Source organism: Mytilus galloprovincialis, chromosome 5 (assembly GCF_965363235.1).
Source record: "Mytilus galloprovincialis chromosome 5, xbMytGall1.hap1.1, whole genome shotgun sequence".
Classification (NCBI taxonomy): domain Eukaryota; kingdom Metazoa; phylum Mollusca; class Bivalvia; order Mytilida; family Mytilidae; genus Mytilus; species Mytilus galloprovincialis.
In genome coordinates, this window is record NC_134842.1 from 33,876,564 (window position 1) to 34,020,742 (window position 144,179).

Below are 144,179 nucleotides of genomic sequence, written 5' to 3' on the forward strand. Positions count from 1 at the left end.
CAATGAGCGCTTACATGTCATTTATTCCAGTGAACTTAAAATTAAGGATACTGCCAAAAGTAAAAGGACTTGTATAAATATTAATCTTTTTCGCTATTTTGATATAGACGGACGACTGCAGACTAACATCTATAACAATCGTGATGAATTCAACTTTCCGATTGTCACCTTCCCATCTTTCATAAGAAATATTTTCCTTGATCCATATCTCAGTTAATGCGTTATAAGCTACTAGTAGTCCAAATAATTATGACGTCTGGCAAGGCTATTTTTTTTTTTCTGGGATGCCTTCCCACGTCCAGACGTCATAATTATTTGGACTAGTTATAAGCGTGCATTTACACCATACACACTTGATTAACAGGGTTGTGCTCCTTACCAAAAACAGCGGCAACATATATATATATATATATATAAGAAATCACAAATGAGTTTGAATATGGCGACAAATACGACGTGTCGACATCCTTACTCACATGGACAGCGACATATATTCGTGGATTTAGATCTTAAGATCCAAGTATGGGTACCTGATTTGTTATTTTACCGTTTATTACATTTTGACTAATAAGCTCATCATAGATACCAGGATTAAAATGAATACACCAGACACGCGTTTCGTCTACAACGGACTCACCAAGGACACTCAATCATAATCTTTATAAACTAATCATAGATACCAGGATTGAAATTTTATATTTGCGCCAGACTCGCATTTTCTCTACAAAAGATTAGTTAGTGACGCTCAATTCAAAACATGTTAAAAAAGCCAAAATAAAGGACGAAGTTGAAGTTCATTGATGACCAAAATTTCTAAAAGTTTTGCCAAATACAGCTAAGGTAATCTATGCCTGAGGTAGAAAAGTCTTAGTATTTCAAAAGATTCAAAATTTTGTAAACAGTTAATTTATAAATATAACCATATTAATGATAATTCATGTCAGCACAAAAAGTGCTGACTACTGGGCTTGTGATACCCTCGGGAAAATAAATCTCCACCAGCAGTGGCATCGACCCAGTGGTTGTAAATAAACTCATCATAGATACCAGGACAAATTTTTGAATATACGCCAGACGCGCGTTTCGTCTACAAAAGACTCATCAGTGACGCTCGAATCCAAAAAAGTTAAAAAGGCCAAATAAAGTACGAAGTTGAAGAGCATTGAGGACCAAAATTCCTAAATGTTTTGCCAAATACAGCTGAGGTAATCTATGCCTGAGGTAGAAAAGCCTTAGTATTTCAAAAGATTCAAAATTTTGTAAATAGTTAACAATAACTTGTTTCCCAATCCACTATAAATAAATATGTTTTAAAATTCCAGTTTATTTAAAAACTCAGTCTGTTCCTATTGTATTCTACAGTTACACCAAAACTATTGCACTTAAAGTATTTAACTATAAGCAAGCATTGCAGGAACTTAATTCAGAACAATTCATAACAATTCCTCTAACATGTGTGTTGTAAATACGGCGTGAACACAACTCAGGCACTTCACTTATTTCTATCTTGTAACGTAAAGACTCTGTGACGTGTCATTTGTATACTTGTGCAATCGGTTAATCTATTACACATATTATAATATGCAACGTTTTATTCCTTAATTCACGAATTCTCGACTACATTGTATGTGACTGATCCCACTTTTGGTCGTGTTACTCCTGGGGATCTAAACATTATTCAACATGAACATCTCCGAAAGGTGATATCTCATGGTTCTAAGTTTAGAGAACCGGAACACATCAATTGAAAACATAACTTTCAAATAATTGTGGATTCCATTTAGGGCGATTGGCAAAACGAAAAGACGTTCGACTGGGCACTTTGTCAGAATGAGTCAAATCAATCAGGTCTCTGATAAAACGTCGCATTCATAAGTTGAAAAAATGTTTAAATGCACTCAGGTAATTCCACATGTAACATATCATTTGACAAGGATGATATTATGGCAAGTCATCAATCTCGTTCTTTCTCTGAAATCAATTATATTAAACCTGTTTTACAACCCTAACCATGAGAAATTGAAAAATCGTCTAAAAGAAATATTCAAAAATGCTTTTGAACATACAAATGTATGTTTTACTTTTGGATACCATACGGCATATTTAGTAAACCAAAAAAGTACAAAATGCTACACTGAAAAACAAGTCATCAATATGCTGGAGTTTTCTTAATTGTCAACATATTTGTTGGATTGGAGGTAGACTTTTATCAACAAATTTTTCTGCATTCCTATGAGAACGAACTGTGTGCCTCTCCTTGTTGCTCTCTTCTTATTTTCAAATGAGTCGGAGTTTCTTCAGACACTTGTCAAAACAAGAAGTTAAAAAAAAGATCATTTCAGTTCACATGCAGATAAATTGATAATGTTCTTTCCATTTACAATCCAAACTTTTCTTATTGGGTTCCATATATATTTCCTTCAGAACTTAAATTTAAAGAAACAACAGACATGGTTTCATGCAGTCACGTCTCAGTCATTACAGCTGAACGGACATTCTGGGCCAGTTCTCCTTTACCCGCTATCTTCGATGAGGGTTTACAGTTAGATGATCAACGACTTACTACTTAAGATGACAGAAACCAATCCATGTCGTACAGTAGACGTAGTAGTTGCCGTACCCGCGTTAACATGCACTCCAAAACCATTGTATCATGGGGAGTCTTATGCCGATTAACGTCCGAGGGCTGTATCCTAGGTGTTGGGTGATTGACCTGCATTTCACTGCCTCACAGCTTTGGTCCTGATAACGCTTCCTGTCATCTTTAGAACTTCGTCCACGATTCATCTACCAGTACTCCATCAGCAAGGTTAGCGGGCTGCCAAGCTGGCCAAACTGGCCCTGAAAGCAGCCGTTAGTGAAGAAATAACAACAAAATAGTAAACAAAGAAAAAAACAACTAACCAAAACCAAAATGGCGGCCTACATATGGCGTCCTCAACTACCTGTTCCTGACCCACGGCATAAAATATGTTATAAAGCTCAACAAACGCCTTCCGGCACCGAGCCGACCGTGCGAGGGCTGAAAAGCCAGTCAAGGTCGTTAAACACTTCCATATATATACATGGCTTCGTCTTGCTCATTCTTAGACTTATAACTCAAATATGACCTAAGCGGTTATCTGAGTGCCTGAATCTTTAACAGACGAGACGATTTTAATTTTGAAATTGATGTCTCCCACTTTACATTTAAATACCAATACACCTGCAAAGGAATATACATTTCCCAACTTATTTAGTATTCAAGAGTGTCTGGGCAGAAAGTTGGTGAGCCAGGGCAATGTCAAAGAACGTATCGTCCTATATCTAAAAAATGTTCATACCAAACCTAATAAAAATACCTGATAAATATTCCGTATCAACATAAAAATAATACACGATGGTTTTGGTATCTTTGTGAATTACTTGTTACATACTCGTTTGTTTTATAGTGATTGAGATAATTACACAATGTTGACTGCTGTACTCTTACCTCTTACGTCTGTTTGTGCACACATCATTGTGAAAATAATGAAATTTTATGCGTCTGCCATACAAGTGAGAGGTTAAGCTAGCTACTCAACAAGGTCAAATCCACCATATTCTACATAAGAAAATGCTTGTACAAAGTCAGATATATGCCAGTTACTATCCATTCGTTTGAAAATTGTAGCTTTTGATTTTGTCATTTGATTAGTAACTTTCCGTTTGGAATTTTCCTCGGAGTTCGGTATTTTTGTTATTTCACTTTTTCCTTATAGTTCAAATTAAAACCAAATGATGTTTTATAGTTTTAAATAATTGTATTATTAATAGATTAATGTAAATATTATTGATTTAATTTAAAAAAAAAAAATTGTTCATTCCATTCATACTGTAGAAAATGTACGTGTTTGATCATCTCATCACAGTTCCAGTACGTATGTCTAGCATGTTTTCTTTTTGCATTACAGAAGCAGACTTTATTATTATAGCTGTTAATTTCTGTTCTCATTTGGTCTCTTGTGGAGAGTTGCCTCATTTTGGAATCATACCACATCTTCTTTTGTATATTTTTTTGAGTTATTTGGCAAATAAATCTTCCATTTGATTTGTCAAGGGACCATTTAATTTAATAAGAGACTTCTTGTTTGATGATGTTAAGCGGAAGTGAATTATACAGAGTTGAAAGTCTTAAATGTCAACCGAATGTAAAGTAGCACCATTAGCACGTTATTCATCCAAAGACTTTTTGACACTCAATAAATAAGTTCGCTTTATTGTGATATTTTGATTATTCATTGCTTTATTGATATTATACTTTTTGGCGCTAATGAAATGCCAATTGGCGAAAAAGGAAAGTGCCAATCAATTTGACTTCGCCTTCGACTAATGAGTTTTGTGTCTCCCCTTGGCCCTTTTCAACTGTCGTGTAGGCAAATTCATACAAAGTTTCTATTATATCACAATCTGTCAGTGTTCAATTCTTTTTGACATACATGGGAACATAAAATTATGTGTGATTTTTTATAATTTAATAAATAAATCAAATATAGATCTGATATATTATATTGAAAGAAAGAAAAGTAAGCTTTTTATTTTATAATTAATTCAGAATCCGTAAAAAGTTTCTAACATTACATAATTTGGGGAATTTTAAATATATTGCAATGTAAGGAATATAGATTTTTGGTTCTAGGAAGTATATATTGTGAACATTTAACTTTGGCATAGCGTGTTATAAGCATGTAACATATGCACATACGTTTTATCCGTTATATCAAATTTCCTTTTTCTACGTATCAGAATTGATTTTTTTTGTTCTTGTTCGACACTTGTCTGAAGCTCCAGTGAGACAATTGGTAAGTTTTTATTATTATTATTTATTTACCTTAATTATAAAAAAAATAAATATTCACTGACTTAAAGAACGCAATCAAGGAAATAAAACTCCTCTGAATTTATACAACCAAATAAAGTGAGAAGGTGAGCAAAATATCACAACTAAAGTTATGATACCTCGTAAACTAGAATTGAAATTGAATCAACATTGGTATTTTTTTTTTTGTATGATTATAGAAATGTAGAAATCTAAACATGAAAATTTTTATAAACCTTTTCCCATACTGGATAACCAAAATATCTGGTATACAAGTTCATCACTTATTATATGTCTAAGTAGACGTCTCTTTTAATTCAAAGCACTATCGAAAAAAGTAAAATCACAAAAAAAACGAACTTCGAGGAAAATTCAAATAGAAATTCCCTAATCAAATTGCAAAATCAAAAACTCGAACCCATCAAACCAATTGATATCAACTGGTATATTCCTGACTTGGTACAGGCATTTTCCTATGTAGAAACTGATGGATTAAACCTGGTTTTATTGCTAGCTAATTTAGTCTTTTAACTTCCAACTGTATCCAAATCTAGTCTCCGACCAACCTATACAAGCGCCAACCCGTGTGATTGGCACGGACACCCGGGTAAATAATCCGCCTGAACCGCATACAATTCTCATTCTATTAAGAAACAGACCTAAAGTTAAAAAGAGATATAAAAAAGAAGATGTGGTATGATTGCCAATGAGACAACTGTCCACAAGAGACCAAAATGACACAGAAATTAACAACTATAGGTCACCGTACGGCCATCAACAATGAGCAAAGCCCATACTGCCATAGGGAACGAAAAACAAATATGTAACACATAAACAAACGACAACCACTAAAGTTAAGAGATGTCGGACAATACATCATAAATGTACAGGTGTGTGGTGTGTGTAATATCGTATTAATTAACACGAGATCAAAACTGTGGCAATGCATTCAAAAGACGTTTAATCTGTTGTAAGATGACAAATTGTTAAAAAAAAATATGAAAAAGTGCTTGAAATTTAATCTTAGGGTTGGTTGATTCTGTTCGGAAACATAATATCAATCAATTTGGGGTAAAAATAAACACCAAAAAAACCCTCTAAATTATAAATATTCGAACAAAAATTGCATCAAAATATTTTCATTTTCATTTTTACTTTTATTGTGAGTCATAAATGCTTCATATTTTCGAAATAAATCAATTTACCCAAAAAGACTATCACTTCAACATTCGTGTGTCTGTAATTCGAAAGGGTAGAAGGAATTTTTAAATGAACATTATGACTTTGCAATAGCTTGAAAAAACTTTAATCCACGAAAGGATTGAAGTGACCTTCTTCCAAAGAAAAAGCAGGACAATGCTGAAAATAATTGAATATAAAAGCCAAATTAATAAGACGTGTAGAAATAGGAGTAACTGAATTCCCCGACCCCCCCTTTTTTAAGCACTTAAAAAATTTTATTCAGACGTTTCCAATTCTAATACATTTAGAATGAGATCTCAATATGTCGGAACGTTATTTTTGGCTGCACAGAACTTTATGTTTTAATCTTTAATTAGCATAATGCATTAGTATTCATTGGTTTTGACTTTTACGGCAGACATACGTGTACAAATCCTTTAAGCCCCTAAATATTAAAAGAGGAGAAAATACAATGAGTCTTTTGAACTTTTTCCCCGTTATTTTACAAAAATCAATATTTAAATACGTTCTCGATCGCGAAAGGAAAAAAAGGTCACCAAAACAATTGAGAGATACTTGCGGTATGCGCAAAACCGACCGTCACATGAAAAATCAATTCAAACCAAGTTTTGTTAAATATTCTACCATTTCGGTCAGCATTATGTTATACACAGTTGTTATATCGAGTTGTATTGATTTTTAACCATGGTTCCTAAAATTAAAAAAAAAACGATCATCATGATTAACTGTTGTATTGAAATATTGATTCTTTATAGAAAATGTTATTTCGGAATATTCATGTGTCCAGTGTTTCCTGTATTGATTTTCTTTTCCGTAATTTTTTGTGTGGTGTTGACTGCCATTGATCAACATTGCCGAAAGTCAATTTAACTCCAAAATGGGGGGGGGGGGGGGGGGGAGAGAAATATTTGATTGAGAGCGTCGAAAAACGAAAACTAAAAAAATATGTGTTCGCGCATAACTGTGCGCAAAATAAATATCTGACTTAAACAAAAAACAATACCCCCCCCCCCTTTTGTCTAAGTGGTTGCGGCCTCCCTCACATGTGTGTGTCGTCATTAATGATATTTTGAGTTGTTATTTAGTTTTTTTTTGGGGGGGGGGAGGGGAGGGGGTGTCTTCTATGCTTTGTTTTGATAATACAGTTAATAACCATGTGATGTCTAGCATGAAAGAGTATCTATCTTCATATACATGATTACGTGTTTAATGCATTGATTACTCGAAAACAAATTAAGTTGGTGCATCATGGGTAAAAATCTTAAATAACTTATCATTCTTATTGGTCTAATATGATTAAGGTCAATAAACCCGAAAGAAATACGAACAAGGATAGAAACATGATTCCGCCTGTGTCTTTAGAATTAAAGACCACCTTCGAGAATTTTAAACAGTAGGTGAACGAAAGGCTAAATTTGGCTTGAGATTTAAATTTGGTTTATATCAGACTAATATACTATAAATTTCAAATAGTCATAATTATGCATAGTTCTAATATTATTATTTATAAAATTAAAAGAACTTCTTTTTTGGCAACTCACATCATAAGTTAATATAAAGTTATAATCCAGTTAGTATGCATTAATCGTGTTGTATGTCCGAGTTTCATTTCATTTGGCTCATATCACCATCCCCCACTCATACTCACCTTCCCCGCCCCACCGTCTCATCCTTACATTCACACGTACTCAAACATTATATATCATCCCCTTCTTAATAGTAGGGTCAAACTGTAATGCTTGGGAAGAGTTATTTTCTCTTAACCTGATGTGTCTTTTGTATGGAACGCCAATACTGCCTTATGTTGATGATCAGCATTATGTGTGGTCACAACATTAAATATGCAGTGGTCACACCATTATAGGAAGTGGTCACACAATTATATGAAGTGCTCACAACATTATATGAAGTGCTCACACCATTATATGCAGTGTTCATGCACAACATTATATGAAGTGCTCACACCATTATATGAAGTGCTCACAACATTATACGCAATGCTCACACGATTATATGCAGGACGTATAACTAACATACGTCCTTGTTTTGTCTTACAAACAGCTGTTTGGTTGATCGAAAGTAACCGTTGTAACTTTCATTCTTTATGTTGTAGGACAGTAGACATATCATGATGTTGTTGTTTATTCCTGTTCTATTAGTTGCTATTGTAAACGGTGCTGTGGGTGGTAAGTTCTTTACTCCAATTATAGTTCTACTGTGAATCATGCACACTATCAGATTATATGTCAGTGGTGATTTAATTGTATCCATTCATTATACGCCGTATCTTTTTTATTTCTATTATTTTATAATAATATCACTAATCATAGCCCAATTGATTTCTATATTAAATTCTAAAACTTAAAGCATTTAGATAAAATTATGTAGCTATTTATCTCAAGTTTATAAAAAAAGTTATAGTAATTTTATGTCAAAACTATACCTTAATATCCTAGGTTTAATCGGGAAAAAATCAACATACCTTTATTTGTACATAAGTGCGCACTTGTTTCTGGAACTTTGGTAGACTAACAAAAAACCGACCATAATATATGCCTTCCAATTTCAATGACTGTCATATATATTTGCTATTCTTTTAAGGAAACTTTTAACAAGAGTTTACAGTTATTCAAAGTCCTTATATTAAGGCGGTACCCAACACCTTATCTAAAATTAATTTGGCTCGTTTAATTTTCTTAAAATCTTGACAAAATATTTACTTTGACCCTTTGACAAAAATATAAAAATTTCAAAAAAATTGAAGCAACCGTTTAATCAGAAAAATTACACTGGTTATATAGCAGTTTGACAAACACTTATTTTGATCATTGAGAAGCTTTTAATATTCCCTTAACAACACAACGTCATTAAAACGTTTCGCTGATTTTACAGAGTTATCTCCCTGTAGTGTTAGGTACCACCTTAAGCTTTCATTTGTTACTATATTTACCCAAAACATTTTACGTATTTCCCAAGTCACAACTATGCGAAGGAACTATTTTGTTTAAAATATGTTCTTATATCATGTAAGTTCTTTCTGTCCGGGCCCGAATGAATGATTTTTTTTATCCAACATTTTTTACAAACACTATTAAGGAAACTAAATGAATAAACCACCAATACGAAAAGTACCAATTTGAAAGTGATTTTCATTTGTTTATTGAGACATTGCTTCATACGTAGTTTTTTTTTTTTATGTTTGTTATCATTTAAAATATTGCAATGCTTAAAAAACCCAACAGTGTAACATAATTTTTATGATTTATATTGAAGCTGCAGTGGCGGATCCAGGGGGGGGGGGGGGGGGTTCCGGGGGTGCGCACCCCCCCCCTTTATTTTTGCCGATCAATGCATTTGTATCGGGACATATGTTTTGCACCCCCTGCACCCCCCCTTTGCCCTGGGTTAGCACCCCCCCCCCCCTTTCGAAAATTCCTGCATCCGCCCCTGAGCTGGTCATTAGTTGTTATGTAGGTGTACCCTTTCAGAAATTTATAAGTGCAATCCTAATTCCAAGGACTGTATTATTTAATTCAATGAGTCATGTTGCATAAAACCAGTTCTACAAATACTTTCTTATTATATTTTTTTTTACAGAATCATATATTTACTATACTCTATTGTAATTCTGAATAAAGCAATATTACAAAATTGTTCACAAGAAGAAAGACAACTGTGTTTTTCTTACGTTACGTCACTAAATTATAACCCTGATTAACCCATTTTCTCTTTTGATCAAATTAAAGTTATTAGTAACAAATGAATCAGATACAGTTTTAGGATGCTGACACACAATTTGCTAAAAAGGCCATGTCATTGTTCTTCTGTACATTTTGTAATAGGAGAACGGTACTACAGTTTGCGAACTACAATATTTTCCTAACAATCCCTTTACAATTTATAATACACCACACCATAGTTCATGGAAGAGTTTAATTTTCATTAATATGTTTTATATGTTTGCATCAGCATAAGAAAAGGCTAACATTCAGGAATATGTAATGGAACGACCTTTTAACTTCAAAGGAAAAAGGGGGAGAGGGATGCTTTTTTCCAAAAAAAAAAATTCTGATCCCCAATTTCATAAAAAAAAAAATCTGGTTCAAGCAGATGACAAAAAAACATATTAATTATTTTGAATCCAGATTTATCTACACACGTTATAGTAATAAAAGTTTTTTGATAGATAGCGTCCAAAAATAATTTCTGATTCAGAAAAAAACCAACATTACCCCCACCCCACCCCTCTTTTGAAGTTAAATTGCTGTTACCTTATTGCTACCTTAGGAGACTGTTTCCTGTAAAACAAAACCAAAATATCAAAAAAGGACTTCCTAGGCCGGACATAACAATTTACGTTTTGATTCATTTTTAAGTCAATTTTATTTGGAATGGGGAAGAGTGAGAAATCTATTTCTTTACAAGTACCACACGTCTTTTTTAATGAATTTACTAAAGAGGAACTTCCTTGTAGTTTTAAATCAAGAACACTGAAGGAGATTATATGCAGTGTCATTGTCATGTAAATATAAAATATTAGGTCAATGTCAGCAAAATTTAAACTTTTTTGTATGAGGCTGAGAAACTGGGGAAGGGCGAGGTTCTCCCGAGCCCTTCCCCAGTTTGGTGTCGAGTACAAAAAAGATTATATTTTTATGACATTGATCTATTATTGTTTTTATACTGCAACTTAAATTAATACAGTGATAGCTTTTTAAATTGAAACACAAATTTCAAATTTATCTTCATCCCTTAATGAACCCCCAAATGTGGAAAAAGTGTTCCATTCAATGATAAAATTGACATTGCATAATATATAGCTGTGTTACTATATTTAGGAAATTAACACAACTAGTTGCAGTATAAAAACGATTATTAAATTGTCTTGTACACCGTTGAAGTACAATTACAGTTATTTGAATTAGAATAAGTCAGAAAATAAATTATGTGTAAAAATGCATGAAATTAGTTATGCTAAGTCATCTGAACTGAATTTGAATTCCATTCTATCTTAATTTAGATAAGAACATTCAATCATAATTTAAGAAAACAAAACTTACAAATTGTATCCCGGCAGATAAAATAGAATATATATTTATAGATCAATCTAATCAGATTAATTTATAACTGTACTTTTTATATGTTTTTTTTAATTTGTAATGCAGCAAATTTTATTTTTCAAATAATCACTAGACCAAATAAATATATAGAGTAACTGTATGGAAACACATTTACAGCCGATTGCATTGAGTGTGTAGGTAAAGGTAATATCTTTGGTTATGTTGCTTGCTAGCTGAACCGTGAAGTCATTATAAGGTTAGGTAAACTATCCTCCTTTAAGAGTAGACTAGTCCGACAGGTAACCAATCTATCTGGTTGTAGGACTAGGCTACTTCGAAGGAGGGTAGTTTACCTCACCTAATAACGACTTAACAGTTCAGCTTGCAGGCAAGCTAACCAAAGATATTACCTTTACCCACACACTCAATGAACTCGGGTGTAAAGGTCACATTGTAGCGCAATCCTATCAATCAGGTTAAGATAAAAGTTTGTTTATGCAGGAAAATATCAAAAAAATGTTTAGTTTCTTAAAAATGTATCAGTTTACCAATTACTCCTCTGAAGAAATAGGTCCAGATTACATCCAGACTTTCATATTTTTTTCATATTTTTTTTTAATATAACATAATTAAATAAGCAAACCTTTTTTTCCATTATCTGAATTAATAGGATAACATCACAAAATAGACAGATGCTTATAAACCACACCAACTAACGACAACCACTGAATATCAGCTTCCTGACTTAGGACAGGTGTAAACAAGTGCAGCTGGTTTCAAACCTTTACGCTTATCTGAAACAATAGTGTAACATCACAGCATAGAGAAACACACTATAAGTATATATACCAAGTATATTTTGTCTCTATTTTTCTTTTTAAGCAACACCATGCCCAGGTCCAGGGGATGTTGTGTTCGCCATAGACGGATCAGAAAGTATACACAGAGAAGATTTCACGAAAGTGATTAATTTCACACTTGATATTACCGAATCCTTTGAGTTTGGCTCAAACAAAGTCCGAGTTGGCGCATTGGTATATAGTACTGCTATCCCAGATTATTTCAAGCCATCTGAAAATTCTGGGGTCGTAAAAAGTAGAATATCGAGTTTCAAACACCCTAGAAATAGCTCCAGGACAGACCTTGCCCTTGCTTATCTGAGACAGAATCTTCTCAGAACTTCACGTACTCGAGTAGGTGTTATTATCACGGATGGAGAATCGAAAAACCCAATTGAAACAAAAGCAGAAGCTGTAAAAGCAAGACAGGATATGATAACTCTTATTGCAATAGGAATTAACATCAGACCGAGTGACCAACATGAAATTGATGCAATAGCAGGAAACAAAACCTGGGTAAAGAATGTTGATAATTACAGTCAACTGGCAAACAAGACGGTTCTTGATGAGATAGCAGAATTAATTTGCAAAGGTGAGCTTTTGAAAAAATACTCTCTAACTTTAATGTTATAATTTACATTTTTATGTGATAGAAAATTAATTAATAATAAGTTGTCTAATGATATCGTCTTTTTGACTTTTTGAGATTTACAATTAGAAGGTTATATGAAGAAGAAGACAAATGGGCTTACAAGGAGCATATAATGCATAATATAATATCATTATAATATTATGTTTACCAATACAATAAATAATAATACTGAGTACATAGTTACAAACACAAATAAGAAACATCAGTTTTCATATATTTGTATATATCTAGGAGTATATATAAAACGTTCGTCTCAGGCACACCTCTAGAAAGTAACAAAAAAGAATTTTGTGAGAAGGCTAAATATATCTAGCTTAACTGCAGGAGGCACCAAGGGACGCTGCTATATGGCATGGTGGGTGCATATTAAAATGTGTATCGGGACATTAATGAGATGGTAAGATATTGTAAGAAGTTGCACATAACTCGTATGGCATCCTCATGCCTAGTGCAGAGGAGTCAGAAACCTCTATGTTGTATTAGTATCTATTTCTTATTTTCTACTGAAAAATGTAAACTGTTTGTGTAGTTTCTATTAACTAATTTAATGCTTCATGTTTTAAGCTATGCCAGAGAAGTCCGCACCACCTCCACCGACTGATGGTCCAGAACAAGGTAAGTAGAATTTTCTTCCAATGACACTGCATACATTTTGTACATGATATCTTCTGGTATCTTTCGCCCCTCTTATAGAAACTTTGGATAGCAAATTTTGACTAAATCTACAAATAATATGACACAATACGTGCTGAAATAGTTAATCGACCCAAAGAAGTTGTCTTTAAAGGATGATTTTACCATGTTTGCCTATTATCATGAAAACTATAAAAGTCAGCAGAAACTTTTCAAGCCAAAAACGATCATTTAACTCTGATGATTTTTACACAAAAAAAATTGCCATGGTTGAAGGTGCAGGTGAGCGACATAGACTCATAAGGGCCTCTAGTTAAAAATTGCTCATTTCCCCCCAAAAGGTGAAATCCAAATGTCACTTATTATTTCCAGACTGTTGCCTATAATTACTTTTGTATGTGTATGGTAGTTTTAAAGACGTATGATGATGATGATGATGATGATGGGATTTTTTAACAGTCGGCTCACTAAATCGTAGTACCTAATTTTCTTTTCATTTATTCCAGGGTCTCTTCCCCAATTTTGTTTTCACTAATATAATATACACCTTATGTGTTTAATTTTAGTTGTCAAATTGTTTTGACGTTTTTCGAAACGTGTACCAAATCATGTCATGAATGCCTACAATGTGTCAGTTCTGCAATTGATTTTAGCAAAACCAGTAAAATTTTACAAAATAAAGAAAAATTATCTATTTTGAACAAAAAAATCAATGAATGACCTCAACCAAATTGAACATGATATTTTGATTCCACTGACTGCGAAACATTAATCCCCCTCCACTTTCATTATTTCAGTTTATAATAGTATTTTAAATAGTTTACTTTATATATCAATATTTTATGTTTCGATTAGTGTATTGGTTAAATAAACAGTGTGATGTAGTAAAAACTAATACGACTTCAAACGTACAACTCGTTACCGAAAAAAAACATTTACTTTGTTTGAACGAAGAATTTAATATTAGAAAAATGCATATTTCTTTTTTCGTTACGGTATAAAAAGCAGATTTGCGACAATCTTAAAACTATAGTGCAAAAATGCTATATGCGTCCTTTCGTTCAATTGTATGTAATAATAATTATTCTTTTTTTTTTTTTTTTTTTTTTTTTTATGTCAAACGTCTTTTGATTGGCTGAGAGTTTTTTGTCTTTCAGCTCACATACATCATTTTGTCATGTGATCGCGACGTCATCAACGTGTTTTTTTTCTTCATGTTACTCCATAAAAACGCAATGAAGAATTATATCATATAGGAAAGACTTTAACATTGTCTTTGTGTCTTCGAAATGATCTCATATCATGCTATGTCTCAATAAACGGAGAAATTCATGAAATTATTAGTCATTACTAAAAAAAAACACATAGAAAATTTTAAGTATTCAAAAAGGAAACCTGTCCTGGCAATTAGCAGATTCCTACATTGGTATTGAGAAGCTGAAGATGACAATTCTACTATGCTCTTTTCATTTCAAACTGTGTCTTTTGCTATATATATTTTTTTCTCTTTGCAGTTATAATTGATCCTTTGTGTGAAGGGTGTATAATAGACAATGGATTCGGATACAACTATTATAAATACGATTGTTCTAAGTTTGTGATGTGTTACCCTAGTGAGGACAGCCATGGGAATAAGATAATGACGTCTGCAGTCAAACAGTGTGCTTTTAGCACCTTTTGGTCTCAGGATGACCTGACCTGCGTTAGAGCGGAAGATACAGAATGTCAATACAGTAAGCAAATTCATAGACTGGTTATCTCCCCTGTAATATACGGATATTTTATTCACCCTCATGGAATAAGAGAGTCCTTTAAGTCGGTATTACTTGACGACAAAATTTGATTTGAATATTAGGCTTTTAGTATCATGCATTTTGATTTTAATTTAATTTATATCGGATGTTTTACTAAATTCTAAAACAAAATTAATCAAAATATACACTCACTTTTTATGAAACAATAAACTTGGATTTTACTTATATAACATAATTTTTAATGCATTTGCCAATTTGAAGGCTAAACGAATACCAAACTATTATATTATTTCAACAGGTATATGTAAAGGGAAAACAGACGGGAAAACTTTGCCCTACGTTGGTTGTAGATCGTATTGGAAGTGTCAAGATGGCATCCCTGAACCAATGTGCTGCCCTGCTGGTCAACATTATGATAATAAACAATCTAAATGTGTTGTTGGAATATCATCAGCATGTTACGGTGTAAGTTGTGATGGTGCAGCCAGAGCTTCCCCTCGTAAGAGTAAGTACAATGTATATATATATATCACAGTTTAATTCTTTTAAGTATTTATATCGCTAATTTACATTGGACAAATTCTGCAGTAGACATTAATAATTCCGAAACAATTTTTGATGTTCAAACCAAGACCGTTTTTGTTTATTTCATTGGAAACCTATCTTTTCAAAATAAGACAATCAGTTCTTTATTGGTTAATTTTCAAATATGACATGAAATGCTATTGCTTACCTCTAAATTTCCTATTGTGACGTCATGAAAAAAGGCGACCATGCCTGATTGTTTTACATAGAAAGAACACACCTTTTTGCCGATTAATTGAAAAAGAATAATTTAATTTTAAATGTTTAAATCGCCCGGCAAGGTCCGTGTTATAAATTTTGAAAGTGAAATTTCTCAAGTAGGGAAATATCTTTTTAGCATTCGATGGGTAGGTATACGTAGAATCTATATATATATAAAATAAGTAAATAATTAATAAATCTTGCGCATTAAACCCATCATGTGTTCTGTTTGATATTTAGATGTTTTTTAGATTATGCAATAATAAATTAATTGATTGCTGTTTGTTTAACATCCAGTGGCAAATGTTCCATGCATATACGGCACGAATTCTTACACAAACTACTGAAAGACATATGTAGGAGTTCAGCCTACAGTCTGTTTTAATAGACAGGTCTGGTTTGTCTATATATGACAGACCCCCAACCCCCGCCACCCTACCCGTCCTGAATAAATTACATGGAGACTAGATATTCAACTTCTGACAAGCAAAATAAATGTCTTCTTGTTTCAGAGGCATGCGATTTAAGAAAAATTTTATAAATTAAACAGAAATAATTTCACTTTCTGACCAGCAAAAATAAATGTCTTCTTTTTTCAGATCCAGCATGTGATTATGAGGAAAATTCTAAAGATCCTGCTACATATTACCAAGTACTGAGAGTAAAGGGGTTTGCCGACAGGAAATTCTTACGCAGCTGTGCTCCTGGTACTATTTACAGTGATTTAGACTGTATGTGTGTAATGGATTATGATGAAATTGCCAAAAAGACAGGTAAGATTTGAATGGCGTTCTCAATTATTTTCTTCTAAAAGAGGGACGAAAGATACCCGAAAGATACCAAAGCGATACTCAAGCTCATAGATCGAAAATAAACTGACAACGCCATAGCTAAAAAAGAAAAAGACAAACGGACAAATAATAGTACATAAGACACTACATAAGCAATGTTATATGATTTTTGAATAACTAAATTTTATCTAAAGATATAAAATTTATTTGTACGAGACATAGAAACAGGTTGATTAAGATGACGTTAATTTATGATCTGTTTCTAGGAAAGTATAAATAAAATAGGTATTTTGAGACAATTTATCATGGTTGTTCACTTAAACTGAACAGTTTTAACTTGGAAATAAGAAATGTAAACTTAAATATGAGGAATGTGAACTTGGGAGTGAGGAATATCAACGTGGGCGTGAGGAATGTCAACTTGGGCGTGAGGAGTGTCAAGCTCAGGTTAGAAATGTCAAGTTCGAAGTTTTAGAGGAATGTCAAGTTCGAAACGACCGAGGAATGCCAGATTCGAAGTTAGAAATGTGAAAATAGAAGTCGTTCATCTTAAAAATAGAATTCCCTTCCAGTATTATGTAGACGTCCGGTTAGGAGGAAAAGGAGTAGGCCCGGTAAGGACCGATTTTGGCCTCAAATTTCAGGTTCATCTGACGAAAGATTTTGACCACTTTTTAAACACTTAAGTGTCTATTTCATTTGATTCGATTAGTTTATGTCAAAGATTTTAACTGATTTAGTCATTAAAAACGATCCGATTCAAGCCTAAATATGAAAAATCTACCAAATATGCCAAAAAATGTCACTTTTCAGATGGTTTTTGTCAAAAATGAAAGTGGCCGCATCCGTGTTCATCCTCAACCTTTATATATGTTATGCATAATTATAAAATACAACTTACATTTCAATATTAAAGATGAACACGAATGCGGCCACTTTCATTTTACACGAAAACCGTTCAAAATTCAACTAAAATGCTAGAATTGTGAAGATTTTAGTTTTTAGTAATTTAGCATGACTTAATGGTGCTAGTACCCGATATATGTACATTGTATTATCAAAAACAGCCCATATTTATGTAGCAGAAGCATTCTACTGTCCAATAAATAAATAAAAGTTTACATTTTAACAATTTTGTAAAACTGCTATATTTTGGGGCCAAAAAGGGGTCTAACTTGACCTTCTCCTTTCTCAAAACGATCCTTGTGTGGAAAATATTTAACTTTCATTATTTGGCATTAACAAATTTGGAATAAAAGTTTTAGGTAGAAAAAAATTTAATGACATGACAAATGTATAAATTGTAAGAAAGTTGTTTTTAGATATAATATAGATGCTTTTATTCAACGTACACAGGCATAATTTATGTTAATGCGTACTCGGTCATTGTACAGCATCTGCCAATGATACTTACCAAAAACATGACGTCATGCATGACTATATTTTTCAGCTTGTAGTGCAATGATTACCCAAGGTGCAAATGGTCAGTTCTACTATAAGAAAGACATGAATTTACCATTTGGAAAATCAAACTTAGACTTGACCTCTGAACCAGATGCTATGACCTTCAATTCAAAATCCCATATCAACATATGGCGTCTTGCCAACCATGAATTTATGGACTCATTCGGGGTTGAGATGAATGTGAAACTCACTCCATTTACCGGAAAGAAGGGATCTAAAACTGAACAGATCATGTTAAACTGTCTTCATAGTGACGCAGTACTGGAGGAAGACCAATGCTCGCCTTCTATGTCTCTACAAGTCAGGAAAGAACCTAAGAAGTACACATTCATCGCGCAATTGTTTACACGCACTGATAGAGGAACAGAATATAATAAGACAATCTCCAGCACAGTAGTATGTTATCTTTTTTTTAACAGTTACAATTTTTTTTTACATTATAATTATGCAGAATTTTTAATCGATTTATCGATTATATAACTGTTAGATTTGTCAAAAACAGTAAAATTTCATATTCATAAAAAGGAGATGTGAGTGTATACATAATCCATGGGACGACCACCCAAGGACAAAAATTATTGCGGCAATATATTGCGGGTTACATACCTACGGCACTTTGTAATTATGGCGGATCCAGACTACTCTTCTACATTGTTCTAGACTCATTGCGATTTAGCCTAAGAGCTTAACATCTTGTAAGTTCACTGGTGCATTGTTTATATCTGCATATTGGCCTTTATGTGTGTTTATTGTTGGGTTTGTTTTTCATTTTATGTCATTTATGTATATACTACATTTTCTTTTAATCTTTTTTTTTTGTGTCCAGAACATGCATGAAATATTTGCCGCTGCACGTAAAGCAACCAACAAACAATTTATCAATTCGTATCTTGTATATACATTTGTATGCATGCAAACTACAGTTTTCATCTGAATTATGAATTTATCCAACGTTTCCATTTTAGTCTTCCTCAAGTGGCTACAAAGGATACATTCCTATCACATTTGCATATGATGGTGACAATTTTGCATTGAAGGCCGACAGCAATGAGCAATCTGTACCTTTGTCAGGCAAGTACATTACCATATCCATAGCTGGTGCAGTTATAAAAAAAAGATGCTGATGATGACGATTTTCATTTTTGATGGCATATATATATATATATATATATATATATATATATATATATATATATATATATATATATATATAAATGATATATTAAAAAAAAATTGCTATGAATTATGAACAATTATTTAATGACAAGCAAAATTATTTTTAACGATTTGTGAAAAAAATCCAATTCAGTAACTTTTTTTCTAAATTAGGTTGGATACAGCGAAGACAGACCGGCTTGGTTTTTGGACGTCCAACAATTAGAAATACCTCAGTAGGTTTCTTGGATGGCAGCTTGAAAGAGGTAATTTTATTTATTATTTTGGTTGTAATAAAATAACTAACAAAAGATTGCCAAAGAAATAGCTATTCACCACAAACTACATGGAAAAGATCGTCACAATTTTTATATAGCATCGTACAGCTTTCGATAACGTGAGCAATGAGCAAAGTCCATACCATATAGTAAGCTTTGAAAGGCCTCGACATGACTAAATGGAAAACAATCCAAATAAAAAAAACAGCGTGATTTATGTTAATGTTGATGGCTATCAGATTTCTTTGTTGCTTTTTGAAATGATGTTGTTTTTTCGTCAACCACCATATTCACACTTCAATAATAAAGATTGGCTATTAATTGCATGTATATTAAATTTCATTTTTAATGAAGCGTGGGTTTTAATAAAAGTGTGCATTTTTTATTTTACAGATTAACGTTTACGACTGTATCCCACTATCAATCAAGGACGCACTGACAATAATGTAACCTGCACTGGACTACAGACCACGGACCACGTACACCAGGACAATCCCAACGACATTAAAATATTCGTTCTCATCTGTTTCTCAAGAATCTACAAAAAAAAACTGTTTTCAAATTTTAGAAATGACGTAAATTTTTCTTCGTACTCTTAAATGTATGTAATTTTCTATCTTTAATAAACTTCTTGCATATTTTAAATTTGTATTGATGTTTGCATATTCATATACCCCAACACTGGATGTTATTGTCAACTCGGTAATAGGAACATGACTGCTACATGTGTATGTATCTGATGTAATGAAATACTTCTGTTTCAAGTTAGGGTGAAGGCAAAACGTTTATAACCGCTGCATTTGTTTGCACATATCAGAAGTCAGGAACCTGATGTTTAGTACTTAATGTTTGTTGATGTGGTTCCTAACTTTAAGTGTTTCTCTTTTTTTTTTTTTTTTTTTTTTTTTTATCGATTCGTCGTTGGTGTTTCTGTTTGAATTGTTTACACTAGCATTCGAGGCCCTTTATAGTTTGCTGTTTGGTGTAATCCAAGGCTCCGTGTTGAAGGCCGTACTTTGACCTAAAATTATTTACGTTTTACACATTGTAACTTGAAGTTGTCTAATGACATCATTTTACATTGGAGATGGTGTAACAACACGAAAACAAAATAATCTACAAATTTAGAACTACAAAACAATAAACGATGGCGTTGTTGGTTTTTTTTTCTTCAAGTACAATAAGAAAAAGCTGAAACATGGCACTCTACATCACGTGTATGCTTTCAATGCCCTCTAAGAGATAACTGCAAAGGGGTTAGGAACATCTATGTTGAAATCTTTGTAGAAGGTGAACTAAATGTTTATTATACTGTATACATGTATAAAATTACTGAAAATGGAGGTTTTATGTTCAGTGCCAAAGAAGAAGGCAATACTTTACTATAGGTCTTGAAATATAACACTGGTACATACAAAATGTACATTAGGGAGTTGGTCAATTTAGGAGATTTCGGGAGAATTATTGACAAAATATAAAGAATTGAGGAATTACAGAGAATATTGGGCATAACAATAAAGACAAAACAAGCCATAAAGCCTACAGAAAACCATCAAAGTACAAGATGATGTCTAGAAATTATTAATATTATCACAAAGAAACTATATAGAGAGTGACAGATTATTAGTTAGGGTTACATTTAATCTGTCATCGCATACGGTGTTATAGTTAAGTTGAAAGAAAATCAAACCTACCTTATGATTGGCTACCTATGACGGTCCTACACGGTCGGTCCTATATTTGGTGGTGTTTTGTTTTTGTGGTTTTTTTTTTGCCGTTTCTGGTCATTACTTGCATATCATTCTATTATTATAATATGTCTGCTTTGAATCTTATACTTTCGGTTTTGGAATGCGCATCTGGTGCAGAACAATTGGTACCATTAATTTAATTCCAGTCTATATCTGATAATAATATATAAATAAGGAGATATGGTATGTCTGACAATGAGACAACTATCAACCAAAGTTCATATGGAGTGAATGTAAGCAATTACCGGTAACACGGTACGGCCTTCAACAAATAGAAAACCAATACCATGAAGTCGGCTATAAAATACCCCGACATGAAAAATATGAAACAATTTAATTGAGAAGGCTAACGTCCGAATACTTAACAAAAGTATTTACGAAAAAAAAAATATGACAAACATTAAAAACGACAAAAACTGAACTACAGCCTCTTGACTTATGAAGAATGTGGCGGTGTTAATAGATATAGGAAGATGTGGTGTGAGTGCCAATGAGACAACTCTCCATACAAATAACAATTTAAAAAGTAAACCATTAAACATGTTTGTGCGCGCTCAACTTGACCTGGGACAGTGGTGTTAGAGCACAACATAACAAACTATAAAATTCAGTTGAAAATGACTCAATTCATCAAAATCAGAAAAACATCGAATTAAACACAGACCAGATGTTGCAAGATATTTATGCATCTCTCATCCATTACAACAAAAAAGACACCGTCCGTGAAGTACAGATCTGAGAGGACTCACAGTTACTGACAGCTATTTCAAAGCAGTTAAAATCAATAAAAGAAAAAGTGAACAATTTTCACAGCTTTCTAAATATTTTACCTTAAGTTTAACTTCATAGAAACCAGGTTTATCCTTAATTGTACATGTATCAGCTTTCTACAGGCCAATTTTCAACATACCTTTAAAGCCTTCTAACAAAGTAACTGACCATCAAACAGAGGTACTCCAAAACAAAAACCTGGTTTTCTGGAAATCTAAAATTAGTATACTATGGAGCGCATTAATCCTCAATTTTTAATGCAAACTCGTAGACAAGTAAATTTTGGCTCAAAATGATCTAGATATATTTCTCTTTCACCAAAAGTTTCATTTCTGCAAATTTGTTGGTTAGTTTAAGTAAACAAGGACACCAAAAGCACTATTTTGTGTCAGAGTAGGGCTACTTTTAAATTGGAGGGAGTAATTGGTGGTCTGACACCTAAAAACTGTTGCTATCGTTTAGCGTCCATCGTCCGTTTTTACGTTTTGGAATTTTCCTCAATAACCACCGTTTCTGATAGACCTTATGAGTGTCTAAAATATACTTCATAATAGTAATGTCGATTCATCCAGTTGACTCAACATGGCAACCATATTGCTAAAATTAAAAGGTAAACGTAAAATGCAAAAAATTGACTAATATTTTGAAACAAAAATACTTCTGACCGGGAAAGCATGTTTATAAAATTACAATCTTAGACTACGTACGTACCCTCTATCTCCACAAAATTACCAATTGATTCCCTGTAGTAGTGTTTATCTTTAACAGAGAGGCTAAAGACACCAAAGGTGCCTTGCACCAATGCTGTTTTCAGATGAAAATTGAAATAGTATAGCCAGTTTTGTTTTCAGTGCTGCTAATATAGTATTGTGTTGATGCGAAGGAGTTGCCAGTTTAATCCTTGCTAGAGAGGAATTCCTTTGATTGTGTTGGATATTTAGATACGCAGTCACGTCATGTCAAAGGAGGAGTTAAATCCAAACTCAAAGTATGCTCTGAACGTAAAAGACAAAAAAAAATGAAACACTTACAATAAAATGGATAATGGAAATGGGGAATCTGTCAACATGGTCAAGGAGACAGAAACCCGACCAAAGATCATAGAACAGACGAAGGCCGACACCAATGGGTCTTCAATCCAGCGAGAAAATTTTGCACCATGAGGCTGACCCCTAAAATTAGTCTACTTGTTCGGTAAAAATGGACGTCTAACTACGTATACACTCAAAAACATATAATTGAACTGAAAATTAAAAATAATAGATATGAAAGACTATAACTAAGATAATAATTTAAAAAACAACACAGCAATACACATACATGTAGTATGACTCAGTTTAAAAGAAGCATAAGTCCAATGTCAGAATAGGTCACAACAACTATTTAAGGGATCGGTAGTTGACCCGCTGCATGACTATGTTTCTGGGCTTTTTCAACATAGTGTTTTACACTCATTTTCCAATTCCATTTTTAATTTTCGGATTTATCATACTCGGCCCATTATGCAGTACCTCCTTATTGAATTAGTTGTTGGTTTGTTATCGCCACATTCTGACTAAAATCGGCCCACTATCCACTTGCGTTTCTACAAACGGAAGCAGGTATTATGGGCTGTTTTAGCCAGAATTTTCGAAAAGAATATGTGTGAAATACTTGCTACTAAACGTTAACCAAACACGCTACCGATCAATCTCTTCTAAAAACAGTCAATTTGACAAAAGTTAAATAAATGTATAATATATATGGTAGTGGTGAGAATCCGAAATTTTCATCTGATTTGTTTTTCCTAAGGAAATATATCATTTAAAGTTTTCTTAAATCCAATTTCAAATTAAGATATTGATACAAGTCCCATTACAATCATTGCTTCCATTTTAGACCTGTGGTCAGTACTTAAATGAGTGACTATGTCAATGCCCTTTAGGCAACTTGTATTTAAATTGAGACGATCTTAATTTGTCTGTCTTTTATCTATATAATATCTTATCTTACATGTTCATCTCAATCAAATGTTCAATTAAAAACATTCCTTAGGGAGCTACCATTTGATTTTTATGGGGGGGCTAGGATGAAATTTGAAAAAAATAGGCAGGACAGGAGTTTTGAGTAAAAAAAAAAGGCAGGATGAGACACTTTTTAAAAAAAAAGGCAGGATGACAATTTAGGTAAAAAAAGTCAGGATAAACTAATAAAAAAAAAGGCAGGACCGAATAGAGTGAAAAATAAAAAGGCAGGACAGAGATTACAACTAAAAAAAAATGCAGGACAAAATTTTTCATCCTAGCCCCCCCCCCCCCCCCCCCCATAAAAATCAAATGGTAGCTCCCTTACGAAGCATAATATAATTTGATGATTCATTAAAATTAATGTGTGAAATAAATTCGTTTTATTTTCTATCGCAATTATGTATTTTTGTTTCTATGGGAAACATGATGGTATTATTATGAAGTGACTCGGATACACCTTTTTTGGTTCTCTCGATAAATATATAAATGTTCTTACTTTAAATAAAACTAATATAAACAACTATATATATATATATATATATATGACCTTTTCTAGAAGGGAATATTTTAATTTTAAACGAGAAAGTCTATAAAAAAGTTACAGAAACAGAAACGAGTTTTGGTTCCATGTAATTGTTGACTTTCCTTTTTCTGAATGGTGATGCTTATCTGGCTCATTCTAACAGTATATATGTGTTTACACATCTTGTTCCCTATGCCTATGTCTGCAGTGACGTTTTAATATTTAGATAAATGTAATCTTTCATGACTGGTAAATTATTATGTGTTTCAAGATATACAATCAAGTAGATTTCTTGGAAAAACTGTAATACAGCATTCAATGAATTTTAAACCACATTTTTAGGAGACATTGCGTACGTGAATTTGACAGTCGTCAACGTCACACAAGGAAAGGGAGACATATTCTCTTTCATTAGTAATTTATAACTTCATCAGCGATAGTAACAATAACTGCATGGAATTTTATTCAACGAATCTTTACAAAACAAAATGGCTTTATCCTAAACAGTCATACATAGCACAATCTAATTGACCATATTCGATATACTAATGATAAAAAAAAAACTAATAGATTACAAATACATTAATCAAATACAAGTTAAAGAAGACACTTTGAAAAAATAAAACAAACGCAAAGCGGCGCAAACGCAAACGCAATCGAAAAGACAAAGACAATGAAATGTGCATTAGACAAATACCCGTATGTCATTCATACAATCTGATGGTAGATATCTAGTGCAATCTTTGTTGATGGTATCTTAGAAAAATGTCATGTACCTGACGCAATGGGAACATTGTAGGTGTGTCTTTATTGTGGTTGTAGATTATTATCTAAAGTGTGGGGACAATAAGTGTTGCCACTATTATACACATTAAAATGTTACTCTTATATTTACATATAATAGTTAAAACAATTTGGTCTTTAACTTTCATTGTGAAATACCAATTATATAATATATACTATACTGGAGCAAAGTTGTGAATTTAATTTCCACGATAAGTCATTAGCAGATAAAATGTATTTAATATTCTAGTTAATAATTAATTCTAAGCAAAGGTACATAATACCAATATGATTAATCTCTCTGGACAAATATTCCACCGAACAACCATTACTATACACATTATTATAAATCCATCCACATAACTTTTATTAAATATTCAAAACCCCCCGGTGTCGGATGATTTTAAACTAATATATTTACAACAATTCTGCAATTACTGTACTAGAAATTCTTTACTAAGAATAGACTTCCAACCATGTTTAGAAAAAAAGAAGATCTTTCTATAAACAGACATTCTTATATGGTAAAATAATTTAACTCTTTTTAACTTTTTCGAATAAAAAGATTTAAATATACAATGTAGGTTACCAGTGCAGCAAGTCCAATTTGGTAACTTGTTTAACCAAAATAATATCCATACCTAGTTACATTTAGTGCCCTACTTATGTAATGAATTCTACTATTAAGTACTAATGAATATGGATTTAACATTTTTTTTTTATTATCATTTAATATATTTTAGAACAAACTTTTTATTCAATACCTGAAATTGCCTCTAAGTTATAATAAAAGAAATGAGTTACAATTCATCCGATTTATTTCATGTAAATTTGTCTAAACTAGAACAAAACTCCGCTTCCGGTTATGCAAACTTTGTGAAATCGTGCATTTTACTAGACATCAACTGATGTTATCAAATTTCCACATTTTCCAGGCCGTTACTTTTTACCTAGGGCTACAGAAATTCTTTCCTAAACACATGGCTAAAGTCATCATTTAAAAATGTCCATTTTTTCTTCACGATAGATTAGGTCCGGTAACTCCTTACACAAAAACGCTCAGGGGAGACTACAAAATGACAATTAATCGCCTATCAGAATCTGAAATCTTGAGTTTTCACCCTGATGGAACGAATAATAAATATTGTATAATGTGACAAAGGTTTCCGTCATTAAAAGAAATAGTTCCATGAGAGCGTTCCGTGTGATGGTGTCTTGTTAAATTTTCGGTTGAAGTGGATATTTATTTCATTTGAAGTTTTGGTAAGATTTAAATACAAAATCTTCATCTTTCATGGTAAATTAAATGAAATTCAAAGTTCTGGTAAGGTTTGCTCAAAATCTACATTTTTCTTGGAAATTTATTTTTAGTTTATACTTTTAGCCGTCAGAAGAAATAAAAAAAAAAAGAATTTAAAATTCCATGTGTATACTGGATATTCCAGTTTTATTTTCATACACATTTTTGCTTCTATTACCAATATTGCGAAATATTTTGGAGAACTGATGTTGATTTTAGAAACTTGTATAATAAAGAAGTATATGAAGAATATATATGGGTGATATTTTAAAGTGCCAGTCTTTGTAAGAATCAGGCAATTTAGGTAAAAATTAAAACATGATCAGAAAAAACCCACCGAGCTAATCATGCTATTTAATACTAACCATCATCCTGAGTTAAAAAGTGTTAGCCTTTCGTTTGTGTGTGTCTGGTAATATCAAATAACTAGGTTAGAAAATTGGTTAGAATGATAGCAAATTACAGAGTTATCTCCCTTTATTCGTTAATTTCTAGTGCATTTCAACCAACTTGTATCTTCTATTACCAAAACAGAACATGGAAATGAATGTTATTTTTGTGCATAACTACATATTATGAACTGAAATCAATGTCAAATTGGGTGGGTTTTTTTTTTGTCATGTTTTCACCACTGCCTGATTCTTAGGCAGACTGGCACTTAAGTAAAATGCTTGTACACAATGCAACCATTGACCAGTTGGCACCTAATATTCCTCAACATTAAGATCTGTAAACTATACGTCAAAAAACGGGACACAAACAAAGAAATTACATTTCACATCAAGAATATTTTAATGTATAATTTCATGTAAAGAACGAAGAAAATACGTTAACAAATTAAGAAATTGCATTTACACATTAATAAGTTACAAGTGTTGATCATCATGATACGGAGTTAAAAAAGTACATGTTACAATTTAAGAAATTACATTTTACAAATAATGAAATTTTATGTATAAAAATTATTAATAAGAAATTGCATTTTACAAATTAAGTAACGTTTATTTAATAATTATTGCGGATATAACTCGATACTTTTTTTATACTTTTTTTTATACTTTTTTCAGCTATAAGACACCTTTAACAATGATTATGCGGTGGTTAGTAACATTAGCAGTGTGCATTGCCACTCTATCAACACTGGGATATTGCCAGATCGGTGAGTGCTCTCGTAAAAAAAAGTTCCTGCCAAATAATAACCATACTTTCTTTGTATGCTTGACTTCGAATACATTCGGTCTTAAGCTTACCGGATACAGTTTTGTAAGGTAGATTAAGTGCCACGGTGCGCTCGGAGATTGGTATATATACGCTCTATTTAACTATATATAAAAAGGATCATTCCAATCTTATATTCCAAAAACTCCACTAGATATAAATATTTTTTTATTGTGCAATCGATATTATCGATATCAGGTTTGTCTTCTTATATACTTTATAAGATAGAAGAAAAAAGTGAGAATTTATGATTTCAATTTAAAATAGATATGCTTATAATTTTTTTATTACTAATTTCAGATAACTGTTTGGACGGCAAAGCAGATATAGTGATAGCTTTAGATGGAACCCGACTAAATACAGCTACGGAACATACCCAATTTGTTTTTATGAAAGAGTACATCAAGAAAATTTTGAACAAAATAACACTGAATTTTATCAACGGTACAATGGTTTCTCTTTTTACATACGGGACAACTTCAACGGAGATTGCCGACTTCAGTGCTGATAAAAACAGTATACTAACTAAGTTGCAAGCCTTAACATATCCGAGACTTCCAACTCGATATACCAATCTGGCACTAGACCACATCACAGAGAAATTTAAGAAATTCAATCGCCGTGGTGTGCCAAGAATAGCCATTATATTTGTAAACGGAAACACAAACGGAGATTTCTCTACGCTAAAAATAGCCGCTAAAAAAGCAGCAATAAACGAGAACATTCAAATAATAGCTGTTTCTGCAAATTCCACGTTTGCTGTTCGAGACCTTGACACTATCACAAGCTATGTTCCAGGAAGAATCATTTCTGCGGTTTATAGAGATGACGATCCTGATATGGCCGCTGTTTGCCAATGTAAGTTTGAATTATTTTAAAATTTGATTTAAAAAAATCCAGACATTGGTTTTTAACCTAAATTTATCAATATTTGCATTCTTAATGTTGAAATTTGCATGGAATATATCAATAAGAATATCGTTTAACAACATTTTTATGTTTTATCAGAGAAAAAAAATCCTAATTAAAATCGAGTCCTTTGAAAATACAATGAGCAAACTGTCCCTTCTAACTACATATATTAGATATAACATGTACAAAAATGTACATTATAGATGCCACATTGAGAATGGTAAAGAAAACAAAAAAACAATTGTATGAAATTTGTGCTATTTTATATATAGTTTTTAATATTTTTCTAGCTTTGTCTAGAATTATTTGATGCCGTGAAATATATAATGTTTTGTATAGTAATTTTATCTACACTCTAACTTATAGTGATGTTACAATGAAATACTTCTTCATTAGATTTTCATGTTTGAAAAATCATAATGATGGTTTAATTTGATTTAAACGTGTTTATATATTTGATACAAATATGCCATTCCTAATGTCCATCAAAATCCATAAGCCCGAAGAATATGTGTAAAGTTGTAAACACCATACAACTTTTGCTAGACTTCCGAAATTTATTACTATAGCTTTTGAGTTGTATGTTTTTTTTTCAGATATGATAGGAGGAACTGTCTTGCCGCGAAGTAAGTACCTTTTGAATAGAATTTAATTTTGGATTTAACATGTCTTTTAATTGGTTGAAAGTTGTTTTGTCTATCAGCTCATAGACATACTTTTTTCATGAAGCCGTGACCTCTTAAACTTTTTTTCATGATTTCCTCCTTAAAAATAGAATTTAGAATTGAATGATAAGGAACGGCTGTAGCATGTTTTCTCTCTATTCAAATAACCTCAAAATATAGTGCACACTTTTAAATAACCTGTATAATGAGGTTATTTCGGATATACAGAAAACATATTACAGTCACACCGCCATTAGATAATAAAAATTTTGCTTTACGGATTGACAATTTTTACTGATAAAGCGTTACATTGTGAACATAAATAAAATAAGCAGCCACTTTTAAACATTTCTGAAGAAACAATCGAGTAGAATTTTTATTTCCACTAATTGTGCGATAGCACTGAAACAAATTAAAAGCTAGCAAAATGAACATAAAAGAACGGTTACATTACTTTTTTATTTTTATTTCAGATTGTACCGGGAAAGCTCACGTTATTCTCGGCATTGACCTTTCAACAAAATCCCGGTTCGACATGGCTTTAAATCTTGGGATTGCATTGTTCAGTAACGTACGACAAGTTAGAAGAACATTGTTGTTAAATGATGCTAATAACTATGAGTATACTTTTGCCCCTGGTGTGAATTCTAAATCAGAGTTCGGTAAAATTCAAAGCGAGGCAGCCAGCCGTTTGAATTCAGGTTCATATGATGCAAAGGGAATGGTGGACAGCTTTGTAAGCGCCTTTAATAAAAGTCTACTAACAACCATGCATATGGCTAGAGTTGCTATTCTTATATCAGACACGGATTCTGGTTCTCCAACACAGATGAGACAAGCAGTAGATATGCTTCGGAACCAAAACATTAAGTTGATAATCATAGCAGTACAAGCAGAATTTAAGCCAAGTTTGCAGACTCTTTTAGAACTTACGGAGGAAAACTTACAAAACCAGATAGTAACTTCAGATATGACACTCTCTGTAAGCGGACTCAACCAAGTAATGAACTCTGTTTGTTATGGTAAGACTTTTTATGTATATTTGAATATCAATTTGATTTTATATTCTTCAAAATAAAGCGTGGTTGGTTTCATTTTACATGAACACAACCAATAGATATAAGTAATAAAACAAATTTAGCTTTTGTTTATATTTCAAAAGAGTAAAGATAAAGACATTTTTATTTCCTACATGACATTAGCTACGTGACCAAATTATATATGGAAAATCAGACTCCTCTCTTTATAATGTATCGAGTCTTAGAATAAATAAAAAAATCGCTGCCTAGTATATATTAGTTACGGTTATATGTGCTCATACTTGCAATTGGCTAATCTTTAGCTTTAATACTTTCAGCAATTCAAAGATGTCCAGGGGAGATTGACGTCATGATTGCCATGGATACGTCCTACAGTATAGCATCTCAACCTGAAAAAGTGCAATTGGTTAAGGCTTATACCAAAATTATTGCCAATAGTTTTATTCACAACAGAGTACATGCAGCACAAATAGCCATCATTGCGTTTGGTACAAGTGTTTTCCATGTATCGTTCTTTGGGGATAACCTCATTGATATTATTGAAAACATCAACCTTGCTCAACCAATTTCGAACGATTATAAAACTAATACAGATATAGCCTTAGACTATATGATCAATAGGACGAACTCAAAGGGACGACCAGGAGTTCCGAAAGTAGCTATTATAGTAACAGACGGTAAATCTACAAATGGATTACAAAATCTACAAAACAGTGCTATTAGGGCAGCAATGAACAATTTGATAACTGTAGCCGTGGGAGTTGGGGATGGCTATATAATGGAAGAATTGAGCAATTTAACCAATGGAATTCAAGAAAATATTATTGAATCTACTTTTGAAGATCTGACATCAATCGCTGCTTCGAAAACAGTAGATAGATTGTGTTTATGTAAGTTCCACGACATTTCAATATTGGACAGTGTTGGCTTGCTGGGGTTTGATACTTTCATTTAATGATACATTCCCATACCAAATTTTAGCGTCCGAAAAAAACATTATTATGCTTTGGAGTTTACAGAAAAAGAATTTCGTATCAAACCAGAGTTCTGGAAATCTTTTGACGCTGGTGATCCATGGGAAAAATCTCCTGATCTTTAAGTTTATTTCTGTTGCAAATTACCAAAACTGTGTCGTTTGAAAAGAAGTCAGTACATAAAACTGGGGGAATTATTCCTTTGTTCTAATTATAGTTTTGTAGAATAAATAAACGTGTAATTTACATCCAATGTAGTCTTGGCCGAAGAGGAGTTAAAAATTTTGAAGGAAGTCATTTGTTTTTTACACTAGAGTTTAATTGCTTTTAATTCTAAATGCGCAGCATCATAATCTTAAACATAAACTTTGTTATGAAGCTTTATAAAAATCAGCATTCTAAATAATATTTTTTTTATATTTTGTAGTCGCAATAGACGGACAAGAAACGAGTCAAGGTATGTTATGTGATTTATAAATAATATTGCATGTATCTGAAGAAAGCCGTTCATTAATGCTTTGAATTATAAAAATAATAATTTCATCAAGCTTTCATCAGAGAAAAATTGTTAAATAGTTATAATGACTAAAAAAATAATTATGTTCTAAAAATTAATTTATACATGATATCAGAACTAACAGAAATCGAGATTAATTACTATATCAAACCCACATCTCTGAAATACGAGAGTGCTAATGTTGTTTTTCTCCAAATCTAACTAAAGTCTGATTGCTTGGAAGGAACCAACGCACCTTCGGCAAGAAAACTGAAAATCCCTGTCTGTTAAGACTAGAGTCGAGCGCACCTGCAATGTACAGGTTTCGAACAAACAACCTCGGATTTGAAATACTGCTAGTGATACATTAGTGGAACTACTTTGATCACTAGTCCATTGAGACCTCAATGTGCTCATTATATTTCAGTTGAGATATTATCTTATGATATACTAGTAATACAAGATCATTTAACGTTTGTTATCGCTATTTTACAAAATAGTCCTTTGATCTGACTGACTGATTACTTCCTTTCTCAGCACAGTCGAGTGATATGAAAAAAGTTATCGCTAGAAAAACAGCGCACGTGCCGTTGTCAATGATTTTAACAACTTCGTCATAAGTTAAACAGCGATAAACAGATTACCATTGGTCATCTCAACTCGATTGCTTTTTGCACTATCACAGTACCGACTCGAGCGAGAAAATCAATCTCGTTGAGATAACCAACAATAATCTAAATTTATCCATAACAAACACGTTCTTAAAATAATTTCTTGCATTACCTTTTTTATTAGTTTGTGAAGGCGCTGCTCACGTTACGATAGCAGTAGATGTCGGTGATGCAAAGAACTTTGATGAAGTAAAGCTTTTTGCTGCTAAGCTTATAGCAAATCTTAAAGTACAAGAAATGTTGGTATCTATTGTAATTGGCAGTACAGGGGCTGAGTATAATTTTCCCGCCAATACTGACAGCAATACTATTCGGAATACTATTTTGAGATCTACAAATTCTGACCAAAACATCTACAACCACACTGGTACCATAAATCGTGCAGCAAAGGCATTTGCTGCAAAACCAATCATGCCTAGGATTGTATTGTTCATCACTGATGGAAAATCGACTAATCCTGCTTCGTCTATAGCTGCTGCTAGAATTGCTGCAACAAATGACATTCAGGTATGAATACTTTCTTTTATAAATACGGACATGATATTAGTTCCATTGCCGTAACTATTCTCCAAGATAATCAGAACGCATTTACACGTATGACCCTCAGCGATTCAACATTTTCATATACCATACAAAATGTTCCATTTGCTTCAATATTTGAAATTACGCAAGTGCTTGGTCGATACTGTAGAATTGTGACTAGAGTTACAGTATCTTTTTTTTTATTGCCAGAATGATGACGTATTATGCTGAACTGAATCAGTTCGATTATGGTATGAAAATCAAACCATAAACCAGATGACAACTTTAAGAAATGTATCCTTGACCACAGCTTAAACTGTGTAATCTCATCTTATCATTTTGAATTAAGCAATATGTATCTCCCTTAAATTCAAAACTCGGATTCCTTGTCCGGATTTGTCTATCCTCTGACATTTAGTTTAATCCTCTTTTCAACATTTGTAGTAGATTTTGGATAAAATGAAGAATTGAAACGGGGAATGTTTCAAAGAGACAACAACTCGACCAAAGAGCAGAAAAATGTCATCAATGGGTCTATATTCAAATATTTAACCTCATGCTTTACTGTAGAAATGTGTACTTAGTTGTTCAAAATGTGCATCTGGTAAATCAAATTTGTACCTTTAATGCTTTTATTTAATCGAAGAACATTATTGCGTAGCATCGTCATTTATTTTCTTTTATTTAAAGTTTTTAGCACTTGGTCTAATAAAAAAAGATATATCGGCTGTGGATATGAACGAGATAACCGGAATAGCTGGTGGTATTATACAAAATAGATTCGTTATATCAGAGGAAGGTCTACAAAGTAGTGGTGTAAACCTAGTCATTATGTCTGTCTGTCATGGTATGTATTATAATATCAAAAGCTTCTGAATAGTATTATAGGGGTCACTAACAATTATGATGTCGCAAAATAGTGAACAATCTCAAGTCGAATCTGGTAAAAATAAGATGTTAACCTGTAATGTAAAGCGTAATGCTGAAGTCTCTTCAAACGAAATACACAAAAATGCTTAAATTTTTAAAACTTTATTGCTGTTTATTCTAATGCAAATTAGTCTACGGTTAATACAATGCAACCAATGCAATGTAACACTTCCGACCTGCGCGCGCATTGTCTTATCTGTATTTATTTTCCAGGACTAGGTTTGCTTTTTTTTCAAACCTATAGTTCCCATTTCCTAATTCATTACATTTTTTTGTAGCATATGAGAGTCTGTAAAACGCAAAACTCTATGCATTTACGTCAGTACGAAACGAAACTTGTTAAAAACCGTCTGAAGCTGGGAGTTGTTTTAGACACACGTAAAGGATGCTCAGAATAGTAGTTTCCGTTTCTAAGGGAATGACTTTTACATTTTAATTTATGTATCATTGCATCATATTTATTATTTTGTAGCTATAAGTGATTGGAGTGGAACATCACTACTGAGTAAGTTTTTATAATTTAAAAAAATAAGGTTTTTAATTTAAATTTAAATTTTAGCTACGATGATTCCTCATTTGTGTTTCATTTTCTGATATTTCTTACATTATATTTCAATATCCAACTGGTCTCGTTATGTGAAATTTGTATTTATTTATTTTTTACATATTGAGATACATGTATTATTGTGACAAAAATGTTTGGTATCAAAGTTATGAAAGATGCTTTAACTTTCGTTTTAATATTTATGGGTTCCAACAATTATACGCCAAGAATTTTAGGAATTTGTACAACATGATGTATTGTTTATTAATTTTAGAATTTATGGGTCCTGCCGAAGTATCACTAATGATTGACTCCTGCGATGGAACCATGCACACCTTCTACCGTGCATTTGCTAAAGATGTTCTTAGATATATCAACGTGGAGGACAACAAGGTCAAATTAAATGTAGCCTCGTTTTGCTCTAAAGTGGAACCAATCAGCTCATATCAGGACATGTATTATATTCATCCTAGTCTAAAATATGAAAATATAATGGCGAACAAGCAATGGACAGCATCGCAAATAATCGGCGACTACATCCTGCATTTTAATGATATCCGCTCATCGAATAAAATTGGAATTGTCTTAGTAAACGATGCCACTAATGAACCGAATTTAAGACTAATTGCACAGTTTGCTTACCAGCAAGGCATTACTCTTTTTGCAATTGGAATTGATTACGGACAGCAGAACCTTGAAATGAAGTTGGCACAAATAAGTCCTAACGGCTATATGAAATTGCCTCTTAATCAACTTAACGTTATGGGGATGAACTTCCTTATTACCAACTTTATGGCAATGGGTATGTTAATTTTTAAATGTTGATTTGGTTTATTTATGTGATATGAAAAATTTCAGTTGTTTGTGTAATGTGTGATGAGCATATGGTTCCTTTTTTAGCTAGTAGATACAAGAAGATGTGGTATGAGTGCCAAAAATAAGGTTCCTTTTTTATATGCTTAAATGGTATCCGCACACAATGAACTTTCAACGGAATTCAAGATATCACGACAGTTTAGAGGAACGTTATTTAAAATTCAAGCTATGTATTATAACACCAGATTGAGTTGTAGACTTTTTAATTAATGATGTACCACCAGAGTAGTAGCTGTCCCATTGAAAAGGTCATTCTCTTAAATATAATGTTGAAAAAAAACTTATAAATCATTCATCATAAGATGTTTGTCCCCCAGGCCTAAATGGCCCTATCCAGATTTGGCACAATTTATTTAATTTTTCAATTCTCATTCCTTAGCCGAATTCTATGATATAGGTCTATACTGTTGTCATCTGTTATTTTGACTTTGCTCAATTAATTTGTTTTCGTATTTATATATATATTTCACGATATATTTGTCTGATTTTGATATCAAATTGCAGCTAATGCTAGTGACAGATACGTTGCTATGGGACTTGTTGGTTTTAATCCGACGATAGACTTAGGCAACCAGTCCATCCGATATAATCATTTGGTAACCAGTCTTCAGGGCCAGACCAGGATGTTAACTGGAAATATCAGGAATGAGATGGATAGTCGGATATCAAATGCAGTTTACACCGGAAATGGATTGGCCATTCATGACGCAATTGCAAATTTTAGACAGCTATTCAAAAATAAGTCTGGAAAGAAATATGCATTTATTGTTACAAACAAAGGTGCAGAAAACATCGAACTTGTAAACAGAGAACGAGAGCTTGCCAAAAAAGAAAATATCACCATATATGTTATAGGTAAAAAAAAAAAACAGTATACTAGTATGTTATGCATAAAATGTAAAATCACAAAAATACTGAACTCAGATAAGGATATTTAAGGATATTTTAGTACTAAAGTATTATTCAAGGAATACAAATTTATTTTTAATTAAATATGATGCCATTATCAATTTATAAACGTGTTTCTTACCAAAAATTAATATCATTTTACTTCAAAACAAAGAATGAATTGAAAAAAAAATTATTTTGCTTTCAAGGATTTAAACCGGATGTGACATTAGATCAACTGGTTGCGATAGCTGGATCTAATGATTTGGTTTCGTACTATGAGAGCAGTAATAGACTCATCCAAATGTCTTCAAGATTTGTACAGCTGGTATCAGGTTAGTTTATCATTTATCAATCATGGTAATCAGCGGCTGTTTCTGGGGAAATCCTTATTGACAATTTTTGAACTTTTGTAGATCTTGCCGATAAATTGTTACATGATATTCGAAAATGTTCAGTATTTCTCACAGTCCAAATTATTTGTAACACATTTCTAAGCAAATTCGAAACTTAGAGACGTCTGCTTGTTAAAACTTTTGCCAAATTAAAAGTATAGACTACGTTATAACTGTTTCGAAGTTCGGATAAATCAGGAATCAAACGAATAGGTTTTATAGGAAAAAGAGTCATGACAAAATTAAAAGAAAAAGTAAAAAAAGATTAACACAATTGACAAAACAGAAATAAGTTTGTTATAAATCTAAAGTAAAAAAAAAACATAACTTTCTTATTTGTTTTAAAATAGTTTGTTTCGTTATTAATTGTTTCAGAATTTGGTAGTGACGCAAAACTAGCTTTTGCCATTTCTGGTACAGGAATGTCGGCCAATGCATTCAGTCATATGAGGAACGTCGTTGTCACAGCAGCCAACTTGTATAAGCAGCTGTCGCAGCTTGGTAACAAAAATATAGAACTTGCAGCTGGCCTTATCGGGTATAACGGATTTTATTTAGTTCAGCCGCTTACTGCTGTAAGTAATATCAATCTGGTTCAACTGGAAAACAGCCTTGCTCAATTGGTAAATGAACCTCTAGCACAGTCAATGATGAATATGTACTTTACATTGTCTCAGCAGAAGGTAGCAGGAAGACCACAATACGCAGTGGTGTACTATTCCGGGGGTCTAGGCAGCAATAAAAATATGGTGTTGAAGATTGCACAAATGATGAGGGACAATGGTATAACAGTGATTCCATTTAATGTGGACGGGATCAGTACTGATGTTGAAAATTCTGCTGAGTATAAAGATGCAGTTCTCTTGGCTGGTGGTAACGCAAATAACGTTATGTGGCTGTCCAGAAATTATATCAGAAATAACCAAACAAAAAACCCAATTGAACTGAGCGGATATCTGAAAAACAATATCATGAACGTGGGTATGTCACCTTATGACAGTAAATTCATGCATGCTTACACATATGCATTTTTGAAAATTTTGTTAAAAAAAAACACTCAATGATGCGATTGCAATGCAGGTCTGAAAGTTTAAAAGAAAAAAAAAACATATCATTTCTAGAAAGAGGCTGTGTATAGGTGTTTATTAGAATAGAAAATAATTGGCAACAAATATAAAGAGAGATAAATGGACCAAACAATAAAAACACAGAGAATATTAAGGAAATGAAACATAACAAATAATTGGCAAAAAATATAAAGCATGGAGAAAAATGGCATAACAATTAAAGAATACAAAAATGCAGATCCCCCATTTAGACCATCAGATACTCTTGTACTAGCAACTAAATACCAGAAGTTTTTATTTTATTTTATCAGGGAAATACAATTTTTTTTATCGAATTGTAGCATTATCGGTTCTGTATAGATGTTTAAATTCTTCTTTAGGTAATTATGGCTGTAATGTTGATGTCTCCATGGGTCAAATGGGGGATCTAGATCCAAGTGCATTGAAGGAAGTTCGTAAAATTATAGCAGCTTTCATTGGAACGTCGGAACAAGATTGTAAAGGTCGAATGAAAATGGGTGTGTTCGAATTCGACCAGACGACGTATGCTCCGTTGATACATTTCGGTCTACACAGTGACTATGCCAGCCTACAGAATGCTTTCCAGACACAAAGTGACATTCGAACCGCTTACCCTAGGGGATCAGCTGCTATACAGTATATTCTTAATTCACTTACTCAAAATCAACAATCAGATATGGTTAAAGCTGGCGTACTCCTTGTTGATGATGAAGTATATTCAAAATACGAGACATTGATAAAAGCGTACAACGCATATGCGAAAGGGATCCATGTAATTGTTATGAGCGTGTCACAGGCAGGGTCATTGCTTACACAACAAGACAAGGTCAACATGGCTAATGGTGTGGCAGCCAATACGTTTACAGTTAACAATATAGCAAGCTTAAACACAGATGGCAAGGCGTATCTAATTAACATACTGGGCCAATGTAAGTTTTCGACGTTAGATTGGACATTTGCCAATTCCCGATTGGATTCTGTTATACCACTCTTTTTAAGCTAGTAGCTTCCCTTTGTTATTCGTAGAATAGTTCTATAACAGACAAAATTGGCATTTTGCATATGCAAAGCATAATAAGTTGAAAGTTGTCAAAAGTAATTGGCTTAAAAACAATTTAAATGTAATCAAAAGATTTGGAAAACTTTTAAAAAGGTTACAAACATTAAGCATATATCATTTTGCTCTTTCCGTTAACTCTCCATTCCTAATAAAAACTGACATGCCTAACTTGAAAAAGAATATCTAATTTAAGGATGTACTTAGGTGAAATTTGAAAAATCAAGAAATTGAAATTGATACTACATGTTGAATGAGCACCAGCTATGGAACAAAATAAGCTAAAAATATTGATAGGTCATGGAGCTCCTTTTCGAGTTATTTGAGTTTTAAAAATTGGCGGGAAAAGGCTGACTCGGACTTTTACCTTACATTTGCATTGGTATTATTTGGGTCTCAAATCGAAAGAACAAAAATTAAGAATCTGCTTAAATTTTGGAAAATGGCCTTTTATGAGCTATTGAAGTCATTTATGAAAAGAAAAATGGGTGTTATGGGGCAAAATATTTAACCCTGTATTGATGGAAAAAAACCCAAGGAGTCCGAACATCTGACACCAATTTCCAAAACCTCACCTAAGTACATTCTTAAAGGTCAATAACGGGAATGATCAAACAGATTATTAATGACGCTAATTCTTTTAGCAAATTCATAATTGTGACGTAATGATATTGTAAAACGTATGTGATTTTGATTTGATATATTTTTGTTTCTATGATTAAAATAGCCAATTGTACGACTAGAGTATCACCACAATGTTATATATATTCTGATTTTGCTAGATACATTTTATGTGCATTTTATAAAAGTTAAATGTAATTATTATCAGTTGCATAAAACATCTACATTTGAAGCAGTAATATTTTGGCTTTATTTTGCAGTAAATACATTTAATCCAACAACAACTGCTGCAGCAACAACTTCCTTGGCAACAACAACGACAACGACGACACAAGCACCAACAACTACCACCATCAAAACAACAACGCGCGACTATAACACAGGTTTAACAGGTAGGTGAATACCGGGCACGTGATCGAAACGCCATTATACAATCCTGTATACGTGAGAGATCAAAACGTCATTATACAATCCTGTATACGTGATCAAAACATCATGAAACAATCCTAACACGCGATAAAAACATCATTAAACCATTATGTATACGTGATCAAAACGTCATTATACAATCATGTACACGTGATCAAAACGTCATTATACAATCCTAACACGTGATCAAAAAATCATGAAACAATCCTAACACGCGATCAAAACATCGATAAACTATTATGTATACGTGATCAAAACGTCATTATACAATCATGTACACGTGATCAGAATGTCATTATACAATACTAACACGTAATCAAAACGTCATTAAACAATCCTGAATACGTAATCATAACGTCATTATGCAATCCTGTATACGTGATCAAAACGTTATTATACAATTCTATATATACGTGATCTAAACGTCATTATGCAATTTTATATATACGTGATAAAAACGTCATCATGCAATCCTGTTTACGTGATCAAAACGTTATTATACAATTCTGTATACGTGATTAAAACGTCATTATCCAATCATGAACACGTGATCAAAACGTCATTATAAAATCATATTCACGTGATCAAAAACGTCATTATACAATCCTAACATGTGATCAAAACATCATTAAACAATCCTGTATACGTGATCAAAACATTATTAAACAATCCTGTATACGTGAACAAAACGTCATTGTACAATCCTCACCCGTAATCAAAACGTCATTAAACAATCCTGAACACGTGATCAAAACGTCATTATATAAATCATGTTCATGTGAAATTTGTGTTCCTAATAATTAACGCTTTTTGATATTTTTCTCCTCAGTAGTAAAGTTATAAAACAGGATTTGAGTAAGAAATACCATATCTACTTTATAAAAGCTTCCCTCTCGTGTTCTCTTTGTGTGTGTAAAAGTCTCAATAGTTTATACGAGAAAAAACAACATCTAAATCTAACAACAGTGGTATACTACTGTTGCCTTTACTGAACACTTTAAAAGTCACTGTAAAAACATACTGGCACATATTATTTCATTTGGCCTAATGAACACATTTTATTTTTCAGAATGCCTTGGTCCTGCTGATATTGCAATTGCGCTAGATTCTTCTGACAGTCTACAAATACCAGATTTCCAAAACTCGAAGGATTTTGTTAATACATTAGTTGCCAACATGCGTATAGGAGTCAATAACATTCGACTTCGATCTGTTTTTACTTTCAGCACAACCATAAAAGATATAGTTGATGATGTGTACGACAAAAATATTATAAGAGCATTATTGCAAGCAGCAACTATGCTGAAAATAGGTACCAATACACATTTGGCTATTCAAGAAATCAGATTGAGATTACAGAGGGCTCCACAAATATCTACCAATCCACAATTCGGTATTATTATCACTGATGGTAAATCGGCCTATCCCGCTCTAACGAAAGATGAGGCTGATTTGGCATATAACCAAGGCATCACTATGTTCGTTGTTGGAATTGTCAGTCCGAAATATTCGATTAGCGAACGACAGACAATGATAGACGAATTATATAGAATAGCTGCTAATATTATTACCAATGTTATTGTTGTAAAAGACTTCGAAGAAATGTTGACTGCTCTGCCAATATTGAATACTTTAATTTGTAATCGTAAGTATCTACAATTATCAGTTACATTTTAAGTATTTAATAAATTTGTCTATATGTCATTTTCTTTTCTTTCCCAAAATTGTTATTTGTTTTTAAAGTGATAAAGATTATAAAACATTGTCGACTGCTGTACTCCAACTTTTGTCTTGTAATGACATTGTATTCAATGAAATTGTATTCAACTGTCATACAAGTGAGAGATTTAGCTAGCTATAAACGAGGTTTAATCCAACTTTTTCGAAGTAAGACAATGCATGTACGAAATGGAATATGACAGTTGTTTTCCATTCGCTTGATGTATTTGAGGTTTTAATTTTATCATTTGATAATGGATTTTCCGTTTTGAATATTTTCTTTTCTATTCAAGTAGTATAATTTCAGTTGCCACGACGACCATTAATTATCTGAACTATGGAGTATTTTTCTTTTCATATTTTAAAATATTGATTATAATTTCAGTTGCCACGACGACCACAACTTCTACCACTGTCACCGTTCCTACAAGTAAGTACCATCAACGTATCCTTACTAGGATTTAGATACTGTAAACCAATTTTTTTTTCGTGGATACTTTATTTCGCGTGAAGCTCTTACTAGCGAATTTCGCTACGACTTAAGTTCGTGATTATAAGTTTGCTTCGTTGATATGGAAAGAGCCCAATTTGACAAATTCTCGACGATTTATATATCCGCGTTATTGTTCTACTCGCGAAAGATGAGAAAAATAATGGAGGCTTCACTGGCCAAGTGGTCCAAGTAGTTACTACAGTAAAACACCCAAAATCAAATCAATATGGAAAAAGCCAAATTTGACATATTCGCGATGATTTATATTCGCGTTATTTTTCTACTCGCGAAAGACGCGCAAACAAATCGCTCCCGAAAATTATTTGGTGTATAGTATATTTATTAAGGGTTAACAGAGGAACTTCATTACAGGGTTGTTGACAACTACTTGATGTTATAGTATGTATGTATCATTTTGAATACTTTTTTTACCTTGAATAGAATTGAGATAACAAACCTATAGGTTTCTACTATTCAAAGAGTCTCAAATTAACATGACAGCAGTTTACCTATATTTTAATCTCATGTATTCGCACAGCTTACAATAAAATATATGTAGTCGTTCTTAAAATAAAAATTAGTTAGAGTTATTACTCTTTCTTCACAGTATCATTGGGCTTCTGCAATAAAACGCAGCCACCAGCTTTTTTTATTACACTTATAATTTGCAGTAATTTTAAAAAAGTGAATCTAATAAAATCAGCCTAAATTTCTTTATTAAACTCAGATACGGATCTATTTAACATGCGTTTCGACTATATTAACGTATGTGTACAATTCTAAATATAGGGTCCAACAACCGTTTTCATTTCTTAATACTAAATAATTGCGAAAATAAGATTCCACTTGAACTTGAATAAACGCTATAGATTTGTTAGCTATGATATGATTTGAATATGGAAATAAATGACCATGATTACATATCTTATATACTACGCTTTAGATTGGTTAGTTTTGAGATAATTTGATATTGAAAATAAATTACCATGAATACATGTGTTATACTAATAAATACATGTGTTATACCATGCTTTCGATAGGTAAGCTATGAGATGATCTGATATTGAAAAAGGATGACCATGATTACATATCTTATACCACGCTTTATATTGGTTATAGCTATGAGATGATTTGATAGTGAAAATAAATGACTGTGATTACTTTCTTTATAATACCAGCTACACCACAGTTTGCTACTGAATGTATAACCAGATGCGACCCAAATGCAATTCGGTGCTACGTTCCTCATCCAACAAACTGCAAGTATTATTTGGACTGTATCAGAGAGGCAGGTGCTACCCAGTTTGTGCAGTACAGTATTCAAGAATGCGGGCTACACTACTTTTTCAATCCAGACACATCCAAATGTGATCATCTTGACGAATTCATTTGTAAACAAGGTAAGAGGTCTGATATACTAAGATCAGTCATTTAAAGGTTTCTCTAAGAAAAGTGACAAAACGAATGTACTATGGTCAATATGATTGAATTTAAGTCGACTGTCATACAAGTAAGAGGTTTAGCTAGCTATTAATCCAGGTTTTATCTACCGTTTTCCACAAAAGGAAATGTATGTACCAGAAAATCGAGATCATAATAGCTGTTTTCCATTTGTTTAATATGTTTGAACTTTTGCTATTTGATGATGGATTTTCCGTTTTGAATTTTCCTCGGAGCTTGGTATCTTTGTTATCTTACGTTTATGTACTGAATTTTATTCATTTAACCAAATTATTTCACTCATATTCAGTGTAACCAGGCATGCACGATGCTTCACGACTTTCTTTTTATGAATGCATTGCTTAATCAATATCGTCTTCGTATATCATTGTTTATTTCTAATTATCATTTAAAGTTTTAATTGACCAAAATATTGTGAATAAAACCAAAGATATATTTTCTAGATGTCACTTCACGGTTTGTACCAAAAAACTAATTATAGATACCAGGATTGAAATTTTGTATTTGCGCTAGATGCGTAAAAAAATAATCACAGTGAAGCTCGAATGAAAAAAAGTTTAAAAAGCCAAATAAAGTACTACGTGGAAGAGCATTGAAGACCAATAAACAGCTAAAGTAACATATTCCTATGGTAGAAAAGCCTAAGTATTTAACAAATTCAATGTTTTGTAAACAGATAATTTTTATAGTAAACGAATTCAGGAATATGACAGTCATTATCCATTCTAATTCGTTTTGAATATTTTTGAAAGTTTTTTGTTTGTACTCCAGATCCTTGTGTCATTAACAAATGGACAAATGGTACCACGTATCCAGTACCTAACAGTTGTAATTTGTATTATAAGTGCCAACACACTGAAGATGGAATGATGATTCACACTAGACAAGCTTGTCAGTGTGAAAATAAGTTGAAGTACGACACCACCATCAGCGGAACTGACGATCATGATCACTGTATCAAAGATACAACTAATGCATGTAGTATCGTGGACAACAGTAGGACTACTCCAAGTAAGAAGTCGTATTGATATATGTGGAAACCAAAGATATACTACGAAACAATAAGCATGCAGTCAAACCTGCTTAACAGACACATTGTATTAAGCAAAAATCTGTGTTAAACGACTATCAATTTCAGATACCTCCGTAGTACAATTTGTATAAATAGAATCTGTTTAAAAGACCACCTGTCTTAAAAGACCACATTTGCGCTCTCCCTGAAGTGGTCTTATAAAACACGTTTGACTGTACATGCTTATGTATGATAATATTGCATAACTTTTACAAATTTTACAAAGTGTAATTGTCTCTAAAACCAATTGTATAATATATTGTTTTAATGCATTATGACCATACTCAAGCAACTGAATATTTTTCATTTAGAAAACCATATTTCTTTAAATATGTTAAATTATTGAATTACCAGTTTAAATGAAATTCATAAACTCAACTCTCTTTCGAAAATGTTAGAGACGTTTATCGTATCTTATAGCATCGTGATAGATCAACCGATTTTGAATTAATAAAATTTGTTCTAAACAAATTAGCTATTGCTTACAATCTTTTAATCCAAATTTTAGAACTAGAAAGATGTAAAAGGTTTAAGATTGGGGATAATAAATATATTGAGGACGGGTCGGAAAAAGAATGTGCAACTGGACAAATATTTAAATCGGAGAGGTGCAGCTGTGTTTGGGGAGAACTTCCAACAACCCCTACGGTCACAACAACAGTTCAGCCAACAAGTAATGGAGGTAAATATAACCTTATGACATGGGTAGTATGAAATGATAAAATATGACTTAGGCCAAATAAGATAAAAGGTGTGATTCCTATTGCTCCTTTGAAAAAAAATAAGGTAGGAAGGTAAAAATATTTTTTTTATTTTACAATTCATTTTTTCATTGAGTCTATGGGAGAGAAATTATGACTTTAACAGTGCTTATTGAAAAATTTAAGGAAGGCTATATCTATGCGTAAAATATAGGGTTGGTAGGGAAATAGGAAACACACATATTTTTTTATTTGACCTTTTTAGTTAATTTTGAAACCTAGCACTTCTGTTTTATTTTGCTTTCATCTTAATGGTGGTGATGTGTTATCATTTGTTTTCTTTTACTTTCAATTAGGAAGAATTATAGTCATTTTATGTTTTATCATCTTCCCGCGCATTAATTGTCTTTATATCTTTGTAGGAAAATATCCATGTTTTGATTTGTATTATATTCAGTTGACACATACATAACATGCGCTGCGAACTTTGTAGAAGTCACGTGTCTGTCGTTCATAATATTAAATCGTCACCGTTTTATTTTTCGGATAGGTTTTATTATTTACCAACTGCAAAAGACGGTGATCTGGTTTACGCCGCATCGTCCGACGATCAGAAAATACTTTGTCAAATTTCTCAAGGACTTTAAATCAGATCCTAAAATTGTATGTCACTTCTTGTGTGAGCATATTATACTTTGTAAGGCATTTTCAGATTATTCGGTCATCCCTGCTGACCATTTACTTACGTATTCATTCACAAAATGGCCAAGATAAATTATCATCGAAGATTGAAAACTGAATTATGGCTTTCTGAAAATCAGAACCAATATAATCTTAGCTATATTTGGCAAAACTTTCAATGTTCTTCAACTTCGTACTTTATTTGGCCATTATTACTTTTTTGGATAGTTATCAAAAGTACCAGGATTATAATTTAGTACGCCAGACGCGCGTTTCGTCTTCATAAGACTCATCAGTGACGCTGATATCAAAATATTTATAAAGCCAAACAAGTACAAAGTTGAAGAGCATTGAGAATCCAAAATTCCAAAAAGTGTCAAATACGGCTAAGGTAATCTATGAGTCTTTGTAGCCGAAACAAAATTTAATCCTAGTATCTATGATGAGTTTATTTAATATACGCTTGTTATACTGTGTGCTACGTTTTCATATCATTCAATTGTTGTTTATCTGTTTGTTGAATACATACAGCTGGTATCATTTGTTAGAAATTGATTACAATTAATTTGTTTTGCCTATTAGATTTATTTCATGATATAAAATGCGTGTCGTAATCACAAGTTCTACCCATTAAACAATTAAGGTGTGAACTCTGACATTTGCTGACATCCAAAATTTGTGACTAGAATGTTTTCACAATTCAAAGTTATTAGATATAGGAAGATGTGGTATGAGTGCCAATGATACAACTCTCCATCCAAGTCACAACTTATAAAAATAAACAATTTTTAATTGTTTTGTGATGTTCTTTTATCTTATAAAATATTTATTTATTTTAATCGACAATATGCTATTTAAAGATAAAATGTATCTATTTTTTAGAATGTATTCCGAGCATCCATCTGGATTTCTCAACAATATTAAGCACTGACCCACAACTTCAAGGACAAGACAATGTCCAAGTGGCGAACGGTAAAGGCTACTTTGGTGGACTCTCATTTATTGCCAATCCACAACTAAACAACAATATATTACCAATATTTATTGCAAAACTTAAACTGAAAATGGATACATCATTTAGTTTTGGGAGCAACTCTTTATTGAAGAGTTGTTCAGGAAATCCAATGGCATCTATTCAAATGTACGCAGAAAGAACTAACACAAAGAATAAGCTTATTACAAAAGTGATGATAAGTGACTTCAGGGCAATAACTGTCTCTAATGATAAATATGATGTAAGTATTGTTTTTACCTTTTAAATTGTAACTAACAAATTGAACACAATGTTATTTTCATATGTACAACTCGTATAAAAATCAACCCAACAAACTTAGATCTAAAAATTTGCTTTCGGAATTTTTTTGTTCCTCCCTCGCTGGGATTCGAACTCATGCTCCTGAGATATCGTGACACCAAATCGCCTGCATTGTTTCCGACACGCTTTTGTTTATCTTTAACTGTTTCCGACACGCTAGACCACTCGACCACCTTGGCTTCACAATAATAAAGCTTTCGATGGCTGGGTGTTACCTTTCCTCGTCAGTTTTAATCTAGCGTCGTAATACAGTACATTATCTATTAGGCATAAAGATTGAATTGTTACAGATCAGCTGAAATATTTATTGTGAAGGATCTTACAAATTAATGCAAGATACAGTCACAGAAATAATTATATTTATAAGTACGTCTGAACCAGTGACAACTCTACAACAGATTTATCCATCGGTTCACCAGCAGTGATGGTGATACATGACTGTGTACATTCTGTATATACAACTCGTCTAAAAATTAGCCCAACAATGTATATATATGTTAGGTGACATTACGATATTAGGGGAAACAAATAACTCTGACACTGTTAGCAATTTGTAGGTCACCGTATGGCTTCAACAATGTGCACAACTCATATCGTGCAGTAATTTTAAATGGCCCGATATGACAATATTTTAAAAACAATTCAAACTAGAAAAACCAACGACCTGAGTTGTGCTTGAAAAAATAAACGATAAACGTTAGCAACCGACGACATTAACGGAAATATCAAGGTAAAATGTTTCCAAAATTTCAAATTATTCCGTATGTTGGTCAGACTTAATTATGTTTACTTGTTAATCTATTCACTTTTGTTTCTTGATTTCAATATATTGTCTCTGAGTTAATTCGCTTTGTTGGTTCGATATGTCAGAGGCGTTTACAAATTTAATTCATCTCTTTTATTCATATTTATATAATACAATTTTCTTTTTTTGGCAGTTACGTATGCATTACTGCTGTAAAACCTTCATGTTTAATATGCTTTGTGATAAAAAAATGTTTTTTATCTACTTATATAAAAAATGTAAAACTACCTATTTTGATTCATTAGAAGTGTGAAAAATGTAAAACAACCTATTTTGATTCGTTAGAAGTGTGAAAAATGTAAAACAATCTTCTTTGATTCATTAGAAGTGTGAAAAATGTGTGATTCATTAGAAGTGTGAAAAATGTAAAACAACCTATTTTGATTCGTTAGAAGTGTGAAAAATGTAAAACAATCTTCTTTGATTCATTAGAAGTGTGAAAAATGTAAGACAACCTATTTTGATTCATTAGAAGTTTGAAGTTTAGACTCTAACAGAATAGAAAGGATATGAGTTATTCATTCATGACACAAAATATGCCCAGAAACAACAATTTTATTGTTGTTCTTCGTCTCACCACAATAACAATTCTCAGTCTGGTATTTGTCCCGTTTTGGCATGGAAATCAATATTAAATGCCTTTCTGTTACTACTGTCACTTGTATGCTCATCATTCGTATACAAAATACAGAATTATGGGGGCACACTTAAAAATATTTTGGTTTGCCAAAACCCTACGTAGAGATAGAGACAGTTGGAAGGTAGACAGGCGTTCTATTCCAATTTTGTCAGCAGAGACATTAAAGTGTGATATGTTTTTTAGTCTTCATGCCTATTTGATTAAAAATAAAATTTCAAATCAGGACAATAAATGAATTTAAGTAGGCAGCTCTTTTCTGGATATGTAATGATAGGGAAAACATTCATATTCTTATTGGGCCATACCTTTCTACCTTTTACACGTGTCTTATTGTTGTTTTATTTGTTTCAATTTCAGATTTATGACAACAAAGAAGTTACTATAACATTAGGTTTCAACAGAGAAATGGTGGCGGTTGAAGTTGCATTAAGTGCAGCAGAAACTGATCTTCAACAAGTAGCTTTCAGTAATGGTAAGATAAAATGAATAGTATCGTCATCACTGAATCAGATATAAGAAGATGAGGTATGAGTGCCAATGAGACGTCAAAGTACGGTCTTCAACAAGGAGCCTCACACCAAGAATCAAGCTATAAAGGACCCCAAAAGGGCCAGTGTAAAACCATTCAAACGACAAAACTAACTGTCTAATATAATCTATATAAAAAATTAGAAACGAAAAACTCTTAGGAACCACATGAACAAATGACAACTATTGAACATTAAATTCGAAAAATTTGAAACATTGCATGCATGTTCACGATGTATCCGATAATAAGACATATTGGTATACTATTTATCTTACGTAATTATAAAGGAAAGAAATTGGTATGGTTACCAATGAGAAAACTCTTCAAAAGAGACCAAATGACACAGATATTAACAACCATAGGTCACCGTATAGTCTTCAACAATAAACAAACATGACATCCTATAGTCAGCTAGAATAGGCCCCGAAATGACAAATGTGAAACAATTCAAACGAGAAAACTAAAGGTTTAATAGTAATGAATGTTTCAAACATAAATGAGTTTACATGGACATTGCAACGACTGTATATATATAAAATGTTAAACTGAAATTATATTAGTGGTATCAGTTTACTGATGTGGATACACTTGTCGATTAGTAATCTCTTTGCTGAATGAAAAACACTACCTTTTTTCACGTCAACCTATTTAAATCAATGACGTTGGTCACAGCGATATTGTTTGCGTCTTAAGATTTCGGTGGTCCATCTTGTGTACTATTATTTGTGTTTCCTTTTTTTTTTGCCAATTGCGTTGTCTATGAGTTTGAATGTCTCTCTGGTATCTTTCGCCCCTCCTTTGATCAGATTAAAGAACATTTAGAGACGTCAATGACAAAGTTTTAATAATTTCTATGTGAACACACTACCCTTACTAATACACGATTAATTTTATTATAGCTCCAAAAGATTTCCTTGCATGTAATGGGGCATTAAATGTTGGACAACCCTTTGGTGGAAATGGACCATTTGTAGGCGATATTTATGACGTAAGTAAAGTTATTTTTGTAAATATTGATTAACTATTTTGGTGAAAATTTGAATGTTGAAATGAACGTGATTATGCATTTTGATTTGTGTTTGTTGTACGCCACATCAGCGCATAAAGTCTATTTCGTGTTGAGACGTAAATAAACAGACAAGAACATGCTAGTTTGAAATAATTATGAACCTTCTGGGAAGAAGTGAGAATGCATGTTTCGTCTTCATCAGACTCATTAGTGTCACTCAAATCATTTTTTTTTACAAGGTCTAATCAATTACATCGTTGAAGGGTCTTATTGTGTCATATTTTGCTATGACAATAAATGCTAGGGGTAAAAAATCCTAATAAAATGTTCAAATGAAAAATTTATAGAAAATGAAGAACAAATATGAGTGACAGAAATCAGTAAAAAACATTATATTATAGATTATTAATGTTGATCATGCACATACACATAATGTACCGGAGCTGTATATACTTGTGAGCACTCCATCCTGCTCTTAAGGGCATACGATACAGTTTTGATCCCGTATTTACAGTTTTATGAAAATTTCCATATAGGTTATTTTTTGCCTGATTAAATCAAATATGTAATAAAAAATATACCTTCATGTGCTACTTTTTGAGTTAAATGAGGTCGAAATTTTGTATATTTGCTCAAAATTCGGATTGGTGGCCGTATTTTCACTTTCGTAAGAAAGCCATAACTTTTTTGTTTTTTTAAAGATAAACCCAGATTGTTTTTTGTTAAATAATTTGTTATTTCTGCATTTTATAAGTATTAAAAAAGATTATGCATTTTTTATTCAGAAATAACTCATATTTATCGATTGGTCATGAATTGAGAAAAAAACGTATTTTTTTGCTGTATATTTATCAAAATTAAAAAAAATGCTCTATTTACAGTTTTATTAAATTTTGTCCACATAATCTCCCTGTAAAATGAAACAAAATGTCGTTTTAAAAAATAGGGGCTCATGCACTCGTTTTCAAATTAAATCAGTTTGAATGATAAAAATCAGTCGAAAAATGCATCTTTTCCCGATATGTCATAGTTTGACGTCGTGAAAATAACATTTCACGTAAGCAACGTAATTACCTCCCCTGTAACTGTATCGTATGCCCTTAAACAGATGCCGTGGTTTAACAACACAACATAATAACATGATAAGATAACAATATCCCACAAACATTACACTCACAATCAGAAATCCACAGTATAAGATTAGATAACCTTAGTCGAATTTGTCAAAAACCACACGTACCAAACAAAGACTAGGTGTAACTTTAGCAGAAGGGTATGCGAACGTACATCTTTATTTGCACCCTGTAACGTGGTTAATTTCACAAGAAAAATATTCATTGCATTTCTTTTTATGGTTTTTGTCCCTGATTCTAACCGATATCGTAAAGCATCAAATTTCCATGTAGGACTTAGTACTTTAGCTACTTCACCTTAAAAATCTTTTTTAACACTTAACCATTTAACCATTTGTTTCAGCCAGTATAAATCAACATTTGTTCTTTAGAAGTCATTCAACTCAAATCTTTACACACATTCTACTTTTTTGATAGCTTTTTTATTTGGATATTTTAACAAGTTCCTATATAAAATTAAGAATGAAAATGGGGTATGTTTCAAGGAGACAACACATCCTATATATTTTTTAATAAATCTTATATATATTTCAGTGGAAAGTCTGGAACGGATGCGACAACATTCCAGTCAGTATGGAATACTTATTCAATTAAATATCTGCCAACCAAGCATTTTATCAACAGTATACAGGCACATATAAGTGTTTACACTCTCAAGAACTATATTTCATGATTATTTTCTTTCTCATCTTGGAATCCTACATACACACGTGTCATGTCATGTTTTCAAGTATTTACACAGTTGACATAAATGTATATTTAACTTTTAGTTCGCTAATTTAGAATCATATCAGACCTGAATGTTAACTGCAACCACAAATTATATATACATGTGTTTTTGTTCTAAAATGTCGAATGTATGAAATACTTGCATGGTTAGTATTTGTTTATGTTTTTATAAGATAATCGATATCATTTGAGGATATATTAAAATTGAAAAAAAAGATTAAATATTCAATTGAGCACAAGTTTTATAGATACTGCAGCATTTAATATCAAATCTCTCTCTTAAAATCCTATGCAAACCCTAATTTAGAATTTCATTTAACATGTTTGTAAATAATGCTCAAAACTTGTTTGTTTTGCTCTCGGTGATAAAAAAATATAATTGTACATACATTGTCTTTCTATTGTTTTCAGATTTTAATTTTAAATACAAATTTGTTGTAAACCTCGTAGGACACAGGAACTTACAATTAATATGTCTTTTGTCAAAGACTTGCATAATATGATATAAATATAATTTCAAAAAAATATTGTGACTATGGTAACATGATGTTTTTACCATACTTGTTTTGTTCTTTTTATTTTGTTATTCGTTTTCTCTGTGGTAACTGTAAACAGATCGCAATAAATTTGGGTCACACATTTTTTTTTTATACTTTTCTATGTATTTTTTTGTTTCGTTTGAGATTACTGTTTGCTTTTTTTGCCTTTTACTAAAAATATGTATTGTTTTATGTCGTTGTTTGTATTTTTTTATAAATGTTATTAATTCATTTACACTTTATTCACCACTGGTATAACATATTTCAAATAAAGATTAAGTCATCTTTTTCGGTGAAATATATTCGGAATAAAAACAAAATTACATGCAGCTACCGATAAATATTAACATTTAATTGATATATTATTATTCTTTTCAATTTACGGTAACTATGTTTATACTTCGAAAAACAAAAACAATGATTCAGTAACATTATTATTATATTGAGAAACATTCTAAAGCTGTACTAACATTTCTACAAAATACATAATTGGTATGCACTAGGTATTATATGTTCAACATAATTTTGATCATAATGATATATATTCATGTGTAAACGGATTTTATTATTTTTGTACATGCAATCACAAGAATCAGTGGTATTAAACTAATATGACATCTAACTCGTTGTTTTCTAATTTTTTTGTCTGTAAATTTTATTTGCTATATATATATATCTTTTATATGTTTTATAAGGGAATTCAAAAATACCTTTGGTAACAAAGAAAGCTAAAATTGAAAGTAATATAAGTGGTGTGATTAAACTGCATTACTCCGTTTGTTAGTGTTTGTCTACTTTTATCCCTGCCATTTTAATGTTTTCATTGCTCACCTTCATCGCCCATGTAATTGATCCTTTGGGTAGGTAATTGAGCATTGTTACAATTTCTGATGAACTTGAACAAAGAGACAAATAACTGCTGGTGCTGTAAATTAAATTTTCGAAATAACAGAGTTTATATCTATTCCAATGTCAAACAGTATATACCAAGTTAAAATTTTTGCTCGTTTTATCCTCTTTTCTACTTTGTTTTAATTTTTCTGGTGTTCAATCCCTATATTGGTCACATCTAAATAAGTGGTATATATTTCATAGTCCCGTTGAAATAAAATTTCAAAATTCAAGTACTCTCGCAGACAGACCTAGCAGAGAAACGTACATGTGATTTTCAAAATAAGATTTACAGAAAAGAATATCAAAATGTTTTAGTTGTGAAGTAATTTTCAAGGTCCACCAATATCTAGGTTAGAGTCCCTAGCATCATATGGACTAAGTGGTCCTTTTCCATTTCCAATAACATAGTCTATATTTACACAACGATGAACCTTCAACTGCAAAAAAAGAAATATGTTTAGTAAGCAATGTTCAAGAAGAATAAAAAATGTAAGTGGGGAAAGTTTACAAACACAAAAATGAGCGATTCAAACAATAGAACAACAGAACAATTAAAACAGATTATGAACAAAAACACAGATAATGACCCCCCCAAAAAATAAGTGTTATTGAATTTTTGCCATTAGAAAACCGTGTATGTATGAATTTTAAAAACGATAACGATAAAATTTCATTAATTCAGTACCATAGGATGGGATCAAGTTAACAAGCAAAGAGCAGATTGCTCTGAGGGATACGATAGCCATTGTTTTCATTGATACATGTATTAGTATTATTTTCAAAAAGAAGTGTAAAATACTCGTAAAATGTAATTTACGTAATCTGAATTGTTATTCAACTTTAAAAATAGCCAATCCTTGATACAAGTGTATGAACAATGTACTAATGGTGTATTATGTTTGTGCTATCAATTCCACGTTCACTTTCCACAGTAGTCACTGAGAGTGAGAGAAGGTATTTCACTTCGTACCTTATCACCTATTTTCCTACGCGAATTCTAGGTGGAACCCCATTCCTAACTCTTTAAATATTTAATTTCCTTTGGGTCAGTGGGCATGGCTCCTTTCCGCACACATTCCTCTGTTTAAATTGCGATCGGTTTTAATGTAATATCTATCGACAGAACGAGTTAATTTTTCTCGACGTATCGTCGTTTGACGAAAGTTACTTACGGAAGGGAGACAACTCGAAGCGATAATATGGAAGACTCTATTTTGGCTGAAGGGGTTTTCTAGTTACACCTTTACGTTGTTTATTATATTTATTTTCATTTAAATAATGCATATGATTTAAAATTATGCAACAACAATAATCCTCAATAGCAGACAGACATAGAAAGGATCTCGTAAGTTTCAAATTAGTCAATGAAGTGGGGAATCCAGAGCAGCCATTCAGTCTGATAACCCTTCAAGTCAAGAAAACTATACGCATGCGCATTATTACCTAACCAAACCCTAGACTTGTGATTTGTAGCAAGGACGTATTTTAAATGTTAATTAAACGACCTCCATTTCTTTATGGAAGTTAAATATCAAATATATCAGCAGTTTCATAACGGTGACATATAAGAAAACTCCACTTCAGTTCTTATATGACAGAAATAGATTTATCGATCGGAATTCAGACAACTCTCGCATGTTATCAAAACTGGTGAATTCCCTCTGACGTGTTTCTAAATTTATAAAAACACTAAATATAAATACTGCTTATTTCTGATTTTCCGTGTTGTAAAAAACACACATACAAGTCGAGGGAAATATCGAAACATAAAGATTATGAGAAGAAAATTATAGGACAGTTGTTTAAATTCAATCCTTTTGTTTTTTATACCATTTAAAGCAAGACAATCTCAAGAATCTGAGATGTTCTTTGATGTTTAGAATAAAACGGACGTGAGGGTATGGCCCTCAGTCAATGGTATTAGTCTACAGATTAATTAAAAGCAATCGTATCCCAAAAAGTCATTCCTATCACAATTACTACTAGTATGTGCAATGCAAATTGTGTCATTTAAACAAAGACATTTTCTATGCAAAGTATTGTAACTGCTCTGAAAGACCAAAGATCACTTCTAAACATTGCAGTACGGCGTAGCTAATTCCAAAGATGTAGTCCGTCAAATAAAAGAGTTTACAAGATATTAGAAATAATATAAACTTTAAGATTCTAAAATGGTATGAGTACACACTTACATCATCAATATATCCAACATATCCACGTCTATTACACATCCCTATCTCAAATCCCCCTGATCGTGTATCTAAATGTCCTGTAAAACAAGGAGATATTGAAATAAGCTATAGACACCAGTGATTATTATGGAGTTTTTAGCATGATATATACACAAAAACAGAATCAATTACACTCAAACACACATTCAGATTATGTAACAGTTGTTATATAAAGAGATGAATAATATATTTTCGTTTTATTGTGTTGAACACATATTCGTAGAATCAGCACAATATTTGTATTAAACGGCAATTTGTACATCCCCTTTGAAGTTACTGCCTAAAATTTTAATAGCATTGACCAGTCTTGAAAATCCAACATGTAAGACAATGACGTAATTTATCAGAGCAGCAAGGGCATGTGTACATGTTAATCCGCTTCAATATGTTAATAAAATGCACGCGACTTCATTCATACAACCGAATAAAGATCCCAATGTTCTGCGTTTTAAAAATGTCGATAACAAGGATAATGGCACTTTTTTTTTACTGACTTTATCAGCTCAAGTATCAGATCGGCTTAGCGGGCTCGCTTGATGTTCTTATGTATAAAGTCAGTATCAAAATCAAAATCATCATATTATTCAATATATCTCAGAATTTACCTGGATAGGAATATCATTATGAATAATGAGAAAATAATTGTCAATGAGACAAAAAGAGATACAAAAAAAGCTGATGTGTTTTTTACTGGCAAAACAGAAGTGATTGCCATTATTATCACACGTCGAAAGAGATACCTTTCACTTGCAATATAAACAGACCAAATACCTATATATATATATATATAAAAGATTGGATCACGCACAAATGCCCTTTTGAATTATGTCTTGCACTCACACCATACGATAAGTTTACAAGTATTCTTTCAATAGATATACTAATTCACATACAAACAAAAATAATCCAGAAGTATTTTAATGGATTTACTATGTATCAGTACATTATTTTTATTTTTAAATAATGTAGCAATAAGAGAGAAAATAGATAATTGTAATATGTCCTTTCTGTTTTTGTATGTTCATTTTAATACCTCAATAATAAAGCTTCATTTTTGAGGTCAAACTGATATTCATATTTTATGAAATATTGTGAAAGTTGTTGATTAAATTTTCAAGTTTTGGAGGTGAATGACATTAATTAAAAAACACAGGAAAAAAATCAATAAGGGAGGCATTTTTTTTTTTATATTTTAAAATTAAAACTTTTAAAGAGAACAAAACGGAGATTATTTGTTTTATATATGATGTACGAGTGCCAATGAGACAACTCTCCATCCAATTCACAATTTATAAAAGTAAACCATTATAGGTCAAAGTATGCTTTCAACATAGAGCTTTGGTTCACACCAAACATCAAGCTATAAAGTACTCCAAAAAAAAATTCAAGTGTAAAACCGTTCAAAGTAGAAACCCAATGGCCTAATCTATATAAAAACGAAAACGAGAAACACATATGAACCACATCAACAAATGGCAACTACTGAACATCAGATCCCTATGATAGTATATTTAGCTTTAGTTGGAAACAAACAAGTGTGTTGAAAATAAATATGCAATCCTTTCTTTCAAAGGATTACGCGTTTCAAAATTAATTAATGGATTGTTTTCAATTTACTAGCACTCGGTCGAAGAATAATGTTAGTTCTTGTATTGTCAGTCTTCAACTATATTATCGGCTAACTCGCCTTTTCAGAGTCTAAAGAATTATGGGTAATTGCATTGTTCGTCCACAAAAATGAAAATAAGGTCACGTCATTGGTTGAATTTCCATTGTTATGACATTTTTAACCAATACGACGTTTTGATGTACACTTTTGAAAATATTACCCAGGATGCATTAAATTCTGAAAAAGGCGAATTAATCAAATCTTCGATTTATAGCAATCGTTTGCCAATTTCTTCGTTCATAGATACAAATTATCAAGACACTTCGCTTTTAACTCCCTCAGACAAATTTTATCTGAGCTGACTTTGACTATTTATTGGTTTCTTGTTATCATTAAGTAGGAAAACAGTCAAATTGAAGGGAAAAAAAAAACAGTCTGAAATCATTTCTATTCAAAATTTATTATAAATCGTTAAAAAGAGGATTTCGAACGTATAGGTGAATCATGAACTTTAGAATTTCAACGAATGTACAATTTGTTATACGCCCGTTTACGGGACGCATTATAGTGAACCGTTGTTCGGCTGTCCGCCAGCTACATGCCGGACTTTAACTCAAAAACTCTTCAACCTATTTGCATACAACTTTGGTGAATTGTTTATATCTATTGACGTGAGCTCCCTTTCGTTTTTTATAAATTTTAGATTTTATTTTTTCGAGTCTTGGCTTTTATTCATTACAATAACAGGGATTTTCCAGTTTTCTGAGAATCACTGAAAAAAAAGGCTTTCACCAATTTGCAAGAAACTTAAATGAATAATTTATATATATTGACATATCTTTCAATTTTTACAAATTTTAGATTTTACATTTCCAAATAATGGCTTTATTCATTACAAGAGACAAGATTTTCTAGTTTCGGACATTAACTCAAAAAAGCTTTGAAAAGTTTTCCTAACATTAACTTTACGTTAAGTGTACATCAAAACGTCGTATTGGTTAAAAATGTCATAAACAATGGAAATTCAACCAATGACGTGACCTTATCTATTGCTGTAAGTTCCAATTCGATTGTGTTATTTTCAAGTTTTCGGCCAATATTCTCAAAGTGTTATGAGAAGTTTTCATCAAACTTAGATGACTGATTTATATCTATTAAGTTAACCTGCCTTTTGATTTTTATAAATTTCTGATATGACATCGAGAAGTTATCGAATTTTGTTCTTAGAAAACATGACGGGCGTATCATGCAATCATAAGTGTCAAAAGCACCAAAAATAGTTTTTGCTCTTTTGTAAGTGTATTTGAAATTTGAAAAGTCCATTCGAAAATGATGTCTGTTTAAAAATACATGTTTAAAAGTCAATTTGATAGATCATGACAACGAATAGATAATCATTATTAAGTTTAAGATCAAGAGATCAAATAAAAATGAATATGTCAGTCTTTTAAATGTTTTTTAACGAGCGAACCTTGCTCATTAAGTACTGCCATAAATCCTTTTTTATTTTGTTGGTGCCTTTACTTAACTCAGAGATCCTAGAAAAACTTGAAACATGAATCGAATAAGTTACTAAATATTGACTGTTGTACCCCTATTTTTAACATGTGTACTTTTTATGACTATTTGTTTGGTTTTTTTTCGCACATTTTTTGTAAATGTAATGGAATTTAATGCAACTGTCTTCTGACAATTATGAGGATAGCTCAATTGTATGACTGTTGCATATTTTTCTTTAAGTAAAAAATAGTGGATGAAACCAGGGTTTTTAAGCTAAAAGATCCTTGTATATTCAACTATTTTCTACTTTCATAAATGCCTATACCAAGACTGGAATATGACAGTTGTTATCCGTTCGTCTGATGTCTTTGAGCTTTTGATTTTGCGATTTGACTAGAAACTTTTCGTTCTGAGTTTTCCTCGGAGTTGGGTATTTTAGTTATTTTAACTTTTTACTAAGATAAATCAAGTGTTCCAGAAACACAGATACTTGGAAATACTTATTAATGACAATCACTGGATGTGTAATTATTTAACATTTATCTTGTGATTGGTCCCTTTAAAAGAGAAGGCGTTTTGTTACTATATCATAATCCTAGTTATTATTTCTGAGTATTTTGAGGGTTTTTGTTTTGTTAATAGTTATCAAATGTACGAGGCTTATAAGTTAGACGCGTGTTTGGTCTACATAAGACCAAAATAGTAAGAAGGCCAAAATGCGAAGAGTCCGATAACATCTTACGATATTCCTGACTAATGTTATAATGTAATACATGATATGTTAGTAAAAAAACAAAAAAGTATTAGACTATCTAATTACATTCCATTATGTAGCTTTAAACCTTATAATGTCGAATAAAGATGGATGATTATAGCGACAGGTTACATGAGTTGTCACTTTATGCTTCATTAGAGATGGTTTATAGGTAGGACAAGTTAGTATACCATGGGAAATTGTATTTATGTTTCCTCTTGTTTTCCGTTACATCATGAATGATCTCGATTAGTATTTTCTTAGTTAGATTGATTTTCAATGTTACACAATCTTGTATGTGATAGATTTAATTTTCATTTGATAATATATTTGTTTTATTTTTTTTTTCATCTTTGTTTAATTCCTACTATTGTTTTATTGAAAAAAAACATTTCTATCTAAACACAGTACCTCGTGGCTAAAAAGTAAATAACATAAAAATGTCTTTAACTTCGAAATATTCCAAAAACTTTAAGCCTATGGCAACGAGGGTCCATTTTGATAATTTTAGTTCAAGTGTTATACCACTGTTTTATTAGATTGGTTGACTGATTCTTGGTTGCTGTATAACCTTTATACTGGAGAATGGAGGTAAAGTTGTTATAATTAAAGTACATTAGCATATAAAATAGTAAATACCGCTACCTTCTATCGACATAAAGTTTGCTTCATATTTTAAAGCAATGTTCATGAATGGTTTTTTAATCTTTAATTAGTTATCAAAGGTACCAGGATTATAATTTAGTACGCCAGACGCGCATTTCGTCTACATAAGACTCACCAGTGACGCTCATATCAAAGTATTTATAAAGCCAAACAAGTACAAAGTTGAAGAGCATTGAGGATCCAAAATTCCCAAAAGTTGTGCCAAATACGGCTAAGGTAATCTATGCCTGGGATAAGAAAATCCTTAGTTTTTCGAAAAATTTAAAGTTTTGTAAACAGGAAATTTATAAAAATGACCACATTATTGATATTCATGTCAACACCGAAATGTTGACTACTGGGTTGGTGATACCCTCGGGGACGAAACGTCCACCAGCAGTGGCATCGACCCAGTGGTGTAAATAGTTATCAAAGGTACCAGGATTATAATTTAAAATATGTGTTATCATCTTTTACTCATTATCGATACAAGGCATTAAATCATGCACGCTGAACGCCCGTTTTGTCTTCGATTAATTCATATGTGACGCTCAATTTGAAAAAGGTCAATGAAAGTTGAAGAGCATACAAGACATACAATTCCAAAAGGTTTTGAAACATTCAGCTAAGGTAATCTATTCATTGGGTAGAACCTCAAATAATTCCGAAATATGCAAAATTTGGAAACAGTTAATCTATTATTATGATATAAAGATTTAAAAACACCAGCTTATTACTTATTATTGAAAACGTATTGGTCTGCATGTATACTTGCACATATTCAATCTCACACCCTTTGGTGTTTTGTTGATTATAATCTCAAGGTTAACATCCTAAAACACAGAAAGAGGTCAAGTGATGGCTAACTATCAGATTAGCAACGTCATATGACGTGGCCGAAAATTTACAACAGCATTGACAATCACTTACAAGAATTGTGTTCTTTTGAAATACTATTCTCGTTAAACAGAAATGTCATGCAAAGTATCACCGTACGCAATAAATATATTCAACTGTAGACTGGGAATCGATTCGGTAGAGTATTTCAAATCTTCACCGAATTCTTTAATCAGCAACCTCAGTCTTTGCTCTCTTTGTTTTCATTGAGTGTAATAACAAGGATATATAAGCTACTGGTCACCAGTAGGACTACGGCCACCTCAAGAAAAATCATGTGTGCGATTATTTATTGTATAGAATGTCTACTGTATAGGATGTAAATCCATCTACAGAGTTGAACCCATAGAAAATTAAGCAGTTGATGATGGATTTCCTTAAAGATAACACAAATTATACAGAAATTTAGCGTAATGACATAATGATACGACCCTATTTAGATATATTGAATGCAAAATAAAACAGTGTGTCGTGATATTTAAGGGATAAAAATAAGTTGACATAATACACAAAGTACACAGTAACGTCACTCAGTGACACAGTGGTATCTTCAAACTTTGATGTGATTTGACTTATTTCATCATATATGAAACTGAAACTAAGTTCTATAATCTGCTACAGAATCTTAATAATTTCTATACACAATATAAAACTTTGATGTTACCTTTCATTGAAACAGCCTGCTCTTCATCATCAACCTTTGCCCTTAATGCTGTTCCATCATATACGTATGTTACATTTTTCCATGCTTTATCCTGTTGACATAAAAAAAAAAAAAAAAACAATTCTTAATTGTATTTAGCTTCAAACATTTTTGTGTAAACTATATCATTTGATTCATGGATATCTGATCTATATGTATTGTAATGCTAAATAATGTATGTATCGAAGAATAATATGTTGAGGGCAAATTTCACTTAGACGTGTACTTGCCATGAATTACAAACAAGTGTCGCCAGTTAAACCGGAATTCATTTCACTTTGGGTTCAGATGAGTTAAATACCGAGTTTTTGTGAGGTTAGTGAAGCTCAAATTTAATCGTCTGTGTAGTGTTGTCTGTTTGTCTGTCTTTTTCCTTTGACCATGGTGTAGTTTTTTTCTACCTATATATCTTCTTTCTTTTTTGCCATTACAAGTTCAATAAGTTTTGAAGTATTTATATATTTAAGGAATGACTGTAATATTTTTTCTGTCTATGAAGAAATAACATTAAAAATTTGGTGCACACTGAATAACATTTTTTATGTTATTTCGAATAGACAGAAAAAATATTACACTCATTTCTTATAATTTAATTCTAAATTCCATTTTAAACCGTAGAAAACCATGAAAAAAACGTTGATGACGTCACGGTCACATGACTAAATTATGTCTATGGGCTCATAACAAAATAACGTCAGCCAATCAGAAGACGTGTTACATCCAAAATTAAATTATATATATATATTTGGCTTTCATTGTATTGGTTTGAGTGTTTCTGGTGAAGGGTAACCAAGAACAATGCTTCAAGTGAACGACATTTATCACTAAAACAGTTATTTCATTTAAAGGGAAATGTAGTTGTTTTCACTTGTTAAATTGATAAATAATGTTTGATTTTGTAAGTTGTTATAGACTTCCCCTTTGTGAATTTACACACGAGTTTAGAATTATTGTTATACTTTTTTAAACGTTTTATGGGCCATGAGACTGAAATAGCAATAAAGTAATTTAAAAATAAAATTTACTTCAAGTTTAACACATACGGTTTATTATCTATAAGATAACAAAACAAATTAACAGTCCAGACTTATTTTGAGAATGTTAAACAATCTATAATACTAAAATAACGAGGTCCAATTTGTCAGCCGTCATCGGGTAAAAAAGACAAATCAAAGAATTCAACTTTGTATATAACTAATATAGGACAATGGTGTAGATTAAAAATTACACCACTCCACACCCTTTTGTTTTCCACATAAATAATATTGCCAATAATAAACAAGTTCCGGGTCGAATCCGATACCGATACCAATAGTATATTCACCTGTTACCTATTACCTTATCTGTACGTTCCGCATCTGACAAGCGCACCACCAAACGGTGTAGTTAGGATTTTGCTGGTCATAATCACAGGGTTGACACTACTAAATTAAATCATTGTCAATTTGTTCCCTATTGTAGTATTTTAATCAGTAAGACTTTCTAAGATAACAATACGAATACTAAAAATCTGGACTTAAAATAAGGCGTATAGGTACTGATTTCAATTTGTTAGCGGGCATGACGTAAAACAGAGAATAAAAAAATTCAACTTTATTTACAATGCTGTTGATTAAAAATTACTCCATTCCAGGACCTTTTGTTTTCCAAATAATTAATATTACCAATAATTAATAAGTTCCAGGTCGACGGGTTCAAACAGAAAGATTTTGAAAGCAGAGAAAACTATGTATCTTATAATCGGCATGACTTTATCAGATTACAATACCAATACTTAAATAAGGCTTACGCATAGTTATATACTTTAATTCAGTCACGGACCCGCGATATCACGGGTGTGTTCTAGTGTTAACTTAAAAAGCGACAGAAATTAAGTTTTGGCTACCGAGGTAGTCAGTAAAATCACAAATTTAAAATAACATCATTCGAATAGAAATAGAAGTGATACGATTATAATACCGTGGGAAGAATTCATGATTGCTCCTATTTAGTGTTGACTTAAATACGTTAAAGCGGTTTTGGTGGTGACAGTCATTAAAACTACTAAAACCGGACCATGAATGATTCCTCTGAACGTTACTTATAAAAAACCACAAATGATTGATACCAACATGACTAAAGCAATAGTTATCGTACATTGTTTATGACTTACAAAGAAATGCGGGCTTATCATATAAACAAGAAGTTATTTACGTAAAAAACAGCAAAACATATGTTACTATTCTAGAAATTTCAATTTAAACCCCTATATAAACAATACAGCTATAGACTTCGCATAAACAACAACAAAAACATCAAACAACCTATTCATCTATTTGTTCGGAAAATACTACATTTTTCCTAACAAAAAAGTCTTCACAAGTGCAAACATTTGACAGGAAAATGTAAGTAATTGTCAGGAGGTTAAAGTTTTAAATGTGACGACTTGTAAATTTAGGAGGGTAATGACTTAAAACAAAAGGCTTTACTGAAATTAGGGTTTGAGTACGTGTTGTGGGAAATGTCAAGAACATGAGAACAAACACTCACAAAATATAAAAAGTAAAATCACAAATATACTGAGCTCTGAGAAAAATTTAAAACGGAAAGTCCCCAATTAAATAGCAAAACACTATACATGTCAATCCGACGAAAACTACTTTCGGGAAATTTTCTGAGGACACATTGCTAACAACAGGTGTGCTCGCAATTTCGCACTGTTTGGCATTGATAGGGTGATAAGGCTGTCTGCTTGTATGTTCAAGGTCTTTATTCAAAATATTTAAATTTCGGTTACGTTTTTTATTATAATAGTTTGCATAATGATAAATATAAATATATATAAACGTTCTAATTTAAAATTTGAGTAAAAGCAACCTTCATCTTTTAAGGCTATTTTACATAAGTCTAGTGTGATCACTTCTTCAGATTATTTTCATAAAAAAAAAACCTGACATTTGCCTCTGTTATTACATAGAGTCCCATAAATAGCAACTTTCACTGAATGTTAAAAATAGTTGCCAATATATGTAAACCTTAATTTCTTGTTGCTTGCTTACCTTATATGGTAATCGGATTTCAGCAGGTCCACTAGCAACTGTATCTGCTCTAAAAATAACTTCTTTATTTCTTGGCGCTAATGCAATTTCAACCGCACCTAATTCATTATCCGCACAATTAGAAACTAATACTTGTTCATCCGGGCCTCCTGGGAAATCGTAGAAACGCAAACTTATTGTCAATTTTTGTCCGAAGTCAATATTTTTATACATCCATATTGTTAACTGTCCGATACCGTTAAATCTACCAGCGTTAGCAACAGAATCCACGTGACCATTATTACCAATGGCAATGTGTGTGCCGCCATTATCTATAAGTGGTTTACTATCATAGTCTAAATATATTTCTGGTCTGCAATCTGAAATTGAAGAACTGATTTAAGAATTTCAAACCAAACAAAATATAAAATTATTAAATGAGATGTGGGAATACGTCAATTAAACTACAACTCGATGTCAACATAAACTGACACTTTTAGAGGTCAACAAAACGTGTTTACAAAAAGATATGTCTATACAATATGCCAAGGTCTACGCTGTGACTTCTATATGTCTTGTTGGTTCTATTTTTTGAGGTTGATGATGCCTCATTCAATAAACGTCTCATCTCCTTTTATTCATATCTGTATATTATATTACAACAGAACAATATCAGATATATGCAACTTGCTTTTAAACATACATCGGAATATCATCATTATTTTGGCAAAAATTAAAACAGAACATTACTGATTCAATTTCGATATAATAATAATGATATCAAACAGCAAGTGAGTTCTCTTCAGTGATATCACCTGTCATAGAGCCAAATGGCGGCATCAATACAAGGAAATGCTCTGGATACATTAAGCCAACAGTATTTAACTGAAGTTAAAATCTCGTAGATCGATACACCTAAGCTTACAAACAAAATTAAATAAATTAGATAAACGTCATAAGAAGCGCTACCGGGTGCGCTGAAACGGTAAGTATCTCGTCTCATTCCTGCTTTGTATGTATCATCCGTCATCCGAATTCACCGAGTCAAATTATCAATAACATTAAGTCGTTTTCTCTGGGTTGATCATATAGTTCATTTATATGTATTACAACTCATCCATACTTACAAATACTTGTTACAGGTGCTAAATCAATACAGCCGCATTCTCTGTCATTGTAAAGGGTACCAATTGGACAACGTCGTCTTATTGTACCATATCCATGGATATATTGGGAGAAATAATTTCTGTCGGCGTCTGGTGACGTTAAACAAGCTGAAAGGCAACTTCAGTTTATTCTCAAGACAAAATAAGCTTAATACATTTTTGTTTTAAAAATTTGATATTTAGTTTGGCGAAACGGTTTTGATTTTGGTGGGGTTCGTGTTGTTTATTATTTAGTTTTCTATTTTGTGTCATGTGTACTATTGTTTGTCTGTTTGTCCTTTTCATTTTTAGCCATGGCGTTGTCAGTTTATTTTCGATTTATGAATTTGACTGTCTCTCTGGTATCTTTCGTCCCCCTTTTATGGAAGAGTAAGTGATCGGCATTAAATAGTAAATAGAGTAAACTAAACATAAAAATAAACACCGCTGCAGATGCACATCAATCAAGTTGAGCGACTTCGATTCTTTAGAGTCTGTTATTTTTCATTTTTAGCCAAAACTATGGAAAATAAAGTAAAATTACATGCTGTGAAAATGAGCAGTAGGACAAGATCAGCAAATATATTTTATGGACGATACTGTCAGTCTACTTCTTATAAAAGTTGTTTTCCTTTTATGATGGCGATCCTTATTTTTTTGTTTATTTTGCAAATCCTACACTAGAAAAAGAATGACTATAAACTGCAAAAATGACCAGTAATAAGACATCGACAAAATTTGTATTTTGGCAAATGCTATAATAAAGAGAAACATGACATATAAAAAATTATCTACAATAAAAGATCAGTTAAAAGGATATCTTAGTCATTTTCTTATTTCAGTGTTCAGATTTGGAAATGCACACAGAAAAGACACATGTTTTTAAAAGTCTCTAGTTATGTCATGTGTTAGCTTGCTTTTCACATTTTCCATGTAACAGTTATCGTAAAATAAGCTGTGGGTTACAAATTTTCGCTTTTATATAGCTTTGTAAGTATTTTTAAAAACATTTTTAGTTTGTGTACTTTTATTTGTTTACCTCCATGTTTAATTTTTTCCTATGAAAGAAAATGTGTGAGGTAAATGTCAACAAAACCGCAATCAGACATAATTAATCAGTGTATTTTCTTTTCACTTATTGTTTTTGGGAAAACACTGGGGTTGTTATCTCCCTTTTTAGGTTTTGATTACCGTTTTTCTCCCCTTTACATTATAATCAACAAAATCATCTTAATCTTGTGTACACTTTTTCCTAATGGGAGTCAAAATTGATAAATACAATTAGTTGGTTTGTTTGCTAGACAGGTTTTAGAGAAGTCTAAATGAGTGGCAGAAAATACCAAAGGCACATGAAGTTAGTTGCAATTATTTTTCTTTATTATTATCAATCAAAGTTACGGAAATGAATTAAACCTCTACAAAGAGCATTCTACCACTGGTAAAGTTTCTCTCAATTACAGTAATTTAAGGATGTACTTAGGTGAGGTAAGGTAAAAATTATAAAATCAAGAATTTAAAATTGATAGTATAAGCTGGTAACTCATTCGTTAAGGATAAAAATAAGCTAAAAATATTGATAGGTCATGGACCTCTTTTTCGAGATATTTGAGATTTAAAATATGGCGGGAAAAGGCTGACTCGGACTTTTACCTTATATTTGCATTGGTATTATTTGGGTCTCAAAACAAAAAAAAAAAGAAAATCAAGAATCTTCTAAAACTTTGGTAAATGACGCTTCATGAACTATTTAGTCTTATATGAAAAAATAAATGGGTGTTATGGGGCAAAATATTTTACCGTGTGTTGTATGAAAAAAACACCAAGGAGTCCGAACATTTGACACAAATTCCAAAACCTCACCTAAGTACATCCTTAAGACGTGATGCTACTGTTACCTGTATTTGAATTAAACAGTGAACAGTTACTTACGCCCTCTAGTTGTAGATTCGAATGGTCTAAATCCAGGTCTCTGCTCTCCAGGAAGCCTAATTGGGTCCAACGGTCTTGTATTTCCATTTCCTGGTCTATTGATAGGTTCAGTAGTTGGTCTAGGTCTTGTTGGAAAAGTAGCTGTAGCTCAAAGATAAATAAGACAGTTCACATATAAATTTCTAAAAAACCGTAATTTTGAGTTGATATTAAACATATTTTGCCTTTATTGCAGTGAGACATTTTCAAAGCAAGATTCCTAATACTTTAACCATTATGTTGTGTTAAGCAATATTGACGTTCCCTTTTCAATCATATGTTTCATATTTTTAGATGTTCCGTTTAAGTTGTGAAAGAAGCACAAAGCAGGAGAGATCAATATTAAAGAGAAGGAAAACAAGCATTTGAGTAGGAAGTATAGAAAGATTGAAGTAAGTTTAGAAGAGACAATCTTATTTGAACCTATTTATCCGATCACATCGGATGGTGGTAAAACTAAACATTTTCGGACGATGATTTTGTTTTAATTTCGCTCCCATTTCTATGATATAAAATGATATCAGCTGCTTTATTCTTCTATGTATAAATCCGATCACGATGGTGATAAACATAAAATTAACGTCAAGATGTTTTTCAATTTTTCGCGCTTATTCTAATAGTTAATATAATATATCACCTGAATTATTATTTCTTGGTGGCCAATCACATAAACATTTTTCCTGATTAAAATGTGTTCCATCAGCGCATCTAAATTCACCGGAAGCACGTGATGAGGTTAAATAAACTTTGTATTTTGTTGTATCCCCTTCTACAGGACGTAATACACAACTTCCTGTAAAAAGTACACATTTTTTGTACAGGAAGAGCCTTCGATTTTTCATTTATTTGTGTTAAGAAGCTATAATTCAAGCAAAGCTGTTGCCATCATTTGTCTACTGAAAATTCAGAATGTCTTTCGTTCGAGTTTTTTTTTATTGCGAATACTGTAATTTGATTAAAACGCGTAAATAAGAGACATAATATTTTTCAAAGTGCGAATGCATTTTTGTATGCTGCATTTTCTAAAATTTGATTGATTAAAACCACTTTGTGTTCTTTAAGCATAAATGTGCGCGCTGCCTTTGTTAGTCTGGTGTTAATTTTAGTTTCTTGTGTATAATTTGGAGTTTAGTATGGCGTCGTTCATTATCACTGAACATTGCCATTCTCAATTTTAGCGTGCAATCATTTCTGAATTTACAGTCTTTACAAACAATTGCCAAATAAGCATTACGTGCGGTTATTCTAGAAACGTTAAATATTATAAGAGTTTTAGCCATGAGCCTTTGTCGATAAACATGTACATCAGACGTCTAAAGCAGAAAGAAGTATAAAGCGTCTAAGAAATCTCAAGCAGACTGGAGTACCATAAAGACAAAAGTGGTTAGAAAGTAAGAAACAGAGAGCATAGTTACGCTTAAAAGCTCAGTAGTATATACACGCTCACATAAGCATTTATCAAAAGTAAATCATTTAAAGTACTATACAAATATTTTTTTTAAATTTGCACTTTATTAGCAAATTGAGCTAATTCTTTACAATACAACAATTACGTATGTCTGGGTTTTTTTGGTTTTTTTTGTTTTTTTTTTTAATATTTAGAGTTCTTTTGTAATGGCTAACAAATATAAAAAAAAAATCTTTTTTCTGTTTGCGTGAGCATTAAAAGTCTCTGCTATGTCGTAAGTTTCTGTATAGCTGCACCATTCATTTTTCAAAATGTTAATCAGGGTAATACATTTCTGTTGAACATAATTTTCATTCGATGTCTTAATTTTTACGTGTATAGGTAAAATGTTACATCATCGAATGGCATCCTTAGTAAGCTAGCATGAATTGATATGATTCTGTTATACCATTACATAGCTTTGCTTCCGATAAATGTACTTTTACCCAAAAAATATTAATAACGATAATATGCGTAACTGTTGCTATTTCATGAATTTCTTTGGACTTAGACTATGTGTTTTAAATATGGTTGAATATGTTATCAGTTCAGAAAATGTACTATTTTACTATAATATATATAGTTGATGGATGGATTTTTTAAGATATTATATGCCCGTCTAAAAATGACAGTCATTAAATTCAGAAAATGCACTATAAACTAAAATTGATGGACCCCATATTTCAAATATGTGATAGATTGTTATATATGATATGTGACACCAATTCCAGAATTTGGGCTATTTAAGAATCGAAATACATCTTTTGTCTATGAAGAAAAACCATCAAAAATGTGATGTACACTGAATAACTCGTTGGTATTTTGAATATACAGAAACATTATTACAGCGATTCCTTGTAGTTTAATTCTAAATTCCCTTTTCAAGGAGTAAAGCATGAAAAAACGTTCATGACATCACAGTCACGTAAAAAATGTCTATGAGCTGGTAGACAAAACACTTTCAGCCATAAGAAGACGTGTTACTTCTAAAATGAAAGTAGCATTGGCTTGGCTTAAATGTACTGTTAATTTGTCAGTATAAAAATCGTCTGTATCGCCGAATAGTTCAACACAAAGTACTGTGGATTCATTTTTTTTCGTGGGTATCAATTTTCGGGGATTGCTGAAAACTTGCATATTCGTGGATATTTGATTTCGTGGTTTTGCAAATTTCTGTATACAAAGCCTATTGAAAATATGTTATTCGTTGAACATTTGAATTCGTGGTTTATCCGTACCCACGAAACCCACGAAAATTGTTATCCAGCGAATAATAATGAATCAATAGTATTTTAAAATTGCTATACAACTTGTTAAGATAGATTATGATATTCTTACTGGACAAAAAAAAATGTATACGACATGCAAACTAAGCAGACTAAAGTGGTACCAAATGCTTTAAGTAAAATCAATTTACCTCGTTTAATTTTCCTCAAATTTGTACGAAATATTTTACTTTGTCCCTTTGACAAAAATATAAATTACAAATGTTCATTTTATTGGCACAAATTAGGTTTATTTCAAATATTATCAATAGTTCTAGTTTAAATACCGTCTTTTGTTTTGGTTGTGTTGCTACTGATTATATATTTGCCTATTCCATACTATACATGAAGTATAATAGACGAGAAAAGGGACAACCCTGTGGTATTGCTATATTTACAATTGATTAACTACTTTATAGTTTTTTCGTTTAAAAGGGTACCAAACACATTGGCTAAAATTAATTTCGCTCGTTAAGTTTTCATTAAATTTTGACAAAAATATCAAAATAATCTCATAAAACGCTCCCCACAAACTTTATCGGAAAAATTTCATTTGATATATAACAGTTTGACAAACATTAATGTTGATCAATGAGAAACTTTTAAATATTTCCTAAACAATAGAATGTGATTTAAACGTTCAGCTGATTTTTACAAAGGAATATAAATGTAGTGATAGCTTGCATGTTTATTAATACCTGCTAGTTTTTTTTTTTCTTATTTTCCATTACTTTTAAATGTTCATGCAGGGTTGGTGGGGGTTGTAAGTGGGGGTTGTTTGGTGTTTTTTTTTTTTTTTTTTTTTTTTGGGGGGGGGGGGGTAATCACGCTGTATAGTTTGGTTTTTCTGTCTTTTTTTTTTTTGTTATAAGTAATTCGGGATTACTGTTTGTTTTTACTTTAATAGCATGTTTTTGTCTGTTTTGTACATTCAAACTATTTTTAATTTTGGGGATAAAAATCATAAAATCTCCCTAACAATTTGCTTTCGAATTAATTGAGTTTTTTTTCATATCAAAATAAAATGGAAATTAAAAAATCAAGAATATCTTGCACATTCCAAAAAGTGGTCAATAAATAAATTTGACAAAAATGAATCATTAAAATTAGTTATGCATGATAAAAAAAAAATCAGTTTTCTTCATTAGCTTTGAAATTCTTCATATACAAATGGGGAACTACAAAACCAACAAACTATATTTTATGTGAATAAACTCAACAGGTACCATCCACAAGCATCAATAGACACCAAATACATCAATGGACAAAAACGCAAGCATAACTACGAAAGATTTATAAATACTGGTTTTTTTCTACTTACAAAATTGGTACTGTTAATGTTATTATCTGTGCTAATTTTTATTTAAAGAAATTCTTATTTATCATTCACGAATATCTCGTTCTTCGTCATATCGTGCTAATCGTATGAGCATGAGAAATATATCATAAATCTATTTTTACATTATTGAAAAATATTTCTGAAGGGGAATTTTTTTAAATGATATAAATACTTACTCATTCTTTGTGATATGCATGTGTGTAAGTACGATGATATGACAATACAAACAGATAAAAATAGTCCCTGCATACTTCTGAAATTAAACAATTTACACGTTTAATTCTTTAACGACAATTTCGTTAAATAGTTGTGTCAGATATAAATATACGTCATCCTGTATATATAATTGTAAAGTGGTATCTTATATGAAATTCATAACTTCTTCTTGTAGAGGCCTTCATATTGGAGAATTTACCCTATTAATACTGCCGATACAACAGGAAAACAAAAGATTTTGTGTTTAGGACGTCACTATACAAAAATATTTCTTTTTTATCCACTTTTGCTGACAAATTGAAAAAAAAAAATCATGTTTATGTAGGCTTACTGTAAACTACCGGTTTGAGAAATACCGTTTCCAGTACACTAAAGTGTCTCAGTGATGTGTATTGACCTATTAATAGCGTACTCATATGCATTAAGGTCGTTGCCAGAGGTGCGGTTTTGTTTTAGGGTGATGAATCAAGACAATCACACAGGTGTTTCGTTTTATCCTATCAAATAAATCTTTGAATGAAAGTTTTTGCCTTTCGATTTACATTGATCTTCGGACTATAAATAACTAACAGTTTTAACATCTGATTTACGAGAAAATGGTACATTCTGGTACAAATGACTTAAATACATTGTAAATTAACGTTTAATTCAATCGATACGTGTTTGGTTTTTTTAATCATATTTCATCAAATACTTAGTAAGATAGCAGGATATTATTGTGTAGACTGTATATGGGAACCCATCCTTAGCCATTTTTCCTTGTTAAATTCTTTCAAGAACACAAGAATGTTGTTTCTGAATCCGATTTGTGAATGTGAATTTATATTGTAATTTATAAAGTTCACAAGAATGAATGTATTTTTTTATTATATAATTCAAAATGACTTCTTAAAGTACGGTAAATGCATAAATAAGAACAACTTACATAATTATACACAAAAGAAATTAATAAAATATGCAAATTAGATATTACATAATTGATGAATGGTACATTTTTCGTTTTTCAGCCTGTTGTTCAAGGTACGAGGTGTAAGTCAACGGTAATTACACTAAACCTTAGCAAATGTTTTATTACTTTCACTCACAAAAACAAACATAAATGGGTACCAGTTGGCCTGAGAACATGGTTGTTTCGACGTGCAAATAAATTACAAATAAATTCAAATTATACAAAAATCGCACTCTTAAAGTTACCTTACCATTCATCACCCAAAGTTTTATAGCATGTTATTTCATTCCTCTACTTCATTTTTCAAGTATAGAATATAAAAAAGTAATTTTTTAGAGCGAATGAAAAAATGTAAGCGTTTATCAAAGGCCGACGATAACTGTGTCTTCGGATCAGGAGATGCAAATTTGAGATAGAAATTACATTGATAAAACAAACGATCCCACTTTGAATAGACGTGGTTGATATTCTCAGAAACTTATATTATATAAATAACGTCATAAGCAAGTAACAACAAAGATTTTAAAACAATATAAGACACCACTACTGTTATCAGAAGACTGAAAAAATAGTGTAAACATGGAGTAAAAAAAATATATCATCAATAAATAAGTGGGTTTTTTTCTTTTGACGTTTCTATAGTTTTAGTTTTATCCCTATTGATGATATGGCTATTCAATATTATACATTTGATCACATTAGTTACATGAGTATAATAGTCGGAGAAATGGATAACCCTGTGGTATCACCATCCGTATAACTTACATACAGTAGATGGAAAATATACGGATAATAATACAACAAGGCTGTCCCTTTCCTCGTCTATTTATTGGTCCGAAGGACTTCAATAGCATTAATAAGAATTAATTACATGGACGCAATATTTGATTCAAGACAAAAGCTTTTTATATTTAGGCATATATCAAATTACGAATAATTTATAATTCTAACATAACTTACATTTGTACTTTATTGTTTGCAAAATGGTGTGTACAATATTTCTGTAAAATTATCGTATTCTTGAAGATTAGTATTTACATGACATATATTAGTTTATTTATATGTATAAGTATAAAAAAAATAGACGTATTGGTAATAAGACAAGTTTCTACCAAAGACCACATGACGTGGATGGTGGTAGCAGGTCTTGTTACGATATCTGGATTTCTACATACTAAAGTTTTTGTTTAAAGGTATGCAATCACTCAATCAAACAAAAAATATTTTTAACATTTTGTGTGGTATGAAACCTTTATTCGCCAAGAAGATTTAGTGTTTGTAAAATTTACCTCATGTTGATAATAACATGCTAAAAATACAAAAAATACTTTTAACATCTTTGTGTGGTATGAAATGAAACATTTATTCGCCAAGAAGGTGTATTGTTTGTAAAGTTTACCTAATGTTGACTATAACATGTTATACTACAAATGTCAAAATATAAAAATGACATGTAAAGGCGTCGAGTACAATACAACATATTTATGTTCATATTGTTACATCTACAAGTGCCACATAATTATATACAGAATATTTCTGATCGTAAAAATAATGACGAGAAAAAAACATCAAACAATAAATCATTGATTGCTTATCCATTTACCTTTCACAAAATATACTGCAAGTATGATATAAAATTAGTATAATCAAATCTCTTCCGTGTTCTATGGTCGAATAGATGGATGTGTAATTAGTCGTATGAATAACAATAATATTTGCTAGCATTTCTATTGGGGATAGTTATGCTCGTTAAATTCCACAAAAGTCCCCCCTTTTTTTTATCTTTATAATTTTTTTATTATTTTTTTTTGTAATGCTATGTACGTTATTATGGTCATCAAAACACTGTCAAGTATATTATATAGGGAGTTCGAGTGTCTAATACAAATTGATTCCCATAGTGCAAAATAGAAGCACAAGTTAGAGGTCTGTTAACTACCCCTTTCGTCAGATAACAGATCTTGAGACATATATTTTATAATTTGTTATATCATAGTTCGTTTCTGTGTGTGTAACATTTTTACGTTGTGTTTCCGTTGTGTCGTTTGTTTTCTCCTATATTTGAGTGTACTATAAGACGTGTCACGGTACTTTTCTATCCCAAATTCATGTATTTGGTTTTGATGTTATATTGGTTATTCTCATCGGATTTTGTATAGTCCGTTGCTGTGTGTGTTACATTTTAATGTTGTGTCGTTGTTCCCCTCAGTTTTAGTTTGTTACCCCGATTTTGTTTTTTTGTCCATAGATTTATGAGTTTTGAACAGCGGTATACTACTGTTGCCTTTATTACGACAGTTTAAAGGCTGTTTTTTGTAATGCTATGTACGTTATTATGGTAATCAAAACACTGTCAAGTATATTATATAGTGAGTTCGAGTGTCTAATACAAATTGATCCCCATAGTGCCAAATCGAAGCACAAGTTATATAATTAGAGGTTTACTAACTATCCCTTTCGTCAGATAACAGATCGGTTGAGACATACATTTTATAATTTGTTACGACAGTTTAAAGACTGTCAAAACGACATACAGTCATTATTATTTACGACTAGAATTAGGCGCTCATCTCTTTATATACGTTAAAATAGATCTGAAAAGATCAATTAACTTTGACCCAAATATCAAATTTTGACAGATTTATATTTTTCGTTGTCACATCCATCCATTTTAAATTTAGAAATTTAATATATCAATTTCTATTCTGTAAAGAGGTTAAGTAAATTAAAACATGAGGTTGCTTAAAATGACAAGCGTAGTTTTCCAAATTGTCCCTTCTCTGTAGAGACTCAGCGTCCATATAATTTTACGTCAAATAAAACTGGAATCACTGGTCATTTAATTAAAGCAATGGCATATGATTTTCAATAAAAGTTTGTCAAAATTTGACAAAAACCAATAAATTATTATTTAGTTAAAGTTTCAATCTCAATAATTGATTCAATAATTGACATGTGCGATTTAGAAATATAATTTATCAGAAAGAATTCTTAAGAAAAGGTGTTTTGAAACATTTGTTAGCTAGCAAGAGCTAGCGTACAGATTGAACAATGTAATATGTTACGGAAAAATTCGATTCGAATAAACGGAGGAAAGAGTGAATGGCTAATATCAAATACTGAACAAATTGGTTGTGGTACTTTAGATTATATATATTCTATCTATGGCGTATATTAATCGTCCTTGTGAATGAACCACAAAAGTGTGTCTTAAAGAAGAAAAAAACATGGACAAGTTGAGCTAAAAATTATACCAAAAGAAATTACAGTAACCGCTTAATGATGTCATGTTTATGTATATACAAAAAAATGTATTAAAAAAGGTTATTATTTTCCTGTGGTGGACGTTATCAGTCAAATTGAAGAAAACAAACAGCATGTTGTTCGGTGTGGTTTTTCTGAATGAGTGTCTACGAATTTCAATACTTATGCAAATGAATAATCTCGTATAAGACATGTACATTTAACATTAATTAATCTTAAAACATTACCTTACATTTTTAATCCTTTTCGTTATTTATTGCGTAATACAGACATTTGAATGTTAAAAGAAGGGTTTTCAACATACTGAAAAATTTAAAACAAATTGAGCAAAGACTATCTTTTCAGAATTATAAATAAAACAAAATGCAATCATTACAGTTACTTATTATGTACATGTACAATGCAATAATTTTAGGTAATAAAAAAAGCAAAATATATACATAGTTCGATGGTGTTAAGGAATTAAAAATGAAACAGAACGAAATTATACGAAATAAACGATGTACATAATTGAAAAATAGTGCAAATACAGATAAATTTAATAGTAAAATATTTTACATGTTAATTTACAGAATTAGATAAGGAAATGGCAAAAACAAAGTAAAAAATAAGAAAATGTTGAACCACTAACTAGACCTTCATAAAATGCAATTACACGAACAATTTTATATAAAAAAAATTATAACTGTTATCGGCATCATGCTATATGGATACAAGAAGATGTGGTATAAATGCCAAAAAAAACAACTCTCTATCCAAGTCACAATTTGTAAAAGTAAACCATTATAGGTCAAAGTACGGTCTTCGGCACGGAGTCTTAGCTTGCACCGAACATCATATATTCTTATGAAGTCATAAAGAGTATCAATTTCACCAAAGACAAATTTAAATTATATATTTTCGATTCGTTACTGACGCAAGCGAATGATATGAAACATATTTGGCAAGGTTAAGCTAAATTAGAATATTAATATAAACATAAAATTTGAATATCATGATGTTCATAATTGCATCTATATGTCATTGACGTCTTAATCGTGTATTAAAACAAAAGTAAAAACAGTATATAAAGTTGACAAGTATTAGCATTTGAAATTAATTTGTTTGATAGCGACCTGCCGTACCAAATGACGCCCTTTTATATTTTTTTGTTTTATTGCGTAACATAAGATGTCGTCTTTGTTTACCGAAGAAAAAAAATCGAATTATCTCGAACTAATTTTCAACTGTGGATAGGTTTTCACCGCGTAATGCAAAGAACAAATTAAAAAGACTCTTATTTAGCATTAATCTTTGTAGATTATTTGCAAGGGCTTCGGTGGTTACTAGAACGCGTGGAAAGGAACGTAAAAAGAAGTTAAATCAGATAGAGTGGCGATTTCCGAGTTCTCATGCATATATTTAGTGCATCGTATAAGAAATGCATGTAAACATCTAAAAATAAAATAACATTCAAAATGTTTATATTTTCTTTATTTCAAATTTTTACCCTGTTAATGCATATTAATATAAAACCTTCACCATAAAATGACAAAAAGTTAAATAATTTCTTTACCTGATTATTTAGTAAAATCCCAATACATATAGAAAATGATCAATATATTTTTTTTGGTGAATGACAGATACTCCTAGTAAGTAATAATAGATAGTCTGACTATGCGTGACAATAGTGTCTTGATATGTAAATGTCAACTCTTGTCATGTTTGAGGGAAGACAATGTTATTACCGCATTATACTACTGTATATGCAGGTAGATGTGCACATTGTGAAATAAAATATATGTACCGAGAGTATAAATGTGTTAAACTGACTTAACGGGAGACAAATCTGTCATTATTTACTGCGGAATCGTAACACAATATGAATAAACATTACATGTCAAGGATTTTATTTGATTTTAGCAAGCGAACACCTCGAAATTATAAGGTCAGATTTTATATGGTGTAACCTTATTTGTTATGATTTATTGGATACTAATTTTTTATTTCATAATATCATTTTAGATCTTTTTTTCTAATATCAAAAATAAAAGGGTTTTTTTTTTTTAATATAGTCTTATTTTTATTTATTTTTATTTATTTTTATTTATTTTTATTTGCCCAAAGCTTCATTTTAAGTATTGGATGTTCGAATACATATTTTCTTGCTGGGTACGTCGCTTTTAATTTGCTCCTTTCTTATATTTACCTCGAGATTTTGATATTTTATTATGCAATTTGACAATTTGTATCAATATATGACCTCAACACCAATTTTTATCCAAGCTAAAATAACTGAGAGCAGTCAACATTCTATGTAAAGATACCATAAACATTCATACATTCTGGCAAGATCAACATAAGGTCATTTGTTTTGTTCAACATTAATTTCATTATAAGTATGGATTTTGCTCATTATATAATGCTGTGTCAATTTATGTACTTAAAACCTTTCGCCATCATGCTTGTGTCAAACCTAAAAACGACAACACTACAAGAGGGCGGATGGAAGTAAATGTCTTATAACAACAATGTTTCTTTCTTTAAAGTCAACATGAACAGCAGTTGAGTTAAACACTTAACTTTCGGTCATCACAAGTTGATAAAGTTTAACTATGATGATATAGTCTGATAGTTTTCCTTTTTTTTAAATACACGAATTGTATCAAGCTGCTTTAAGAATTTAAGGCAAAGATTTTTAAATTCTATCCAAGAAAACAAATCTCTATCGTTTACCGAATATTTTTTCCCGATTTTGTGGTTTGTACAGTGGACCTGCCAAAGAATATGTGAACAGCTTTACTTAATTTAATGTGGTACAAAACACTACATGGATATAACTCTATAAAATCAGCTGAACGTTTTCAACACGTTAGATATTGTTTATGAAATATTAAGATCTCGATTATGAAAAAAAGTGTTCGCCAAACTACTATATATCCAAATGAATTTTTTTTTCAGACAAAATGTGTGGTTCATTTTTTTAAAATATTTTTGTCAAATGGTCAAAGTATAAATACTTTGTCAATATTTTAAGAAAATTAAACGAGCCAAATTAATTTTAGTTACGATTACGGGTAAACTGTCATATAAAAAGAGCAACCGTCCAAACAACTTAAAAGATTAAAAGGCATATGCCCATAGTGTTTGGAGCGCAAATGTCCTTTCGTGTAACAGGTTAAAAAGCACAAACGTCCCAGACCCTTTATATACCTGTCCAATATCACGAACCTGTATGTCAGTGGTTGTCCTTGCTTCTTGTCTGTGATATTTGCAAATCCTAAACAAATTTTGGTTGTAAATCAGGTACTACGATGGATTTCTAAACTTAAGTAGTTTTATGCATACGGGCCCTGGCTCTTAGTTTTCGCAATTGAATTATTTCATTTTTTTCTTGTCAGGACGTTTACAGCCAACTATACTGTATGTTTTTTTTTCTTATTGTTGAAGGCCGTACAGTTCCCCATTATTACTTCCCTCACTCTATTTGAACTTTGATGGGTAGTTGTCTCATTGGCGCAAACATACCACATCTCCATATTTTTACATGTGTGTATAACATTAAAATTTAGGTAGGTTTTAATTTATTAATAACAAAATTAACACTCATACCGATGAAAATAATATTCAAAGATATAATTACAGTGTTGAATTTTGTGACTTTTTAAAATAAGTTTATTGAAATGTTCAATAAATTTACCAAGATTGTATCTAAGTTTATGTACTCGGTAAACAATATCACCGTATAATTAAAGTATGTGCTATGCCGTTACAATAATTTTTCTATAGGTAGTACCAAACGTCCAAACCAAACCTGTGTACTTATTAAATAATTTATCAAGGGTTTTAAGTAATTTGTACTTTCTCTTCTTGCCTTAATAATTTACCAGTAATGCCTAGATTATGTTCGAAACTGTTCGAAACGTCACAGTGACTATAGACCGAGTTGGGATATATAAATTTCTGGCGCCGAACAAACATACTTGTCCCAAAAAGGAAAATAAGTCCGGCATACTATACATCGGTGTGTGTCAATTTGACTCTTATCATGTTTTATTTAAATTCAAATGCTTGGCAATTTTCTGAAATTCTTATCTTAGTGTTGTTTACATAGGGTTTTTTTATTATTCATTTTGCTAAGAAGAGTTTCAACAGAAGAAATTGTATCAGTAAAATATTTTAGTCATTATTAATTCGGAAGTCACTCAGTTTCTCCTGTTTGCCAAAATTATTGAAGATTCTCCGGAAAGATAATCAGTACGGGTTACTTATGAGAGAGGTCATTGACCTTACACAAGTCATTGATTATTCAGTTACTGGAAAGACAAACATCAAATAATAGTAGATTTGTTAAAATATCCTGTCTATCCCGAAGACATTTCGAAATTCAATAAATCACAATAACTGAAAACAGGGGAACTTAAACAATAGAATAACAAAAAGACCGAACTCCATGGAAAATTCAAAAAGGGAAATCCTTTATCAAATGGCAAATTAAAAAACTCAAACACATCATACGAATGGAAAACTACTGTTAAAATCTTTACTTGATACAGGCATTTCCTTGTCTTAATAATGGTGGATTGAACCTGGTTTTATACTAGCTTAACCTCTCACTATAAATCGCTGTGGATGAACACTGTAATTGAGAATTAATATAAGTAATTCCGTCTTTAATTGTGAAACTCTTCATGTTATTTATTGTATTTAAACAGGGGATAAGTACTTTTAAAATCCTATGCTTTTATTTTTACAAATTATATTTTCTTTTTTTAATATACTTTATTTTAACAGAGAACAGTAAACAAATTACTAGAAAGCCTGTGCAACTAAAGATAACACATCTCTTTAAATTTTGGCCTCCGATATATTAATATTTTTACCCTAAAAAAATGTCTAGTGATTTTCTTGCAATTTGTAGGTTTTTTTTTAAATTTTAAACGTGATTGCAGTTTTATTGAAGATGTTGGTGGCCAATCTGTGTCTTTACTAAAGTTAGAAAACGTTTTACATTTTTGCTTTCCGAAGTAAAGTCTTGAGCATTCATGGTGACGGTTTAACAAGCTCTTCAGCGCTTATGTTTGTAATTGTATTGCTTATACCGACTCTAAATAACACTTTAAACATGTCTTATGTCTGCGCCTGTCTTAATATGATGACACCAGTCTATTCAATAACTGTAGTGTCTTGTTTTATAGCATCAGCTCTTCTTAAATCAGTCATAGTCATATATAATTGACTAATTAGTTTCACTAATTATATTCACCAAATCTAATTAGATTTTACCGGAATAATTTAGTGATTTTTCTTACCTTTGATCTTTGAAATTTTCTTTCCCCGTCACTGGAAATTAAACTCTTTCCTTGAAGTCTATAATGTGTGACTGTTCATCGTTGCATTTGCGAACATGGTGCTTTCGTCTTAACTGTAGTACAACCGTTTGTATACTTTGTATAAGTCGTTATTTGCAATGGGGCGAAATGCTGCATTAAAGTTGGGACTAAAATAGTGTAGATCTCTAACTGCTGCCATCTGATTACTTTGCGTCCGTCGCTTTATTTTGCTTATATCGGACACATTTCTGAATCCATTTATTAGCCTAGGATGTCACCATAATCCACGATTTAAACCAACAACGTGACAGTATCCTCTTAATTTATGGTTATAATTGTTAATGCATGATCCAAAAGAATTAAGTAGTTTTTAAGTTCACGAATAATAAGATATGATAAAAAAAAAATAACTAAATTAGAAAAACACTTCACAATAATATTTTATGACAAACAGACAATTACTTAGCATTAATTCGTTTTCGTAAAAAAGAAAGCATTCACATTCCAGGCTCATGGTATCTTTTAAACGAATGTATCTTTTTCACAGAAACAGATGTTATCCGCATGGAAATCCGATTCACTTTTGCATCACAAAGGTAAAATCTATTTACCTTCGACTCAATAAAATGCCTTGGTCAATAACATTTAAAGGAAACTCCAGAACATACTGAAATGCCACAAGTAGACAGTCGTGCATTTCCAAGTTCTCTTATTTATTTATTATTTGGTTGGTCTCCCTAAAATTACTAAATTTCACTGTGAAAGTCATCTTTTTAATCCCTTCTGATATATATCTGATGAATTTTATTTCAGAAACACGAGTCATGACATATGAAGAAAAACATATCATGTTTGGTAGACAGCAACCCAACACCACAAATAGACAAAATTATCTGAAGAACAACATAAAAAGACTTCACTCAAAACACGCAAGAAGTCTCCGAAAACTCAAAACACTCAAGAGGACACCGACAACTAAAAACACTCAATAAGACTCCGATATCTTGAAACACTCAAGACCCAGATAACCCAAAGCACTAAGAACAACAACGACAATTTAAAGCATTTAACAAGACTCAGACAACTAAAAACACCCAACAAGACTCAGACAACTAAAACACCCAACAAGACTCAGACAACTCAAATAAAGACGATGATAAATGTGATTCAATGTGATAATTTCAATCTTAAAAATTGAGAATGGAAATGGGGACTATATTAAAGAGACAACAACCCGACAAAAGTGCAAACAAGTCGGAGGCCACCAATGGGTCTTCACCGCAGCGAGAAAAATTCCCACACCCGGAAGATGTCATCAGCTGGCCCCTAAATAAAATTGTGTACTAGTTCATGATCAGTGAAAATGGACGTCACACTTAAATCCAAAATATATATAAATGAACTAATTAAAAATTAAAACACATACAAGACTTACAAAGTCCAGAGGCTTCTAACTTGGGACAGGCGCAAAATAGCGGCGAGGTTAAACATGTTTTTTGAGATCCAAACCCCCTTCCCCTATACCCCTAGCCAATGTAGAATAAAGAAACACATAACAATATAATAATTTACATATTCTCTAATGAATCATCTGACTGAGATACGATTCTTCATTACTTTGATAAGAACAGGGGATGTAAGTGTTCATTGCAAGTCAAACTTTGACTTCTGAATAAGGGTTGTGCTCAGTTTTTAAGTATTTAGTCTGCAATGACTTTCTGTGACACCTAGGAATATGAAAACATGGAAAACATATCAAACACTGTCGACCTTGCGTTCTGTACTGAGATTTTTGTTGTGTGCGTTTTTAATGGAATGAACAATCAACAATTACGCACTAAATAAGTCCGTTAGTTTTCTCGTTTAAATTGTTTTACATTGTCATTTCGGGGTCTTTTATAGCTGACTATGCGGTATTGGCTTTGCTCATTGTTGAAGACCGTACGGTGACCTGTAGTTGTTAATTTCTGTGTCATTTTGGTCTCTTGTGGAGAGTTATCTCATTTGCAATCATACCACATCTTCTATTTTTATAAGCAAGTATTATTATAATTTACATTTACGTATTGGGCTACATCGTTGTATGTTTAACTGAACTAAGTACATATGAACCAAGTATGTTTATGACGAACTGTTTTAATCTGTATTTTGTATGATGTATTGATCTCTTAAATTAAGTTTTGGATGATTAAGTAAAATGTATCTTTTCGTATTTTTCAATTCATAATAATTATGCTAATAATGTAAAGTATGCCTTTGTGTATGCTTATTCATTTGAAAAAAAAAAACACGCTATAAAAATGTTTTATTCCATAAGAGCAACCAAGCATGTTTCTAATTATGCGTCAATAATTAATCGAAACAATTTGAAATGATACATCTAAAATTATAACTGCATTTGTCCCACTTTCACTTTCCTGATTGTCCCTAATTCTTTTATCATTACATCGTTTTCGTGCCACCCTATTCAGTTCTGGATATTCAATTTATAGTAAAGATAACATTAAAACAAGAAATGGTTAATACAAAAATTATTTAAAGATTTTCAAGCCGGGGGGTTTGGGTTGCGAACCACTCCAAAAAAAAAACTAAATCCGCTAGTGTGTTTGACTATTGACGAAGATAACAAAGGAAGATTAACATGTTTGTGATTCACAAAATCTTTACTCTTAGGTCCAAAATAAACTCACTGTATTTTCTTTGGTTTTGGTGGGGTTCGTGTAGCTCCGTCTTTATAGTTTTGTCAAGCCATTGTCAGTTTGTTTTCGAATTATGAGTTTGAATATTCCTTTGGTAATTTTATATACATTGAGTTTATTTTGGACTTCTAAGAGTAAAGATTTTATGCGAACATCGATGTAGGAGAAATTCAAACCTTTGTTCATGTTATTTATAAATAATTTCATTTTTCCATGTGAAGGGAGATAATTCTTGTCTAACATGTATACTTTTTGTCATTTGGTTTGTCCGAAGTGATTTATGCAGTGATTGCTTAAACGACGTGTAACTTCCGTGTAAACTTGGGATTTGTCATTGATGCCTTTCCTGTCTATAAAAAATCACGATAGCTAGCTGTCATTGTGACAAAAAAATGATTTTACAGGCGTTATTCATTGATTTTATTGAGGAACAAATTATCTGAACAATAAAATTGTCAATCTCTACCGTAAAATTGACCAGTCCAGTTCAAGTCGTAGATACGACAATACATTACATATATATATATACAATGTTTAATAGACTAAGTATAAAATTGCACATTTAATATGGCATTTATAATTGTTTTTCCTATGCGGGTACATTTCATAAACCATTTTTTATACTTGAGAGGGCGAAGTATGTAATTTTCATATAATACGAGTGTCTACATATAAAAAAAGATGTGGTACGGTATGATTGCAAAAATACAGTTGATTATGTTCAGTAAGATCAAGTAACCATTTGTTTGCTGTGTGACTTACGTCGCTAGGAATCTGACGAAATTTTATTTTACTAATATTTATGTTCTTTTTTTGTATTTCAGAGTTGTTGGTCTTTTGGGATTGGAATATTAAAGGATCATAGAATTGCTATGTACATAACAGTTGCCGGCGTCAGGATGTGACTTAGCCATGGCAAATATTGTTTTACGATCAGCAAAACTATGTTTTCGACCGTCAAATGTCCGATTGATACCGACACAGTGGCGGATCCAGGGGGGGGGGGGGGGGGTTCCGGGGGTGCGCACCCCCCCCTTTATTTTTGCCGATCAATGCATTTGTATCGGGACATATGTTTTGCACCCCCCCTTTGCCCTGGGTGCCCTGGGTTAGCACCCCCCCCCCTTTCGAAAATTCCTGCATCCGCCCCTGCGACAGATCCTTCATGTTTTTATCCTCCATTTATGGGCATTGTGTTTTCTGGTCTGTGCGTCCGTTCGTTCGTTTGTTCGTCCGTTCGTCCGTCTGTCCCGCTTCAGATTAAAGTTTTTGGTCGAGGTAGTGTTGTATCGGAAGTTGAAATCCAATCAACTTGAAACTTAGTATATATGTTCCCTATGATATGATATTAAAAAATCAGACATTTTGTCCCATTTTTTTTTATTTGTATTAATTATTGAGAACTAATTGTTGCATTAAAAAAAAACATAATAGTTAACAAAACGAAGTAATAAAAACTGGTGTAACATGTTCAAAACACATGTATGCTACATTCAATCAAAACCCGGCACAAAATTATTTTAAATTAAAGCTTTCAGGTTGTACCAATATGATAAACAAAGCAAGTTGAACATATCACTGATAAACAAAGCAACATAACTCTGATGCATTGATAAACAAAGCAACATAACACTGATACACTGATAAACAAAGCATCATAACACTGATACACTGATAAACAAAGCAACATAACACTGATATACTGATAAACAAAGCATCATAACACTGATATCACTGATAAACAAAGCAACATAACACTGATACACTGATAAACAAAGCAACATAACACTAATACACTGATAAACAAAGCAACATAATACTGATACACTGATAAACAAAGCAACATAACACTGATACACTGATAAACAAAGCAACATAACACTGATACACTGATAAACAAAGCAACATAACACTGATATACTGATAAACAAATCAACATAACACTGACACACTGATAAACAAAGCAACATAACACTGATATACTGATAAACAAAGCATCATAACACTGATATCACTGATAAACAAAGCAACATACATATAACACTGATACACTGATAAACAAAGCAACTTAACACTGATACACTGATAAGCAAAGCAACATAACACTGATATACTAATAAACAAAGCCACATAACACTGATATACTGATAAACAAATCAACATAACACTGATACACTGATAAACAAAGCAACATAACACTGATACACTGATAAACAAAGCATCATAACACTGATACACTGATAAACAAAGCAACATAACACTGATACACTGATAAACAAAGCAACATAACACTGATATACTGATAAACAAAGCAACATAACACTGATACACTGATAAACAAAGCAACATAACACTGATACACTGATAAACAAAGCATCATAACACTGATACACTAAGTACCTAACACTGACACACAGAGCAACCTAGCACTGATACACAAGGCGGTATACCACTGACACAAGAGGAGTATAACACTGAAACAAAAAGCAGTATAACACTGAAACAAAAAGCAGTATAACACTGGCACTCAAAACAACATAACATTGACACACAAAGCAGTATAACACTGACACATAAAGCGGTATACCACTGACACAAAAGGATTATAACACTGAAACAGAAAGCAGTATAACACCGACACTCAAAACAACATAAAGTTGACACATAAAGCAACATCACACTGACACTCGAGGCAACATAATACTGACCCACACAGCAACAAAACACTGACACATAACGCAACATAACACGGACACATGAAGCTATTGATCACTGAATATACCATTGCCCAAGGTTATAGGACCTTTTACATTATATGCATGTCTATCTCGTCAGTAGCCTCTGATTCAGTGGTTGTTGTTTGTTGCTGACTGTTGTATATGTGCTGGTTGATTGTTTTATTATTGTTTAGTCCGTTTGTTTTTTGTTTTGTTTTGGTTTTTTTATTAAATGCTGTATTATATCATGTCGAGGAGTTATAAGACTGACTGTACATTATTGGTTTGGCTCATTGATGAAGGCCGTACCATGACTTTTTAGTTCTTAAATGCATAATATTTGGACTCTGTTCGATGGTTGTTTCAATATAAATCATACCGGTATTACATCTCCTTATTTTATATAACTTGCTGATAAAGAAAGCAACATACCGCTGATTAACAGATAAACATAACTACTTATTGCTGATAAACAAAACAAAATTTTGTTGATAAGCAAAACCATTCTCAACAGCTTTATGCAACGGATTAAAACATCAAATTCAAAATTACAGACACTCGTCAGGGGAGATAATGTTTAACAGTCATGCAACGCAATGTTATTGTAACATTTGAGAATTGGTTAAAACATATTTCAACCTCATTGCTTATGAGCAGCCACAAGCTACATATCAGTTATTTATTTTCAGACATTTTTTAATACTTTTGCATATAAATAACAATTCTTATACTACAATTTATTTAGCACTAGGCTGACAACATCTCACTATTTGTTCTCCTCATACAAAGTAAGTTTTCTGAAATTTCTCATCCATTTACCGACATTCTCCGAATGGACTCAGTTTTTGTGTTAAAGGCAAATTTGAAATTTCATATATTCAGGATTTCGATATCTTAGTTTGTAATACATTATCCCTTCAAAGGTCATAAAACGGACGGTTTGATTTGTCTTCTCAGTGAAATATGCAATTAACTTTGTACTCTTCCTCGCAGATTTTGGTTTCATTATTAAAATACAGATCACGTGGACACTTTTGAACATATGGAATATTGTCGAAACAATTTAAAAACTTTTTGCAGGTTTCTGGATGCGGAAACAGACCCATGTGACTTGGACACGTGATCATTGAGTAACATGGAACTGCATCTTTATGATTGCAAGCTTTAATAGAGTTGTCAAAGAGCATCCCTGTTGGACATCTTTCACGAGCAGGAATATTCAAATCACATTTAAATAGGTAGGCACAATTATAAGGATCCTGAAATATTGCATTTAGGGAGGGGCAAATAACTGGTGGGTTCGGACTTGGTTTCCAAAATTCTGTAAAGAAAAAAATGAATTAGCATGTATTGTAAAGGTTCGACAGAATACCGAATACCAAAAACGCTAACCGGTTAACCGGTCTTTTTTTCAATTTTGATAGATTTGATATAAATTTGTATTGAAATGAACAAATAGTTATGGTTTTTTTTTTAAATGTCGTCGTGGTAATTAATTTGACAGATAAATTGTCCAGTATATTGATTGCTATTGTTAATCCTAAAAACATAAAATTAATTAGAGCAAGGGGCAGGATCTTAAAGAAACATAATTAGTATATATGTTTTTTTAACAGTAATTTTAAATCAGTAATGCAATTAAATTTTACTAATTACTTCATTATTTTGTTTTTTATCTAAAATTGTGTAAACCTACATCTAAATGTGCAACCTCCGTAGTGCAAGGCTTAGTATTACTTTAAACGAAATGCTAACTCAAAAATTGTGATTTGCAAACCAGTGTGAATGTACCCAATGTATACGTGATAGTACGAGTTGCATGCTAAAATAAACAAGCAAACAAAGTAAAGAAACATGTCGTACGGTGACCTATAGTTGTTCATTTCTGTGTCATTTTGGTCTCTTGTGAAGAATTGTCTCATTGGCAATCATACCATATCTTCCTTTTAATAATAAATCATTTCAAATTGAAACACTCAACATTATTTTCGGAGACAACAAGAGAAAGGGAAAGAATAATCGGTTTCAGACAAATTCAGTTCAACGAGCTCAAGAAGATTTTTTTTTCATTTTTCAATCTGAAGTTGGTACAAACGCTATAGATACGGTGTATTCGATTATTAAAAGTCAAACTTCCCCAGGAATCCTCACAGACAAGCCTTATAATGCCAAAGGACAATCTTCAATTTCATAAGCGTAAATTCATTACTTGGATGAAATGTTGTCAAATTGACACTCATACCACATTATCTATGTGTAGGTACTATTGATAAAGCTTTCAAACACCAACTTAAACTACCGGTTAACCGGTTGATCAGTCGAACGATTATCCGAGTAACCGGTTAGGAAAAAGTGTACAATTTGACAACACTAATTTATTTACATGTCTGTATAAATAAAATACAACGTAGATTTTATTTAATTTTACGTAAAGAAATAAAATGCCGCTGTTTCCGTTTTCTTGATGTTCAGCAAATTTCGGGTTAACAGATATATGATGTTTTCCAACATTTCTTTGTATTAAATGGTATTTAGACGAAAAGTCTGTGTTGCACACAATACACATGTACTACGATCAAACCGCCATCATTGACACGACGAAAGTGTTTAGTATATACTAGATTAATTTATAATATGTAGCACTGAACATTTTACGTTCCGTTCAATGTTGTTCATACGTTGTTATAATTTTGACAATCAAAGGGAGGTTATATGTGAATTTGTGTTTGAAATGAAATTAATGTCCTGTACACATTAAAATGGAGTCAATAAATTAAAAATGGGGAAACACTAGATAGTGGATTGTTAACTTCCGGTCATTTTGAGGCAAGCCCTGAACGATCTTTCATACTAACGTTACAAAAGCGTACATTTTCAAGGTTCAAAACTCTGAAATACAGTGGAGATAACTTCTAACCTCTCATTAGAACTGTCAAAATAATTTGTCATAGAACTGTTTTAGATAAACTGTCATAGAACAGTTCTAACTACAAACGTAGAACAGTGCTACCCTAGAACTGTTCTAAGTATAACTGTCAGAATCAGTTCTAGCTATAGAACTGACCAAATCAGTTCTAGGTAGAACTTTCAGGATCAGTTCTATGGTAGAACTGTCCAAATCAGTTGTAACCATAGAACTGCCAACAGAACTGACAAGACAGTTCTAACCGTGGAATTGTCAGGATGGTTGAACAGTTCTAAATGACGTCACTGCAGTTAGAGAAATGTAAAAAGAGTGCTGTGATGATTTTTTTTTTAATATATATTATATTCTTTTGACTTGTTTATATTTAAGACAAAGAGTTCTAAAAACTGTTCTATGGAGAGAAATGAATAAATCAATTAGTCAGTCCTAATAGAACTGACCAAATCAGTTCTAATCGTAGAACTGTCTAATACTGTTCTAGGGTAGAACTGTCAAGATCAGTTATAGGTAAGAACTGTCTAAAAGGTGTCAGGATGACAGTCCTACATACTTTTCTAGAACAGTTCTCCTGACATATTGTGACATATTTGATGAGAGGTAAGAAGTTATCTCCACTGTAGCACTGAAAATTCTACATTCCGTTCTACTCCTTTCAGTGTTGCTTAAACGTTGTAATAATTTTGACAATTAAACGGAGCTTAAGTTTACTTACTTGGAAAACAATTGTCAGCTGTAACATTTACAACATCTTCTATTGCTGAAAGGGAAACACTTTAGGTCAGTAATTGGACTCAAGACAAATATAACAATTTAAATCATACATGTATGCAATTCAGTCTTTGTTTTCAATCTAACTTATAGGACAGGATGAGAGTACTTGTTCTATGTAAAGAACAATAACTCTTGATATCAAACAACTGTTGAATTTTTTTTTTTTACTTTGATCAAAACGACTGATGCCATATGTGAGGCACGATATGTATATCCTAGCGGAGATCACCCTCGGTTTTTTGTTGGAGTTCATCTTGCTTAGTCTTTAGTTTTTTTTATATAGCGTCTTGTAAACTATTGATTTAACACACTTTTTTTCTGTTTATTCTGAATTTGTTGTTTGAATCAAATATTAATTATACAATTTAACAAAAAACTGTTTGGATAAAGGGGAAAACAAAAAACACAAAATGTATAATTCAGATTGAATTTCCGTTGATGAACGAAAAAATATTAAGATATATAGTTTATAACAGTACAGATTCATAGCAACAAAAAAAGGGATTTTTACCAGATGTTTGATTTGTGTAATTTTTCATATGTGTATAATCAATTTGAAATACATGCAAAAAGAAACGAACCTGTGCATATACTGCTCCCGATATAAGGTAGAAGACCTCTTAGACCTTCCGAGTAACTTTCCATTGAGAAAACATTACATTTATGAGAGGCTATCTCTGGAAACCATTCACCATTCGGCATTCGTCCAACTGAATACATGTCGATTCCAGCTTCCTTAAACTGTTTTGTAGCTGCAATGATATCGGGAATCATATCTGCCTGAACTGAGCCATAGGTGAACATTACTCCAATTTGTTTGGTGTCGGGTCTAGGTAATACCAGAGGATAACCGGATGGATTTCTGAACATTTGTCGCATTAAGTAAAGTGCCGCTTTGACATCTGCTGCTCCTTTTAGTTTTCCATTGTATAATTCTCTTTGCGCAAGAAGGCTTATTCTGGTATTGGTTTGTGTTTGATCCTTCATTGGTTGCGGCCAACTGATTGCCACAGCTTCTCTTCCGTATAATATCAGACCAATATTTACATTATCTCTGTCGATTTGAAAATAATCTGTAAGCATGGTTAAAAATCGTTCAAACGGAAAGAATTCTTCCCCCGGAATGTCTGCGTTCCCAGGAATAGCAAATATTATATCTGCCTTCCCTCCACAATCGGCTAAAAATAGAAATATCAGTATAGATGTTAATTACGACAGTTAAACAGACATCTAGAGAGGATACTTTAACCTTCGATACTGACATGATTCCTAACAATCCTATCTTACATTTTCTTTTTTAATAAATTTTGAAACGATTGAGAAACGTCGGCTTGTATAATCTTTTAATGTCCCTTTTGGTTACAAACAGCTCATCGCATACATCCTTGATTTACTGAGAAACTTTGACTAAATTTCCCTTTAATGAATTTGCATATTCTTTTATTGTATTTTTCTGTTCTTTAAAACGACGAATTTTGACAACATGAAATTTTAAACTCATTGATGCTTTATCACCCAAAATAGTGACGACGGGTGTGCTCTAAACATGTCGTAATGTCAATCCCGTCCTCTTTTCCTTGAATCATGTGACCAGCTGAATAAGACTTATAACCGAGTTTGTACTTGCTTTAGCAACACGATGGGTTCAACATGTGGAGCAGGATCTGCTTACCCATCCGGAGCACTAGAGATCATCCCGGTTTTTAGTTGGATCCGTGTGACTCAGCATTTGGTTTTCTCTGTTTTGTTTTGTAGATTTTCTTTTTGATTTTTTTTTTTTTTTTTTTTTGTCGTTTTTTCTTGCCATGTACGTCATTGTTATAGTTCATTTTCGACTTATGAGTTTAAATATCCCTTTGGTATTTTCCTGCAGTCTTTAACAATTCCAATATCCAATATTGAATATACTATAGAGCATTGTACTATACAGTTACAAAATGAATTGGCGTAGGACAGGGTTATCTAATTATACATCTTCTATTTACTCTGTTAAATGACATCATCGTGTTGTTGCGTTTTTGTCTCAATGGAAAACTTTTTCTTTGTGATATCATGTTCTTGATTGACTTATGATTATGCCGACCAGTTGTTTATATCTATTATTTATAATTAAAATTGCCTTCAAAACTGTCGTCAAATATCCATGCATTTATCTAGTTTATTTTGCACATGAGCCATCATGTATAGGGCGGCGTTTAAAGTCAAAGTTTTCGTATATGAATATTATATACCAACTATTTATGACATTGTACTAAGAGATTACACAAATGCTTCTTATTTAATATGTTTTTCAAACTTTTCAGTAAATTTGATTTTTCACTGAATGTAAAAAAAATAATTAATAAAACATTCAAAGAGGAGAATAATTTGACTCTCGGCAAAATAGAACGTTCTACCGGTTTGTAAGTGGATTTTCTAATACGTTTGTCCAAACCACTATATTGATTTTTTTCAATTAATTATGTTTGGTTGTTATGTAAGCAATAATTACGTTTAAAGATAGCCAATAAAAAGAACTTACCTTGTGCTTTGTTGAATATAACCACAGAAGAGACAATGTATAAGAAAGTAAACAACATCTTGGCTCTGCAAACAAAACAAGTTTTTTGGTTATAAACAAATTATTTATAAAGGTTATCTAAGGTGGTCAGAGTGATTCGATTTGACAAAATATATGAGTGTCTGGATGGGATTTTCAGAAAAGTAAATAATGACTAAATGAGCAAGAAATAAATAATGAAGAATTAAAACGTAATGAATTGATAAAATAAGTAAAAACAAATATGACAATAAAGAATAATGGGGTGTTCAAATGTCGATTAATAAGGAAAATCCACCAACAAATTAAAGAACATAATATACCAATGACTTGAGAAATTAAAGAATACAGAAAGGAAAGAACCCCCATTCGGACCCTCATATATGGCAATAAAACAATTAATTTGCAACACGTTTTTTTTTTTTATTTGTGTATTGTCTGACAATAAAATGTAGATTTGTGACATTATGTTACGTTAAAAGCATTTTTATGGTTTTGATCTCGTCTTGTTACATTTGTTGACTCATAATTTTGACCATGCCGTAGATCAGAAACATTCTCAATTTTAAAAGTCGCATGTTCTCTGGGACACGTATTTGTACCAAAAATTTCGGTTTTGATGATTTAATTTAAACAAAATTATAAACATTATGCCGACTTTCAGAGAAGAATTAAATGGTTTAAAATTACACTTATTCTTTCAAGAATTACACCTAATACACTATGAAATAGTGTCAATTTAATCGAATTTTATTCGAATTAATTCAAAGTTTCAATGCAAAAAGAAGTACATGCAAGTGGGTTTTTTTTTTAGAAAAAAAGCTGTAAAATGTAAAAAATACAAGTCTTCATTTCACTTACCTTTCGAAGAATAATAGGTTTTTAATATTATTATAATCATCAATTTTCCTTTTAACAAAAACTCAAAAGGTTAACATTTCCAAGTAAGAATTGTGGCGTTTTCTTTTTGGAAAGTAAGAAAACTGGCACAATGAAATATAATGTCTCGTTCAGTTAACCGTAAAAAATGGTCAGATCGTGTTGCCTTCATATGTTAATTTAACACAATAAATACCTCATTGATATATCATAATGATTATTTTGTCACTAATTTATATATATTAACGATGACCAGGTCGAGAATTTATGACTATTTCACGATCAAATTAATTTATTCATATGTTTTTAGTATAACCTGTCTGCAAAAGCGAAATATATATATTAATATATTAAATGCATTTTTCCAAAAAGATATAGTCTTGCATTTTTGTTTCACGAAAGTGAATACAGAGAAATAGAGTTCGAAAGGATACTTTGAAGCTTGTTTTAGGTATATACATGACTTAATCATATTACAAAGTGTGAGTAAAAGGTCTAGACATAAAAAAGACACATCAAACACCTACATAAAAAATGGAAAGACCTAGTCTTGACTGAAATATTTCACATTCTAGGAAATGACTGGTTATCTGTGACATTAAGCATCAAACTTAATTGACTAGACAGTAATTACATTTCCTGTTTTTATATCTATTCATTCTGGTATATTTACGGGCACTGAATCATATGAATATAACCTATTGACGAATGAATATCAGTTAAAAGACATGTTCCCACTAGTTTTTTGTTTTTGTTTTTATCATCTCACTAGTGATAAGCCCCCGCACAATAATCATCTCAGCTTAACATAAATGTCAACGAAATTAAAACAAAAAACAGGTAGACTTTTGAATAAAACAATTGTTGTTTATGAAGGCCCCCTTTTTGTTTAGGTGGTGGGGATACGGGAGGGTACTATTTCGACGGATAAGTAAGTCTACATTGGTAGACAATAGTCGTATTATAGTCGGGTATGAAAAGCAACTACATGTACATGGCAAAATTTGATTTAAAACAATTCAAAGGAAGACTGAGATAAACAATGATATGATCTATAGCAAAACAATGAACGAAAAACATGCATTACAGACAGCAACCATGCAACAACAAAAACTGAATCACCTGATCCTCACCCAAGTTATATTAAGTTCAAATTACAGCCAATTAATTCATGTATGATCATGACACTGTTCTCCCAGACTAAAATATGATTAAATACACGTCTTTTTTTTTATCCAAAGAGTGTATAAACAGAAGTTTAGATATAAAATAGTTTGATTACTATTGAACCACAATCGGGCTTAGGAGCATTAACCGTGAGCTGAAGGAGATAAAATCCAAATATCTCGATTGCTCTTTGTTCGTTGTCCCATACATGCACACATACAGACGGCTGTTTATAGTATTACTGGAGACATTGGCATCGTGAACAATGACCAACTTAAAAAGTTGTAAGGCAAAAGCCCGAAATAAGGCATTACCCGGCTTATCAACTAGAAGTAGGATACACAGGCACTTGTTTCTGTCAATGTGGGGTTTACTATCCATACCAGTACAAAAAAAAAAACACACGGTAGCTAACGGAAATTTTCAATGTGTTCGCTTCAACCAATATTTTCTTAATTTCCCTTGATTTTTTCACAAATAAAAGTACACCAGTCTGTCGGTAATTGATTTATCTTTACAATGAAACAACTTTCACGTACCTTGAGAATACCCCTCAAACAGAATAACACACTTCAGATGAGAATTATTGACCTTTTTCCAGACCATTGAATTTGTAAGGACTTAATTTCCGGTAAACTTAGGAAGTTAATATAACTGTGCAATCCCATTGGTTTAATTCATCTGGTTACCTGTTTATTTATACTAGTTACCAGTAACCAGAAAAATGTGACCAATGGGATTATGTGTCTATTTCAATTGATTCAATTAGTTAATGTGGAAGATTTTAACTTAATAAGTCATTTAAAACGCCCCGATTCAAGCTTAAATATGAAAAATCTATCAAATATGCCAAAAATCGTCACTTTTCAGATGGTTTTTGTCAAAAATGAAAGTGGCCGCATCCGCGTTCATCCTCAACCTTTATATATATTATGTAATATCATCAAATACAACTTATATTTCAATATTATGAATGAACACGAATGCGGCCACTTTCATTTCAGACGGAAACCGTCTAAAATTTAACTAAAATGCTACAATTGTGAAGAGTAAGTAGCATGACTTAATGATGCTAGTACCCGATATATGTGCATTGTGTTGTCAAAAACAGCCCATATTTATGTAGCAGAAGCATTCTACTTTGCAATAAATATCTAAACGATTACATTTTCACAATTTTCTAAAACTGCTATATTTTAAGGCCAAAAAGGGGTCTTACTGAACCTACTCCTTTATAATATATGGATTTTGGTGTTTAAAAAAAAGCAGTGATACACACCACCATATAATTGTTATTCAATGACCATACAGTTCATATTATTTACAAAATACAAACATAGTTTATCATTCGTTTGAGCAGGTGAGTGTATTATGGCATCGGCAATTGCAATTTTTGACTTTCACATTTATCTCTTCTTCAACACTTTGCAACGGCTAATTACTTTGAGTTCAATTGCTTTAATAAGTTGTCCAAGCTATATAACCTGGTTATTATTATTTACACTATTTAAGTCATTTCCTCAGTTGATGTAAAAAAAAAATACAAGAGTGCACACGCTGAAATGTTTTGCCTTCTTTACTAATCATTGATATTATGTTGATAGTCCTAAATATAAAGCTTTATTATAACTGTCACATAAACTTAACCAAGCAAACTTAACATTGACTAATGAACCATGAAAATGAGGTCAAGGTCAGATGAACCATATCAGACATTCATGTACAGCTAACAATTCTTCCATAAAACAAATATAGTTGACCTATTGCATATAGTTTAAGAAAAATAGACCAAATACACTAAAACTTAGCACTGAGTAATGAACAGTGAAAATGAGGTCAAGGTCAAATAAAACCTTATTGTTTTGGACTAAACCCATCTGGTTTCAAGGAACGCTTTGGTTTAACTTCTATCCAAGTACTTTTAACGTCCAGCATGCGACTTCAATGATTTTACAGATGATTTAACAGATGTCCATGATGTTGTTATCAGATGAACCATATCAGGCAGGCATGTACAGCCAACAATTCTTCCATAAAACAAATATAGTTGACCTATTGTATATAGAAAAACAGACTAAAACACTAAACCTTAACACTGAGCAATGAACCGTGAAAATGAGGTCAAGGTCAAATAAAACCTGTGCGACTGACAAATAGATCATAAAATATTTCCATACACCAAATATAGTTGACCTATTACAATTAGTATAAGAAAAAAAATCAAAACTCAGACAACTGAACCATGAAAATGAGGTCAAGGTCAGCTGACACCTGCCAGCTAAACATGTACAATCAATCAATCATTCCATACACCAAATATAGTAGATCTATTGCATACAGTACAATAAAAACAGATCAAAACAAAAAAACACTTAACTATAACCACTGAACCATGAAAATGAGGTCAAGGTCAGATGACACCTGCCAGTTGGACATATACAACTTACAGTCCTTCCATACACCGAATATACTAGACCTATTGCTTATAGTATCTGAGATATGGACTTGACCATCAAAACTTAACCTTGTTCACTGATCCATAAAATGAGGTCGAGGTCAAGTGAAAACTGTTTAACGGGCATGAGGACCTTGCAGGGTACATACATACCAAATATAGTTATCCTATTACTCATAATAAGAGAGAATCAAGTTAAAATTACAAAAAATCTTAACTTTTTTTCAAGTAGTCACTGAACCATGAAAATGAGGTCAAGGACTTTGGACATGTGACTGACGAAAACTTCGTAACATGAGGCATCCAAATACAAAGTATGAAGCATCCAGGTATTCCATCTTCTTAAATATAAAGCTTTTTAGAAGTAAGCTAACGCCTCCGCCGCCGGATCACCATCCCTATGTCGAGCTTCCGGCAACAAAAGTTGCATGCAGGCTCGACAAAATCAAATACTGAACTCCGAGGAAAATTCAAAACGGAAAGACCCTAATCAAATGGCAAAATCAAATGATAAAACACATCAAACGAGCGATCAACAACTGTTATATTCCTGACTTGGTACAGGCATTTTCAAATGTAGAAAATGGTGGATTGAACATATAGTTTTAAAGCGCTAAACCTCTCACTTGTACGACAGTCGCATCAAATTCAATTTTATTTTATGTCACAAATAGGGGTACAACCACACGAATCCCATCCAAAACTAGGGCTGATTTCAGGAGATCCAGAAGGGTTAGCAGATTGTACTCCTCATGTAGCACATGTCATATTGCTCGTGTTATTACAAAGCCGGTTAATAGTGTAAACATTTAATATAAAAAAACAAGATGTGGTATGATTGCCAATGAGACAACTATCCACAAAAGACCAAAATGACACGATAGGTCACCGTACGGCCTTCAACAATGAGCAAAGCCCATACCGCATAGTGAGCTATAAAAGGCCCCGATAAGACAATGTAAAACAATTCAAACGAGAAAACTAACGGCCTTATTAATGTAAAAAAATGAACGAAAAACAAATATGTAACATATAAACAAACGACAACCACTGAATTACAGGCTCCTGACTTGGGACAGGCACATACATAAATAATGTGGCGGGGTTAAACATGTTAGCGGGATCCCAACCCTCCCCCTAACCTGGGACAGTGGTATAACAGTACAACATAAGAACGAACTATAAAAATCAGTTGAAAAAGGCTTAACTCATCAGATGGACAAAAATATAAGTTGACGACATTGTTGATCAGACGGAGAATTTTATCCAAAACGAGGCTGAACCTAGCAGGGAATTATAAACCGGAAAAAATCATGTGCACACCAAGGACAAGCAAATTGGGCTAATAGTTAAATTGACTTATAGAGTATGACACAGACATTGAAACATTATTCATTCGAATTCTTGTTAGGAATCGTGCCGTTTGTGTGGACAATAGAAACAAGACTAATATCTTACCAAGTAAACGAGACAGTAACTATCAGAACTTGTTGTTTGGAGTTGATGTCATTAAACATCATTACATGTTCCTCGGTTTGATCGTGTCGAGGCCAGTCCTCGAATTATCATTGGCAAAGTTGTTGAATCTGGAGATTTTGGGTACCAAATTGGAAAAAATTGTATGAATTTTAACAAGATACATTTAAAATTGAGAATGGAAATGGGGAATGTGCCAAAGAAACAACAACCTGACCATAAAGCAGACAACAGCAGAAGGTCTCCAACAGGTCTTCAATGTCTATTTATGTCTTAAAGTTGAATTAAAGCTCTGAAAGGCACATGTTTATTCACAGCAACGGTTTTTGAGCTTTCACTTAGGCCAAATAAAATAATATGTGTGTTTCCTGTTTCATCTTTGAAAAAAATAGGGTAGGTAGGTAGGGATTTTTTTTTATTTTACCATTTTTTTTACATTGAGTCTATGGGAGAGAAATCCTGACTTTAACAGTGCTTATTGAAAAATGACCAAAAAAACTTTAGGGTAGGCTATTTCTAAGCTTAAAATATAGGGTAGGTAGGGAAACAGGAAACACACATGCTTTTTTATTTGGCCTTATGCTACCTGAAGCTGTTAAACAGCCTTTAAAACAGATTGTACTGGTTTTCCTGCATGTCAATACATAGGTAGGTACAGCACTGCTACATGTAAATGTGATTGTCAAATTAAAGATGTTATGCAATTCCCGATGCCATAATTCACTCACCTGCTAAAACGAATGACAGAGAATTACTTTATTATTTGATAAATCAGGTGAACAGTGTGGCCAATTAACAGCAATTCTGTAGTGTGTATTAATGCTTTTTCACCAAAATACTTGTTATAAATTATAGTACAAGTTATAAGTAAATTTTCGGCAAATTTTGTACAAATTGTAACTAATTTTGTACAGGCACTTTTTGCACAAATTACAATTTGTACGATATCCAAATATAAATTAGAATTTGTACAATTTTTTTTATAATATCAGTATTCTATAATATCTATTTAAATAATGAAAAAAGAAATAGTAAAGATTTAAGATGAAATGAAGAGAAAAGAAACATAAAATGTTCAATGTGGAACGAGGAAAAACACTGAAACCACAGGCATCGACAATGAAAGGGAAGACAAAAGGACGAATAGCAAACCAAAGACTCACAAAAAAGGAACCGAACAAAGACATCAAAATGAAAGCAAATGGCAATTCAAAGAAAGTATAATAATGCACATAATGCTTTATAGTCAAAATACTACGTTTACTATCGGAGGGTCACAATTTCAACAGATATGTCACAGAACTGTTGAGACAAGATATCAAAATGTTTAGCCAAACAATCTATATCCTCATCTATGAAAGAACAAATGACTTATTGTTTTAGACAAAACCCATCTGGTTTCAAGGAACGCTTTGGTTTAACTTCTATCCAAGTACTTTTAACGTCCAACATGCGACTTCAATGATTTTACAGAAGTACATGATGTTGTTACATGTATCACCTGACATGACAAACTGGAACAATCTATTGAAATGAATCACAGAAGTCACGTGTTTTATGTCGGGTGATCTTGTAAACAAACTCGAAAATTGTCACATACATTGGCCACACTTTATACTGGTGAACTTCTCATGATAATTGAATTTGAATATTTTCAAAATTTCAAAATATCGTTCAATCAATGTCTATAAAGCAGGGACACGTCGCTTTCAGTGATAACTTGTAATGAGAATCTCAATTATATCTTTATACCAGCAGCATGGTTCCGGTCAAATTGGTGTTAACCCGATAGAGAGTAACATGTTTTGGCTTGACAGATACCTGTGAATACTGATAATCAGTTGGCGGTACAAGTACAGAGGTCAGTACAAAAAAAAAGATTAATTTCGTATTTGGATCCTTTGTGTTATCCTGTTCGATCTAATATCGTAAAACGTCTATACAATTTTACACTCTTTCAGTGTTTAATCGAAACAAAGGAATGTCCAAACGAAACCTGGAATATTCTAAACCTAATGAAGAGTGGTGGCAATTTTCCTAAGCATAAAGATTTCTTTTCTTGTGGTGCTCCAAATGTATGATTTGCCTGTACAGCAAAATGTTGGTTTCGGGAGGCACTGTTATGGAAACTGGTGCGGCGGATAAGTATGTCAGGATGTTTATTCTAAATGAAGTATTACAGACACACTACAAAAACAGAAGGTACATTAGCTGTAATTTATGCGCGTGACATGGATATAGTCTACGATATTGTGGCCAACGCCGAAAACAACGAAAGGCACGATAGATTCTTGGAAAATTCTGTAAAATGGACCTTGAAAGCACAACATGCTTTGGTTCCACATTTCTATCACAAACTTAATTGCACACGATCCTGGATCACCTTCTATGGCGTTGTTTTGTACAAAAAAAGCTGCTACCATGTTGACATGTGTTACACAATTTAGCACTATGTTGATGACGCTTCTCAACAGGAAATTATGTAAAAAAATAACTTTATATTTATTTATGAAATGCACATATATACCCCTGGGGGTTGAAGGCATAATATACAATACAGTACAATATACACAATGGAAAAATTAACATATTAAACATCATATATAAAGTGGTAAATCATACGGACTTATATACAAAAATGTATGTGTCTGCGGTATTGGGGAAAGAAGTTAACTTGTTAATCGTTTGCACGGACAATCAAAGACTGACATCAATGCTTATTATATCCAAACAGAAATTCCAATTTGTAGAACAATGAAAGACGAGGTTGATGAGATACGAAGGCGTAAGAGAAAGCTTTTTGCAGAAGGATTTAGAAAGAACACTAACCAAAAAATATCTTATATTTTGACAAAGATTTCTTGTACTTTATATTGTGTTTGAATTAATATGCACATAAATGGAACGCCCTGCTGGGCATATGAACTATACATGCACTAGGTTTATTCAAATGTTTAGTTCGTCTTCCTGAACAGTCGGATCATTTTTATGATTAGGTATAAGAAGATGTAGTATGAGTGCCAATGAGAAAACTCTCCATCCAAGTCATAATTTGTATTTTTTAAAAGAAAAACCATCATACGTACGGTCTTCAACACGGAGCCTTGTCTCACACCGAACAGTAAGCTAAATGGCCTCTAAAATTACTAGTGTAAAACCATTCAAACGCGGAAACCAACGGTCTAATCTATATAACGAGAAACGAGAAACATTTTATGAACCACATTAACAAACGTTGGTATTTCAAGAGAAAAAAAAATGCATCAAAATTCTACATGCTTTAGTCGTTTTGTGAGTTGAATAATCGCAAATGTAGTTAAATAGGCGTTAATAATATACGAATCAAATAATGATGATTTAACAGATCTAGATAATTCTATCATGTTTGAATCGCCAACATGATTTTTTTTAACTGCTAGTTACAAAACCGAAAACATGAGATGGAAATCTGTCAACTAAAGTTAGAAATTTGGTAATGGGATATCGTTCTGAGTTGTGCACACATTATGACAAAATGGAATTAATCTTCCGCCTCTATATTGCATAATGGAAAATCTTTTTTATTTTGGTTGATATTTGGCGATTGAACTTCACAGCTACTATTTTACGGTATATATATATGATGAAACCCCTATAATTTGGTTATTGTTCTATTATTAGTATTTCACCCTCCCATTAGACAGTTTTATACTTGACAAAAGTAAATAAATCTGAAAATGTTCCCTCACATATCGCTGATATAAGAGGGGAGGCAATAGGGGGTCCGTTAAACAGTTAACAACAAATGTAAAAATGCCCCCCCCCCCCTTCTTATGAGCAGGGTGAAATAGGCGACCAAAATTAATGTATTTTCTGTTAGTTTTTAACTTAAATCCGTATTTATAATATTGATATAATTCTTATCAGAGAGTTTTCCAAAATATATTGTGATTTTCGTACTAGAACCTTCATTGTCGTTTTTTAAATAAAGTTTTTGATTTTCTTAAACATGAGAAAAATTCAATTTGGATAGTACAATTTTGAGGCGAATAGCCCCCACTTAATTTATAATTGAAGCACATCATTTGAAACAAGTTAAGCTTGAAACACATAGTTTAGGCTGTGAAGACGGCACCGCAGGAAATAAATAGTAAATTCCACTTGTATCTCACAGTGACACTGAGAAGTTCGTCCCAGGCGAGACAAAAAGCACTGTAAAACTCACATTTGAAATAATAATGTATGTAAAACATTGTGACGCATATATATACTTGTATCCGGTTGTGAAATCCCCAGTTTCTATTTTTAGCCTTTACTCTATTTCTTTCGATTGCACCACTCTAACAGTCAGCAAATCTCAATAAACATTTAATTAATTCGAGATTTGATAAGACTGTATTCTTCGTGCAGCTCATTGAAAAGGTAAGGTTTAGTAACTATAATATATCCTATGGCTTTTTGCTAGTTTCTCATCTTATTGATTAAATATACACAAGTATACATTATTAGATAAATAACCTATCGATACTAGATAAAATATTCATTGAAGATTAGCACACTAGTTGATTGAAAAGTTACAGATATATATATATATATATAGTATGTAATTGAAATGTACATGTTCGCTGTAATTTTTTCTTCAATAAACCTCTTATAGCGTACATGTATTTCGATATTGTTATGGGCGTAATTGTTTGTTATATATAATGTAAAGGCCCAGGGTGGTTTGCAATGAATGGATTTGCTAAAAATGTGCAGAGTAAATGCTGATTGAAAAAAAATGTGCAGAAAATGTAAAGGAATGAAACATTAGAACATTACTTAAATTCTTTGATCATGCCTGAACATGACCACGGGTACACATGTCTGTCTAATTAAGGTAAAAACAACATACACGTATGCTATTCAGTTAATATCGTAATCTTATTTACTATACATCTACTATTTATTTTCCATTTATGTTAAACAGGTGCGTGCACTGTATCTTTAAGTTTTAAATCGATGCAGAACCAACACAACTTCCTCGTTTAAACAGTGTGAAAAATGTGAAATCTGAAAGTACTTTAAATGTAAGCTATTAAACACTTGAGTGGTTATGAACACGTATATTAATACATTTATATTGATCTAATTGTTTGGCTTGTATCCAACCAACACACCTAGGGTAAAGCCAATACCGTCAGCATTTTTTTTTTTATCCAGGTAAGAATATTAAATTTGTCGGTCATTCCTATATTTAGATCTTGTTTTTAAGTTTCAAGCAGTAAATTGAATAAATAAGGTAAGTAAAATATTATAACCATGATAAATGAAGATGTAGGTAAAGATTTATTCAGGTACAATATTATACAAATTTAAATACGTACGTAAGACAAGTATAAACCGTATTATTGTAGATTTACGACGTGTCTTTGTATTTACTTAATTTTTGCTGAATGTAATATTCAACCAACTTGTTATGATACACACTATCGATGAGACGACATTTTGTGTTGTGCAATAACTTTTCATTTTATTGAAAATCTCACATTTTGATAAATGCACTTTTAAACACGCCACTCGTATTAAGTCATCCTTACTAAATGGGTTCTAAAGACACGTTTTCCTTTCTTCAATTGAATATTTTATTTCCTCATATGCGACAACCAATCAATGCACATACATGAAACAGTGAGAATTCCTAACAAACCTTCAATTTCACAAATCCAATAACTATTTTAAATCACTTCCTCCAAATGTGATTTTGCACAAACATGCATGAACTATCTGTCACTGGACGATAAGTAAACATCAATCAAGCAATCTTAACGGGATTTGGATTTACTTTGCTGATAATCTTAATTGTGGATTTGAGGGAAAATATCACTAATTGCAATTGAGGCTTAACAGGTTAAGAAATTTTCTTAATACCGGATTGTTGTATACGAGATTGGTCCATTGGTAGGTGGATGGTTTCAGGGGGGGGGGGTCTATCTAGTAACTTATTTTGTGCTTGGAAAACTGTCTTTTCCAAAGTTGCCATACCTTACTATACATCGTACGGTTTGGCGTTTCTACCAATCCCCCTCCCCCCCCAAAAAAAACATAATAAAAATTAAAAATAAACTTTATGAAATTATTAATTACTGCTCAGAAGTTAACAAGACTTCGAGAATTTTAAATCAACAATTTAAAATGAACTTTTATTATTTCAGAGCTAAACAGACCCTCATCCACCATGTCGACATCAAGACGGGGAGACGAATCAATATACAGAATCCCTCCTTATTTTTACCTCCATGTTCTAGACCAGAACCTCAATGTAACAAGACTTGAAATTGGTCCACAGACATTTGTCAGACAAGACAATGAAAAGTAAGTATAACTATACCCTATTTATTCCCGTTAGTAGAATGTCTGCCTAGATAAATTTTCTGGTGCATATCCTCCTCACACTATTCCATCAGAATAAATATCTCAAAAAGAAAATAAAAAAGTTTTATGGATTTTTTTTACACCAAAAGTCAGAGTACACTTGAAGTGAAAATTACCCAATGTTGTATGAAACTATTTATTTTTAGAGTATCATAGAATTAACAACTAAAGATACTAGTAACACGTTTTGGAATGGCAAGATTTTCTTGCATTTCATTTGTCAGATAGGCCAGACCATGTTCAACCAGATATTAATCTGACAGGATATATTCTTAAAAGTCAATACCGTAATAAGCGGATACAAATATTGCGCATTGATATTTACAGAGTGGTATATGGACCAGAGCGTATGATCACAGTGCCCCCAAGGCATTATTGTATCGTAGAAAACCCTGTACTAAAGGACAAAGAATGTAAAGTTGTCTTTGACGAAAGTGGACAGGCCAAACTTGTACATGCTGACCAGGAGATTAGATTGGCACAGGATCCTTTCCCACTGTACCCCGGGGAAATACTGAAACAGGTATGATATTTGTGGCTATAGGTTCAAGTTTTGATATAACAATTAACAGAACAAAGGAGTTACAATAATTAAAGTCGAAAATATATGAGTTGTTTTGATTTCAGCTTTTGGGCACGATTTCCCAGTAAACAGTTATTTTGAGCATTTAGCCAGTAAATCCAGTAATATATAAGTAATCAGGGATAATAATTTAATTTTTCCAATAATACATGATGCAGTTAAGGGAAAAATGTTATATTGATCACTTATTGACTTTCAATGATATAACATCCACGGATGACTTATTCGTTGTAACCCATAAAAGGCAGTGACCGATTTGCTTTTTCTCCTTTTAAGTGTTGGTTACTGGTCTTAACCATCCCTTTTGTCAGTGGTAGCAGATAATTTAATTCCCTCCCTTGTTATTTGAAGGTTGTAGCTCCCTTAAAAGCAGTTGATTTGATTTTTTCCATTTAATTGATGTTTATTGGTTTCAACAGTCCCCTGACAGTGGTAGCTACATATTTGATTTCCTCCCTCTTTGCTTGAAGGTTGAAGCTGTTCTATAAGCAACTGATTTGATTTGACCCTCCAAGTGTTGTTAATTGGTTGTAACCCTCCCTTAACTGTAGTAGCACCTGATTTAGTTATCTCCTTATTTGTTTGTTGTAGCCCTGCCCTGACTGTAGTTGCCACTGGTTTCGGCATCTTCTTTTTTGTTTATTGGTTGTTAAAAGTTTTAGGAGCTAATTTAATTTCCTTCCTTGTTGATGATAAGTATACCACCGTTAAAAATGGTAGCATTTTATTTGATTTTTACCATTGTGAATTAAAGGTGGAAACCCTTGATATTAGTAGCAGCCGATTTGAATTTCTCATTTGTTCATATGTTCTTAGGTTGTAACCTCCCTGAAAGTGGTAGCAGCCAACTCAGCTCTTCGGCTCAGAGCTATTCTAGACTTTGAAGATGACGATGAGGAAAAGAGAACAGCTGGGGATGAGTGGCTATTTGAAGGACCAGGAACATATATCCCAAGGAAAGAGGTTGTTATTGAGGAGACTGTCAGAGCCACAGTCATTAGACCTAACCAGGCCATTAGACTGAGGGCTAGGAAGGAGACTATTGATAGACAAGGTGTTGCTAGGGTAACTGGTGAGGAATGGCTGGTGAAGAAGACCGGAGCTTATCTCCCAGGAGCCTATGAAGAAGTTGTAGATGTTGTCAACGCCTATGTTCTAACAGATAAGGTAAATATAGTTCCAATCAGTGGAATGACAATAAAAAGAAGATAAATTGATCTTTGATCTATTGGTGCATATTTCATATTTCTTTTGTTGATGTGATCGTTTGAATTTTCGTATTTAAAAAATATTTTGCATGTGTATTTAAATTTGCGGAGGAATAAATAGATGATAAACTAGTACACCATAAAAACGTTATATAAAATAGAGAAAGAAACTGTAGCATAATAGGAACAAACAATTAAATATTTCTTAGAGTTATCTGGTCATATTAATCACCTTTCAAATACTAGTAATGTACAACGTAATTAGACAAGACATTATCATCTAATTTGTTATCGTGCAGAAAGCCCTCCATATGATATCATTGAGAACATTTAAAGACGACTTTGGTGTAACAAGAAAGAATGGAGAGGAATGGTTGATCAAAATGACAGACACAGAAACACACATACCTAATGTGTATGAAGAGGTATGTACTGATGTAACAGGGAATGAAATATGGAATAAACACTTATTGTTTTCCCTTTATGAATAAAAGAAAAACGTTTCTGGGGAACACATCTTCACTTTGATTTCTTAAAATCCTTTCCTTACTTCCTTTCTATTTCACTTTTATTCAACAAAATATGATTCTGACTCAGTGCAGTTCATACTCATGCACTCTTCCGAGTTTCATTTTACAAGTTATGAAAATATTCAATTTGAGTACAGCTCAGATTCGCTTAATTTCTGGTCAGAAGAAGTACCGATTGAGTCAAATAGAGTTCTGATCAGATTATATGGAAATTCAATTGAATTGAGCAGAAGAGCTGAGTTGGCTGCTACCACTTGAATGCTCAATTCAATTCATTTTACTGGACAAGAAAAAAAAATCAAGCAAGTCTTTTCTACATTTGGTTTTCCGTTGAATACCTCAAATAAGTGATGCCCAAAACAGGTCAATCCACAGTCTTCATACTAAGCAATAGACCAATACTTAAGTAATTGCCATTGTTTTTATACGACCGCAAAATTTGAAAAATTTTTCGTCGTATATTGCTATCACGTCGTCGTCGTCGTCGTCGTCGTCGTCCGAATACTTTTAGTTTTCGCACTCTAACTTGAGTAAAAGTGAATAGAAATCTATGAAATTTTAACACAAGGTTTATGACCACAAAAGGAAGGTTGGGATTGATTTTGGGAGTTTTGGTCCCAACATTTTAGGAATTAGGGGCCAAAAAGGGCCCAAATAAGCATTTTCTTGGTTTTCGCACTATAACTTTAGTTTAAGTTAATAGAAATCTATGAAATTTTGACACAAGGTTTATGACCACAAAAGAAAGGTTGGTATTGATTTTGGGAGTTTTGGTTCCAACAGTTTAGGAATTAGGGGCCAAAAAAGGGCCCAAATAAGCATTATTCTTGGTTTTCGCACAATAACTTTAGTTTAAGTAAATAGAAATCAATGAAATTTAAACACAATGTTTATGACCACAAAAGGAAGGTTGGTATTGATTTTGGGAGTTTAGGTCCCAACAGTTTAGGAATTAGGGGCCAAAAAGGGACCCAAATAAGCATTTTTCTTGGTTTTCGCACCATAACTTTAGTATAAGTAAATAGAAATCTATGAAATTTAAACACAAGGTTTATGACCATAAAAGGAAGGTTGGTATTGATTTTGGGAGTTTTGGTCCCAACAGTTTAGGAATAAAGGGCCCAAAGGGTCCAAAATTAAACTTTGTTTGATTTCATCAAAAATTGAATAATTGGGGTTCTTTGATATGCCGAATCTAACTGTGTATGTAGATTCTTAATTTTTGGTCCCGTTTTCAAATTGGTCTACATTAAGGTCCAAAGGGTCCAAAATTAAACTTAGTTTGATTTTAACAAAAATTGAATCCTTGGGGTTCTTTGATATGCTGAATCTAAAAATGTACTTAATTTTTTTATTATTGGCCCAGTTTTCAAGTTGGTCCAAATCGGGGTCCAAAATTAAACTTTGTTTGATTTCATCAAAAATTGAATAATTGGGGTTCTTTGATATGCCAAATCTAACTGTGTATGTAGATTCTTAATTTTTGGTCCCGTTTTAAAATTGGTCTACATTAAAGTCCAAAGGGTCCAAAATTAAACTAAGTATGATTTTAACAAAAATTGAATTCTTGGGCCTCTTTGATATGCTGAATCTAAACATGTACTAAGATTTTTGATTATGGGCCCAGTTTTCAAGTTGGTCCAAATCAGGATCCAAAATTATTATATTAAGTATTGTGCAATAGCAAGAAATTTTCAATTGCACAGTATTCAGCAATAGCAAGAAATCTTCAATTGCACAGTATTGTGCAATAGCAAGAAATCTTCAATTGCACAGTATTGTGCAATAGCAAATATTTTCAATTGCACAGTATTGCACAATAGCAAGAAATATCTAATTGCACAATATTGTGCAATAGCAAGAAATTCCAATTGGATTTCAATTGGAGTTATCTTTCTTTGTCCAGAATAGTAGTTGAATCAACTTAAATCATTGTTTTATACAATATACAATGTATATTCACTTTTACTACCAACTGATAGATTAAAACAATCTTTACCATTCAGTGATAGCAAGCACTTTTTTTACATTTTAATATTTTATGATGTATTTAAATGAGTAGTTATTGTTGCAAACTTCATTAGAAATTTGAATTGAGATCAGTTTTGAAATAAGGGAAAGGGGGATGTGAAAAAAAAATTGGGGGGTCAATTTTTTTCATTTCAGATTTCATAAATAAAAAGAAAATTTCTTCAAACATTTTTTTGAGAGGATTAATATTCAACAGCATAGTGAATTGCTCAAAGGCAAAAAAAAATTTTTTAAGTTCATTAGACCACATTCATTCTGTGTCAGAAACCTATGCTGTGTCAACTATTTAATCACAGTCCAAATTTAGATCTGAATCCAGCTTGAATGTTGTGTCCATACTTGCCCCAACCGTTCAGGGTTCAACCTCTGCGGTCGTATAAAGCTGCGCCCTGCGGAGCATCTGGTTGAAACTTAACGCCTACTGAAAAGAAATGTTAATGGTGCGATGGTTGAAAAACAGTTTCCAAGTTTTCTAATTGACCACAAAGACATTTTTTGTAATATACTTACGGTTTGATTTCAGGTTGTTGGAGTCGTCAACATCACCACACTTACCACAAGACAATATTGTATCATTCTTGACCCTTCCGATGAACATGGCAGACTACAACTGGGTAGAAAGAAATTAGTTAAGGTAAATACAATGTTAGATGAATTAGCATAGATAATATTCTGTATAACTAAGTTTCATCAATGTATGCTATTGCATAGTATATAACACGTTAATATTAATAAATTGGCATGCAACATGTTTATGTCAATAAAGTATTTTGAACCGTGACGAAAACGCCCTGTTATTATGTCATATGTACGGTGTATTTCTTATTGCACCATCTCTAAAAGAATACTTAGTAATTGGCCGTTTGAACTTTCAAAATCTAAAGAATCATGGGTAATTTCATTGTTCGTACCCCAAAATGAAAATAACGTCACGTCATTGGTTGATTTCCATTGTTTATAATATTTTTATACGACCGCAAACGGTAGTATATTGGTATATGACGTTGGCGTCGTCGTCGTCGTCCGAAGACACATCGGTTTTCGCACTATAACTTTATTTTAAGTGAATAGAAATCTACGAAATTTAAAAACAAGGTTTATGACCACAAAAGGAAGGTTTGGATTGATTTTGGGAGTTTTGGTCCTAACAGTTTAGGAATTAGGGGCCAAAAAAGGGCCCAAAATAAGCATTTTTCTTGGTTTTCGCACAATAACTTTAGTATAAGTAAATAGAAATCAATGAAATTTAAACACAAGGTTTATGACCACAAAAGGAAGGTTTGGATGGATTTTGGGAGTTTTGGTCCCAACAGTTTAGGAATTAGGGGGTCCAAAGGGTCCAAAATTAAACTTTGTTTGATTTTATCAAAAATTGAATAATTGGTTTTCTTTGATATGCCGAATCTAACCGTGTATGTAGATTCTTAATTTTTGGTCCTGTTTTAAAATTGGTCTACATTAAGGTCCAAAGGGTCCAAAATTAAACTTGATTTTAACAAAAAATTAATTCTTGGGGTTCTTTGATATGCTGAATCTAACATGTACTTAGATTTTTGATTATGGGCCCAGTTTTCAAGTTGGTACAAATCGGGGTCCAAAATTATTATATTAAGTATTGTTCAATAGCAAGAAATTTTCAATTGCACAGTATTGCGCAATAGCAAGAATTCTTCAATTTGCACAGTATTGTGCAATAGCAAGAAATATCTAATTGCACAATATTGCACAATAGCAAGAAATTTTCAATTGCACAGTTTTGAGCAATAGCAAGAAATATTCAATTGCACAGTATTGTCCCGTTTTCAAATTGGTCTACATTAAGGTTCAAAGGGTCAAAAATTAAACTTTGAAAAAAATTGAATATATGGGGTTCTTCAATATGCTGAATCTAACCATGTATTTAGATTTTTAATATTTGCGCCCGGTTATCAAATTGGTCCACTTTGAGGTTTAAAGGGTCTAAAATTGAACATTATTTACTTTTATCAAAATTGAATTCTTGGGGTTCTATGATATGCTGAATCTAACCATGTATTTAGATATTGGACCATAATAGGTAAATGTCCAATTTAGAATTTTTAAGTTTTTAAGTTCAAGTTCTTAGACCACATTCATTCTGTGTCAGAAACCTATGCTGTGTCAACTATTTAATCACAATCCAAATTCAGAGCTGTATCAAGCTTAAATGTTGTGTCCATACTTGCCCCAACTGTTCATGGTTAGACCTCTGCGGTCGTATGAAGCTGCGCCCTGCGGAGCATCTGGTTGATATTTTGGCCCGGTTATCAAATTGGTCCACATTGAGGTCTAAAGGGTCCAAAATTGAACTTTATTTGATTTCATCAAAAATTGAATTCTTGGGGTTCTTTGATATGCTGAATCTAACCATGTATTTGTATTTTGGATATTGGACCATAATAGGTAAATGTCCAATTTAGAATTTTTAAGTTTTTAAGTTCAAGTTCTTAGACCACATTCATTCTGTGTCAGAAACCTATGTTGTGTCAACTATTAAATCACAATCCAAATTCTGAGCTGTATCAAGCTTGAATGTTGAGTCCATACTTGCCCCAACTGTTCAGTGTTCGACCTCTGCGGTCGTATAAAGCTGCGCCCTGCGGAGCATCTGGTTAACCAATCACGAAGTTTTGGCGTACACTTTTGAAAATATTACCCAGGATGCATTAGATTCTGAAACGGCGAATTGTCAATTAACAAGTCCGCGTTCAGATCAGCATCTTTACATTGTGTATTTTACAAAAGACATTCTTTTTCCTCAATGTCAAGGCAACTCAACAGCTGAAAGCTGATCTTTAACTTAACTTTAACGTTATCATCGAGGGCATCTTTCTTAATTCCCCGAGTATATAATTATTCTTATTTTATATAATTGTATTTTTATAGGGTGAGTGTTCCTTCTTTTTGTTACCTGGAGAACGATTTGAGAGAGGTATCCAGAATGTCTATGTACTAGGAGAAGATGAAGGTGTTATTCTACGAGCCACAGAATCATTCATTGATAAAGCTGCTGTGAGTTGAACTGTGAACACTATTAAGTATTGATATCACGTGTTTCTTCTTTTTGTGATATGATTGGTTGTCCATACTATAAAACAAAACTTTAACCAAATGATTAACGACCATTAAAAGTGAACACAGAAAATTGCATATTCTTGTCACCACGCTTCGTAATGTAAAGCCTGAATGAATGCTAAAGTGTTTATTCTCAAACGTTACAAGTTACTGTGGATTCATTATTTTCGTGGATACCAATTTTCGTGGTTTGAGGAAAACTTGCATATTCGTGGATATTTAATTTCGTGGTTTTGACAAAGTATGCATATATTCCTTTAGAAAATTTGCAATTCGTTGAATATTTAAATTCGTGGTTTCCCGGTACCCACAAAATCGACGAAAATTGGTATCCAACGAATAATAATGAATCCACGTTAGTAGTTATTCTGGGAACAGTCAACACTTTCATTAGTGATGAATGTTAAAATAAGTTTTGAACAGTTTGTCAATTATTTCTGATATTGTGTGTCTGATATAAAATCCAAATGTTAATTGATATGTTTCGTTTATTTTGTTTCCCATTATGTATTTCTATTGATATTTTTTCTGTTTCCAGAAGGTAGAACGAAAACCAGGGGATAAATGGATGATTCGGGGACCAGCCGAATACGTTCCTCCTGTGGAGGTAGAGGTGACAATGAAGAGAACTGCACTACCACTAGATGAAAATGAGGGTATCTATGTCAGATGTATTAAAACTGGAAAGGTATGTCATACAGTTTCTATGTTCCACAAATAATCATATACATGTGTATTTTATGTGTATTTTTCTTAAAGATGTCAGTCAGTTGATAGTCTCATATTATGTAATGAAGTTCTATCAAACATCTATGTGTATAAAGCAAAATCATTTAAGACATCAAATGTTATTTTCGGTGGTCTATAAGAATATAACTGAATAGAACTGTGAATTGAGCATATATATTTGTTTCCTTGTGATATCAAATATAAATACACATTTTAGGTCAGAGCTGTAACTGGAGAGACCTACATGTTAAATCAGGATGAGGAACTATGGGCTAAAGAACTTTCTCCTGCAGTCGAGACTCTCCTTGCTGAGGCTAAAAACCCACAGGCCTTTGGTGAGAGAGGACCAAAACCAGGAAGTGAGGCTTCTAAACCACGTGACAAAACACGTGTGATCACTTTCCGAGTTCCACACAATGCTGCTGTACAGATTTACGATTATAAAGAAAAGAAAGCAAGGTATATTTATAAAATTTAATAAAGTTAATAATTTAGTAAGATTCAATGTAAGCATTAATTTTTATGTTTAGAATTGATAATGTCATCATAATACTGTTCTTGTACCTAACTTCAATTCGTGAAAGAGATTTGATTAGTAGTAGTCTGTTTATTTGAGCAATTCAATGTCTTAACAAGATCCTGATATGTAAATCATGTGATAAAATTTTAAGTTATCTTTATTTTTGCTTTTCTTAACAGGGTTGTTTTTGGTCCCGAGTTGGTTTTATTAGGTCCTGATGAACAATTCACGAAGCTTAGCCTTTCTGGTGGCAAACCAAAGAAAAACAATGTCATTAAATCTTTATGTCTGTTTCTGGGGCCGGACTTCAGTACTGACATCATTACTGTAGAAACATCTGACCATGCAAGACTGTCATTACAGCTGTCGTACAACTGGCACTTTGAAATTGAAAGTAAAGAGGATAAAGTAGAGGCTGCTAAGATTTTCAGTGTACCAGATTTCATTGGAGATGCCTGCAAGGCTATAGCTTCCAGAGTCAGAGGTGCCGTAGCACAAGTACAGTTTGATGACTTCCATAAGGTAAGCATTATCTTTATACAGCAAATGGTCTGGTTTTAGGAATATTAAATTCGAGTGAGGGCATACGAAACCTGAAACATTTCCCTAAATGCATGATGAGTGTAAAACTTTATCAAAATTGGTGTGTCCGAAGCGCTTTTTATGCCCCGCCTTTTTGAGTTATGTCCCTTTATAACATTACATGCTAGCGGGGACATCATCTGTGTCCCTATGGACATATTCCCCATTTATCTTGATTGACCTCCATCATAAAAAACGTAAGAGCCTTTAAAATCCAATGTCATCTAAAAAGGAATACATTCTTTTGTTTTAGAATTCTGCAAGAATCATCAGATCTTCAGTATTTGGTTTTGACGAGAAAGGAAAAGTTCGAGGAGCTTTTAGATTCCCACAGAACAACTTGGTATTCACCAGTATTGATATTCAATCTGTTGAACCTGTAGATCAGAGAACAAGAGATGCCTTACAGAAATCTGTACAACTAGCCATTGAAATCACAACAAACTCACAGGAAGCTACTGCAAGGTGAGTAACTCAATAGAAATATGTAAAGCTAGCCATTGAATGCACATTTTACTCACGGGAAGCCGCTGAAAGGTAGGTTAGTTTGTCAACTTTTGTAATTAGTCACGACAAACTGAAGCTGAACCATATTCGATCGATACAATCCTAGACATTTTCTAGGTGTAGTACACTACTGTTGCCTTGGAATTGATTCAGAAGTACATCATACATGTGTTAATGAATGTTGCACGCCTGCTAGATCTAATTGATCTTCAGAAGTAATATTGTTTAACCGTTGTGGACTGTACTAGAAGATATACAAAATTTATACTCGTACCAACATGGTTAGTGACACATAGACATATTGGGTATAAATGGCTCTGAACCAACAATATGTGGTCCAGATCATAAATGTCAGAAGTCGGAATAAACTGTTTACAGAGCGTGCAAATTTGGAAAAACAATATCCATAGAAACAATATTTTCTGAATAATTAACTTATCTGAAAACGTTTAATGTTGAAGATCTGATTTTGATGAATATTAAGTCTATACCAAAAAAAAATGAATATTATACCAATTCGTGTTTATACTTATTGTATAGTTGAAGCATGAACTATTATGTGTCTGAATGCCTTCAAATGGTTATGTCAAAGGAGTAGGTCCGGTAAGGACCGATTTTGGCCTCAAATTTCAGTTTCATCTGACGAAAGATTTTGACCACTTTTTAAACACTTAAGTGTTTATTTCATATGATGCAATTAATTTATGTGAAAGATTTTAACTTATTAAGTCATTAAAAACGATCCGATTCTGGCTCAAATATGAGAAATCTACCAAATATGCGAAAAATTGTCACTTTTCAGATGGTTTTTGTCAAAAACGAAAGTGGCCGCATCCGTGTTCATCCTCAATCTTTATATATGTTATGTATTATCATTAAATACAACTTCCATTTCAATATTTTGGATGAACACGAATGCGGCCACTTTCATTTTACACGGAAACCGTCTAAAATTTAACTAAAATGCTGGAATTGTGAAGATTTCAGTAATTTAGCATGAATTAATGGTGCTAGTTCTCAATATATGTGCATTGTATTGTCATTAAGAGCCCATATTTATGTAGCAGAACCTTTCTACTATCCAATAAATGACTAAAAGTTTACATTTTAACAATTTTGTAAAACTGCTATATTTTGGGGCCAAAAAGGGGTCTTACTGGACCTACTCCTTTGATGAGAAACGTAATATGTATATTACATAACCAAATGAACTTATACCGAATAGTTTTATGTGGAAACTCTTCTTAGCCAGAAAGAACATTTTTTATCATGACCTCTGTCTGTTAAGACTGATGGATACAATTTTAATTCATACTTTTGCATTATGTTATTTGATGAAGATTTAATTCATAACTATTACTCTAAGTTTTCTTTTTAAATCTTAGACATGAAGCAGAAAGATTAGAACAGGAAGCTAAAGGAAGATTAGAGAGACAGAAGATTTCAGATGAAGCAGAAGCCGAAAAATCCAGGAGACAGTTGTTGGAATTACAGGCAAACAGTGCTGCAGTAGAAAGTACTGGTCAGGCTAAAGCAGAGGCACAGTCCCGAGCTGAAGCTTCTAGGATTGAGGGTGAGGCAGCTGTAGACCAGGCCAAACTGAAATCACAGGCAATGAAAATTGAATCAGTAAGTAGCATGGTTCATGTAAATTTTTACTGGAATTTGATGGCATAAGTGGTTAATAGGTGATTTGCTAAATCATTCAGATTTGACAACTTCATTGTTTAATTGTGTTTGATGTAGTTGTGAAGAATAGCCCACACACAAACTTAAATTTAAATCATTTCAGTTTAAAGTCGAGTTTATAATGGTGCTGGTTCCAAGTTTGTATATGTACCATTTTCTGTTTTGGCACAGTCCTTTTATTATCTGAAATTCTCTTTTGGGTGATCATAAGAACCTTCGATTCATGTTACAACAAAACTACATGCTATCTATTCATTGAACTCAACAAAGCTGACAAGTTTTATTATTAATGATAACGTTAGTACAATATAAAATCTTATTTTAGGAATCTGAATTGGAAAGACTTACACAAGCAAGAGAGGCAGAACTAGCATATGTCCGAGAACAAGATGAAATAGAACTAAGCAAATCTAGGGAAATGTCAAGCATTGAAACCACCAAATTCAAGAACATGGTGGACGCAATTGGAGCAAATACATTGGCAACCATGGCGTCGGCTGGACCAGACCAACAGGTCCGTATGTTGCAGTCCCTGGGCCTGAAATCCACCTTAATCACGGACGGTAGCACACCTATTAATCTGTTTAATACAGCTAATGGATTGATTGGAGGTATGATGCCAGCAAAGAGGCGAAATCGGAATGACGACGATGATTGTTATGAATAAATATTGGAATGTGCTTTTCTTATTAACATTAGTAATTTTGTGAAGAAAGTATTTTGTTTTGTAAAATTTATCATTTGAATATATTACATGTTATTGATACTAACATTATAAACAATTTGAACATGACATGGTATATCTTTGTTATATTTATTTATAACTGATGACATTGTATAATTTATAAACTTTGAAACGATGTGTGATAGAGGCGGGCTGATTTGTGTATTGTTTAGATGAGAAGGGGATAGTGTCAGAGAGTATGATGTTTTTTATATTTCAAAAAGTGATAGATATGTATGTTTTGTATATTTGATAGGTCTTTTTGTTACCTGGTCTTAACGTGTTAGGTCTATGGTCACTTTTATACGCTAATTTATCAAAATATTTAGTATATGTGCAATACATTTTTTTTGTATTTTAATAGTTTTCTTTATCACAACATTGTTTGTTACTCATTTTTCTGAGATTTCAGAGATCAATTTCCATGAGTTATGTTTGTATATGTTATTTTACAATTAAATGTTTATAAATAAATAATCTTGACTTGTGTTTCACTGGCATGGATCTCCCTTCCAATAGAACTCTGAGTATTCGGAACATTCTCCACGAGGGTCGTATTGACACAAAATGCACAAGAAAACATTATCATAACATATTAATAATGACAAGAAATACCGTGAAATCGTACAAAATTTATAGAATAGTTTATGAAATTATTATTGAAATATATCTTACGTACAATAATTAGGTCATACCACTCCAGTGACAAATTGAAATGAACGGGGCGTCAACAAGTTGTAGTAACATTCATGATATCAAATCTAATGCACCAGATGAGTATTTAGTCAATTAATGTCTCATTAGCAATGCTCGAAGCCAAAATATTTGAAAGTCAAAAACTAATACAGACGTTGAAAAGCCGATAAAACAAAAACAAAAAGGACCAAAAAGTAAAGCCAAACCCGGAAAAGGAATCAGAGCTCGGTATAACCAGAAACAAGCATGAACGAATAACATACTAGTAATAATCTATAATCTAGAGTTGCTATCCCTAGTTAAATGTACTAAATAAACCATTACGAAGGAACGGTAGGTAATGTTGAAAACCCTCTGCGAATGACAGTTCACCAAAAGTGTTATCAAATAAAGTTAAGCGCAAAATTGTATGCAACATTGGCTTTTGTGTGGGTCATGTTCGCTTGATTAATTTATTTTTAACTTGTTTGTTGCTTGCTCAACGTGCAAGAAGAAACTAATTATTTTGTAAACGAAACGCGTGTCTTGCTTACTAATGTTTAATCCTGGTATCTATGATGTATTGAGTTTAGATACAACCTTTGGGTCGATGCCACTGCTGGTGGAGGTTTTTTCACCGATGGTATCACCAGCCCAGTAGTTAGCACTTTAGTGTTGACATGAATTATCATTGGTATGGTCCCAATTATAAATTAACGGTTTACAAAACTTTTTTTCCTCAGGAATAGATTACCTTGGCTTTATTTGGCAAAACCTTTCGGAATTGTGGGTGACCAATGCTCTTCGACTTTAACCTTATTTGGCCTTTTTTACTGTGTTGATTCGAGCGTCACGTGCACTGAAAATGCGCGTCTGGCGTACAAATTTTAATTCTGGTACGTATGATGAGTTTATTCAATACCAATTTGTTATTTTTAGAGAAGTATTGATATATTCTTCTTCGTTCAAGTTCTTATGATTTTTTTTATTCGGACTTGCATGTTTAATTGGGAAACAATTATTTGAGGAAAGCGTAATCAAAACAGCTTAAAATACAGTTAAGTAAAATCTTATATAATCTAATAAAAAAATGCCATGCTCACTAAACAAAGGAGTAGGTTCAGTAAGACCCCTTTTTGGCCCCAAAATGTAGCAGTTTTACAAAATTGTTAAAATGTAAACCTTTAGTTATTTATTGGACAGTAGAATGCTTCTGCTACATAAATATGGGCTGTTTTTGACAATACAATGCACATATATCCGGTACTAGCACCATTAAGTCATGTTAAATTACTGAAATCCTAATAATTCTAGCATTTTAGTTAAATTTTAGACGGTTTTCGTGTAAAACGAAAGTGGCCGCATTCGTGTTCATCCTTGATATTGAAATGTAATTTGTATTTTATGATAATACATAACATATATAAAGGTTGAGGATGAACACGGATGCGACCACTTTCATTTTTACCAAAAACCATCTGAAAAGTGACATTTTTCGGCATATTAGGTAGATTTTTCATATTTGAGCTTGAATCGGATCGTTTTTAATGACTAAATCTGTTAAAATCTTTCACACAAACTAATTAATTCAAATAAAATAGACACTTAAGTGTTTAAAAAGTGGTCAAAATCTTTCGTCAGATGAACCTGAAATTTGAGGCCAAAATCGGTCCTTACCGGACCTAATCCTTTTAAAGTCAACCATTCATGTATAAATATGTACATAAATATGTTTAACCCCGCCGCGTTTTTGCGCCTGTCCCAAGTCAGGAGCCTCTGGCCTTTGTTAGTCTTGTATTATTTTAAATTTTAGTTTCTTGTGTTCAATTTTGGAGTTTAGTATGGCGTTCATTATCACTGAACTAGTATATATAATGTATTTGTTTAGGGGCCATCTGAAGGACGCCTCCGGGTGCGGGAATTTCTCGCTGCATTGAAGACCTGTTGGTGACCTTCTGCTGTTGTCAGTTCTATGGTCGGGTTGTTGTCTCTTTGACACATTCCCCATTTCAATTTTATGGATAGATACTTCAAATTAATCATACATGTATTTTGATTGTTCAAGTTGAGTTTGTCTTTTTCACAGTTAGAATTAAAGTTTTAATGGGGTTCAATGCCACGTACAATCGAATCTCGTCCCAACTTCTTATTGAGAAACTGTTGACACAGAGATATATCTTTTTTGTAATTTTGGTTGTTTAATGCAAATATTTAATCCAATCGACAATATTTAAACATGTGAACTAGGCTAAACATTCAAAGTCAATGACCCATTACTTATTGTGCAGGACCAAATAACTTCTTTGGAAATGAGGAATGCCAATGCTTATTAAACTGTATACCAAATACCGTTGACTTATCATTAGTGGTGCCTTTTACACTAACCAAAACACAAACTTTAAATTGTAAACAATGAACAAGTCAAAGAATCATGATGGAGGGATTGTGCCATATAATCTCCACGAAAAAGAGACTTGCAAATGCTAATACCGAATATCATCGACTTAACATAATTGGTTCCCCGTAACTACAATCCCGTCCCATTTCCCTCAAATATGACTTATTAAATTAGACTTATCACCGGGTTCATATTTACATGAGCAATATGATTGTTGCCACATGTGAAGTAGGATCTGCTCACCCTTCCGGAGCACCTGAGATTACACCCAGTTTTTGGTCGGGTTCGTATTGCTCAGTCTTTTGTTTTCTATGTTGTGTTTTGTGTACTGTTGTTTGTCTTTTTGACCCATGGCGTTGTCCGCTTATTTTAGACTTATTAGTTTGAGTGTCCATTTGTTATCTTTCGCCTCTCCCTTAAGGAAGCTATTAAACCAAGAGTTCCAAATGGTGAAGTTGAAATCATCCCTTCGTAAATTTTACGGACGCCATCACGAGTTGGTTGACCGTTATGGAATAACCGTTTCACAAATGATATCGGATATGTTCCTTACGTCGTAACTACAATCCCCTTCCCTTTCATGAATATGACCTACCGAATTAGACTATTTACCGGATTTGTAATCACATAAGCAACACGACGGGTGCCACATGTGGAGCAGGATCTGCTTACCCTCCCGGAGCACCTGAGATCACCCCTAGTTTTTGGTGGGGTTCGTGTTGTTTATTCTTTAGTTTTCTATGTTGTGTCGTGTGTACTATTGTTTTTCTGTTTGTCTTTTTCATTTTTAGCCATGGCATTGTCAGTTTGTTTTAGATTTATGAGTTTGACTGTCCCTTTGGTATCTTTCGTCCCTCTTTTAAACTGATTTAATCACAAACTTTAACGAGTAAACTATGCAAAACATTCAAAGTCAATCAACCATGACTTAGGGGCGGAGCCAAATAATCTCCATGGAAATGAGATGTGCCAATACTAATGCATTAATTTACATACCAAATATCATTAACCTACCACTAGCGATTCCTCTCAAACAGACCTAATCACAACCTAATACGTTTCAAAAGTTTCAAAGTCCATATGCCATCACTGATTGGGTGGGGTAAAAAACTCCATGGCAATGAAATGTGTAAATGCTAATACAACTGCATACCAATGCATGCATATACACTAAACGTAGTCCTTTGTGCAGATTGACATTCATATTATGTCGAAAACGTAGAAAATATTTCATTCATCGACGACTTTGACTGATAATGAACCCGTTTTTTATGCTAGTACTGAGGAACTGACTACTGGGCCGGTATAACCTTCGGGGACTAACAGGTGGTAATAATTAACGGTACAAATTTTACTGCACCAGATGCGTATTTCGAAGACACAGTGGTTTTCGCACGACGACGACGATGACGACGCCAACGTCATACCAATATACGACCGCACACAATTTGCATAAAAACAAGTGCAAACATCTTTAAGATAAATTATAATTGGTGTCAACTGGTTCAAAAGTTAAACAGTTAAATATATATTATTCTGTTCCAAAGTTTGTAGGACGACCTCGAGCATCGGTGGAGACATTAATTGTCGAAATACGCATCTGGTGCAGTAAAATTTGTACCGTTAATTATTACCACCTGTTAGTCCCCGAAGGTTATACCGGCCCAGTAGACCAACACTCCCAAAATCAATCCCAACCTTCCTTTTGTGGTCATAAACCTTGTGTCTCTAAAAGAATACTTGGTAATTGGACGTTTCAAAATCTAAAGAATCATGGGTAATTTCATTGTTCGTACCCCAAAATGAAAATAACGTCACGTCATTGGTTGATTTCCATTGTTTATGACATTTTATACGACCGCAAACGGTCGTATAATATTGGTATGACTTTGGCGTCGTCATCGTCGTCGTCGTCGTCCGAAGACACATCGGTTTTCGCACTATAACTTGAGTTTAAGTGAATAGAAATCTGTGAAATTTAAACACAAGGTTTATGACCACAAAAGGAAGGTTGGGATTGATTTTAGGAGTTTTGGTCCCAACAGTTTAGGAATAAGGGGCCAAAAAGGGCCCAAATAAGCATTTTTCTTGTTTTTCGCACAATTACTTTAGTATAAGTTAATAGAAATCTATGAAATTTTAACACAAGGTTTATGACCACAAAATGAAGGTTTGGTTTTATTTTGGGAGTTTTGGTCCCATCGAATTAGAGGCCAAAAGGGTCCAAAATTAAACTTTGTTTGGTTTCATCAAAAAATGTATTATTGGGGTTCTTCGATATGCCAAATCTTACCGTGTATTCAGATTCTTAATTTCTGGTCCTGTTTTCAAATTGGTCTACATTAAGGTCCAAAGGGTCCAAAATTAAACTCAGCTTGATTTTAACAAAAATTGAATTCTTGGGGTTCTTTGATATGCTGAATCTAAACATGTACTAAGATTTTTGATTATGGGCCCAGTTTTCAAGTTGGTTTAAATCGGGGTCCAAAATTAAACTTTGTTTGATTTCAACAAAAATTGAATCATTGGGGTTCTTTGATATGCTGAATCTAAACATGTATTAAGATTTTTGCTTATAGACCCAGTTTTCAAGTTGGTCCAAATCGGGGTCCAAAATTAAACTTTGTTTGATTTCAACATTAATTGAATCCTTGGGGTTCTTTGATATGCTGAATCTAAAAATGTATTTATATTTTTTATTATAGTCCCAGTTTTCAAGTTGGTCCAAATCGGGGTCCTTAATTAAACTTTGTTTGATTTCAACCAAAAATGAATATATGGGGTTCCTTGATATATGCTGAATCTAACCATGTATTTATATTTTTGATATTTTGGCCCGGTTATCAAATTGGTCCACATTGAGGTCTAAAGGGTCCAAAATAGAACTTTATTTGATTTCATCAAAAATTGAATTCATTGGGTTCTTTGATATGGTGAAACCATATATCTAGATTTTGGATATTGGACCATAATAGGTAAATGTCCAATTTAAAATGTTTAAGTTTTTAAGTTTAAGTTCTTAGACCACATTCATTCTGTGTCAGAAACCTATGTTGTGTCAACTATTTAATCACAATCCAAATTCAGAGCTGTATCAAGCTTGAATGTTGTGTCCATACTTGCCCCAACTGTTCAGGGTTCCACCTCTGCAGTCGTATAAAGCTGTGTCCTGCAGAGCATCTGGTTATTTACATAGTATTGTCTATAGTATCTTCTTCTGCTATGTACTTGGAAAGAATATAAGATATTGCTACCAAATGATCGATGCAAGCTCATTCCTAAAATAGTCATATACCTAAAACTACCGATAAAATAGTGTTTTAAAATGCACAACTTCTACCGAGTTTACATAAGTTATAACGTGTAACTGTATCCACAATGGTCGGCTTACTAATCATGGTCAGTCCATACAAAGGAAGATTCCCATTGCAAATAGTGGTTAGGCCATAGTTGTTTTTTTATTTGTTTTGCGTCCGCGTGCGGGTAGGTTTTCTGCCAATTTGTGTCAAAAACAAACACAAACTTTTTTTTGTTCGTCAGTAGAAAATCCGTATTTTCCGGGTTTTTCCAGCCGTGTTTTTGTGTATTCTTATACTCAAATCTATTTTGCGCTTTAAATAACAAGTACGCTCCTTATTTAAAGCGTTTAAGCGATCTTGACTTCGATACATGTGAAAGCAGAAATGGCCAGTATAGGCCCAAGACCACAATTAATGACCCCGCTTTTCGTTGTTCACGAATATAGTTCCCTTTAATTATAGTGTATTTTTTCTTTATTTTTTTTTCTTTCCCTTTCTCATTCATTTCTTAGCTTTTCTGGGGTGGAAATGAAAGAAGAGAGCTGAAATAAACTTCTGGATGGTTTATTTTAACTGATTTTAATAAGGAAAGAGTGATTAGGCCAGGTGCAAAAAGGTTATATTTACACTTTTCGGAACATCTCTTGACTTGCCTATAGGGGTATGGATGTGTATTGGCCAAATTTGTATGATGTAAAGATGCAATTTTTCTGAAAATTGCATATATTTTTGGACTTGTACTGTACATTACACACACAAAAAATTAGACAAAAAGAATAGGCAATTTTTTTTTAATGCGACAAAACGTTATAAAGAAATGATAGAGGAATTAATTGTGGTCTCGGGCCTAAGAGGTGCATTTCAGCAAATTTTGAATTTATACTTTGACAACTTCTCTGAATGATCTATTGGTATTGATTTGTCAAACTATATGAGAAGAAATGATTTCCACTTTTATTTGATAGAAATTTGTAAAAAAAGTCACTTTTCAGCTGATATGCCCAAAAAGTAGCTTTTTCACTTTTTTCAATATTTTTGCAAAAGCAGTATCCTTAATTTTTCTCTGACATTTTTTTTCTGATATTTATTTGTGTTTGTGGTATTTATTTCATGTGTTTTACTCATTTGTGAACTCTGAACACAAAGAAAAGTGGATAAAAGCATTAAAAGAGTGCAAAATGTGCTGTTTTAATAGTCTAGGTCTAACGGTCCGTACGAAGCAAGTGAAATATGAAGTTCTATGCACTTAAAAATTTTATTTCTTTAAACAGATTGCACTGAATCTATATCAAAAGCACTTATTACTGGTTGTTTAAACTTGTCTGTTTCACAGAATACCTTTATTTTCTTCTGTTGGATGGCTGGTGGTTAAAATTTTGGCATTTTAAGACTGAAATTTCATGCAGATTTTAAACAGTAAATTGAAAAAACTTTGCATCAGACCATACTGTCTACATATATAGTTAAAAGCAACAGTCTTGTAACATCCAGGCTTCATATTTGATCATATCTCAGCAAGGATTTGAGCAAAAAGAAGCATATTTCCATCTCCAATATCATTTATATGCAATTTAATATGGAAATATAGGGAACGGCCCAAATTGACAACTTGTTATTTTAAGCTTGACATTGCTTAAGACCATGTAAAACTCATGTGTTATGCTCTTTGAAACTTATATTTACATCAAAAGAACATTTATGATATGTAAAATGTTTTGTTTTAACTTAACAACTTCAGAAAATTGTTGTAAGTGGAAAATATTACATTTCATATAAGGCCTCACTTCATTTGAAAACCTCTATTTTTTGGCATAGGCACATATAAAATTAACTTTTGTCAAATTTTTATAAGTCTCATACATTAAGTATGCTATCATGTACTTTGAATAGCTAATATATTATCCATTGAGACATTAAAAAGTGCAATTTGGTGTTTTTTGGGGATTTTTGAAGCCAAAATTTGAAAGTTGAAATTGTTCTATTTCAACGTCACAATTCAGCAACCAAAGTTGAGATATAAAAAATGCCACATTTTCTATAATATATATCATATGGCTTTGAAACTTTGTAAACTGACTCATAATACACTAAGCTTAACTCATGCCAAGTTTTATTGGAATTGGTCAAGTTTTTGGCCCCTAATAGGCCCAAGACCACAATTAATGACCCCGCTTTTCGTTGTTCACGAATATAGTTCCCTTTAATTATAGTGTATTTTTTCTTTATTTTTTTTTCTTTCCCTTTCTCATTCATTTCTTAGCTTTTCTGGGGTGGAAATGAAAGAAGAGAGCTGAAATAAACTTCTGGATGGTTTATTTTAACTGATTTTAATAAGGAAAGAGTGATTAGGCCAGGTGCAAAAAGGTTATATTTACACTTTTCGGAACATCTCTTGACTTGCCTATAGGGGTATGGATGTGTATTGGCCAAATTTGTATGATGTAAAGATGCAATTTTTCTGAAAATTGCATATATTTTTGGACTTGTACTGTACATTACACACACAAAAAATTAGACAAAAAGAATAGGCAATTTTTTTTTAATGCGACAAAACGTTATAAAGAAATGATAGAGGAATTAATTGTGGTCTCGGGCCTAAGAGGTGCATTTCAGCAAATTTTGAATTTATACTTTGACAACTTCTCTGAATGATCTATTGGTATTGATTTGTCAAACTATATGAGAAGAAATGATTTCCACTTTTATTTGATAGAAATTTGTAAAAAAAGTCACTTTTCAGCTGATATGCCCAAAAAGTAGCTTTTTCACTTTTTTCAATATTTTTGCAAAAGCAGTATCCTTAATTTTTCTCTGACATTTTTTTTCTGATATTTATTTGTGTTTGTGGTATTTATTTCATGTGTTTTACTCATTTGTGAACTCTGAACACAAAGAAAAGTGGATAAAAGCATTAAAAGAGTGCAAAATGTGCTGTTTTAATAGTCTAGGTCTAACGGTCCGTACGAAGCAAGTGAAATATGAAGTTCTATGCACTTAAAAATTTTATTTCTTTAAACAGATTGCACTGAATCTATATCAAAAGCACTTATTACTGGTTGTTTAAACTTGTCTGTTTCACAGAATACCTTTATTTTCTTCTGTTGGATGGCTGGTGGTTAAAATTTTGGCATTTTAAGACTGAAATTTCATGCAGATTTTAAACAGTAAATTGAAAAAACTTTGCATCAGACCATACTGTCTACATATATAGTTAAAAGCAACAGTCTTGTAACATCCAGGCTTCATATTTGATCATATCTCAGCAAGGATTTGAGCAAAAAGAAGCATATTTCCATCTCCAATATCATTTATATGCAATTTAATATGGAAATATAGGGAACGGCCCAAATTGACAACTTGTTATTTTAAGCTTGACATTGCTTAAGACCATGTAAAACTCATGTGTTATGCTCTTTGAAACTTATATTTACATCAAAAGAACATTTATGATATGTAAAATGTTTTGTTTTAACTTAACAACTTCAGAAAATTGTTGTAAGTGGAAAATATTACATTTCATATAAGGCCTCACTTCATTTGAAAACCTCTATTTTTTGGCATAGGCACATATAAAATTAACTTTTGTCAAATTTTTATAAGTCTCATACATTAAGTATGCTATCATGTACTTTGAATAGCTAATATATTATCCATTGAGACATTAAAAAGTGCAATTTGGTGTTTTTTGGGGATTTTTGAAGCCAAAATTTGAAAGTTGAAATTGTTCTATTTCAACGTCACAATTCAGCAACCAAAGTTGAGATATAAAAAATGCCACATTTTCTATAATATATATCATATGGCTTTGAAACTTTGTAAACTGACTCATAATACACTAAGCTTAACTCATGCCAAGTTTTATTGGAATTGGTCAAGTTTTTGGCCCCTAATAGGCCCAAGACCACAATTAATGACCCCGCTTTTCGTTGTTCACGAATATAGTTCCCTTTAATTATAGTGTATTTTTTCTTTATTTTTTTTTCTTTCCCTTTCTCATTCATTTCTTAGCTTTTCTGGGGTGGAAATGAAAGAAGAGAGCTGAAATAAACTTCTGGATGGTTTATTTTAACTGATTTTAATAAGGAAAGAGTGATTAGGCCAGGTGCAAAAAGGTTATATTTACACTTTTCGGAACATCTCTTGACTTGCCTATAGGGGTATGGATGTGTATTGGCCAAATTTGTATGATGTAAAGATGCAATTTTTCTGAAAATTGCATATATTTTTGGACTTGTACTGTACATTACACACACAAAAAATTAGACAAAAAGAATAGGCAATTTTTTTTTAATGCGACAAAACGTTATAAAGAAATGATAGAGGAATTAATTGTGGTCTCGGGCCTAAGAGGTGCATTTCAGCAAATTTTGAATTTATACTTTGACAACTTCTCTGAATGATCTATTGGTATTGATTTGTCAAACTATATGAGAAGAAATGATTTCCACTTTTATTTGATAGAAATTTGTAAAAAAAGTCACTTTTCAGCTGATATGCCCAAAAAGTAGCTTTTTCACTTTTTTCAATATTTTTGCAAAAGCAGTATCCTTAATTTTTCTCTGACATTTTTTTTCTGATATTTATTTGTGTTTGTGGTATTTATTTCATGTGTTTTACTCATTTGTGAACTCTGAACACAAAGAAAAGTGGATAAAAGCATTAAAAGAGTGCAAAATGTGCTGTTTTAATAGTCTAGGTCTAACGGTCCGTACGAAGCAAGTGAAATATGAAGTTCTATGCACTTAAAAATTTTATTTCTTTAAACAGATTGCACTGAATCTATATCAAAAGCACTTATTACTGGTTGTTTAAACTTGTCTGTTTCACAGAATACCTTTATTTTCTTCTGTTGGATGGCTGGTGGTTAAAATTTTGGCATTTTAAGACTGAAATTTCATGCAGATTTTAAACAGTAAATTGAAAAAACTTTGCATCAGACCATACTGTCTACATATATAGTTAAAAGCAACAGTCTTGTAACATCCAGGCTTCATATTTGATCATATCTCAGCAAGGATTTGAGCAAAAAGAAGCATATTTCCATCTCCAATATCATTTATATGCAATTTAATATGGAAATATAGGGAACGGCCCAAATTGACAACTTGTTATTTTAAGCTTGACATTGCTTAAGACCATGTAAAACTCATGTGTTATGCTCTTTGAAACTTATATTTACATCAAAAGAACATTTATGATATGTAAAATGTTTTGTTTTAACTTAACAACTTCAGAAAATTGTTGTAAGTGGAAAATATTACATTTCATATAAGGCCTCACTTCATTTGAAAACCTCTATTTTTTGGCATAGGCACATATAAAATTAACTTTTGTCAAATTTTTATAAGTCTCATACATTAAGTATGCTATCATGTACTTTGAATAGCTAATATATTATCCATTGAGACATTAAAAAGTGCAATTTGGTGTTTTTTGGGGATTTTTGAAGCCAAAATTTGAAAGTTGAAATTGTTCTATTTCAACGTCACAATTCAGCAACCAAAGTTGAGATATAAAAAATGCCACATTTTCTATAATATATATCATATGGCTTTGAAACTTTGTAAACTGACTCATAATACACTAAGCTTAACTCATGCCAAGTTTTATTGGAATTGGTCAAGTTTTTGGCCCCTAATAGGCCCAAGACCACAATTAATGACCCCGCTTTTCGTTGTTCACGAATATAGTTCCCTTTAATTATAGTGTATTTTTTCTTTATTTTTTTTTCTTTCCCTTTCTCATTCATTTCTTAGCTTTTCTGGGGTGGAAATGAAAGAAGAGAGCTGAAATAAACTTCTGGATGGTTTATTTTAACTGATTTTAATAAGGAAAGAGTGATTAGGCCAGGTGCAAAAAGGTTATATTTACACTTTTCGGAACATCTCTTGACTTGCCTATAGGGGTATGGATGTGTATTGGCCAAATTTGTATGATGTAAAGATGCAATTTTTCTGAAAATTGCATATATTTTTGGACTTGTACTGTACATTACACACACAAAAAATTAGACAAAAAGAATAGGCAATTTTTTTTTAATGCGACAAAACGTTATAAAGAAATGATAGAGGAATTAATTGTGGTCTCGGGCCTAAGAGGTGCATTTCAGCAAATTTTGAATTTATACTTTGACAACTTCTCTGAATGATCTATTGGTATTGATTTGTCAAACTATATGAGAAGAAATGATTTCCACTTTTATTTGATAGAAATTTGTAAAAAAAGTCACTTTTCAGCTGATATGCCCAAAAAGTAGCTTTTTCACTTTTTTCAATATTTTTGCAAAAGCAGTATCCTTAATTTTTCTCTGACATTTTTTTTCTGATATTTATTTGTGTTTGTGGTATTTATTTCATGTGTTTTACTCATTTGTGAACTCTGAACACAAAGAAAAGTGGATAAAAGCATTAAAAGAGTGCAAAATGTGCTGTTTTAATAGTCTAGGTCTAACGGTCCGTACGAAGCAAGTGAAATATGAAGTTCTATGCACTTAAAAATTTTATTTCTTTAAACAGATTGCACTGAATCTATATCAAAAGCACTTATTACTGGTTGTTTAAACTTGTCTGTTTCACAGAATACCTTTATTTTCTTCTGTTGGATGGCTGGTGGTTAAAATTTTGGCATTTTAAGACTGAAATTTCATGCAGATTTTAAACAGTAAATTGAAAAAACTTTGCATCAGACCATACTGTCTACATATATAGTTAAAAGCAACAGTCTTGTAACATCCAGGCTTCATATTTGATCATATCTCAGCAAGGATTTGAGCAAAAAGAAGCATATTTCCATCTCCAATATCATTTATATGCAATTTAATATGGAAATATAGGGAACGGCCCAAATTGACAACTTGTTATTTTAAGCTTGACATTGCTTAAGACCATGTAAAACTCATGTGTTATGCTCTTTGAAACTTATATTTACATCAAAAGAACATTTATGATATGTAAAATGTTTTGTTTTAACTTAACAACTTCAGAAAATTGTTGTAAGTGGAAAATATTACATTTCATATAAGGCCTCACTTCATTTGAAAACCTCTATTTTTTGGCATAGGCACATATAAAATTAACTTTTGTCAAATTTTTATAAGTCTCATACATTAAGTATGCTATCATGTACTTTGAATAGCTAATATATTATCCATTGAGACATTAAAAAGTGCAATTTGGTGTTTTTTGGGGATTTTTGAAGCCAAAATTTGAAAGTTGAAATTGTTCTATTTCAACGTCACAATTCAGCAACCAAAGTTGAGATATAAAAAATGCCACATTTTCTATAATATATATCATATGGCTTTGAAACTTTGTAAACTGACTCATAATACACTAAGCTTAACTCATGCCAAGTTTTATTGGAATTGGTCAAGTTTTTGGCCCCTAATAGGCCCAAGACCACAATTAATGACCCCGCTTTTCGTTGTTCACGAATATAGTTCCCTTTAATTATAGTGTATTTTTTCTTTATTTTTTTTTCTTTCCCTTTCTCATTCATTTCTTAGCTTTTCTGGGGTGGAAATGAAAGAAGAGAGCTGAAATAAACTTCTGGATGGTTTATTTTAACTGATTTTAATAAGGAAAGAGTGATTAGGCCAGGTGCAAAAAGGTTATATTTACACTTTTCGGAACATCTCTTGACTTGCCTATAGGGGTATGGATGTGTATTGGCCAAATTTGTATGATGTAAAGATGCAATTTTTCTGAAAATTGCATATATTTTTGGACTTGTACTGTACATTACACACACAAAAAATTAGACAAAAAGAATAGGCAATTTTTTTTTAATGCGACAAAACGTTATAAAGAAATGATAGAGGAATTAATTGTGGTCTCGGGCCTAAGAGGTGCATTTCAGCAAATTTTGAATTTATACTTTGACAACTTCTCTGAATGATCTATTGGTATTGATTTGTCAAACTATATGAGAAGAAATGATTTCCACTTTTATTTGATAGAAATTTGTAAAAAAAGTCACTTTTCAGCTGATATGCCCAAAAAGTAGCTTTTTCACTTTTTTCAATATTTTTGCAAAAGCAGTATCCTTAATTTTTCTCTGACATTTTTTTTCTGATATTTATTTGTGTTTGTGGTATTTATTTCATGTGTTTTACTCATTTGTGAACTCTGAACACAAAGAAAAGTGGATAAAAGCATTAAAAGAGTGCAAAATGTGCTGTTTTAATAGTCTAGGTCTAACGGTCCGTACGAAGCAAGTGAAATATGAAGTTCTATGCACTTAAAAATTTTATTTCTTTAAACAGATTGCACTGAATCTATATCAAAAGCACTTATTACTGGTTGTTTAAACTTGTCTGTTTCACAGAATACCTTTATTTTCTTCTGTTGGATGGCTGGTGGTTAAAATTTTGGCATTTTAAGACTGAAATTTCATGCAGATTTTAAACAGTAAATTGAAAAAACTTTGCATCAGACCATACTGTCTACATATATAGTTAAAAGCAACAGTCTTGTAACATCCAGGCTTCATATTTGATCATATCTCAGCAAGGATTTGAGCAAAAAGAAGCATATTTCCATCTCCAATATCATTTATATGCAATTTAATATGGAAATATAGGGAACGGCCCAAATTGACAACTTGTTATTTTAAGCTTGACATTGCTTAAGACCATGTAAAACTCATGTGTTATGCTCTTTGAAACTTATATTTACATCAAAAGAACATTTATGATATGTAAAATGTTTTGTTTTAACTTAACAACTTCAGAAAATTGTTGTAAGTGGAAAATATTACATTTCATATAAGGCCTCACTTCATTTGAAAACCTCTATTTTTTGGCATAGGCACATATAAAATTAACTTTTGTCAAATTTTTATAAGTCTCATACATTAAGTATGCTATCATGTACTTTGAATAGCTAATATATTATCCATTGAGACATTAAAAAGTGCAATTTGGTGTTTTTTGGGGATTTTTGAAGCCAAAATTTGAAAGTTGAAATTGTTCTATTTCAACGTCACAATTCAGCAACCAAAGTTGAGATATAAAAAATGCCACATTTTCTATAATATATATCATATGGCTTTGAAACTTTGTAAACTGACTCATAATACACTAAGCTTAACTCATGCCAAGTTTTATTGGAATTGGTCAAGTTTTTGGCCCCTAATAGGCCCAAGACCACAATTAATGACCCCGCTTTTCGTTGTTCACGAATATAGTTCCCTTTAATTATAGTGTATTTTTTCTTTATTTTTTTTTCTTTCCCTTTCTCATTCATTTCTTAGCTTTTCTGGGGTGGAAATGAAAGAAGAGAGCTGAAATAAACTTCTGGATGGTTTATTTTAACTGATTTTAATAAGGAAAGAGTGATTAGGCCAGGTGCAAAAAGGTTATATTTACACTTTTCGGAACATCTCTTGACTTGCCTATAGGGGTATGGATGTGTATTGGCCAAATTTGTATGATGTAAAGATGCAATTTTTCTGAAAATTGCATATATTTTTGGACTTGTACTGTACATTACACACACAAAAAATTAGACAAAAAGAATAGGCAATTTTTTTTTAATGCGACAAAACGTTATAAAGAAATGATAGAGGAATTAATTGTGGTCTCGGGCCTAAGAGGTGCATTTCAGCAAATTTTGAATTTATACTTTGACAACTTCTCTGAATGATCTATTGGTATTGATTTGTCAAACTATATGAGAAGAAATGATTTCCACTTTTATTTGATAGAAATTTGTAAAAAAAAGTCACTTTTCAGCTGATATGCCCAAAAAGTAGCTTTTTCACTTTTTTCAATATTTTTGCAAAAGCAGTATCCTTAATTTTTCTCTGACATTTTTTTTCTGATATTTATTTGTGTTTGTGGTATTTATTTCATGTGTTTTACTCATTTGTGAACTCTGAACACAAAGAAAAGTGGATAAAAGCATTAAAAGAGTGCAAAATGTGCTGTTTTAATAGTCTAGGTCTAACGGTCCGTACGAAGCAAGTGAAATATGAAGTTCTATGCACTTAAAAATTTTATTTCTTTAAACAGATTGCACTGAATCTATATCAAAAGCACTTATTACTGGTTGTTTAAACTTGTCTGTTTCACAGAATACCTTTATTTTCTTCTGTTGGATGGCTGGTGGTTAAAATTTTGGCATTTTAAGACTGAAATTTCATGCAGATTTTAAACAGTAAATTGAAAAAACTTTGCATCAGACCATACTGTCTACATATATAGTTAAAAGCAACAGTCTTGTAACATCCAGGCTTCATATTTGATCATATCTCAGCAAGGATTTGAGCAAAAAGAAGCATATTTCCATCTCCAATATCATTTATATGCAATTTAATATGGAAATATAGGGAACGGCCCAAATTGACAACTTGTTATTTTAAGCTTGACATTGCTTAAGACCATGTAAAACTCATGTGTTATGCTCTTTGAAACTTATATTTACATCAAAAGAACATTTATGATATGTAAAATGTTTTGTTTTAACTTAACAACTTCAGAAAATTGTTGTAAGTGGAAAATATTACATTTCATATAAGGCCTCACTTCATTTGAAAACCTCTATTTTTTGGCATAGGCACATATAAAATTAACTTTTGTCAAATTTTTATAAGTCTCATACATTAAGTATGCTATCATGTACTTTGAATAGCTAATATATTATCCATTGAGACATTAAAAAGTGCAATTTGGTGTTTTTTGGGGATTTTTGAAGCCAAAATTTGAAAGTTGAAATTGTTCTATTTCAACGTCACAATTCAGCAACCAAAGTTGAGATATAAAAAATGCCACATTTTCTATAATATATATCATATGGCTTTGAAACTTTGTAAACTGACTCATAATACACTAAGCTTAACTCATGCCAAGTTTTATTGGAATTGGTCAAGTTTTTGGCCCCTAATAGGTGCATTTCAGCAAATTTTGAATTTATACTTTGACAACTTCTCTGAATGATCTATTGGTATTGATTTGTCAAACTATATGAGAAGAAATGATTTCCACTTTTATTTGATAGAAATTTGTAAAAAAAAGTCACTTTTCAGCTGATATGCCCAAAAAGTAGCTTTTTCACTTTTTTCAATATTTTTGCAAAAGCAGTATCCTTAATTTTTCTCTGACATTTTTTTTCTGATATTTATTTGTGTTTGTGGTATTTATTTCATGTGTTTTACTCATTTGTGAACTCTGAACACAAAGAAAAGTGGATAAAAGCATTAAAAGAGTGCAAAATGTGCTGTTTTAATAGTCTAGGTCTAACGGTCCGTACGAAGCAAGTGAAATATGAAGTTCTATGCACTTAAAAATTTTATTTCTTTAAACAGATTGCACTGAATCTATATCAAAAGCACTTATTACTGGTTGTTTAAACTTGTCTGTTTCACAGAATACCTTTATTTTCTTCTGTTGGATGGCTGGTGGTTAAAATTTTGGCATTTTAAGACTGAAATTTCATGCAGATTTTAAACAGTAAATTGAAAAAACTTTGCATCAGACCATACTGTCTACATATATAGTTAAAAGCAACAGTCTTGTAACATCCAGGCTTCATATTTGATCATATCTCAGCAAGGATTTGAGCAAAAAGAAGCATATTTCCATCTCCAATATCATTTATATGCAATTTAATATGGAAATATAGGGAACGGCCCAAATTGACAACTTGTTATTTTAAGCTTGACATTGCTTAAGACCATGTAAAACTCATGTGTTATGCTCTTTGAAACTTATATTTACATCAAAAGAACATTTATGATATGTAAAATGTTTTGTTTTAACTTAACAACTTCAGAAAATTGTTGTAAGTGGAAAATATTACATTTCATATAAGGCCTCACTTCATTTGAAAACCTCTATTTTTTGGCATAGGCACATATAAAATTAACTTTTGTCAAATTTTTATAAGTCTCATACATTAAGTATGCTATCATGTACTTTGAATAGCTAATATATTATCCATTGAGACATTAAAAAGTGCAATTTGGTGTTTTTTGGGGATTTTTGAAGCCAAAATTTGAAAGTTGAAATTGTTCTATTTCAACGTCACAATTCAGCAACCAAAGTTGAGATATAAAAAATGCCACATTTTCTATAATATATATCATATGGCTTTGAAACTTTGTAAACTGACTCATAATACACTAAGCTTAACTCATGCCAAGTTTTATTGGAATTGGTCAAGTTTTTGGCCCCTAATAGGTGCATTTCAGCAAATTTTGAATTTATACTTTGACAACTTCTCTGAATGATCTATTGGTATTGATTTGTCAAACTATATGAGAAGAAATGATTTCCACTTTTATTTGATAGAAATTTGTAAAAAAAGTCACTTTTCAGCTGATATGCCCAAAAAGTAGCTTTTTCACTTTTTTCAATATTTTTGCAAAAGCAGTATCCTTAATTTTTCTCTGACATTTTTTTTCTGATATTTATTTGTGTTTGTGGTATTTATTTCATGTGTTTTACTCATTTGTGAACTCTGAACACAAAGAAAAGTGGATAAAAGCATTAAAAGAGTGCAAAATGTGCTGTTTTAATAGTCTAGGTCTAACGGTCCGTACGAAGCAAGTGAAATATGAAGTTCTATGCACTTAAAAATTTTATTTCTTTAAACAGATTGCACTGAATCTATATCAAAAGCACTTATTACTGGTTGTTTAAACTTGTCTGTTTCACAGAATACCTTTATTTTCTTCTGTTGGATGGCTGGTGGTTAAAATTTTGGCATTTTAAGACTGAAATTTCATGCAGATTTTAAACAGTAAATTGAAAAAACTTTGCATCAGACCATACTGTCTACATATATAGTTAAAAGCAACAGTCTTGTAACATCCAGGCTTCATATTTGATCATATCTCAGCAAGGATTTGAGCAAAAAGAAGCATATTTCCATCTCCAATATCATTTATATGCAATTTAATATGGAAATATAGGGAACGGCCCAAATTGACAACTTGTTATTTTAAGCTTGACATTGCTTAAGACCATGTAAAACTCATGTGTTATGCTCTTTGAAACTTATATTTACATCAAAAGAACATTTATGATATGTAAAATGTTTTGTTTTAACTTAACAACTTCAGAAAATTGTTGTAAGTGGAAAATATTACATTTCATATAAGGCCTCACTTCATTTGAAAACCTCTATTTTTTGGCATAGGCACATATAAAATTAACTTTTGTCAAATTTTTATAAGTCTCATACATTAAGTATGCTATCATGTACTTTGAATAGCTAATATATTATCCATTGAGACATTAAAAAGTGCAATTTGGTGTTTTTTGGGGATTTTTGAAGCCAAAATTTGAAAGTTGAAATTGTTCTATTTCAACGTCACAATTCAGCAACCAAAGTTGAGATATAAAAAATGCCACATTTTCTATAATATATATCATATGGCTTTGAAACTTTGTAAACTGACTCATAATACACTAAGCTTAACTCATGCCAAGTTTTATTGGAATTGGTCAAGTTTTTGGCCCCTAATAGGCCCAAGACCACAATTAATGACCCCGCTTTTCGTTGTTCACGAATATAGTTCCCTTTAATTATAGTGTATTTTTTCTTTATTTTTTTTTCTTTCCCTTTCTCATTCATTTCTTAGCTTTTCTGGGGTGGAAATGAAAGAAGAGAGCTGAAATAAACTTCTGGATGGTTTATTTTAACTGATTTTAATAAGGAAAGAGTGATTAGGCCAGGTGCAAAAAGGTTATATTTACACTTTTCGGAACATCTCTTGACTTGCCTATAGGGGTATGGATGTGTATTGGCCAAATTTGTATGATGTAAAGATGCAATTTTTCTGAAAATTGCATATATTTTTGGACTTGTACTGTACATTACACACACAAAAAATTAGACAAAAAGAATAGGCAATTTTTTTTTAATGCGACAAAACGTTATAAAGAAATGATAGAGGAATTAATTGTGGTCTCGGGCCTAAGAGGTGCATTTCAGCAAATTTTGAATTTATACTTTGACAACTTCTCTGAATGATCTATTGGTATTGATTTGTCAAACTATATGAGAAGAAATGATTTCCACTTTTATTTGATAGAAATTTGTAAAAAAAGTCACTTTTCAGCTGATATGCCCAAAAAGTAGCTTTTTCACTTTTTTCAATATTTTTGCAAAAGCAGTATCCTTAATTTTTCTCTGACATTTTTTTTCTGATATTTATTTGTGTTTGTGGTATTTATTTCATGTGTTTTACTCATTTGTGAACTCTGAACACAAAGAAAAGTGGATAAAAGCATTAAAAGAGTGCAAAATGTGCTGTTTTAATAGTCTAGGTCTAACGGTCCGTACGAAGCAAGTGAAATATGAAGTTCTATGCACTTAAAAATTTTATTTCTTTAAACAGATTGCACTGAATCTATATCAAAAGCACTTATTACTGGTTGTTTAAACTTGTCTGTTTCACAGAATACCTTTATTTTCTTCTGTTGGATGGCTGGTGGTTAAAATTTTGGCATTTTAAGACTGAAATTTCATGCAGATTTTAAACAGTAAATTGAAAAAACTTTGCATCAGACCATACTGTCTACATATATAGTTAAAAGCAACAGTCTTGTAACATCCAGGCTTCATATTTGATCATATCTCAGCAAGGATTTGAGCAAAAAGAAGCATATTTCCATCTCCAATATCATTTATATGCAATTTAATATGGAAATATAGGGAACGGCCCAAATTGACAACTTGTTATTTTAAGCTTGACATTGCTTAAGACCATGTAAAACTCATGTGTTATGCTCTTTGAAACTTATATTTACATCAAAAGAACATTTATGATATGTAAAATGTTTTGTTTTAACTTAACAACTTCAGAAAATTGTTGTAAGTGGAAAATATTACATTTCATATAAGGCCTCACTTCATTTGAAAACCTCTATTTTTTGGCATAGGCACATATAAAATTAACTTTTGTCAAATTTTTATAAGTCTCATACATTAAGTATGCTATCATGTACTTTGAATAGCTAATATATTATCCATTGAGACATTAAAAAGTGCAATTTGGTGTTTTTTGGGGATTTTTGAAGCCAAAATTTGAAAGTTGAAATTGTTCTATTTCAACGTCACAATTCAGCAACCAAAGTTGAGATATAAAAAATGCCACATTTTCTATAATATATATCATATGGCTTTGAAACTTTGTAAACTGACTCATAATACACTAAGCTTAACTCATGCCAAGTTTTATTGGAATTGGTCAAGTTTTTGGCCCCTAATAGGCCCAAGACCACAATTAATGACCCCGCTTTTCGTTGTTCACGAATATAGTTCCCTTTAATTATAGTGTATTTTTTCTTTATTTTTTTTTCTTTCCCTTTCTCATTCATTTCTTAGCTTTTCTGGGGTGGAAATGAAAGAAGAGAGCTGAAATAAACTTCTGGATGGTTTATTTTAACTGATTTTAATAAGGAAAGAGTGATTAGGCCAGGTGCAAAAAGGTTATATTTACACTTTTCGGAACATCTCTTGACTTGCCTATAGGGGTATGGATGTGTATTGGCCAAATTTGTATGATGTAAAGATGCAATTTTTCTGAAAATTGCATATATTTTTGGACTTGTACTGTACATTACACACACAAAAAATTAGACAAAAAGAATAGGCAATTTTTTTTTAATGCGACAAAACGTTATAAAGAAATGATAGAGGAATTAATTGTGGTCTCGGGCCTAAGAGGTGCATTTCAGCAAATTTTGAATTTATACTTTGACAACTTCTCTGAATGATCTATTGGTATTGATTTGTCAAACTATATGAGAAGAAATGATTTCCACTTTTATTTGATAGAAATTTGTAAAAAAAGTCACTTTTCAGCTGATATGCCCAAAAAGTAGCTTTTTCACTTTTTTCAATATTTTTGCAAAAGCAGTATCCTTAATTTTTCTCTGACATTTTTTTTCTGATATTTATTTGTGTTTGTGGTATTTATTTCATGTGTTTTACTCATTTGTGAACTCTGAACACAAAGAAAAGTGGATAAAAGCATTAAAAGAGTGCAAAATGTGCTGTTTTAATAGTCTAGGTCTAACGGTCAGTACGAAGCAAGTGAAATATGAAGTTCTATGCACTTAAAAATTTTATTTCTTTAAACAGATTGCACTGAATCTATATCAAAAGCACTTATTACTGGTTGTTTAAACTTGTCTGTTTCACAGAATACCTTTATTTTCTTCTGTTGGATGGCTGGTGGTTAAAATTTTGGCATTTTAAGACTGAAATTTCATGCAGATTTTAAACAGTAAATTGAAAAAAACTTTGCATCAGACCATACTGTCTACATATATAGTTAAAAGCAACAGTCTTGTAACATCCAGGCTTCATATTTGATCATATCTCAGCAAGGATTTGAGCAAAAAGAAGCATATTTCCATCTCCAATATCATTTATATGCAATTTAATATGGAAATATAGGGAACGGCCCAAATTGACAACTTGTTATTTTAAGCTTGACATTGCTTAAGACCATGTAAAACTCATGTGTTATGCTCTTTGAAACTTATATTTACATCAAAAGAACATTTATGATATGTAAAATGTTTTGTTTTAACTTAACAACTTCAGAAAATTGTTGTAAGTGGAAAATATTACATTTCATATAAGGCCTCACTTCATTTGAAAACCTCTATTTTTTGGCATAGGCACATATAAAATTAACTTTTGTCAAATTTTTATAAGTCTCATACATTAAGTATGCTATCATGTACTTTGAATAGCTAATATATTATCCATTGAGACATTAAAAAGTGCAATTTGGTGTTTTTTGGGGATTTTTGAAGCCAAAATTTGAAAGTTGAAATTGTTCTATTTCAACGTCACAATTCAGCAACCAAAGTTGAGATATAAAAAATGCCACATTTTCTATAATATATATCATATGGCTTTGAAACTTTGTAAACTGACTCATAATACACTAAGCTTAACTCATGCCAAGTTTTATTGGAATTGGTCAAGTTTTTGGCCCCTAATAGGTGCATTTCAGCAAATTTTGAATTTATACTTTGACAACTTCTCTGAATGATCTATTGGTATTGATTTGTCAAACTATATGAGAAGAAATGATTTCCACTTTTATTTGATAGAAATTTGTAAAAAAAGTCACTTTTCAGCTGATATGCCCAAAAAGTAGCTTTTTCACTTTTTTCAATATTTTTGCAAAAGCAGTATCCTTAATTTTTCTCTGACATTTTTTTTCTGATATTTATTTGTGTTTGTGGTATTTATTTCATGTGTTTTACTCATTTGTGAACTCTGAACACAAAGAAAAGTGGATAAAAGCATTAAAAGAGTGCAAAATGTGCTGTTTTAATAGTCTAGGTCTAACGGTCCGTACGAAGCAAGTGAAATATGAAGTTCTATGCACTTAAAAATTTTATTTCTTTAAACAGATTGCACTGAATCTATATCAAAAGCACTTATTACTGGTTGTTTAAACTTGTCTGTTTCACAGAATACCTTTATTTTCTTCTGTTGGATGGCTGGTGGTTAAAATTTTGGCATTTTAAGACTGAAATTTCATGCAGATTTTAAACAGTAAATTGAAAAAACTTTGCATCAGACCATACTGTCTACATATATAGTTAAAAGCAACAGTCTTGTAACATCCAGGCTTCATATTTGATCATATCTCAGCAAGGATTTGAGCAAAAAGAAGCATATTTCCATCTCCAATATCATTTATATGCAATTTAATATGGAAATATAGGGAACGGCCCAAATTGACAACTTGTTATTTTAAGCTTGACATTGCTTAAGACCATGTAAAACTCATGTGTTATGCTCTTTGAAACTTATATTTACATCAAAAGAACATTTATGATATGTAAAATGTTTTGTTTTAACTTAACAACTTCAGAAAATTGTTGTAAGTGGAAAATATTACATTTCATATAAGGCCTCACTTCATTTGAAAACCTCTATTTTTTGGCATAGGCACATATAAAATTAACTTTTGTCAAATTTTTATAAGTCTCATACATTAAGTATGCTATCATGTACTTTGAATAGCTAATATATTATCCATTGAGACATTAAAAAGTGCAATTTGGTGTTTTTTGGGGATTTTTGAAGCCAAAATTTGAAAGTTGAAATTGTTCTATTTCAACGTCACAATTCAGCAACCAAAGTTGAGATATAAAAAATGCCACATTTTCTATAATATATATCATATGGCTTTGAAACTTTGTAAACTGACTCATAATACACTAAGCTTAACTCATGCCAAGTTTTATTGGAATTGGTCAAGTTTTTGGCCCCTAATAGGCCCAAGACCACAATTAATGACCCCGCTTTTCGTTGTTCACGAATATAGTTCCCTTTAATTATAGTGTATTTTTTCTTTATTTTTTTTTTCTTTCCCTTTCTCATTCATTTCTTAGCTTTTCTGGGGTGGAAATGAAAGAAGAGAGCTGAAATAAACTTCTGGATGGTTTATTTTAACTGATTTTAATAAGGAAAGAGTGATTAGGCCAGGTGCAAAAAGGTTATATTTACACTTTTCGGAACATCTCTTGACTTGCCTATAGGGGTATGGATGTGTATTGGCCAAATTTGTATGATGTAAAGATGCAATTTTTCTGAAAATTGCATATATTTTTGGACTTGTACTGTACATTACACACACAAAAAATTAGACAAAAAGAATAGGCAATTTTTTTTTAATGCGACAAAACGTTATAAAGAAATGATAGAGGAATTAATTGTGGTCTCGGGCCTAAGAGGTGCATTTCAGCAAATTTTGAATTTATACTTTGACAACTTCTCTGAATGATCTATTGGTATTGATTTGTCAAACTATATGAGAAGAAATGATTTCCACTTTTATTTGATAGAAATTTGTAAAAAAAGTCACTTTTCAGCTGATATGCCCAAAAAGTAGCTTTTTCACTTTTTTCAATATTTTTGCAAAAGCAGTATCCTTAATTTTTCTCTGACATTTTTTTTCTGATATTTATTTGTGTTTGTGGTATTTATTTCATGTGTTTTACTCATTTGTGAACTCTGAACACAAAGAAAAGTGGATAAAAGCATTAAAAGAGTGCAAAATGTGCTGTTTTAATAGTCTAGGTCTAACGGTCCGTACGAAGCAAGTGAAATATGAAGTTCTATGCACTTAAAAATTTTATTTCTTTAAACAGATTGCACTGAATCTATATCAAAAGCACTTATTACTGGTTGTTTAAACTTGTCTGTTTCACAGAATACCTTTATTTTCTTCTGTTGGATGGCTGGTGGTTAAAATTTTGGCATTTTAAGACTGAAATTTCATGCAGATTTTAAACAGTAAATTGAAAAAACTTTGCATCAGACCATACTGTCTACATATATAGTTAAAAGCAACAGTCTTGTAACATCCAGGCTTCATATTTGATCATATCTCAGCAAGGATTTGAGCAAAAAGAAGCATATTTCCATCTCCAATATCATTTATATGCAATTTAATATGGAAATATAGGGAACGGCCCAAATTGACAACTTGTTATTTTAAGCTTGACATTGCTTAAGACCATGTAAAACTCATGTGTTATGCTCTTTGAAACTTATATTTACATCAAAAGAACATTTATGATATGTAAAATGTTTTGTTTTAACTTAACAACTTCAGAAAATTGTTGTAAGTGGAAAATATTACATTTCATATAAGGCCTCACTTCATTTGAAAACCTCTATTTTTTGGCATAGGCACATATAAAATTAACTTT

At 32.0% G+C, this 144,179-nt stretch overlaps 5 protein-coding genes across 11 annotated transcripts; 3 read left to right on the forward strand and 2 right to left on the reverse strand.

Moving 5' to 3' along the window:
* The first annotated feature begins 4,687 nt into the window (after nucleotides 1–4,687).
* LOC143075665 (protein PIF-like) lies at nucleotides 4,688–20,097 on the forward strand. The gene is made up of 11 exons (XM_076251182.1): nucleotides 4,688–4,820; nucleotides 8,154–8,226; nucleotides 11,983–12,531; nucleotides 13,156–13,206; nucleotides 14,739–14,957; nucleotides 15,277–15,483; nucleotides 16,364–16,537; nucleotides 18,006–18,415; nucleotides 18,985–19,090; nucleotides 19,349–19,440; nucleotides 19,846–20,097. Exons 2-11 carry the CDS (start codon nucleotides 8,169–8,171, stop codon nucleotides 19,900–19,902), a joined length of 1,923 nt encoding a protein of 640 aa, XP_076107297.1. The 5' UTR covers nucleotides 4,688–4,820; nucleotides 8,154–8,168; the 3' UTR covers nucleotides 19,903–20,097.
* A 6,345-nt stretch (nucleotides 20,098–26,442) lies between these two features.
* Nucleotides 26,443–53,360, forward strand: LOC143075666 (uncharacterized). Of its 2 annotated transcripts, none has more exons than XM_076251183.1 (25): nucleotides 26,443–26,549; nucleotides 27,654–27,745; nucleotides 28,105–28,662; nucleotides 29,313–29,342; nucleotides 29,855–30,403; nucleotides 30,739–31,311; nucleotides 31,823–31,852; nucleotides 32,687–33,069; nucleotides 33,775–33,931; nucleotides 34,487–34,519; nucleotides 34,833–35,360; nucleotides 35,939–36,289; nucleotides 36,532–36,657; nucleotides 37,093–37,698; nucleotides 38,165–38,734; nucleotides 39,744–39,875; nucleotides 40,982–41,557; nucleotides 42,017–42,061; nucleotides 43,303–43,524; nucleotides 44,357–44,596; nucleotides 45,166–45,339; nucleotides 46,922–47,274; nucleotides 49,157–49,271; nucleotides 50,228–50,316; nucleotides 52,005–53,360. In XM_076251183.1, the coding sequence occupies exons 2-25, from the start codon at nucleotides 27,673–27,675 to the stop codon at nucleotides 52,062–52,064; spliced, it is 6,573 nt and encodes a 2,190-aa protein (XP_076107298.1). In that variant the 5' UTR covers nucleotides 26,443–26,549; nucleotides 27,654–27,672; the 3' UTR covers nucleotides 52,065–53,360. The 2 variants fall into 2 exon arrangements, with proteins under 2 accessions (XP_076107298.1, XP_076107299.1); XM_076251184.1 differs by lacking the exon at nucleotides 26,443–26,549 and adding an exon at nucleotides 26,590–26,610.
* LOC143075668 (shell matrix protein-like) lies at nucleotides 53,160–78,331 on the reverse strand. 4 transcript variants are annotated; one of them, XM_076251185.1, is made up of 9 exons: nucleotides 78,137–78,331; nucleotides 72,329–72,405; nucleotides 68,739–68,894; nucleotides 68,063–68,209; nucleotides 66,116–66,262; nucleotides 65,010–65,368; nucleotides 61,933–62,023; nucleotides 55,825–55,901; nucleotides 53,160–54,069 (listed from the first exon to the last, which is right to left on the reverse strand). In XM_076251185.1, exons 2-9 carry the CDS (start codon nucleotides 72,399–72,401, stop codon nucleotides 53,962–53,964), a joined length of 1,158 nt encoding a protein of 385 aa, XP_076107300.1. In that variant the 5' UTR covers nucleotides 72,402–72,405; nucleotides 78,137–78,331; the 3' UTR covers nucleotides 53,160–53,961. The 4 variants fall into 4 exon arrangements, with proteins under 4 accessions (XP_076107300.1, XP_076107301.1, XP_076107304.1 ...); XM_076251186.1 differs by having other exon boundaries at nucleotides 68,063–68,203; nucleotides 78,137–78,329; XM_076251189.1 differs by lacking the exon at nucleotides 68,739–68,894 and having other exon boundaries at nucleotides 68,063–68,203; nucleotides 78,137–78,329.
* Nucleotides 78,332–88,031: 9,700 nt separating this feature from the next.
* On the reverse strand, nucleotides 88,032–94,579 carry LOC143075669 (collagen alpha-1(XII) chain-like). The gene is made up of 5 exons (XM_076251190.1): nucleotides 94,407–94,579; nucleotides 93,528–93,592; nucleotides 91,588–92,184; nucleotides 90,948–90,992; nucleotides 88,032–88,630 (listed from the first exon to the last, which is right to left on the reverse strand). Exons 2-5 carry the CDS (start codon nucleotides 93,583–93,585, stop codon nucleotides 88,263–88,265), a joined length of 1,068 nt encoding a protein of 355 aa, XP_076107305.1. The 5' UTR covers nucleotides 93,586–93,592; nucleotides 94,407–94,579; the 3' UTR covers nucleotides 88,032–88,262.
* Nucleotides 94,580–103,800: 9,221 nt separating this feature from the next.
* On the forward strand, nucleotides 103,801–118,588 carry LOC143075670 (major vault protein-like). 3 transcript variants are annotated; one of them, XM_076251191.1, is made up of 13 exons: nucleotides 103,801–103,923; nucleotides 105,696–105,855; nucleotides 106,243–106,438; nucleotides 107,315–107,665; nucleotides 108,006–108,131; nucleotides 110,791–110,901; nucleotides 113,172–113,297; nucleotides 113,899–114,048; nucleotides 114,307–114,548; nucleotides 114,789–115,131; nucleotides 115,445–115,656; nucleotides 117,084–117,327; nucleotides 117,713–118,588. In XM_076251191.1, exons 2-13 carry the CDS (start codon nucleotides 105,719–105,721, stop codon nucleotides 118,052–118,054), a joined length of 2,580 nt encoding a protein of 859 aa, XP_076107306.1. In that variant the 5' UTR covers nucleotides 103,801–103,923; nucleotides 105,696–105,718; the 3' UTR covers nucleotides 118,055–118,588. The 3 variants fall into 3 exon arrangements, with proteins under 3 accessions (XP_076107306.1, XP_076107308.1, XP_076107307.1); XM_076251193.1 differs by lacking the exon at nucleotides 103,801–103,923 and adding an exon at nucleotides 104,550–104,570; XM_076251192.1 differs by lacking the exon at nucleotides 103,801–103,923 and adding an exon at nucleotides 104,702–104,782.
* The last annotated feature ends 25,591 nt before the right edge of the window (nucleotides 118,589–144,179 follow it).

What these genes read in the sequence shown, in the direction of transcription:
- LOC143075665 (XM_076251182.1), top strand. Translation starts at nt 8,169, where the DNA reads ATGATGTTGTTGTTTATTCCTGTTCTATTAGTTGCTATTGTAAACGGT. An exon ending in AGATACAGAATGTCAATACA is followed by an intron (nt 14,958 to 15,276) that starts GTAAGCAAATTC and finishes TTATTTCAACAG; the next exon opens with GTATATGTAAAGGGAAAACA. An exon ending in AGACAATCTCCAGCACAGTA is followed by an intron (nt 18,416 to 18,984) that starts GTATGTTATCTT and finishes TTTCCATTTTAG; the next exon opens with TCTTCCTCAAGTGGCTACAA.
- LOC143075666 (XM_076251183.1), top strand. Translation starts at nt 27,673, where the DNA reads ATGATTATGCGGTGGTTAGTAACATTAGCAGTGTGCATTGCCACTCTA. An exon ending in CTGCAACAAATGACATTCAG is followed by an intron (nt 33,070 to 33,774) that starts GTATGAATACTT and finishes TTTTATTTAAAG; the next exon opens with TTTTTAGCACTTGGTCTAAT. An exon ending in CTATAACACAGGTTTAACAG is followed by an intron (nt 39,876 to 40,981) that starts GTAGGTGAATAC and finishes TTTATTTTTCAG; the next exon opens with AATGCCTTGGTCCTGCTGAT.
- LOC143075668 (XM_076251185.1), bottom strand. Translation starts at nt 72,401, where the DNA reads ATGCAGGGACTATTTTTATCTGTTTGTATTGTCATATCATCGTACTTA. An exon ending in CGAATCTACAACTAGAGGGC is followed by an intron (nt 66,263 to 68,062) that starts GTAAGTAACTGT and finishes GTTGCCTTTCAG; the next exon opens with CTTGTTTAACGTCACCAGAC. An exon ending in AGCACCTGTAACAAGTATTT is followed by an intron (nt 65,369 to 66,115) that starts GTAAGTATGGAT and finishes CTTCAATTTCAG; the next exon opens with ATTGCAGACCAGAAATATAT.
- LOC143075669 (XM_076251190.1), bottom strand. Translation starts at nt 93,585, where the DNA reads ATGTTGTTTACTTTCTTATACATTGTCTCTTCTGTGGTTATATTCAAC. An exon ending in TATATTCAACAAAGCACAAG is followed by an intron (nt 92,185 to 93,527) that starts GTAAGTTCTTTT and finishes TTCTATTTTTAG; the next exon opens with CCGATTGTGGAGGGAAGGCA. An exon ending in CGGGAGCAGTATATGCACAG is followed by an intron (nt 90,993 to 91,587) that starts GTTCGTTTCTTT and finishes TTTCCCTTTCAG; the next exon opens with CAATAGAAGATGTTGTAAAT.
- LOC143075670 (XM_076251191.1), top strand. Translation starts at nt 105,719, where the DNA reads ATGTCGACATCAAGACGGGGAGACGAATCAATATACAGAATCCCTCCT. An exon ending in GTAGAAAGAAATTAGTTAAG is followed by an intron (nt 110,902 to 113,171) that starts GTAAATACAATG and finishes GTATTTTTATAG; the next exon opens with GGTGAGTGTTCCTTCTTTTT. An exon ending in TATAAAGAAAAGAAAGCAAG is followed by an intron (nt 114,549 to 114,788) that starts GTATATTTATAA and finishes TTTTCTTAACAG; the next exon opens with GGTTGTTTTTGGTCCCGAGT.